General features: G+C 32.0%; 18 protein-coding genes, 2 long non-coding RNA genes and 1 other non-coding gene across 37 annotated transcripts in view; 12 read left to right on the forward strand and 9 right to left on the reverse strand.

The window, feature by feature from the left end:
• The first annotated feature begins 6647 nt into the window (after positions 1–6647).
• ACR6 (ACT domain repeat 6) lies at positions 6648–10522 on the forward strand. The gene is made up of 7 exons (XM_012211888.4): positions 6648–6866; positions 7510–7555; positions 7741–7855; positions 7944–8011; positions 8604–9209; positions 9532–9636; positions 9942–10522. Exons 1-7 carry the CDS (start codon positions 6820–6822, stop codon positions 10281–10283), a joined length of 1329 nt encoding a protein of 442 aa, XP_012067278.1. The 5' UTR covers positions 6648–6819; the 3' UTR covers positions 10284–10522.
• Positions 10523–11278: 756 nt separating this feature from the next.
• On the forward strand, positions 11279–16321 carry LOC105630163 (Tetratricopeptide repeat (TPR)-like superfamily protein). Of its 4 annotated transcripts, none has more exons than XR_002283970.3 (5): positions 11279–13039; positions 13206–13457; positions 14026–14068; positions 14702–14972; positions 15491–16321. XR_002283970.3 is itself a non-coding variant. In XM_020677847.3 (4 exons), exons 1-3 carry the CDS (start codon positions 11386–11388, stop codon positions 14031–14033), a joined length of 1914 nt encoding a protein of 637 aa, XP_020533506.1. In that variant the 5' UTR covers positions 11279–11385; the 3' UTR covers positions 14034–14068; positions 14702–16321. The 4 variants fall into 4 exon arrangements, 2 of the variants coding, with proteins under 2 accessions (XP_020533506.1, XP_020533505.1); XR_002283971.3 differs by lacking the exon at positions 14702–14972 and having other exon boundaries at positions 15491–15692; positions 15765–16321; XM_020677847.3 differs by having other exon boundaries at positions 14702–16321.
• Positions 16322–16865: 544 nt separating this feature from the next.
• Positions 16866–25659, reverse strand: LOC105630164 (uncharacterized). 2 transcript variants are annotated; one of them, XM_020677807.3, is made up of 11 exons: positions 25320–25659; positions 24827–24892; positions 24539–24633; positions 22663–23502; positions 22481–22580; positions 22262–22402; positions 21386–22162; positions 18896–21268; positions 18743–18818; positions 17528–17679; positions 16866–17435 (listed from the first exon to the last, which is right to left on the reverse strand). In XM_020677807.3, exons 1-11 carry the CDS (start codon positions 25399–25401, stop codon positions 17104–17106), a joined length of 5034 nt encoding a protein of 1677 aa, XP_020533466.1. In that variant the 5' UTR covers positions 25402–25659; the 3' UTR covers positions 16866–17103. The 2 variants fall into 2 exon arrangements, with proteins under 2 accessions (XP_020533466.1, XP_012067285.1); XM_012211895.4 differs by having other exon boundaries at positions 18896–21292.
• Positions 25660–27179: 1520 nt separating this feature from the next.
• LOC149499297 (uncharacterized) lies at positions 27180–29642 on the forward strand. Its single transcript, XR_016320519.1, has 3 exons — positions 27180–27318; positions 27389–27455; positions 29197–29642. It is a non-coding gene; the product is annotated as an uncharacterized LOC149499297 (long non-coding RNA).
• A 3815-nt stretch (positions 29643–33457) lies between these two features.
• ARP2 (actin related protein 2) lies at positions 33458–42774 on the forward strand. 6 transcript variants are annotated; one of them, XM_089724378.1, is made up of 16 exons: positions 33458–33741; positions 35618–35870; positions 36673–36783; positions 36961–37101; positions 37209–37280; positions 37374–37452; positions 37665–37714; positions 38170–38273; positions 38367–38435; positions 38506–38569; positions 39037–39105; positions 40093–40176; positions 40845–40903; positions 41309–41375; positions 41991–42074; positions 42227–42774. In XM_089724378.1, exons 2-16 carry the CDS (start codon positions 35829–35831, stop codon positions 42299–42301), a joined length of 1170 nt encoding a protein of 389 aa, XP_089580504.1. In that variant the 5' UTR covers positions 33458–33741; positions 35618–35828; the 3' UTR covers positions 42302–42774. The 6 variants fall into 6 exon arrangements, with proteins under 6 accessions (XP_089580504.1, XP_089580509.1, XP_089580505.1 ...); XM_089724383.1 differs by having other exon boundaries at positions 35618–35780; XM_089724379.1 differs by having other exon boundaries at positions 35735–35870.
• Positions 42775–44061: 1287 nt separating this feature from the next.
• On the forward strand, positions 44062–46238 carry LOC105630167 (omega-hydroxypalmitate O-feruloyl transferase). Its single transcript, XM_012211902.4, has 3 exons — positions 44062–44216; positions 44524–44985; positions 45157–46238. The coding sequence occupies exons 1-3, from the start codon at positions 44214–44216 to the stop codon at positions 46015–46017; spliced, it is 1326 nt and encodes a 441-aa protein (XP_012067292.1). The 5' UTR covers positions 44062–44213; the 3' UTR covers positions 46018–46238.
• Positions 46239–46921: 683 nt separating this feature from the next.
• On the forward strand, positions 46922–48871 carry LOC149499298 (uncharacterized). Its single transcript, XR_016322045.1, has 2 exons — positions 46922–47071; positions 48312–48871. It is a non-coding gene; the product is annotated as an uncharacterized LOC149499298 (long non-coding RNA).
• Positions 48872–50001: 1130 nt separating this feature from the next.
• On the reverse strand, positions 50002–51468 carry LOC105630169 (major pollen allergen Lig v 1). Its single transcript, XM_012211903.4, has 2 exons — positions 50834–51468; positions 50002–50720 (listed from the first exon to the last, which is right to left on the reverse strand). The coding sequence occupies exons 1-2, from the start codon at positions 50994–50996 to the stop codon at positions 50386–50388; spliced, it is 498 nt and encodes a 165-aa protein (XP_012067293.1). The 5' UTR covers positions 50997–51468; the 3' UTR covers positions 50002–50385.
• Positions 51469–56874: 5406 nt separating this feature from the next.
• On the forward strand, positions 56875–59275 carry LOC105630363 (GRAS family protein RAM1). Its single transcript, XM_012212167.4, has 2 exons — positions 56875–57786; positions 57898–59275. Exons 1-2 carry the CDS (start codon positions 56875–56877, stop codon positions 59032–59034), a joined length of 2049 nt encoding a protein of 682 aa, XP_012067557.1. The 3' UTR covers positions 59035–59275.
• Positions 59276–59536: 261 nt separating this feature from the next.
• Positions 59537–63448, reverse strand: MUB4 (membrane-anchored ubiquitin-fold protein 4 precursor). 2 transcript variants are annotated; one of them, XM_012211906.4, is made up of 4 exons: positions 63210–63448; positions 62798–62995; positions 60294–60464; positions 59537–59904 (listed from the first exon to the last, which is right to left on the reverse strand). In XM_012211906.4, the coding sequence occupies exons 2-4, from the start codon at positions 62925–62927 to the stop codon at positions 59849–59851; spliced, it is 357 nt and encodes a 118-aa protein (XP_012067296.1). In that variant the 5' UTR covers positions 62928–62995; positions 63210–63448; the 3' UTR covers positions 59537–59848. The 2 variants fall into 2 exon arrangements, with proteins under 2 accessions (XP_012067296.1, XP_012067295.1); XM_012211905.4 differs by having other exon boundaries at positions 62798–63041; positions 63210–63447.
• A 2146-nt stretch (positions 63449–65594) lies between these two features.
• Positions 65595–66399, reverse strand: LOC105630171 (glutaredoxin-C1). Its single transcript, XM_012211907.4, has one exon. The coding sequence runs from the start codon at positions 66318–66320 to the stop codon at positions 65937–65939; it is 384 nt and encodes a 127-aa protein (XP_012067297.1). The 5' UTR covers positions 66321–66399; the 3' UTR covers positions 65595–65936.
• An 8568-nt stretch (positions 66400–74967) lies between these two features.
• On the reverse strand, positions 74968–85193 carry LOC105630172 (ENTH/VHS family protein). The gene is made up of 8 exons (XM_012211908.3): positions 84796–85193; positions 83422–83548; positions 82637–82884; positions 80025–80138; positions 79768–79924; positions 76879–77018; positions 76740–76775; positions 74968–75988 (listed from the first exon to the last, which is right to left on the reverse strand). The coding sequence occupies exons 2-8, from the start codon at positions 83495–83497 to the stop codon at positions 75197–75199; spliced, it is 1563 nt and encodes a 520-aa protein (XP_012067298.1). The 5' UTR covers positions 83498–83548; positions 84796–85193; the 3' UTR covers positions 74968–75196.
• A 3909-nt stretch (positions 85194–89102) lies between these two features.
• LOC105630173 (disease resistance protein RML1A) lies at positions 89103–94324 on the forward strand. Its single transcript, XM_089718128.1, has 6 exons — positions 89103–89745; positions 90369–91440; positions 91585–91920; positions 92015–92830; positions 92928–93687; positions 93887–94324. Exons 1-6 carry the CDS (start codon positions 89276–89278, stop codon positions 93889–93891), a joined length of 3459 nt encoding a protein of 1152 aa, XP_089574254.1. The 5' UTR covers positions 89103–89275; the 3' UTR covers positions 93892–94324.
• A 310-nt stretch (positions 94325–94634) lies between these two features.
• On the reverse strand, positions 94635–96410 carry EXO70C2 (exocyst subunit exo70 family protein C2). Its single transcript, XM_089718167.1, is given in 1 exon segment — positions 94635–96410. A coding segment is annotated over 1 exon segment (1545 nt). The 5' UTR covers positions 96180–96410.
• Positions 96411–98071: 1661 nt separating this feature from the next.
• LOC149499300 (disease resistance protein RML1A-like) lies at positions 98072–103761 on the forward strand. 4 transcript variants are annotated; one of them, XM_089718218.1, is made up of 7 exons: positions 98072–98712; positions 99330–100401; positions 100546–100881; positions 100976–101791; positions 101888–102634; positions 102847–102971; positions 103622–103761. In XM_089718218.1, exons 1-6 carry the CDS (start codon positions 98243–98245, stop codon positions 102952–102954), a joined length of 3549 nt encoding a protein of 1182 aa, XP_089574344.1. In that variant the 5' UTR covers positions 98072–98242; the 3' UTR covers positions 102955–102971; positions 103622–103761. The 4 variants fall into 4 exon arrangements, with proteins under 4 accessions (XP_089574344.1, XP_089574365.1, XP_089574380.1 ...); XM_089718239.1 differs by lacking the exon at positions 103622–103761 and having other exon boundaries at positions 98073–98712; positions 101888–102689; positions 102847–103189; XM_089718254.1 differs by lacking the exon at positions 103622–103761 and having other exon boundaries at positions 98073–98712; positions 101888–102669; positions 102847–103189.
• LOC105630366 (exocyst complex component EXO70C2) lies at positions 103423–106038 on the reverse strand. Its single transcript, XM_020677914.3, has one exon. The coding sequence runs from the start codon at positions 105849–105851 to the stop codon at positions 103599–103601; it is 2253 nt and encodes a 750-aa protein (XP_020533573.3). The 5' UTR covers positions 105852–106038; the 3' UTR covers positions 103423–103598.
• A 3467-nt stretch (positions 106039–109505) lies between these two features.
• Positions 109506–114613, reverse strand: LOC105630174 (uncharacterized). Of its 3 annotated transcripts, none has more exons than XM_012211910.4 (8): positions 113908–114609; positions 113222–113800; positions 112086–112256; positions 111619–111757; positions 111303–111548; positions 110735–110882; positions 110224–110455; positions 109506–110134 (listed from the first exon to the last, which is right to left on the reverse strand). In XM_012211910.4, the coding sequence occupies exons 2-8, from the start codon at positions 113592–113594 to the stop codon at positions 109800–109802; spliced, it is 1644 nt and encodes a 547-aa protein (XP_012067300.1). In that variant the 5' UTR covers positions 113595–113800; positions 113908–114609; the 3' UTR covers positions 109506–109799. The 3 variants fall into 3 exon arrangements, with proteins under 3 accessions (XP_012067300.1, XP_020533575.1, XP_037494835.1); XM_020677916.3 differs by having other exon boundaries at positions 111619–111819; positions 112094–112256; positions 113908–114607; XM_037638907.2 differs by having other exon boundaries at positions 109932–110094; positions 111619–111819; positions 112094–112256; positions 113908–114613.
• Positions 114614–118114: 3501 nt separating this feature from the next.
• On the forward strand, positions 118115–121238 carry CDG1 (Protein kinase superfamily protein). Its single transcript, XM_037638843.2, has 5 exons — positions 118115–118629; positions 119299–119504; positions 119597–119786; positions 120029–120414; positions 120625–121238. The coding sequence occupies exons 1-5, from the start codon at positions 118548–118550 to the stop codon at positions 120970–120972; spliced, it is 1212 nt and encodes a 403-aa protein (XP_037494771.1). The 5' UTR covers positions 118115–118547; the 3' UTR covers positions 120973–121238.
• A 572-nt stretch (positions 121239–121810) lies between these two features.
• Positions 121811–121882, reverse strand: TRNAQ-UUG (transfer RNA glutamine (anticodon UUG)). The gene has a single exon. It is a non-coding gene; the product is annotated as a tRNA-Gln (tRNA).
• An 8908-nt stretch (positions 121883–130790) lies between these two features.
• On the forward strand, positions 130791–136343 carry LOC105630175 (DHHC-type zinc finger family protein). The gene is made up of 5 exons (XM_012211912.4): positions 130791–131153; positions 132178–132360; positions 134398–134694; positions 135167–135400; positions 135524–136343. Exons 1-5 carry the CDS (start codon positions 131058–131060, stop codon positions 136043–136045), a joined length of 1332 nt encoding a protein of 443 aa, XP_012067302.1. The 5' UTR covers positions 130791–131057; the 3' UTR covers positions 136046–136343.
• A 1281-nt stretch (positions 136344–137624) lies between these two features.
• DRB3 (dsRNA-binding protein 3) overlaps positions 137625–139487 on the forward strand; it is a 2523-nt gene continuing 660 nt past the window's right edge. The window contains exons 1-4 of one of the 2 annotated variants that reach the window (XM_012211914.4): positions 137625–137936; positions 138178–138425; positions 138535–138754; positions 138868–139487. The exon at positions 138868–139487 is cut by the window's right edge and continues 660 nt beyond it. In XM_012211914.4, coding sequence (XP_012067304.1) covers positions 138180–138425; positions 138535–138754; positions 138868–139487 — 1086 coding nt within the window. In that variant the 5' untranslated portion in view covers positions 137625–137936; positions 138178–138179. Of the gene's footprint in view, positions 137937–138170; positions 138426–138534; positions 138755–138867 lie in introns of those variants that run through there. The other variant, XM_012211913.2, reaches the window with a different exon arrangement.

Below are 139487 nucleotides of genomic sequence, written 5' to 3' on the forward strand. Positions count from 1 at the left end.
TGCAAAGCACGTTTTTAATACTAGTTAAACAAAAATATCGAAATAGAAATATGTATATATAAAGAGAGATTTAGAAAATTGACAGTTGGAGTTTTATAATTATGCAAATCTTTTACAAATTGAAAGTAAAATTAGTTTCAAAATAAGAATTGATATTTTGAACTATTTTAAATGGTTTAATTGAAACTTTTATTAGATGCATAAAATAACATTTAAATAAGTTAAATAAATGCGTGGTAAAAAGAAGTTATACATAGGTATTAAAATTATTAATTACTCTCTCTGTTCTCTTTATTTAGAGAAAATTTCAATTTTGGATATTCTTTTTATATAGAGAAATTTACTTAAAATGAAAACTTTGAAAAAGATGCAATTATTTAAAGTCCACCAATAAATCAATTATTTAACTAAAAATCAATAAATCATTTTTTTATTTCATATATTGGAGCATCTACTACTAACTTGTATTAAAATAAAACCAACTCGAGCATAACATGTGATCAACATCTAAATTAAAGAAGCTTTAACATCAGCTTGAGGTTCCACCAAATTTCAAATGAATTTTATTTATAATATAGAAGATTTTAAATTCTAGAGTTTCCGCTGTTAAAAAGGTTTGCCCGAATATCATTCCGATTTCAATCGAAAGCACATGTGCGAATAAGAAAAAAAAAAAAAAGGAAAGTTCTAATAATTAAATCACAAATATTTATAATACCTTGCGATGGAATCAAACTAAAACGTAAAACACTACATGAGTGGATATATAAAGATCCATATATGCTTATGTTCTTCTACGTATTAATTAGGTCTTCTTGTCCCTTCCTTATCAAAAATGTATTGTTCGTATTCTTCTTATATACGTAATTTCAATATATCTCTGTTGAATGTATAATTAAAAGTTTAACGATCAGAAAAATCTAGTGTATTTTTAATAATAATTAATAAACTGAATAATAATAATTTTAGTACTTGAAAATGATTTTAGAATCAATTAAATTCCTACACGTGCATTAGTTTGATTAAATTTCATTAAAGCCCATTTTGAGTGCTAAACAAGATTAGTCTACCTAATAATATAAAGTGTACCTAACTAGTGTCTCCTAGTACCTTGGAATAAACACATATCTACCCATTAGTTGGGTTTGGTGTCAATCACAAGCAAACAAGTTTTCTTTGTTACAATTTCTTGAAGATGAAGATGCAATCAAAACAATCATCACCAACATATCAAAGATACAAAGCATAAATTCCCTTTTTTTTTTTTTTTTCTCATTTCTCTTTCTCCAATTGGTTATTACTTCATTCAATATCTTCATACCAATGATATTTATTGTTATTGAGAAGACCTAAATATATACTCTACCTTTATTAGGTAAGGTTGTCTATTCTAAAAAAATCTCTTTTTTTAATTAATTATCTTATAATATTTGACTATTTAATCTTTCACATTTAATATAATATTGCTATTTAGTCTCTCACATTTAATAAAATGTTACTATTTAGTTTTTCGTTTAAAGGAGAACGACAATCTTTGGATGAAAATATTAAATAATTTCACAAATTAAAACTGAAGGACAATTCAATTATTTAGTCAAAATATAGGGACTCAATGATAATCAAAACTAAGGGATTAGATAGCAATTTATCCATGAAAATTAATAATGTTTAAAGTAATTTAATTTAGTTTAGTTTTAATTAAGACATGAGTTATTATAATAAAATGATAATTTTGTTCCAAAGATAACTTTTTGACTTTATTTTACAATAAGAGACAAAATTCGATTTCTCAGTATTATTGGTTTGTTCAGCAAAATTAACTGTTATGATAGCTGTTAATTGTTTTAATAGTATTTAGTTGTTAGCTGTTTGAGTAACTTTTCCTAAAATGCTAAAAATTAAATGTTACATGAATTAACTTTTTATAAAATGCTATATTAATTTTTCAAAAAACTAATTCAAATACTATATTAACAAAAATTATAAAAAAATAAAAAATGTATCAACTTAAAAAGTTATTCACAAACACATTATATATATATATATATATCTATATATATATAATATTTCAGCTAATCAATCTGTAGGTCCGCCCTCTTGTCGGCAATGCTACATAATTAAGGCATGAATGATGAATGTCGGTGCTAAGGTTTTTTTTTTTTTTTTGTTTAATGTTGTCATTATGATATTTTTTTGTTTAATGTTGTCATTATGATTTATCTTTGCTTACTTTACCGTTTTCATCTACCATGTAATTTTCACTTGTAAAATATAGTTTTTGTTGGTCGGATAAATTTAACAAATTGAGTTCAAATCTAAAAAATTGACCTAATGAATAAGCCAATTTCGAGTTTTAAAATGAGATCTTCAATTGACCGATTAATATTAAACTAATTTAATTAATTTATAAACAAACTACAATATTTTTTATATTTTTTATTGTGAATTAAGTTTGAATTACTCAAATTTGAATATATCATTAATAAGCTGAGTTCAAGTATGATAGAGCTCAATAAAAACGTGGTTAACTAAGTTTCCATTTTGACCTAATCTATTTTGGGTGGTCCGTAATTTATTAGATTGAAAATATAAATTTAAGAACTTATAAAATAATGTAAATAAAAAAATATACGATTATAAAAATTAACCATAATTTTATTAACCAAAAGTGCTAAAAAAATTATCAACAAAAGAATGTTCAAGCAAAATATTTTTCATGTAAGATGTTAAGTGCTTTTTTTTTTTTTATATATAGTGTGAAATTAAGATTAGAGATTTCAAATTTGATAATTTTTTTTTTCTGAAAAACTTCTGATTTTATAAGAAAAAATAAAATAATGAATTGAATATTAATTTGTTCATTGCTTAATTTAAAAGACAATAATCAATTCAATTTTGTTTGAAAAGCAAGCCAAACTTACTTTTATTTAAATGGAATCATTGTTTTAAGAATCAAGCAATTGATAAATCATTTCCTCTCTTCTTTATTTGATGTGTGAGAAATGTTTGAAGGGAGGAAAAAAAAAGTAGCTATTAGATAATAATAATAATCCTCTAATCAATGTTATTGCTATCTTTTAATTGATATTGAAAAAGCATTTCATTTGATTTTTTTAAATTAAGATAAAAAAAGAGATTTGGACTTGAAATAATGATCTTGCATTGATCCTTCAAATTAGAATTATAAACAAATAATGCATAATTAAACTTGACATATTTATAGTTTATAGTTTACGTACCGGCCGAACTCGAACTCTGATTAATTTGTTTATTAAATAAATTAGGTCTCAATAATTCATAAAAGTCTGGATTCATTTATAATATTAGGGTTACACCTTGCAAAGAAAAAATTTCCTATAAAAGTTATTCTTCTTCTTCTTCTTCTTCTTTTTTTTTTTTTTAATACAAGTGCCAACCCTAAGGCATAAGCCCTCTAAAATAGAAAATTTATGGCACATAGGCTAATGATTATGTAAAAGAATTCTCCTCTTTGCATCTAAATTCTTGGATTTTAATCAAATAAGATCTCTTTAAGAGCAAGTTGCATTGAATCAAATAATTTTAATAATGGAGCATTTATATATATTTGCATTCCCTTTATTCGGATATATCTCCTTATGCAAATTGACACACTAATGGACTATAAAATTACGTGCACCGCCCAACTTTGCCATTTAAATTAATAAAGTAGTTCAATAATTCCATTACATAGGCAATTCAATAATTAATTTATTATTTGAGTCATAATATGATAAATTATTTTTCCAAATTGAAAAGTATGGCTCCTAGGCATCATCAATATTTTTTTTTCCAAAAACACAACATATAATTGAGGGGATAAATGGAGATATTGATAATTTAGTGTGATGATAAAAATATTCATAATCTCGAAAAAGAATGCAAGTTAGATTGTCTATTTCTCCATATTAAAATTGAAAAAAAAAAAAAAATCAATGAGTGTTGGAATGAATGGTTTGACAATCGGCATCATTCTCTTGTAAGTGAAGTGGAGGCTTTGATTATCATGAGCGAGTAAAATACTTGTCGCGAAATTCTTTAGTCATCAAACCTGCCCTAGCATATTTTAATTCTAGTTTAATGGATTAAAATATATATTTCTAATAAATATTATAGTTAAATATTTGGTCTTCTATATTTTTTTTTTCTCTATAATATCTAATTCTCATAAAAAATGTATGTATTAAAAAAAGGAATAATTTTTATTGTTCCTTTTCATAAAAATTTTTATGTAAAAATCATAGGATTTATTTAGTTCGTGAGAATTCTTTTAAAAAATTTGTGCAAAATTTTTATGAAATTTATTTTTCTTCTCATTGATTAATTTCGATAGTATTTTTAAAAAATATATAATATTTTAAAATACATGAGATAAATCTGAAATAATATTTTTAAAAAAATATAAAAGAAGTGCATTACATAGCCATTGGTTGATTCTTGGAAGTGATATTGTCAATTTTGATCCTCAATGGACTATAGATTTTTCGAATTGGGGCCCAAATACATATTTTTGGTTCTATACCAACTTAAGTATCTAACCCATACCTATCCCTTTTGGGGACCCACTTGGGCGGCTCTCCTTTCCATTTTATATATCCTTCGCCATCCTTTATTCCCCCAACCCAATCCCTTTTATTCTCTCTTCTTTAGATATTTGATTATTTCATAAGCCTATCACAATTAAAACAAGTGCTTTTTATTTATTTTCTCCCCATTTATTTGGATTATTTAATCAATAATGGAAGAGTATTTTTTTTTTTTTTTTTGTTTCATACATTTTTACATTAATTGACATTTACATCTTTCTATAACTAAAACTTGTAAAACATTGTTGGATGGAAATCAGTGGTTGATAAATTATATTTAATTAAATTTCACATAAACGATAAAAACTGTGAAAAATGTAGGATATATCTATGAAATATTAAGGTAGGACTAAAAATATTAATAAAATGGATTACAAGAGTTTTAATCAATTTGGTGAATCTAACGACGGAGTCAGGATTGAAGATAAATGAGGTGAATTTTTTTTTTTCAAAAGTTAGGAGGGGCTAAATTAAAAAATTACACTATTTAAGGGAGAAAATTTAAAAGTTTTAAAAGTTTAAAGGTGAATTTGAAAAAAAAAAAAATTTGTTCCTGGCCTCTTCTCCCTTCGTCAATGGGTGAATCAAGGAAGGGTTATTCACGTTATGTAACTTGTCGTATTATTTCGATTTATTGGGTCTCCTAATGAATAATATTAATAAAATGAATTAAGTCTAATTTACTCTCTAAAATATAACTCAAGAAGGAGGATTGATCAAGTCGTCTTATATGGACCGATTACTTTATCTCAAAGCAATGTCAAACACATTTGTGGATGGTTTAATATTAAAGCATGATAGGCTCTAATCCCATATTAATAAAATAGACCGAACCTAACTCATTTCGTAAAAATTATCTCAAACAGAGTCTTATATGCTAAAAATTTATTAAAAGAAATTGGAGGAATGGACTAGATATGCTCCTTGTCGTTATTGTTAATAACCATGAGTGTGTCCAAATATATAGACTCTACTGGGATAAAATCCTAGAATACAATTGTAGGCTTTTGAAATTATACATGATTGAAAGGTAGAATTTTGTTGCCTATCTAAAAAGCAAATTAAAAATTGGTAGAAATATGGAGAGATGTTGCCATGTTGGCAGATTATGGTGCACTTTTCAAATTATTGATAGCTATAGCTATGTATTTTAGGAGCGTGGAGACCTCCACGTTTATAGCTTCTATATCACTCGTGAAATTATCTATGAATATCTATGTTTCATGTTGGATTTTAATTGACAGTGATATGTTTAGATGCATGCATTTCTCTTGTCATGTTCCCCAATTTTAGTTCTTGGTAACAATATATATTATTAGGTTTATCTAAACTTAATATTTCTATTTAATTTTTAACATATTATATTATAAGTTCACGTTGAAAATAGTTATGTTGTCCCTTAAATAATAATGATGATGAAATTGCCATAATTTTAATAAAAAATGTATCTTATTTTGTTTTAAGTATATATAATCGATGTTCTTTTCAAAAAAATAATAAAGAGACTGATAAGATAAATTGAGGTAATTTTTTATAAATAAATGTATGAAAGAAAAGGCTACGTTGTCATTGAAAAAAATATAATTTTCAATTCTATCACCAAGAATGACTCGATTAATTTGATTTATTGATTTATGTAACGTTTTACGGTTTATAGAGAAAATAAAAATCGTCAAAAATCGCCAGCTTACAGAACGTTAATAAAGGAGAAGTTAACTGACTATTCATTCCAGTGACGTGGGCAGCAAAATCAGTCTCGCTAAGCGCTAAAATTGCCGCCAAAACTACAGGCAACACATCTACAACTCGCCACACGTGTCGAATTTCCACGTAACCTACTCTAAGAGATGTACGGACACTTTTCACTTCCCCACTCACAGCCAAGCCCGTCGCACCTACGGGCAACAGCAAATTTAACCGTTATTCCATCCAATATGAAACTGACACGTACGTCAACAGCTTTGGTTAAATTAAATCGCAGAGTCGTTGCTCAATCATGTGTTGCCTAAACGGCTAAGGTCATACTTCACTTTTTACAGCACCTTTGTGCGCTCCTTTTCTTTGTTTTGGTGTTTTCTTCTTCCCTCGGATATTGGAGGAGGAGAGGCACAACTGTACAGTTTTTGGTATTTTTGGTTTGTGGGTTTCTGTGAAAATTTTTCCTTTTTTTGGGTGTGTATTGGGTTGGTTTTTTTGTTTTTAGGAATTTGAAGACATGGATGATGAGTATGCTAAGCTTATCAGGAGGATGAACCCACCAAGGTACTTATTACTCTTATTATTGTTTTGGGTTAAACTTTGTAGTTTGTCCTTTGGGGATTCTATTTTTGGTTTCTGGTTTTTGATGCAGTGCTTGTTTTAGTAGTTTTTTATTTTTTATTTTTGTGGTTATTCAGATGGTTTACATGTTTTTTGCTTTTTTATTTTCCCGGGTGTATAGTTTGTATGAAATAAATTCTATGTTTTGCTTGAAGAAGATGATGATTTAGAGAAAAGCTGCAGTCTGTGCAAGTTATATTTTTTGTTCAGTCTGTTTATTGTTTGGAAAATCGAGAGAAAATAGAAGAAAAGTTAAATAAAAACAAATGTTCATTAATTTTTAATTAATTGCCTGAACTAGCCTTAGTAAGTAATTGCACTGAATTTAAGTTTTTCAATTGCTTCAGTCATCAATAGGCAGAAAATATGAAACTTTTACATACTTTTCTTTATTTTTTTTTACCGTTCTTTTTTCTTAATTTTGTCAAGGTTCCTAACCCCTTCATCAAATTAACCGATTCTGCTAATTTAAGCAAATTTTGGGCTTTAATAAATTAAGAGTGATAGGATGGCCAATTTGATTTTTCTTTTTTTCTCTGTTGTATTTATCCACAGAAACTTTAACATAATTCCTCTGTTGTTGCAGAGTTGTAATTGACAACGATGCTTCTGAGGATATCACTGTTATTCAGGTAAAATTCTCGTGTCTTTGACTCTCTTTCAGAACTGTGAACTTGGTTTACCATAATTAGGTTGAACTAGCATGTATGCATGTTGCAATGGGTAAATAGTTCCTCTAATTTAGGATAGTTAATTGGCAAAGTAAGTCTATCTAGAATTTTTTTTTTCACTTATGTTGGAATTGATTTCTTTTTAGGTTGATAGTGTCAACAAGCATGGAATACTTCTTGAAGTTGTCCAAGTGCTCACGGACATGAATCTTGTAATAACAAAAGCATATATATCGTCTGATGGGGGATGGTTCATGGATGGTGAGATTTTCTTTAATCTTTCAGATTATAACGTGACTTCAAATGAGCCTTCGCTTGTTTCTCATATTTTCCTCTCGATTTTTCTCAGTGTTTAATGTTACTGACCAAGATGGTAACAAAATCATAGACGAGGAAGTCATCAGTTATATTCAAAGAGTAAGGACATAACTACTTTTTTCTTCTTTTTTTTTTTTTTTTTTTGAGAATGGAAAGGACTTAACTACTCTCGTTGGTTGCTTTTCATGTTTTTCGATTAATGGTTTGATTCTGAGATAAGAGTAAAAGTAATAGAAAACAGGTTTAGTCTTTTCTTTCTCTCTTTTACCACACTTTCAAAGCAAAATACTAACGATATGTCATTTAACAATGCCAATAATTTAGAATTCAAGCTAAATCCTTGGATGGCTTAGATTTTAAAGGCAAGTTAAATTTCTATATTTTGGTCCAGAACTGACAGCCTTTATTAATTTCTTCTTATGTTAAGAATTTTCCTTTATATTTTTGAACGGAGGGTAAGCCTAAAAGGTCATTTGTTTACTATTTTAATAAGTTTTTTTTTTTTTTTTTTTTTTTTTTTTTTTTTTTTTTTTTTTTTTTTTTTCAAATTTCAAGTAATCATCATAAGAAAAAATAAAAAAAATCATTTACTGCATAACTGACAAGCCTTCTCTTGTAATATATTGCAATGGTCTATTTTCTCATGAACTTATTTGATTCATTTTTTTCCTGTTAATTTTGGATCCTGCAGAGAATTGAAAGCAATGCAAGCTATGTTCCCTCGATGAGCGGTTCTGTTGGGGTGATGCCATCTGAAGAGCATACCTCAATCGAACTTACTGGTCCTGACAGGCCAGGATTATTGTCTGAAGTATGTGCAGTTTTGACAGACCTCCACTGCAATGTGGTAAATGCTGAGATATGGACGCATAATGCCAGGGCTGCAGCTGTAGTTAATGTCACGGATGATTCCACACGATGTGCAATTAAAGATCCAAAGCGACTATCAATAATTAGGGAATTGCTTTGCAATGTTCTCAAAGGAAATAATGATTTGAAGGCAGGAAAAATGACACTCTCTCCTCCTGGGATAACTAGTAGGGAGAGAAGATTGCATCAGATCATGTTTGCTGATAGGGACTATGAAAGGGTTGAAAGGGGTGGACTAGGGAGGCATGAGGATAAGAGCTCAAGACCCCATGTCACTGTATTGAACATCGAAAAAGATTACTCTGTGATTACAATGAGGTCCAAAGATCGTCCTAAACTGTTGTTTGACATCGTTTGCACTTTAACAGACATGGAATATGTAGTCTTTCATGGAATGGTCAGCACAGGAAGAATGGAAGCTTATCAGGTAAGATAATTTCAGTTAAAAAACATCTATTGTTAATAAATCAAAGTTGAAAAGCCCTATTGCGTCTTTGGAACAGCTTAAATACTTGCAGACCTTTATTAATAAACTAGCATGTGAACCAAAAAACTGCTATTGACTTCTTCTGGAGGGATATAAATCCCTAGTTTTTCACTCATAGACCGACCCTGTGCTCCATCTTGGGATGGAATATTCAATCTCAATTAAGCACAGCATAATATGCTAAAGTTTTCACTTCGGATTAACTTTTTGTGTTAACTGTTCTTTCTCTTTCATTAAACAAATATATTGCATTTGGTTGTAGGAATTCTATATAAGACATGTTGATGGACTCCCTATAAGCTCAGATGCTGAACGAGAACGTGTCATACAGTGTCTTGAGGCTGCCATTGAAAGGCGAGGATCAGAGGTATGCAATATGCATTGAATTTCTATTTAGGATTTCTTTGGCATTTTGTTTGAGATGCTTTTAAGAAATTACTTTATATTGAAAATGTTGATTAGATGTTATTGAAGTTTGTTTTAAAGGTGAGTTTCTTGTGTACTAATCAAAGAAGTTCCAGAACAGCTAAACGATGTCTGCAGATTTTTTTTTTCCCAATGTTATCTAAATTGATGCTTTTTCAGAAAAGCAGTTTCTATCTCAAACCCTTGATTTAGAAGATTCAGTCACAGTTGGCACTGTGTGTTGAGATATGATTCTTGGTCATGTAGGGACTAGAGCTAGAATTATGCAGTGAAGACCGTGTCGGACTCCTATCAGACATTACCAGGATATTCAGAGAAAACAGTTTATGCATCAAGAGAGCAGAAATCTCAACCAAAGGTGGTAAAGTAAAAGACACATTCTATGTAACAGACGTTACGGGTAGTCCAGTTGACCCCAAGAGTATCAACTCAATTTGCCAACAGATTGGAGAAACCAAACTTCAGGTGAAGCATAACTCAACTCTTTCACCGAAACGTCCACAAGAAACAACGATGGGATATCTATTCAGTAACCTCTTTAAAGCTCGAACATTCTCGAATTTCAAGTTGATCAGATCGTACTCGTAAATTCTGCATGTAAATTCTCCTCATCAATGTATATTTGTACAGAAATGTTAGATGTATAAAATCCAGAGGAAAGCATAGGCATCATGATACTTGTATAGATTCAGTCCATGATCTACTGGATATTACTAAGCACTAAAATGGTTCTTCGTATATGTACAGTGTGTTTGCACATCAGTTGTACAAAAGGCTATTAGCTTGTATAGATAATTTAAGCTCAATGATAAAGTTTAGTGTGAAAATTACGTGTACAAATTTTGTATTTTTTTTTATTAGCTACAACATTTCCATACTTTTTTTGGATATAAAGCTAACTTCATTTCGACATTCATAGTTATTGTTTCCCCTTCTCTTAAAATTTTGTATCTTATGATATTTCAATTGATGCAATTATTTAAAAAGAAAAATTACAGTTGATCACTGAGTTAGATCACCGAGTTAGATTCTTGCATATAACAATCTTCAAGCTGTATGATTGAAAGTAAAATTTGATTTACATTATAATTAACACTTTGTAAGTCTATATATATATATTCAACATCACAGTAAATTTTTCACTGAAAATAAATTTTTTCCTACTTTTTAAAATAAAATTTTTCCTACTTTTTAAAATTTGCTTTCAGTCAAATAAATATATATCAGAAAGGAAATTTGGTATTTGTATAAAATATCTGACTGAAAATAAATTTTATAAAGTAAGATTTAGTATTTAAGATGATTCTAAAAAATAATAAAAAAAAGTTGCAGAGGGCAAAAGAGGAGAGAAAATTTCATTATTCTCAAAAAAAAAAAAAAATCATAAATTTTATATTTTCATTAATGTAAGTCATTAGAATGGAGAGATTTTGATTAATAGATTAGCTTTTTATTAAATTTAATTGTAAATAAATATGAAAAAAAAATTCCTAAAAGCTTGCCTTAATGTATATTTGATTATCTGATGTCTACTATTTCAAAATTGACAGTTTTACTTATTCATTACACTACCATTTGGTGAAGAAGATTAAGAATTTGAGAGATTTAAACAGTGCGTTTTGCAAGGGGCGTGTTCTTTTCAACTTTACAAACCGTTTGCTAGTCATGCGCTTCTTCTATTTCTTCCTCAATGAGACCTGTTGCAGCCGAGTTAGCAACTCGGATAAGCCAAGCTCTGATCTCCGCGTCAAATAACACAATCCCAACTCGGTCATGGACGCCATCACTCGAACCAATTCTACACAAATTCGGTTGCCGAGGCTCATTGAGTCCATCACTGGTGGCCCAAGTAATCGACCCGTGCCTTTTGACTCACCATTCTCTCGCTCTCGGTTTCTTCAATTGGGCCTCACAGCAACCTGGATTTGCTCACACATCGATCACCTACCAATCAATCCTCAAATCTCTCTCCCTTTCTCGTCAATTCAATTCCATCGAGTCTGTCTTAAAACAAGCTAAAGCCCAGAAATTGTCTCTCGATTCTTCAACTCATCGCTTTGTTATTAATTCTTTAATCAAAGGGAAGAAGATCCAGAATGCTTTTTTAGTTTTTGGGGAGGTTAAATCTCAAATTTTAGATATTGGGTCTCAGACGTGTAACTTGCTTTTAGCTAATCTGGCTTCTAATGGGTGTTTTGATAATGCGTTAAAGGTGTTTGATGAAATGTCTATGCGTGGTGTTGCTTTTAGCACTGTTGGGTTAGGCGTGTTTATATGGAGGTTTTGTAGGGAGGCTGATTTGGGTAAAGTTATGAGTATGTTAGATCAAGTTAAAAGGGGCAGTTCGATCATTAATGGGTCTATTATTGCAGTTTTGATTGTTCATGGGCTTTGTCAGGCTTCCAGGGTAAGTGAGGCTTTGTGGGTATTGAATGAATTGAGGATTAGAGACTGTAAACCAGATTTTATGGCATATAGAGTCGTGGCTGAAGCTTTTAGATTACAAGGGAGTACGGCTGATGTGAATAAGATTTTGAAGATGAAGAGAAAGCTAGGGGTGGCACCAAGGAGTAATGATTATAAAGAATTCATTTTGAGTTTGATTATGGAGAGATTGACATATGAAGCTAAAGAATTAGGTGAAATCATTGTGCATGGTAATTTCCCTATTGAAGTTGATGTGTTGAATGCATTGATAGGGTCAGTTTCAAGTATTGATCCTTGTTCTGCTATGTCGTTTTTCCATTTCACTATTGGAAAAGGGATTTTACCTACTCTTTTAACTTTGAGCAACTTGAGCAGAAATTTATTTAGGCAAGGAAAGATTGATGAAATACTAGAGGTGTACCGTGTCTTGTGTTCAAATGATTATTTCTCCAATACAGAGTGCTATAATGTTATATTCTCAATCTCTTGCAAGGCTGGGAGAGTAAGAGAGGCTTATGGGATTCTTCAGGAGATGAAGAAGAAAGGGTTCTACCCAGACATTTCAATGTATAATTCTTTAATTGAAGCATGTTGTAGAGAAGACTTGTTGCGTCCAGCTAAGAAGCTCTGGGATGAGATGTTTGTAATTGGATGTGGAGTGAATATAAAGACATACAATATTCTTATTGCAAAATTCTGTGAAATAGCTGAAGTTGAAGAGGCTTTGAGGCTCTTTAAACACCTGTTGGAGAAAGGGATGGCACCTGATTCTACGACTTACACATCCCTCATCAAAGGGCTTTGCCAAGAAACTATGTTTGATGCTGCTATTGAAATATTCAATAAATCAATTAAACAGGATTTAAAGTTGGCACAGAGTACCTTAAGCACATTCATTTTAAATCTGTGCAAAAAAGGTTTCACTTTTATTTATACTACAGAATATATTATCATTTCTCTCAATTGGTTTGGGGTACTTATGTACATCAAATGTTCGTTTTGCTTTTCAATTACTCTTCTTACATTGTTAAAAGCCTTTTATATGTATGTTCTTTGTTCACTCATGTATGCACCGGTATGTAGGTCAATTTCTTTTGGCTTCTCAGTTGCTGTGCAGCCTCCCTGATGGCGTAGGAAATTCAGACTCCCACGTTGTTTTGCTGAAATGTTTGGCAGATGCTGATGAGGTTCCACTTGCTATTGAACATGTGAAACAAGTTCGTGGTTTGTCACCTTCAATGTTGCAAGTTATATATACTGAGCTTTTGGCCTTGCTTTCTTCTTCTTCCAAACCAGAAACTATCTCATGCTTGCTTCAATCACTGTGTGAACTAGGTATGAATCCCAATGGTGATTTTTTAAAGCATGTTTGCATTTGGGGTAAATTTTGTAGTTTGTTCTTTGGGGATTGTGTTCTTCGTTTCTAGTTTGTTTTTTTTTTTTTTTTTTTTTGATGGTATATGTATTTTTTTGCTTTTTTTGGGCGTTAGTTTGTATGAAATAAGTTCTATGTTTCACTTGAAGAACATGGATTTAGAGAAAAGTTTGCTCTCTTTGCAAGTTATATTCTTTTTCTTTAGGTTGTTTGATTGCTTATAAAATCAAGAGGAAAATAGAAGAAAAGTGATGGCACTAAATTTAAGTTTTTTAACTGCTTCAGTCATCAAGCAGCACCAAATATGAAAATTTTGAAATAAGTTTCCTTACTGTGACATTTCGCTTTTCCTAATTTTCTCGATAACTCAATCTCCTGGTTTGCTAACCCCTTCATCAAATTAACCGAATCTAACAAATTTAGGGTTTTAATAAAATAAGAGTGATAGGATGGCCTGTTTGATTTTTCCCTTTTTCTTTGTTGTACTTATGCCACAGAAACTTCAATTCAACTTCTTTTTTGTTGCAGAATTGTAATTGACAATGCTGCTTCTGAGGATGTCGTTATTCGGGTACAAATCTCATGTCTTTGACTCTTTTTGATAATTGTGGTCTCGGTTCACCATAATTAGGTTGAACTATCATGTATGCATGTTGCAATGGTAAATAGTTTGTTATGGTCCCAAATTTGGATCTAGTTATGGGTCTTTGAATTAGGGGAATCGGGTTTGAGATGGGTATCTTAGAAGGAGTTTTCTTCCTTCTATCAATGGTGACAGACTTAGAGAGAATCTGCAATCTCCTAGAGCTCATTAAGAGAGAACTCTACAATCTCTGAGTTTTAGGAACTCAAAACCTTTTCATAAAATTCTGCTTACATTTTTCCTGATATAACAGCCTTTTAAACAACTAAATGTAAAGCTAAAACTACCCACTACCCACTAATAACTACCCATTACAATAAGTTACTTGCTTAACCACCCCACTAATAGCCACTAACAAAGAAACTGAAAATAACATGATAAAAAACTGAATAACTAAATAAAAACACCGTAAATAGCAGTAAAACTACCCTAAGCCAAGCAGCGCCATAACATAGTTCCTCTAATTTAGGCTACTTAATTTGCAAATCAAGTCTGTCTAGAATTTTTTTTTTTTTTTTTTTTTTTTTTTTGACTTATTGTTGAGATTTGATTTCTTTTTAGGTTGATAGCGTCAACAAGCATGGTATACTTCTTGAAGTTGTACAAGTGCTTACTGTCATGAATCTTGTAATAACAAAAGCATACATATCGTAGATGGGGGGATGGTTCATGGATGTTGATTTAATCTTTCACATTATGAATAGGACATGATTTTGGAGGAGTCTTTGCTTGTTTCTCATTTTTTTCCTCTCAGTATTTCTCAATGTTTAATGTTCCTAACCAAGATGGTAACAAAATCAGAGACGAGGAAGTCATCAGTTATATGCAAAGAGTAAGGATTTTCCTACTGTTGTTGCTTGTCATGTTTTTCAATTGATGGTTTGATTTCTGAGATGAGAGTAAAAGTAATAGAACACAGATTTAGGCTTCTTTTCTTTTCTCTTCGCCACACTTTCACAGCAAAAGATACCAAGGATATGTCATTTAACAACGCCAATAATAGTAAGCTAAATCCTTGGATGGCTTAGATTTTTAAGGCAAGTTAAATTTCCATGTTTTGGTCTAGAACTGACAGCCTTCATTAATTTCCCTTGTATTAGAAAGTTTCCTTTATATTTTTGAACGCTTGGATAAGCCTAAAAAGTCATTCTTTACTGTTTTTATAATGTTTCCCTTTTCTTTTCAAATTTCAAGTAATCATCATCTAAAAAAAATGCAAATTTCATTTACAGCACACCTAGAATCCTCCTCGAGTCATCTATTGCAATGGTCTATTTTCTCATGCATTTACAATGTCAGAAAGGTTTATCGTTTGATCCATTTTTTTCCTGTTAATTTTGGATCCTGCAGAGACTTGAAAGCAATGCATGCTTTGCTCCCTCATTGAGGGGGTCCGTTGGGGTGACGCCATCTGAAGAACGTACCACAATAGAAATTACCTGTACTGCCAGGCCGGTATTATTACTTGAAGTATGTGCAGTTTTGACAGACCTTCACTGCACTGTGTTAAATGCCAGGGCTGCAGCTGTAGTTACTTAAGTTTGTCCTAAAGGTGAATTTCTTATCTGCTAATCATAAAAGTTCCCTGACAACTAATCAATATCTGCATGTGGTTGTTATTTAGGATGATGCTTTCAGAAAAGCAATTTCGATCTCAGACACTTGATTTAGAAGATTCAGTCACAGTTGGCACTCTGTATTGACATATGATACTTGGTCATTATATGGATTTGAGCTAGAATTATGCACTGAAGATCATCGTATTGGACTCCCACCATACATTTACCTGGATATTCAGAGAAAACAGTTTATGTATCAAGAGAGCAGAAATCTGAACGAAAGGCGATAAAGTCAAAGATACATTTTATGTGACAGACATTACCGGTAGTCCAGTTGACCCGAAGATTATCGACTCATTTGTCAACAGATTTATGCAGAAATCTGTTAAGCTTATCGTTTTGTTCCAGCGGTTTCTCAAATATGTTACAGTAGAACTAATGCGAGATGAAAGTTGTTAGTTATGCCTTGTATTATTACAAATAAGTGGTATGAGAGTCAAGCTTACTCACTTGTTTAGATGGAGTGATTTTATTGAAAAAAAAAAAATTTTGGATGGCAAATAAGGCGGAATGCAACTTTTCCTCCAGGAAGTAAAATTGAAGTATTTATAATTTGACTCAATGCCTATTTTCTATTATTTTACACTTGAAAGAACTTAAATCAATATTTATTCATTTCAATTATCATCTATTCAAATGGATTCCTTATTATTTTTATTTAATTTAGAGAAACAGGAGGTACAAACTTCATCTTAGGGTGTGAAATGGATTTTTTTTTTTTCTTTTTTTTGAAGATAGTTTCAATCTAGATTTAATTTCAAATCCTAATTTATTATATTTAAAATGCCACAGATTTTTCAACTTTTGCCTGTAGGTCTGCATATGAAGACAACAAATTATTGATGAAGATAAAATACAATAAATTAATATGATCAATATGTATCAATATACTAAATCTACTGCGTTAGATCAAATGGTTCAGACACCATTTTATCATCAAGATTAGAGTTCGCAAAATTATTCATTATTCAATTGCTCCGATCATGCTTATAATTGAACTTGCCACCATAAGCTTCATCTTTGGTTTAACTGTTTTTTAGCAGCAGATTGATAAGTTTCATATGGAGGACTACAGAAGCTAATGAAGCTGTTGCAGAATAACATCATTGAAAAATCATTTACACTATTTTTTTTTCCTTCTGTGCTTTGTTCCTTTCAAAACTTTTATAGTGAAAGCCTATACTCCTCTACAACATGAAGGGCGACAGCGGGAATCAAAATCAGGCGATTTTTCTCCGCCTTGTCGAGAAAAAAGAATCAAAGAATTTCAAAACTGAAACCTCCCCAATGATCTCTACAAATAGATGCAGACAAATATACAAAGATATATACAAAATGAACTAGTTAATCGTCAAGGCCTTGGATCTCACCCATCATAATCCGGTTGCTGGAAACCTTGAAGCCAAGGAGAGCAGGATCTATCTGCCTTCCTTTCTTCCCTTTCTTTTTGCCACTTCGTGCTGCTTGTGAGCCTCCATCAGACAATTCCATGTTAGCTGAATCAGCCTCGGATAGAACTGGCTTTTTAAGCACATCTATAAATGATGTCTCTGACACCGTGGTAGCATCACTGTAAGATGAGGTCCTCCTAAAACGCATTTCTTTCTTCTTTCCAGATGCCTGAGTTTCAGCTGTCGAAGTTGCTGCTGTATACCCCACAGAATCAAGCTTTTTTTCTGAAAGTTGCATGATTCCCATGTATAAATCACACAATTATCTGAAACTAGCATACCAAAAACTAACACATCAACATAGAATTATTACGTACCATTAGAAGTTGGAAGCCTCGTTGAACTTTTCTGCTTCTCATTTGAAGCAGAGGCCAAGTCTGACAAACCATCCTGGGAAGATAAAACCCGTGATACAGGGGGGCGTTTATGCGAAGCGTTATCAAGCCCTTTGGTTAGGATAGAAGATACACTGTCAAAAACAAAAGGGAACTTCGTTAATGTCCGAAATAAGAGAATTATACCTTTAAACATGGAAAATACAAGCACCAGAAGTAAAAGTTCTCCAACATAATTGTTATCAGCAGTAAAATGTGAAGGCACAAATCAAAACCAAACCCATTCTAGTGTTGCTAATAATCAACCCATACAAAAGTAGTGAATACAGACTCCAAATAGTGGGAGACTGCAATCTGTAAGGCTGTGCCAAATTTGTCTAAATAAAGGAAAGATATTGAAGATGTGACTTGTTGACCCCAAATGCATATTTCACTGACCAAGTTCCACTTTAAGGACTCCACTTCTTATACTATATTTTCCACAAATAACATTTTTTAATAGCCAGTGCTGGACCTTTGGGGCACTTAGAAAATTGACCAACAGAAACAGTTCCTTAATCAAAAAAACAAAAGAAGTTCTTGTTTCAAAAGAGGTCACTTCTAAAGTTCTATGAACTCATAAAAGAGAAAGAACCTACAAGGAAATCACATAAGCATATATCTATTCCACCAATTATTGTCAATCATCTCTGTTCATAATCTCTAGACCTTGTCAATAATCGCTGGCCACCTCAGATAACCACAATTTTTACCTTTTAGTGCAATTTTCTATCATATACAAATTTCGAACTACAAAGTGAAAAATATTAAGTTTCTGAAAATATAGGCATTTTCACTAAGAAAATTAAGGTTTTCCAATGTATTCCTACAAAAATGATTACAAACTAGTTTTTAGTATTATCATCCAAATAGCAGGAATAACTCCTCTCAGAAATTGTTTTCATCAGAAGTGTTGGATCTGAAGCACGCTAGGCAAGTTAGCAGCCAAAGCAGAAGCGTTGGATCCAAACACTTTCAGCTTCCCCCAAGCCACTTAAAAATAACGTGATAGTGCTATATATTTATCAATATAAGGAACTAAATTTCATGAGAAACAAATATTGAAAACAAGGATTAACTCGTCTAAAGTAAGAGAGAGCATTCAACTCGGCCTCAATAAAAATATTTCGGCAGTGCAAATACAGCAGGAAACCATACCTATCATTGGAAACCTCCCCTCTTGCTGATGACATATTCTGTCCTATCTCATAGACGAATAATCCTTGATTTCCAGCTGTACAATGTTCAAAGTGCCTTAGCATCCATGTAAATCCATATAAAACCAACAAGATGAAAGGTCAGAGATATTACCAGCACTGCTTCGTGAACTACTACTGCTACTGGCATTAACAGGTATCGTTCCAAAATCCATGGCAGCTTCTGCTTGCTCAACCAAGTTGTCCTCAATTTGTGTAACTGACCTGCCCATTGAAACAGTGGCTTTGGACCCATAAATATTTTCCTTCATTTCCAGTTCTGGTAAATCTTCGTCCAAAGATGAGCTACCAATGAATCTGGCATCCATAAAACTAGTATGAGAAGGATTTCTTGTGCCTGACAAGAATGTCTGTTCTTCAATTAGTGCTCCAGATTTAGACCTAGCAAGCAATTCTTCACCATTTTGACCATGGATAGCCACGTTAGCGACATTATCTTGCAATAGAGAAGCTGAATTCAAATTTTGTGGCTCTTTCATAAATGAGCTGTTTGTAGCTACTTCTTGATCTGGGACATGATTGAAGGCAAGATTTGAAGAGTGTGACTCCTTGATTGGCCAAAAGCTTCCCTGAGATTCAGAAGATGAAATATGATGTTGATAATCATTTTCTAATGACTGGATAGATTGAAGACCCAATTCTTTTTGAAGATCCGTCAAATGTCTCTTTGAGTTCTCCTCATGTGCCCAAATGCTAGAGTTTGCAGTAACTTCAGAAACATTACCCTGCTGCCAAGTTTCAAGATGCAGTTGTTGCATCCCTCCTTCAACCCAACCTTTTTCCAACGGCCCATTTTTTACAGGGATGTAATCCCTTTCTGGTTGAGCACCATAAAAATCATTTGAAATTCGTCGACGCAGAGGAATATCAGAAGAGAAAGAACCTAGTTGGTCATCAGACTGTGTATATAAATGTCTTTCTGTTGAATCTAGACCTTGAGGACGATCATTTACATTATCCAATTTCATCCCAGGAGTGACAGCAGGAAGAACCATTGACCTCTCAAATTCTATAGAGCTGGGTTCATAAAATCCATGTTGAAGTCGCTCCTGCAAAGCCTGTCTCTGTTTAAGTTGGCTTAAATGCTCTTCCTGTGACGAAAGCCTTTGCTGCTGCCGGTAGAAATCTGAAGAATCAAATCCTAAAGACTGAGGATGGTAAATGACATCAGAATTCCGAGAAACATGACCAGCTTCATCAACAGACCATGGTAGATTGAAATGTCTTTCTCCATCCATTCCTAAATGTTGTTTCAGCGCCAAAGATAATTGCTGGGCCTGCAACTGTTCTTGCTGAAAATGAAACTGGTCAGGAGGAACAACATTTCCATGTTTTGCTTGCAGTAAGTCTAAGATATCAGCCTCTGGTTCTCGAAAAGCATTGCCTCCAATCTTAGCTCGGATTATTTGCTCCAGTGATGGATCATGGTGCCTTGAAGGATGAGAACTATGTTGCAATTCTGGCTGCTGCATCCTGAACTGAACTGGATCAAGCAAGTTGTCCATCAGTGGATCCATCTTTGATTGGCTATAACCAAAATCGGACATCCGATGCTGCATTAACCGTTCAAGAACTACTTGCTGCTGCTGCTGCTGCTGCTGTAGTTGCTGCTGTTGCAGCAACTTCACTTGATTGTGACGAAGTTGATGCTGCATTAACTGATGCTGCTTTTGAAGTTCCATCTGCCGCTGCTGCTGGTGAAGCTCCAACAGCTGTTGCTGCTGCTGAAGCTCCAACAACCGTTGCTGCTCCAACAGCCGTTGCTTCTCCATCTGTCGTTGCTGCTCCAACTGTCGCTGCTGCTCTAACTGTCGCTGTTGCTGATGAAGTTTCAAATGCCACTGTTGTTGAAGCTCCAACCTCCTTTGCTGTTCTTGAAGCTCTAATTGTCGCTGCTGTTGAAATTGCAGTTTCTGAAGATGAGGAGGAAGCTCCTCAACACCCAATCTGGTAGTATTTGAAAGGGGATGAGGAGATAAACTATTTTGTTGCTGAAGTTGTTCCTTTTCTAAATTCTGTAAAATTAGGTGCTGTACATCAAAATCGCTAAGCTCCCTATCCCTACGAGATAAGGGATGAACATCTTGTGAACCAATATTAATACTGGGGTTAGAGAGTGTATTTTTGTTATAATCCTCAGGCCATGTCCCCATAAAAGTAGGTTGATCAGCCAGAGCACGAAAAGAGCTCTGGTTGTAGAAACCAATATCCCTCTCTGATAAGAGATCCATGGTTTGACCTAGATCACCTATGCTTGAAGACATATTGGATGATTGAACATGCCTCAACTGAGAGTTTCCTCTGAGCTCAGACATCAATAGGCCAAATGGATGCACATTCTCATCCTGAGGAGCATGGATGCTTGTTCCTGAGAATTCATTTGCAAGGGAAGGGTGACTAGGAGGACAGGAAACCATACTCTGAATGTCTGTAGAATTCCTTATCAAAGGGTCACCGCTGCTACTTCCTGGCCTTCCAGGAAAACGAATTTCTATATCAAAAAATAAAAAAATAAATAAAATTAATCTAGCACCATACACCAAAAAAACAACATTATGAGTGGAAGCAACCAAAAGTAACTTGCCTTCATCTTGAGCAGCAAACTGCCGGAACCTTTGATCATTGGAGAACTGCAACCCAGAGTGAATGCCGTTATTATATAGTTTTGACTGACAATTAGCACCTAAGATTGCCTCAAATCCAGATGAAGCCCATGGCTGATCTTTCCTAACAGCAGAATCACCCTCAGAGTCAAAAGTGGAAACAAGAGGAGCTACACTCTCTTCCAAGCTGCCTCCAGCAGGATCAGATAACTTAGAAGCACCAGAAACAGATCCATGTTTTACTTTTAGATGCGGCATAACTTCACCAAGTTCATGAAAAGGTGATCCATCAGGAGCATCTGACAAACGAACAGGTAGATCAGTTCCAAAATACCCTTGCTCAAACCATGTGATGATATCAATCCCCAGATATGGCCCCTGAATTGCCCCTTGAGGATCAAGATAGCACAAAGACAACTCCTCAGGAGGGATAACACTTCCCAGTGGATGTGCTTCATCATTGCTTTCTACAGCAAAGTGGTCATTGCTCAGCCTTTGCTGGCCAGACGGAAAATCAAATAGAGATTTTGGATCATCAGGGAGGTGACTGGCAATTTTAAAAGAAGTAGCTGACTCAGCATCTTCCAACTTTAGGTGCTTCATATGAGCCAAATCCACCACTTGCTGCATTTCAAAAGCTTTCAACTCCACAGCATTCTCCTGGGAATCCTCTCTCTTTAGAACTGCGGGCATTAAGCTCAAAGCTCCATGAAGTTCTGTCCTAAACTTCAATTCACCATCTGTTGAAGCATCCATTTCTGAATTACAAAAAAAAAATGGCCTTATTGTTATCAATTTTCAACTCTATGACCCTGCATTCTGCAACTGTCAAAAACTAAAAAGTGGTAAGTCCTTACCATCAGCCATAGATGTATCTAGCAACTCAGCCCCACTATCATGACAAGAATCAGTAAAAGCAACCTTTTGAAAAGCTTCAACAATTTCATCAGTCTTAACTGAGGAACTCTGATTCTGCTCACTTGTTGCTGCACCAAGGCCTGAATAAACAATAAATCCCTGACTTAGAAAGAATTTAACATACTACATGGAATTCAACCAAGGTACAACCTTATTACCTCCAATATCATCATTAGATGCCCCATTCCTGTCACCAAGTGAGTCATGTGAGTCTCTACTGCTTTTGATTTTTCCTAGCCATATATCTCCAAGAACAGCCTGCAAGTATTACATAAGTTTAAGAACAAGTGATCATAAACAAGCTGAACATACATCCTCTACCATAACATTTTTTATATACCTCCTCCTCTACATTAGGTGGAACAAAAGACAATGGCTGAGTAGCAACTTCTTGTGTTATTGCAGTTACATTCTCCATTTCATCAGGCATGATACCAAAATTTGGAAGAGTTTTTTGCCTTCGGTAAATGTCAAGAAGTTTTCCCCTGGGGTAGCAGTATGATTTATTCGTATCTGAAGGAATTGACCCAATAGCAGAAGCAGAAGGGTGCTTGCCAATTTGTATGCTTCCGTAATTATTTGACCTTCCTCGTCCTGCAGAAAATCGAACATTTGATCCCTCCATGCGTCCTCTTTCTGACCCAAATCCTGGTGCGCTACGATACGCAGCTGTTCCACCAGCTTGAACTTCCATACGATGGCGAGGCCTCCACTTTTCCCGAGAGTCAATCTCACGTTCAGAAGTTGTGCGGCTGCTGTTAATTAAAGAAGGCTTGTCAACGTAAGTATCTTCCTTTTCAACGTCTGTTTTCTTCTCAGCCCGAGAATCCTTCTCTTTATCTTCAGGGCCCCACCTTGACGACCACTTGCCATCTCTCCGAGATTCATGCCCAGAATTACGGCTATTATTATCATGCCAACGATCTGAAGAAGGCAAAGGTCTACCCTCAGATATGTCTCTTGACGGCATGGCATCAGCACGGCGATCATCTTTCCTGCGGTCTCTTCTACCAAGTAAACTTGTATCTCTCTCCTCTTCACGCCATCGGCGGCTGCTTTCTAGATCAGGTGAAATTTTCCTCCAGTCTTTTTTGTCTTGGGATCCATCTAATCGCCAACTATCTTTCAAATTGTTGTCAGAGATGTTTCCATGCGATAAAGAACTTGGTGCACGCAGTTCCTGTCATTTTTTCAATTTCAAGGAAATCATAAAGGCAAGAAATAAATACCGATAACTAAATCTTGGGAATCTTGAGTATTTATAAGGAAACCTTGAGAAAAACAATAAGTTATTCTGTAACAAGTGAATAAGTATCAATAACATTGTCCAAACAAAAATATCCTGTCACTAAACTATAATAGAACAAATATAAATCAGAGAGACATAATTCTTACAAATAAAAGACCCATGGCCATTTAAAAAGAATAAAATACATGAACTTCTTCACAGAATTTATCATTTTTCAACAACAAAAAAGTTGTGGTTGCTCAAAACTATAAATTCATTTTAATAGTCTCCTTCACTGGAACTTCTTGTACTAAATCATTTAACTCCATTGATATTACATCTCTAAATGTTGAATTTTATCCAGCATGATACAAAATTTGTCAGTGGTTCTAACTAAGATACATAAATCTGAATGCCAACAACGAAAGGGTCCTTGTCATTTCCTTTTCTTTTTCATTGAGCAGATGAGGAGGGAAGGAAAAGGGCACTGAAAAAGAGGCCAAGCAAATGCCAATGCTGCAAGAATAGACAAACAGGACAACAGGGTTGATGCTTTCCAAATAAGGATTTTATAAAGGTAATTCAGTATAGCAATTTATATTTGGATTTAGTATAAATATCATTGCTCACAAGAAACCCCAGCTCCCCAAACAAACCTGGACTTTACAAAATTGTAGGAAATGCCTCTACACTGTCCTGAATACTGTTAACTTACCACTCATTTAAAGACAAAGTGAAAGACAGACTAAATCATATTTTACCTTTGAAGACTACAACTAGAAAATCAAAATTATGATGACCTCGCATAATCCCTCAAAATAACACAATCAAGAATAATAAATAAAATAAACTAATGTGCGCTAAACATATAACACCAGTTAAAAAACATAATAATTCCAAAAGAGACAACATTAACTGGCCTACAAACAAGTAAAAAAAAAAAATAGTCAAAAATGTTATCCAACTAAATTTGAGTTCAAATTTGTACCCCTGATGCTCCAGCAGTTGGGATCTTAGCATCAACTGGTTTAGCATAAAGCCATTGTGGAGAAAGAGGTATGCTGCTATCTGAAGGCACATGATCTGCAAATGCAACAATAACAATTTACAAAAACTATACTCAATTGTAGGAATTTACAACGCAATATGCTCGATAGACAAAACTACCCAAAAGGAGAAAGTAATATGAAATGTCAACATTGTTGAAAGAACGGGTACGAAGCCTTAAAATAAATTGAACTTCAAAAACCATACTTTCAAGCAAAAATGATACTACCTTTTGACTCATCAGGCAAACCCACCAGCGCCTTGTCTTCACCAGTTCCTCCACCCCAGATTTCATCTAGCATTTGCCAAATAATAAAACAAATGGACAATTCATATGATAATTAGTTCCATCATTTCAAAAAATAGTTTTAGATAAAAATAAAAAATAAAACAGAATAAAACAATAAAAAAACGACTTTTGAAACAAAAAAAAAAAAAACCAAGTAGATGAGATTAACTATCAACAACTCATACCAAAGAAAAACTAAACAAACAAGACAATACAGATGCTATATGCGCAAAACGAGAAGTAATAGATCAATCAGGTGTAAAAATGAATTTGAGAAAAAAATGCAATAAATAGAAATAGAATTAAAAGAGAATAGAATCAACACTAATGGACACACACACACACACACACACACACACACACACACATATATATATATATATATATATATATATATATATATATATATATATATACACACACTTTATATTACCTTTGGTGTGGTTGGACGTTTGTTCAACGGAGAACTTGGAGGAAAGGAGATCGTCGGACAGGCTAAGCTTCACGTGAACCATTAGAGCAACAGGTCAACAACAGAAACAAAGCGGATTGGATTGTGGATGGCGAGAGAGAGATTGGATAAGAAAGAGCTTAAGAGAAAGGGTGGTGTAGAGGCGATTGCTAGGGTTTGCGAATCGCGGACAGAGAGAAAGAAGACGCCGAGAGATTAGGATTCAGAGAGAGGGAGACAGAGAGAGAGAGAGAGAGAGAGAGAGAGGGGTTGGAGGGGGTAAGGGCTTGGTGTATTGATCAGAACAAACAAACAGGGTGAGTTTTTTCCTTTTTTCTCTTTTTTTCTCACCCTTATTTTTCCTTTTCTCCTTCAATCGTTTTGTGCAAACTTTACTGTCGTTTACATATTTTAATCTAAAACTATCATATTATGAAATTTAAAAAAAAAAAAAAACATGAAAATAACATTTTGCTAAGGAATTATTTACAAATTTAATGTAATATAACGTAAATGCAATTAATTTTAAAGGAGAAAATTTTCAAAGTTTCAATTAATTTCTTTATTTAAAGTGACTTTTTTAAAATTTTCAAACATTTCAAATTGATTCTAACCAAATTCAATAGGGTTTATTTTCATATGTGGTAAGGAATAATTATTTTATCATCTCAAAAATTTCATATGAGAAAAATACCTACAATATACTTAACGAAATTCAAAGTATCTTAAAATATTATTAATTATGGCAAACATAAATACTTACTGTTTGGATGGATGTTATTTGATGAGTTTTGAGCAATGTTCTAAGAATTGGACCGGTCAGTAAACCAATGAATGTAGGAGTTCACTGAACCGAAAGGTTTGATGGCTTCAATACGATTTATCGAATTTTTATATATGATATTTTTAAATATGTTTATTAAATGAAATTTAAAATATAGGTTTAACAAATTGATCTCAAATAAAAAAAAAAAAACAATTTGAAATTTAGCGTTTACAAAAAGAATAAATAATTAATAAATAATTTTAAATAAAAATAACAACATATGAATAAATTTAATACTAAAACAATTAAGTAATCACCATAAAATATATTATTATTTTCCAAACGTGGTTAAAAAGGCCCAATTTAATTATTTTAATTAACATGATAGAACTTTGAATTTATAAATAGAGCTGCCAAAAGTTTAAAAATCACTGGGCCCAATTTTCAAGAGGCCCCAAATTTAAAAAAAAAAAACCCACATTGTATGCAAAAAATTCCAGAAATTCAATTTTCATTCGGTTTTTACCGATTCTTACCGGCTTTTAGACGCTTGATTTTCTAGTGCGACCCAGATCGCACTGCAATCTGGTTCTCGATCAAACCGACTGATCCAGTTTGATTTTCAGAATAATGGTTTGGAGAGTAAAATAAGTTTATTTGGTGGATTTAGAGAGTAAAATAAGATAAATTGAGATTATTTAATCGTTTGAGAAAAGAGTTTGAGGAGATAATGACTTTTTGAAAATTATTTGAGAGGTTGGAAAATCATCTATGTGACATCCTACTGAATCGAGTCGTTGCATAGAGTCGAGTCGAGTCGGGCCGAACTAGAACCCGGTTCGAGCCATTTAACTCCAGAGTGGGGTAGAATGGGATGTAACTTAAATAAGTAAGAGAAGTGGACTTACTTGCATAAAACAAAAAGATAAAAGTATAAGGAGTAGGACTTACTTGCACTAAAATATTAAGTTGAGGTATTAAAATGTAACATGTAGAAAATGTAGGTATTATTTGGTAATTGTACCATACAATTAAAGAGATAGTTGGGAAGTATACGAGACTTCCATTTCAGTTTGCTTTCTTCATCTTCATCTTCAACGTCTTCTTCATCTTCATCTTCCTCTTTATCTCCTTCATCTTTCTCTTCATCTCCTTCCTTTCTCCATCAATTTTCATGTGATTTAAACACTAAATTCAACCTAGAACTCTATCCAAGTAAGTAGCTTTTCTTAAAGTTCATACTTTTGTGATATTTTAGATGATTTATAAGAGTTATTATGTATAGGAGAGGGGAGCTCAAAGTAGGAGGAAAAGGAAGTTAAGAAGAAGCTTTAAAGCTCTTTTGGTTGAAGGTTTGATATCTCTTTTAGTTTTTCACATTTTCTTGCATGAATACTTGTGTAGTGTGTTGATAATGAAAACATATATTACTGAATGTTGAATTAGAGGTCTGTAAATGGTGATAATGCATGGGATGAACTGAATGAATGAAATAGATATTGAATTCATGTTGAACCAAGTTTGTTGGACTACTGACCAGTAACTTCACCCTGATTTTGACTCTGTCTAACGATGGAATTAGGAAGTGGTATAGAAGCGTTATTTGTTCCTCTATGTTTTAGCTGTCCATGAGTTTTTGAATCACCTAATTTGGAGTTATAAATTGAGAGATATGACCAAAATAGTACAGACTATGCAGGCTGGAAATCAACAGTCTGGACGGACTGGAAGTTGCTCATTTCAGTAAATATTTGACTACCTTACCAACGTAATTAAGAGATGTGGTAGAAGAAAAATTTGTAGCCTAATGTGTTATCTAACCATAGAATGTAGAATCACCTAAATTGGAGTTATAAATTGAGAGCTGTGACCAAAATAGTATAACCTGTGCAGGCTGGAAACCAATAGCTGGGCAGACTGGCAGTTGCTACTTGAACTCAATATTTGACTACCTTACCAACGTAATTAAGAGACGTGGTAGAAGAAAAATTTGTAGCCTAATGTGTTATCTAACCATAGAATATAGAATCACCTAAATTGGACATATAAATTGAGAGATATGACCACAATAGTACAAACTATGCAGGCTGGAAACCAACAGCTGGGCAGACTGGCAGTTGCTACTTGAGCTCAATATTTGACTACCTTACCAACGTAATTCAGAGATGTGATAGAAGACAAAGTTGTACCTTAATGTGTTAGCTAACAATAGAATTTAGATTTACTGCAATTGGACTTCTGAATATAGAGTTATGCTAGAATTTGTGAAACATGTGCAGGCTGCCCTGTCATATTTCAAGGCTACATTAGAAATGTTGTTGGCATGCATATGTAGCTTCACGCAACCTAAGATTTACTACTGAATTTGAACCTTCTGAGTTGAGTTACATTAACAGCAATAAACTCCTTAAACTGACCGGTAAAAATTAAGTTATCTAATGATTGGTACAAGTTGCCTCACGGGTGCATCAATTAGATTTCCATGCAAATTATCAATTGTGTGCTTTTACTTCGATTTATCTATGATATCCTCTTAAAGCATGAAAGAATGAGACAACATATAGGTAAACAACATGGGTTATGAATTTGATGATGAATTGAATATGCTTTTGTTTTGTATTCTTGAAATACCGATAATATGCTCCATTGAGGTTAGGCAGAAACCATGTAGATAAAACTATGTCGCGACATAGGATAGCAGATCTGCGCCCCATACAGTTTGGTACTCCGGCTACAGGCCGTTGAGTGGATATGATTATATATGGGCCATATCAGCCCAGCCATCCAGTATTCATCCAGTTTCATACAGTATTCATACAATTCTTCTTATCTCTTTAGTTTCACTGTAACCTTATGGAGCCATACAGTTCGGAGATTATATTATTTCTCACTTATATGATGTAAAATTTCATAAGTCATACAGCATAATGAACAGTAAGTAAACTACTGAAAAGCTAATGCACTTGTGCTTATATGTTTATTTATACATTGATATCATGAAAGTATAATGATATGTGTGCTTGCATGTTTATTTATAAGTTGAGATATCCACTGAGCTTTATTTGCTCAGCGAGTTACTTGTTTAACTCGTAGGTTTTGGGTCTGGACCGTAGAGAATCATCTTACAACTGCTGCAGTTCATCTTTGGAAGATCCAGTTTTCAGGGTAGCTACTCATTTTGATATTTTAATTCTGTCTATATTGATCATGGCATGTACAGGGCATATAGTTGGGCCCATTTCATTTTGGACACTAGTATAATGTCGTGTAAATATTAAGCACAGTACTAATGTAGAAAGCAACAGCATGAGAGTATAGTCAGTATACATTATGATATCAGCATGACAAGACATAGAGTCAACCAGATTGTAGCGTCTCGACTCGGTTCATTCGGGTTTACGGGTGGATCGGGAAGGGATGTTACAATCTAAATATCTCAATCTTTAACCCGCCAAACATTAGAGTGTAAGCATTGTTACAAATTTTTTGATTTCTAAAATTGTTCATAGTTATATTTGTAATCTTCTATGATAAGGATATTTTTATAATATTTAATATTACCTTTTTGTAGCATCAAATCAAACAAAACAGTATTATTAAAACTTTAATTACTATAACTTATCCACAAAAAAAAAAAAAAAAAAATTTATCATATTTTTCTTTGCATTTTGTTTGGATGAAGGGAGAGAGCGATCGTTAAAGTAAGGTATAGTATAGAATATGGTAAATGTGGTATAGTAAATAAAAGTTTAATAACATTATTTTATTTTATTTAATAGTACAAAAATGTAATGTTAAATAAAGATGGGAAAACATCCATTCTCGTGAAAGATTTATAAATATAGTTATGGATAATTTTGAAAATGAAAATTTTTAATCATGCTTACACCCCAATTCAGTTGGTTGAAAATTGGAGTATTTAGATGGATTTTCAACCATTCAAATAACTTTAAAAAAAAAAAAACCATGATCTTCCTCAAATTCTCTTCTCAAACGACTAAATAACCTTATTTTACTTTACTTTACCCTCTAGACTTGTCAAATAGCCTTCATCAAAACAATCTATTATCATATTTTAGGCTTAATACGTGGTTTCACCCTTAACTTAGGTTTTATTGCAATTTCATTCCGATTTGACTTTTTTTTGTCAATTTTCACCCTGAAATTTAATCTTTTATTGCAATTTCACTCAAATTTGACCTTTATATCAATTTCACATTAAACTTTGACATTTTATTACAATAACACTTTTAATTATATATAGAAAAAAAAATCATGTATCAAATAATTAAATTTTAAATATTACTTATTATTAATAAAATAAAGAATTTAAAAATATTAAAAATAATAATAGGGATTGTCCTTACCATTAACCCAAACTCCATCATTCACATAAATGTATGAATTTAATCCAAGCCCAAAGTCAATAGTGAACTTATTTTTTATTTACAATTTAAGTCACAATTATAATTTACGGTGCTATTGCAACAAAATGTCAAAGTTCAAGATGAAATTAGTATAAAGATCAAATCATAGTGAAATTGCAATAAAAAGTTAAAGTTCAGGGTGAAATTGGTATAAAGGTCAAATCAAAGTGAAATCGCAATAAAACTTAAAGTTGAGGGTGAAACAATGTATTAAGCTCCCATATTTTACTATATCTTACTTTAATAATTTCTCCCTCCCTTCATCCACAAACAAATCAAAGGTTAAGTCAAACCACTTTGGCTTTTTAAATATTTGGATAGTCTTGATATGTTGCTAGACAGTATACTTGACCTTCAAATATTAATTAATTAATTAATTTAATTTATATTTGTTGTCAATATATTTGGAACCTAGAAGGTCACACACATAAGAATGGATATGAGAAAGTGAAAATGAGAAATCGAATCAAGTATGACTTGATTACAAATTAGCTTTGGCGCATTAAGGGTAAAATTGTAATTTGTATTCAATTACAATTTTACCTAAATTATTAAGTATTGACTTAATTGATTTATGTCTAAAATGTATTAAGATATATTTTGGATTAAATAAACCTATTATTTAATTATGATTATTTATTTAAGTAGTTAAATAAATAAATGTAATTGATTAAATTGAAATCTAATTACTATATGTATTATGATTTATTTATTTAAATTAATTGAATAAATCAATAGGCACATATATATTTTAATTGTAATTTATTTATTTAAAATATTTAAATAAATAATTATAATTAATTTATATATGACTTAGGATTTTCATATATAAAGTTTAAGATACAAACCAACAGTTAGTGGTTGTTGATAGCCACAAAACTAAATATAGAACCTACGATAACAAGTATCATCATACACTCTAACCTCTCAACCCTCTAAAATAGTTTTAGAGTTTTTAGATTGTCCATTCGCATGAATAATGCTAGAGATCGGACACTTGGACAACTTGTGGTTTGCGATAACCTAGCCATGTAGAATGAAATTTCAAAGAATCTGCAAAAAGAGCTATTCTTCTAAAAAGTTTTATTGTTTTAATCGTTTAAATGGATTCCTGTTGGTATAATTGTTTTGTTATAATTATATTATTCCGATGCGTATTATTGATATTGAAATCCAACAACACTATCAGAGTCTATTGATAAAAAATTCACATTTACAAATTAAGATCTAAAGTCTCAAACTAAATAAAGTTAATATCATATTTTCATTTTAGTAATAAACCCTCACAAAGAAAGGATCACCCTTATAAAGAATGGACAAAAAACTCCAAATATAGAGATAAAATAACAATAACGAAGACAAAAAAGACATATCTGATATAGGGACATATATGAGTTTATTAAAGTAAATAAAAGATTAAAAACAAAAGAAGGTGAAGCGAAAGAAATATTAGAAAGTAGAGGCTACAAGTGATAAACAACGCAGCCTATGATGCACGAACACGAAAACGGGAAAATAGATAAATGCGGAAACGGACACGGAGAAACAACATTTAAAAAAATATAGGAAAACGGAAACGTGGGGGAAATGTGTAAATATAAAAAATATAATGATTTATTTATAAAATTTAAAAATACAGGAATAAATATAAAAATAATTAAGAAAAAGTACATTTATAATTTTAGAAGGACAATCAACGACAGATAAATTTTTTTAACCATAATTAAAAATAAATCATATCTAAAAGAGAGATAAAAATGTTTATAAGTTTCATACTCAATATAGAAAAAAGAAAACAAAATATTCAAATGTCAAAATGGAAAAAGATAATGAAATTCTGTTAAATTTGAAGTTTGAATATTGAAATTAAAAGTAAGATTACTTGTCTTTTTCCAAATAGGTTTTACAAATTATCATAATTTGATTTGGATTTAAAATCTAATTTTTTTTTAATGCAAGAAACGTTTAGGCAAGGAAAGTGGGTGTCCGATTGTCGGTATTTATGAAAATGGACATGACACATTTTCGAGCCGTTTCTGGGTGTTTTCGTTTCCAAAACGTTTTTGAAATGTGAAAATGTCAACCCTCTTGTGTGTCCGTGCATCACAGACTGTAGCCAAACTAAAACTATAGTTAGAAGACGAGAGAAAAAAGAGAGAAATGAGAGGGACTTTAGTTGTTTTTTTTTTTTTTTAGTTTGATGTCATAGTATTAGACTTTTAATAATTAATAAAAATAAAAGTATTTAAACTCAAAAAGATAGCTCAATGGCAAAGAGCTTTTGCGAGGTTGATTACAATAAATTAGGTCTTGTGTTCGGTTTACAGGCTTACCATGGACCATGAGGAGGAGATAACCTAAATCCTAGTTGTGTTGCACACCCTCAATTTCCACTTCCGTTCGCAGTCAGAGGTTAAAACGTCATGCAAAACTGCTTCTCTTGCAAGATAACTAGAAAATATAAAATATTGCTCATATATTAACAAGTACATTTGTAAATTTCTATAACAAAATATTTGCACGTGATAATAGTGGTTCCCATAATAACTTTATTTTATAAAACAATTTAAAACATAAAATAGTTAGCCCACACTTAAAATGCACCTTTTTTTTGTTTTCCTGAAATTTTAAATAAATAAATCTCCGACTCATCCCCTTTCTCATAATTTATCATAACTTTATTAAAATTTTGGATCAGTTAATTATCTTTTAAAAGGTAAATTGTAAAAAATCTACTTCTTTAATAGTAGAGAAATTTTGACTTTCTCTCCAACGAGGGAACAGTAAATGATACGACAACATGCAATTATTGAACGGTGAAATTTGGGTGTTTAGGTAACAAGGGTTATATTAGAGTGAAATTACAACTCTAAAAATAAGTGAGATTGCTTTAAGCAATTGTAATAATGATGACAAATATCTCTTTTCTTAATTAAATTTCTTATATAATATCATATTGTGTACTTCGAACCATGGCGCACAGAGAAAACTTGAATCCGATTTGATATGGTACTCGAGAAATTTCAGCTTTGAGTTGATTTGGAAATGGGTTTTTCTCGGGTGAGGGGTTACACTTTTTGAGAGAGAAGCAACATAAAAAAACCAGTCAAATCAAATTCATTTCCTTGGACCGACTCCATCGAACGGAGAGGATCTATTCTTATACTGACCTCCCAGCAATCCATTATTACAAAGAAGATGAGAAGATCAGGTACTAAATATGATGCCTTCGTGTTTTTTCTACGTAAATACAGCTGTTTTGTTTCTTACGAATAGTGTTGTTAGGAGAAAGGATTTATTCTGCTGTAAATAAAATTGGGTTATGCTGGATATTTGCTTGATGAAATGCCATAGAGAGATTTAGTGTCTTGGACATTTATAATTTTCAGGGCTTGTTTGTTAAAGGATTTTTCTAGCGAATTTGACTCTTCTGTTCAAAAAAAATACGTTGGGAGATGAACTAATTTTTTGACCTCGATTGTTGAATTATAAAGACTGGGATATCATTCCGCTGTCAAACCTTCATTGAAATGAAAAACTAAACAAACAGAATAGAGCTATTAACCGTACAAAGGTAGGTTTATCAAGTTTAATTTTGACAGTTTTGTGAAAGATCGGATAGTAATGCTCTTCTAACATGATTTTAGTAAGCTTGAAACATAGGGCATGTTTGGCTTAGCTGTTTGTGCTAGTTGAGAGTGGTTGGTTGATGAATATTGGTGTTTGTTACAATTTTTATAGCGGTCGTTGTTAAAATATAAAATGACTATTAATAGTATATAAATATATTATTTCCTATTTTAATGTGTTATATAAATAAAAAATATCAATTAAAATTTTTTATTGTATTTTTTAGTTATTTATTATCTTTAATTAATTATATATAAAATGATCATAAAAAAATACTGATTAATTTTTTTTAAAATACCAAAAAAAAAAAAAAAGAAAAAAAGAAAAATTTATTATTCATTATATTTATTAAGATTAATAGAGTCCAAATATAATATGAATACGAATAAGCTAGCATGTAGCTGAATATGATTTCTATCAATTATCAACTGCTGTCAACTAGATATTGATTTAAATCCTTGCCAAACACCTCTACCCTAACTGTTTGGTGCAAATCAGCTATCAGCTGCAAGAATAAGCTAAATCAGACGTCCTCATAATTCTAAATCTTTAATTGGATACTAATTTCTTAGGAAATATGGACATTCCAATTGAAGATTCCTCCTTTTTGAATTTAGTTTGTCTAGGATTATCAATACAATTGAAAAGGCTCATTTATTTGATTCCTTTATTGACCAGGAATTTTTGAGATAACCCCAAAGTTAACACAAACTTTAAATCCGTCACCCGAAATTGGCTAAATGTCAAAAACACCTATATTGAACCCGCATTGTTAGATATTGTAAAAAATTGCTAATCCCATTATGTTATGGAATCCCCTTGCTATATATATCTTGTTGCTTGGGATAGTCTATAGAAAAGAAATATTAATATTATTGAGATACATAGCCTTTGGACACTTGATTATCCAGTGCTTACACATAGTGGGCCTCTTGACGTACTGTTACTGTAATAATGGGATGAAGGATGGTTCCCAAGAGAAATGATGCTATCCAGAAGAATTTCCAGAAAGGAAGTTCAAAGGCAAAGAAAATTTTTAGATGGTTGTTTTAGCTGAAGGAACATATAGTGTTTAACAACGATATAAGAATCAGAGTATGTTTATTTTAGGAGATTAGTTGTTTTAGTGAGTGATATTTAGCTTATGCATAATGGTGAAATGCAATGAAATATGTGAATTTAGTTGATCAACTAGTTATGACAATCATACATGTGGGTTGAAAAAGGTAGTTGGGGTACCAAGCTTGTGATGAAAAGAATATATGTTGATCATGAACTTGAAATGAAACTTATGATTTTATGAAATATAATCCAAAATGGTTACATGGTAAGTTTGCACACGCATGAATCCAAACCACTGCTAAGTGTATTTTGTCACATTTCTACTGGTTTATAGTAATTCTCTTTCATATTGAAGTTTTACAGTTATTTTAATTTAATTTTCATGTAAATAATAGAAAGAAAAATAGATTGTTCAAACATCGGATGAAAAGAACATTATCGTGGTAGTCTCCTTTTCCATTAAAGCAATTTCTAAAGTGATTGGTCACGGGTACGCACTGAAACAACACCAGCGAACCAGAACCAGCATCACCACCAAGGTTGAAGAAAAGCGCAGTGGTAAACAATCAATCATAACCTTCTCTACATAGTAGCGCCTGCCTACATATGGACAGCAAAAGTGTAGTTGTCTGTGACAATGGCACTGGGGTACCCATCCTCTCTCATTTTTTATTTACTATATTTCTTTCTATCTTTATTCACTGTTAGCTGAAAAATCAATATGAATTTGTGTTTCCTTTTTGTTAGATGTGATCCAACACGTTAACATTCTTTATTTATGAAAATTAATAGTCTGCTAAGCCAATCAGTCATGCTATTTTGATCAATTACTTTCTTAATTGTTTCTGGTAGTTCTAGCTTTAGCTTAGGGTAGCATCTGATTGGTTCATTTGCTCTTGTCCCTGTCATTATTAGTATTGTTTCTTTGTATTTTAAGAGTCTTACAGTACAAATATGTGTTCTTTAATTAATAGGGCTTTGATATTCTTCTTAGAGCTTCTTGCCCAATTTATTTTATGATTTGTAACAATATTGCTACCATCTTTCATGTTTTGGAATGAATCAAACTGAAAGAAGATCAAAGTTTGATGTGAAGTTTGAGCATATTTATATCTCTGCATGTTGAGATTTTAGTGCATGCAAATGCTCTTGGATTGCAAGGTCTTGCCAATTGGGATAGCAATTTGGGAGATAAAAGAGGCAGAAACAATCATGCTTCACTATCACCTATTACATTCATTTTTTTCTTTAATTTATTTGTTTAAGATTGTGATGATGATGCATTTGAAGTGGCTTTATGCTCAATCATCGATTTGGGCAAAAGGGTCGGTGTAAATCAAATGGGAATTTTTTTTTAATTCTTGCTGCAAGGGAACATCGCATATTCATCAATTGCTTCCTGCATGTACTGATTTTTTTCACTTTTGATAATTTGATTTATCCAATGCAGTATGTCAAGTGTGGATTTGCTGGAGAGAATTTTCCCACCTCTGTATTCCCTTGTGTGGTAGGAAGGCCCATGTTACGGTATGAAGAGTCTCTCATGGAAGAACAGTTGAAGGTGAAACATATAGCTGGAATTTCACGTTGTCTTGCATTAGCATCTTTTTTACTCCTTTTTTTTTTTTTTGTGTGTGTGTGTGTGTGTTCCACCATCCTCAATCTCAAAGCTTACAAATTGACATTTTATTGTTGAAACTAGCTCTGATATGCAGTTCTTTTTGGTTCATTCAATCAGGATATCGTTATTGGAGAAGCTTGTGCTGACTTGAGGCATCAACTGGATATATCATATCCTGTTAACAACGGAATAATTCAGAACTGGGATGACATGGGTCATGTGTGGGACCATGCTTTTTTTAATGAACTTAAAGTAAAAGTCTGGTGCTTTTATTTCCCTGGAGCCTATATTTAGTGGTTCCCCACCTTTTCAATGTAATTGAATCAGATCATAAAATAACTTTGTCTCTCATTGTCTTTAAACAGATAAACCCAGCAGACTGTAAGATTTTACTCACAGACCCGCCTCTTAATCCCTCAAAAAATCGCGAAAAAATGGTTGCGATCACTTCTAATGCTTTCTTTAATATTAGTTTTATTCTTTTTATGTCATAACCTCATTGTGTGCTTGACTTTGACATGACAATATAGGTTGAGACTATGTTCGAGAAATACAACTTTGCTGGCGTCTTTATTCAGATCCAGGCTGTCTTAACATTGTATGCCCAAGGTGCTTGTGGGGATTATTGAAGATTTAAATTTTATTGATTGGCATATCGTATTTCATAGTATGTTGAAGCTTTGTTGAACTGCCTTTTTGTATCTCAGAAATTACTGATGCTAACATCTTTTTGACAGTTCAATTGTCTCAACTACCACTTCTCTTCTTTATCTGTCCTTCTCTCTGTGCTTTTGCTTCAGTGTTACATTGAATTCTTGCAGGTCTACTGACAGGATTAGTCATTGACTCTGGTGACGGTGTTACTCATGTGGTAAACTACTGAAGAACCATGTTTACGCTATGTTTCAAGAGTAATGCTATCCATTTCAACTGTTCCTGACTCTCCCACATGTTTCTGTTTTGTCTCTGGTGCAAATTTGACTCCTTTAATGATATGTGAAAACTGAAATTTCATCCATATTTATATAGTATGTGGAGCAAGGTCATTTTTTCTTTATAAAATGCTTTAAATTTATTTCGAATTATAGAGCCGGTTTCTTTACGGTTAATGTTGTTTCCGTTGTAAATGATAATTTTATGCATTTTTTTTTCTCACCATAAAGGACTGCAATTATTTCACTATTTAGGATGCCTGATTACTCCTTGGTGTTCAACTGACGTTTCTATGGTGAATCTGCATATAAAACTTGTGCCATATTGTGCATCTATAAATTGGCTGGTAAAATAAGATCATATTAAAGAATAAATTAACTTTTTTCTCCCCAGGTTCCTGTTGTTGATGGCTACTCATTCCCTCATCTGACTAAGCGAATGAATGTAGCTGGTCGGCACATTACTTCCTATCTTGTTGATTTACTGTCACGGAGAGGGTGAGACCCATTTTTTGGAATGATTAATTTGCTTAATTATCTCATTTATTAGATGATACACCTATTTTAACTGAAATAATGCTGTTTATGTAGGTATGCAATGAATAGGACAGCTGATTTTGAGACTGTTAGGGAAATAAAAGAGAAGCTCTGCTACATAAGGTGAAGCAAGAATTCTGGATGTTGTATTTATTTGATGTGTTATTGGATTTCTAAAACCTTTCTATTCCAGTTATGATTACAAAAGGGAGTATCAATTGGGTCTTGAGACAACAATCCTCGTTAAGAATTACACTGTAAGTTTATCCATGTAGTATTTTGTAGCCTTCTTTTTGTTTCTGTTCAAATGTTGGGGTGGATATTTTTGGGCATGACTTTAGTGAAAGATGGAAGAATGACAAGTAGGGTTTAAACCTTAAAGAGGCATATTCATTATCCTTTTGCCTCAATGTTGTACCTAATGGAGTAATTGTAACCATATCTTGTTTTGGCATTCATTTTTGGTATTTAATTGAATCTGTCAGTAATTTACATTACATACATCCATTGCTTGAGTAAGTTGAAACTGGGATACTGGATATTACCCTGTAGCCCCAGGCAACTACTCCCTTATGTTCTGGCTCAAGTTCAGGCTCAAGTTCATTTATTGTGTTGAATGTGACACAAGCTTGCCTTTATTATGGTGTTTGACATCCTTGTTTTTGAAAAAGCTACACACTTGATTAAATAATAATCTGCTTAAGAAAAATGTTATGTTTATCAGCTGCCGGATGGAAGGGTAATAAAAGTAGGCACTGAGCGGTTCCAGGCACCAGAGGCCCTTTTTACACCAGTAAGTCAATAGATCTGATTTGTCGTCATTTTTTAGTCTTTATGTAAATTTTGTATGCTAGTGGTGCAATGTGGATATTTACAATATTGGTTGTCTTGTCTATTTGTTTCCATTTGTACATTAATTGGCTATTTATTTTCAATAGCTTCTTGTTACTTAGAAAGCTTATGATAGGCCCTGTAGATAGGGTGAGTAAAGCAATTACTGGATCTATTTTTATTTTTCAAAGGGGCAACCATTTTGGGCATGAACTAACAAATTTATTTTGAGTTCAATCAGTTCCATCCATTCAATGGCTTCTGCTTTGATGTATTTGGCTGTTTATATGTCTTCAAAGTGCAAATAAATCATCTTGCCAGAATAGTATAGCACCTGCTTTTTTTAGACTCTCATACAGTGCAAGTTCAAACTTTTTCCTTGAATTTTTTATACTGTTACAAAGTCCATAACAACAGTTCCATGCAATTAACTATGCAAACAATTTATGAGAGTCTGGTCACCATATATGCTCTTTAATGCTAAGTTAAAGTTGATGACGAACTATTTTGACCAGATATGCATTTGTGTAAAAGAAATGTTTTGTTAAGGCTTGGGCTTCACTATTGAGTTGCTCCTAAAAAAGAGCCTAAGCAGGGTCTGCTAAAATTATGAACTAATAAGCTGAAGACACGTAGCATATAAATGTAGCTTACAGCAAGTCTATATCTGTTAAGTGGTTTAAGCTTCTCTTTAGCCCACCTGGTCGTAGCCTATTTCTCATTACCGTAACCCCAGAGATTAACTCAAGTGACTTGAAGATATAAGTTGTAATTTTTATTGTTCAACTACTAGATAACATGAAATTATTATATTACATTATAAATATGTATAAAATCCAAGGAAACAACTTGGACAGATGCCTACCAGAGTTCAGAGTCCATGCAATTAGAACAATGTTATTTGCAGGTTAGAGATTTTGAAAATTATGAGGTTCTTCCTTTTTTGCAGGAACTTATAGATGTTGAAGGTGATGGAATGGCTGATATGGTTTTTCGTTGTATCCAGGAAATGGATATTGACAACCGGATGATGGTACTAGAATTGTTTGTTTATAGTGTACTAGAATATGCATATTCACACCTTTTTTTTTTTGGTGAGGAGTAGAAATTCTTTTCTGTTGTTGAAAATGTTATTTTATTAGTCTGATTTTGATATAATTCAATATGCCATCATTTTTTGTGTTAGAAACATGCCCTTCTTTTGTTATTTCAATTTCTTCTTAAACCTTGTTCACCTTTTCTCATATGATGTCAAATTGTGGATGGTGCAACAAAAGCTTGTTTGTGCTTTTCCTTAAAGATTGGGCCTATTGGATAATCCATATCTCAGGGTATTCTTGCTTACAACTCACTTGAGATAAGTAACAACTGTAATTATGTTTTCCTGAACACACATTCCATCTCCATTTAACATGCCATCTATTATTTATGCTTCATTATCTGGAAACTGTGTTTCAGCTGCTGTTTGGTTTAATTTAATAAAATCCACAAATGAACTGGTTAGGACTGTGATCAGAGCTCTTTCTTTGCTGGACATCATGAACATGAGTGTTAGAATTCATATTGACATGAGAATAAGTTGTAGCATTGAGGGAGTCACAGATGACTGTCAGCTTAGGCTTGTGACGTCTTTTCTAATTTTTGTCGTGCATGCATACACACTATGCAATTTCTGGTGCCAATATGCTTTACATTTTGCAGTTGTATCAGCATATAGTTTTAAGCGGAGGGAGCACAATGTATCCTGGATTACCTAGTCGGTAATATTTCTAACTCTTTTTTGTCTTATGGGTTTGCTTTCTTCTTTAGTTATAGTCTATTTATGTTTTCCATGGGCTATTTGGTTTTACATTGAATTTGGTGATTTAGAATGTTTTCACTTCAATGCATATTGACGATCATATTTTAATGTGTTTGTGATGGCACTTTGCTGGATTCTTCACGTCTCCCTCAAACATTATTAGCAAAACTACAGATGACCTAATGGAGAATGCAGGAAAAAATTATAGCTGATTAACTTTTTTGAAAATGATACATTAACTCTAGAACCATTGAAATTTAAACTGAGTGCCTTCTATCATTTTTTTCTGGGTTGTTGTATGGCTGTGCATTACATGCAATTTGTTGCTACTAGAGACCACTGAAAAATTTGTGTATTGATTCAGCCTGGAGAAAGAAATACTGGATCGCTATCTTGATGTTGTTTTAAAGGGGAATAAAGATGGGTTAAAGGTAAGGTTCAAGTTTCTCGTACTTGATCTTAGAAAGATAAATAAAAAATAAAAAAATAAAAAAAATCCTCTATTCAATTATTTATGAAAAGGTATATTTCCTGCATCTGTTTGCTTATAGTTTGATGTTAGAGTAACCTGGTAAACATTTCTGCAATAAAATCATGCTGCATATCAGGTTTGGAACTGCAACTGCAGTTCTTAGAGGACGCAAAAGCTAGGTCACTTGGAGTTGCACAAACTTTTTAATGAATTAGCAATTGTATGCACTAGATGTTGGTAGGTTATGATTTTACCGAGAAACAAAAGTTGATAAAAATTTTAGTGTTAGTTATAAAAGAGTCCAAACCTTAAGCCTAACTTCCAAGTATAGCTAATTCTTTCATTCTATCATTTTATACACAACCTTTCATATTAGCTTCAAGTTTCAATTATTGTCAAACATAGAAGGGCATATGCTAAACCTTCAAATTGCTAACATGGCCTGTATTTTTATTCAGAAAACAAAAATCATGTTAAAAAGGATTGCAGTTATACATAACTTTGCTATAGTTGTGCAATTTTGAATTTGACCAATATTTAAATTTTTTTCTTGTGATTTATCTCTGGTGAACAGAAACTGCGGTTGCGGATTGAGGATCCACCACGAAGAAAGCATATGGTCTACCTAGGAGGTGCAGTTCTTGCTGGAATTATGAAGGTAAATACCTGGCTATCCTTTCTTTTTATCTTGAAATATAAAGAAAGACGTCAGGTTTCAGGACACATTCTGGAGATGATCGTTTAAACTGCTAATACATCTATTGCAACCATTATTAATGGAATATTAATAGCACCTGTTGATAATTTCAGGATTCACCAGAATTTTGGATTAGCAGAGAAGATTATTTGGAAGAAGGAATTGCTTGTCTGAACAGGTGTGGTTAGGCATTAAAATTGAAGGTTTTGCAACCTCTTTTCCTGTCTGTAAATCGGTGATATTCTTCAAAAAGAAATGCAAACGAATGTAGAAAGCGTCTGAACTTCTGAAGATCCATATTCATCTTAGATGAAGAATTTGATAGCTCACGAAGTGATTCATTGATAACTACCAGCAAGAAATAGATTAAATCTGTACTATCCTTCTGACCAGAAGGAGCAAATAGCTTTTCTCCCCAACATTTTTGGATTGTTTTTTTCAATTATCTTATATTAAACTTAATTTGTATTTGTTTTTCTGTAAAGAAGCCATGTGGGTCTCGCGGGGTTACACAGTAAAGGGTGGTTCTTGCAATTTTATACCTTTCACAAAATTAGTGAAATCTTCTACTCTAATGGCGGATTAGGGATTTAAACTCAAAATTTGTGCAATTCTGGCTTGAAAGGCATTGAAAGAAACCAATGACAGGCTCATTCTTTAATCTTGAAGGTATCTGATTAATCTCTTATTTATTTATTTATTTATTTATTTATTATTTAGCGCTAACGAATGGTGTAAAGGGCAAGCCTTGCAAGAGAAAATATGTCCTTAAGCAAATAATACAGAAATTTCTAATGAGTTAGTCAAATTCATCAGCAGCAACAAGTTGCTCAACGGCCTGATATATTCCCAGCCTAGAAAGGAAAGAAAAGAAACGTTAGGGTTATTTGTTGATCTAATAATTTGAAAATTTCAATAAAAAGAACAAAGAAAGACCAACTAGATTGGATTGATTATTTGATTTCATTTTCAACCTCCCAACAAATTTGGTAAACAAAAACGTAAGGTAGAGTTTACTTTGAATAAATAAAATAAAAAATATGACTGAACTAAGCTTGTTGTATTGTATTTACATAGATCATCTTTAGCTTTAAGAATAATATTGTCTTTGATACTGCAAAAGTCTCACTTTCCACCATTTTGCTCTAACGAAAGACTTCTACTTTGAGGTTAATCTTGTTAAAAAGTTGAGACAACGTAAGATTATCTACCCATGACTCCTTCAAATATAACCATTTCTTGCAGTAAAATCTAGATGCTTGATGGGTTTTTTTTTCTTTTGTTTTTTCTTTTCTTTTCAAAGAACGGTATAGCGTTCAATGCCAATAATGTTGTTTTCATGAACTAAAACACAAGGCTATATTAATTTACTCTCTAATGGCCCTAGTTTGTGTTCGGCAACGGTTGTTTCAGTAACTTTTAGCATTTTGACCATTTTTTAAGTAGCTTTTTGGGTTTTGAACGCTACTTTTTATAATGTTCGGTAATATGAGGTTTGAACTAACTTGTAGAGATTAAGGCAATAGCCTTTTGTTAAAAGTTAACTCATATACCATTTAACTTTTAGCGTTTTATGAAAAGTTTATCAATTAGCTAACAGTTAAATCAGTTAAAAGCTATCAAGACAAATGCTTAGAGTTGTTTTTATAATGCTTAATTTAAATTTTCCATTATAAGATGCAAACAAACATAATAGCTATGAAGAGAATCCAAGAGGCAAAATTGGGATGCCAACCCCACCAAACAAAACCCACAAACATAGACCTGTGTAGTGATGGTTAATCTTGTTTCCCAGATCAGTGGCCTACTCTCACCCACATTACAGAGAAAAAAAAAATGATAAAGAGAAACAAAACTCAACACCATCCAATCAATCATTGACACCTGCTCTTTCTCTATGTTCTCAATTACTTAAAGAAATAAATCAATGACTCCATCCTTTTTCCATATATAACACACCATTATTGAATGCCATTGCCAATTCAAAAACTGTGAGGTTCTAAATACAATCATCATTTTTTTTTTCCAGTTATTGGAATTCTCTCATTGCATTAAATTTCTTCAGTTTCTTCCTTCAGAAATTTCCTACAGCTTGTTCACATGGTTTGTGGTCTTTTTCTTTCAATAAATTTTGCATTTACAACACTCAGTTGCATAGAAATTATTCACAACTCCAAATAGTATATTTTGTCACAAATTTGATTTCAATGAAATTCGATATCGTGACTTCATAATTTTGGAAAAAAAAATTAAAATTTAATATTAAAACTAATGCAACTTTTACATTCATAATATGATAGGATGTGTGCGAAATTATAGTAGGTGGATCCACATGCTTACAAGACTGGTTAATTCAATAATTTCCCAATTGCATATAAAAGCTATTTATTTCTTGTTGTTTTGAGCTCAGGTTGAAAAGGTTGCTACAATGGAGAACTCTAATGGGAAGAATATGTTTGAACTAATTGTGAAACAAGGGGAGCCTGTTTTGGTTACTCCAGAGGAGGAGACAGAGAAAGGTCTCTACTTTCTCTCAAATCTTGACCAAAACATTGCTGTTATTGTCCGTACAGTGTATTGCTTCAAGTCAAACGAGGAAGGTAATGCAAATTCTGCAGAAGTAATAAGAAATGCATTGAAGAAGGTTCTTGTTCATTACTACCCTCTTGCCGGCCGGCTTACGATAAGCTCAGAAGGAAAGCTTATTGTAAATTGCAATGGAGAGGGTGCTGTTTTTGTTGAAGCTGAGGCAAATTGTGCAATGGAAGAAATTGGAGACATTACCAAGCCTGATCCTGATACTCTTGGAAAACTTGTTTATGACATTCCTGGTGCAAAGAACATCCTTGAAATGCCTCCTCTTGTTGCTCAGGTTTTACAACTTTCCAATCCAAAAGTGCTTGATATAGTTGCTTTTTTAAAATTTTGACTTGTAAGATACAAATTGAAACTACTTAATTTCTCTGTTTTGTTATAATTGAATGTGGTTTCTGTTTTGTTATTTTGGGATGATTAAAGTGCCAACTCCTTGTTATTGTTCTAGGTAACCAAATTCAAATGTGGAGGATTTGTGCTTGGATTGTGCATGAACCATTGCATGTTTGATGGAATTGGAGCAATGGAATTTGTAAACTCATGGGGAGAAACAGCAAGAGGCTTGCCACTTTCAATCCCACCATTTATAGACAGAACAATTCTTAAAGCTAGAAACCCACCAAAAACAGAATACAACCACCAAGAATTTGCAGAGATAGAAGACAAGTCTAAAACAAATACCCTTTACAAAGAAGAAGAAATTCTCTACAATTCATTCTGTTTCAACCCTGAAATGCTCAACAAAATCAAAACAAAAGCTATGGAAGATGGGATTCTTGAAAAATGCACAACCTTTGAAACCCTTTCAGCTTTTGTATGGAGAGCTAGAACAAAAGCACTCAATTTGGTACCTGATCAAGAAACAAAGCTGCTATTTGCTGTTGATGGCAGGCCTAAATTTAACCCTAAATTGCCAGAAGGGTATTTTGGGAATGGAATTGTTTTAACAAATTCTATATGCAAAGTAAGTGAATTATTAGACAGCCCATTGTCATATGCAGTTGGGTTAGTTCAAAATTCAATTAAAATGGTAACAGATTCTTACATGAGATCAGCAATTGATTATTTTGAAGTGACAAGAGCAAGGCCTTCTTTGGCTTCTACTCTTTTGATAACTACTTGGTCTAGATTGTCTTTTCACACCACAGATTTTGGTTGGGGAGAGCCAATTTTATCAGGACCAGTTGCTTTGCCTGAAAAAGAAGTGATTTTATTCTTATCCCATGGTAATGAGAGAAAAAGCATAAATGTGCTCTTGGGTTTGCCTGCTTCTGCCATGAAAGTCTTCCAAGAACTTATGCAGATATGAGGGAGAAAAAAACAGAAAAGAAAAGAAGATATGAATCTTTTCTTCATATTGCTACTGATTTTAGTCACGGTGTTGTCTATGGTGACTTGAATTATTATGTCTTCCTTTTTTTTTTTTTTTTTGGGCAAATCACATTATTAAGTCTTTCAATTTATCAAGATTTGCTGAATTTCTGTACTTTTCTCTTGATATATATTATTGCATCTATTTATTAATGTTAATGACTTCAATTTCTTTTTACTCATAGTTAAATTAGGGTTTAATTTTAATCAAAATAAAAGTCGGAGTGCTTTGTGTTTGCAAATAAATATTCAAAATTTTAAATTTGCATTTTGACCTTTTCTTTTCTTAGAATCACTATTGTAAGATGTAGCTTTTTGTTGAAAATTTTGAATTTATAGTAGATGATATTTTGTTTATTTAATTTATGCAGCAGATTCATAACTAAGTTAATAGCTTATGAACCCACAGATTATTGCAGTCTATGTTTGTGGGAAGAACTTTCGAATTCGATCCTCACAAAACGTACTTATAAGGAAGGACGAGAAGTATTAACTGTGACTAAGTCTCGAGTCGGATTAGACAATTTCTGATAATATGGTCCAAATACCGATGATTTTTTATCATTATAGGTCTCAATGAATTACTACACAGATACCGAAACAATCTAATAAAGTTATTAGTGTAAATAGAAGTTTTAGCATATTTTCATTAAAAAAAACAAATTAATAACAAATTATGAGAATTTTTTTAAATGAAAATTAATGATTAGCTTAGATTAGTATTTTCTTAAATTCCATTATTCAAATTCCACTAATCCATGCCATATTCAAGAAATAGGGCCTTTGATTTAAACGACATCGTTTAAATTACATAACGTGAAGAAGCTCCAAAACGACGTCGTTACTCTTCATCCAATGCCTCTACCAATACCAGATGTTGCCTTGCCTCCCAGTGACCATGTTCTCAACACGAGGGAGGTAGTCAGGTAGCCAGCGGCGGCGATGGAAGCAAAGGCAATGGAAATAAGCAAAAGTTGTTCTGCTCAGCTCAGGTTTGGACGTAGACATATAACATACAGGCATTATTACACCGTAGATTCGCAGTTTGTGATCTTTCACGAATTGGGTCCGTTTTATAAGTTTTAACTTAAATTCATTTGCTTAGATTTTTTATTTTAGCTAAAATGATATAAATCCTTTCCCAAAGCCTCAATTTTGAAACTTTCGAGTAAGTCGAGGTCCAAGTTTTGTGCTTTGAAGTTAGTTCTTTACTAGCATTGCAGCATTGCCTTATTTTTATGGTGCAAGCTGCAATTTTGATTCTACAAAATGCGAACAGGTGACTTTGTCTAATTAGAATTAGGGTTTGTTTTGCACTGTTGTTGCTGTGGAAGTTGAGAAACTCAGAAAAGCACTATCTTGGAATATGATATATTTGGCATGTTTGAGAAATAAAGCTCCGAAAGTTGTTTGCAATAGCATTCATGGCATGTTTGAATAATATGGGACAGAGGAAAGGAAATAGACATGCAAAATAAGGAGGGATAAAAGTAAATTATTTTCCTTCCTTTTTGTTTGGATAGGAGAGAGTGGAGGGAAAATTAGTTTGTTTTCCTTGTTAGTTTGATTGTCCTCAATTTCCTTCTTATTTTCTCAACAAATTGGAGAGAGTAGATATGCAGGGAAATTACCAGAATATTTTCCTCCACAAATCCAAACAAGGGAAACATCAGTCAATCTTATTTTAACTTATCCAACAAAAGGGTTAGAGGCATTTTGGTAGTCTGGTGGCCTTAGGTGCACAAAATCCTGGGTAATAAAATGTCAGCTTATGCAAAACCAAGCAGAATCTCGTTATTCTTTCCATTTTTCAAGTGTGAAAGAGGTTTTAGAGTAATTATTGATGTTCTTATCTAATGTAACCTATGAAACAAAAGAAAGAATAGTTCTCATACTTTTCCCTTTGTCTCAATCCATGTGAAACCCCATCCTTGCCATGCATTGCAACCAATCTTGGATTATAGAAATATGAGATATGTAGCTTGGGGTACATTAAGCCACCATGCGAACAAATCCAATGACTAGGTTATTTTAGGAAAAAAATACATGACCTGCAGATCATATATCTTATGTGTAATTATGTGCATGTCAATAGGATTTTCTGTAATGTAGTGTCGATAGATATGATATGTTGCCAAATTACACATATGGAGATTGGATTTTGCCTCGTAGTTTAGTCTTAGGATGTATAATTCTTTTTATGTAGTGTTAATTTAGCATTTTGGCATGCAGTGCTGCAATTTTATGAGAGGTATGACTAACACAGGAGCGATGATAAAATCAGAACACAACATTTCTTGGCTCATTTCTGCATCATGCTCAACTTCTCTGCATTGGTAATTTTTTCAAATCTGAAATTGTCTTTACTAGCTTTTTTTTTTTTCTTTAAAAAAATAATTTTTCAGCAACATCTTTTAATTCATATATATACCAGTCACAAATGCATGTAGGGCTGCTTTGTAAGTGATATGAAAAAAGTGTTAGTAAGATACTGTTTATTATGATTGTTCTAGAGATGTAAGTTCGATTTAACAAGCTTAACTGAATAGTTTTTGGTTTCTCTGATGTACACAAATAAAAGTTACTTTGTGACATAAAATGCAGACTTCAAAATTAAAGAGTGCGCCAAAGGAGATGCCCCAGCAGTTAAAACTTGAGATTCTGTTAGGAGGTCTCAGGTTTGAATCCTTGGTGGGCTGGGAGGGATTGTGGGAAAAGGAAGAGTTAACTGTAGTTCATTTGAATTCGACATGCCAAAAAAAAAAAAAAAAAAAAAAAAAAAAAGAATCAAATGGAGTAAATGAGAGAGCAAATAAATATCTTCCTTATTCTTTCTCTGTTCTTGTTGCTGCAAAAGTTATTTTACATTTTGATAATTTACCTATAAATTCTATATTCAGTTTTATGACTGCCAAACTATTATGATTTTTGGCAATGCATGAAAATACAGCCATCCACTTTGTCCAACATAAAAAACATATTTGTTTGGCATTGCAGGACAAGTCACATGACTTGCATATGACCATCTTTTAGGTGTTACATGCATCTTCATCTGACTTCTTCTTATGTGGCAAAGAAATATTTGCTTGCATTTTCTTGAATTCGTGTGTAAATGTAGTCTGGGATGAAATATTTGTTTCTTGAATCATTGTTTATCTTCTTCTAATGTTCTAGGGTATTGAATGGATTACTATGAAAAGAGATTGAACCTTACGTTTTATATTCTGGCTTCCCTCACCTTGACGTGCATACATAGTTACATAATACATTCATATACATATTTGGAAGTATATCCATGATGCAAAAATGAAAATTAGATATAAGCTTGATGCAAATTGCGCCTGTTGTGAATTGACACTCGAAACAACAAATGGCGACATCTTCACTGGTTGATGCTGCTGTGACCAGAATACAACCTAGTGCTGAAATGCGTTCAATTGGATTCAGGCTGTTTGCTAAGCATGTTTCCATCTATTCTGCTATCCTCCTCTGATTGCATTGTTTTGTCTATATAAGCCTTTGTATATTGGCAGCTCTGTCGGCATTGGAGAACCCATTCTGTAATTAAAGTTGATTGCAATTGCAGCTGTTTGAAGTTGAATATATGATTAATTTCCCATTCAATTTTATTAAACAAAAGTACCCCAAAAGTCTCAAATTTTGTGGCAAATTCTCTATTAGGACTAACATCCTTATTTTTTCTAATCAATAGAGACTCAAATGGTAGTTTACTAAATCTCAGGGGTTTCTAGTAATTTAGATTTGTTTTCATTTTCACAAAATAATCATCATTTTTAGTGGTGATAACTTTAATTGCTAGAAAATGTTCAGTCTAAATTAAAAATGAAAACAGAAGAGAAGGGAAGGGGGGCATAGCAGTGAAGTTTAGGTTCTGTTTGATGAGCTATAATGGAATGGAATATAATATAAATGGATGTATTTCTACTGTAACATTACACTACAAATACATATGATTGCATTACATTTCATTCGACTTACCAAATGGAGTCTTAGAGTGCACAAAAATATTTGAACATATTAGTATAAGCTAACCCAAGCCAACAAATAATATTATATTAAAAAATTAATAATTAGGTACCAAGACTGCAGCTGTTTAATAGTGAGCGGGCCAGGAAATGCAGAATGCTTTGATGGACTTGGAAGAATCTAGTAATGGAAATTGCAGTTATTTTGAGTGAAGGATGATATTGAAGAAATAGCATCTAACGAGAAAAGGCGCACATTTAGATGAAAGAAAGCCCATATATATGTGATGTAAGGTGAAAGAAATGGAGAAATCTTCATCTTAATTTCTGCATAAGCTAAGATCAATCTTTGATGGTCTATAATTCAATGCAGTAAGGCTGTAGACACAGAGATTGGGTTGTTTGGCTTTGATTGTTATCTGATCTGATGTGGATTTGTATCCAGGAACATTGCATGACTTAGATGAACTCCAAATTAAGCTTGCTTCACAGGCAGATTCAATGGCTGCTTCTGCGCATGCCATCCCATCAACAGCTGGTATTTCCAACTTGTAAATTCCATGCCTATTTGTGGTTCTGTTTACTGAGAATGTTACTTGTTCTCTGATTTTTGGTGCAATTGCTTTGAACTTGCAGTCTATTTTAACTCCTGCACCTGGTTATACATATGTAAATGATAATAATATATTAGCTCCATTTATGTCTAAAACTCCATAAAAATTTGTAATAAAACTTGAAAGCAGCTATGGGCTGTTAGAGATTAGTTACCTGGTAAGAAGTAGCTGTGTCTGGAGAAGCTGTTGTTGGAACAGATGTCACAGTAAACAAAACCCATTACAGTGATATGGGCATTTGTTCTGCTTGGCACAACCTTTGAAGATAGTGACTTGATAAACAAAAATGAGAGAACGAAGAGAATCACTGGATTCATGGCAGCAAAATCTTGAGGAGGAACAAAAAAACGGATAGGCAACTCTATGATCCGATGGATTTTAGTAAATACTAATCAAAGCCTTACGATATAGTAGAAGATGAGTTCTGTTATTGCGGATAAGCAAAAGGGAGTTGGTGGAGATCCAACTGTAAGCAAAAGTTGAGGAGATTTATCTTTTTCGCTAGAAACAAAGACATGTGAATGTAATTTGGCATATATGGGGTTTCATGCGTAGGAAAGAGAAAGAGAAAGAGAAAGAGGGTATCTTCTCTTTGTTTATGAGAAATCTCTGATGTGGGGCTTGATTTCAAGGTTTCTTTTTCTGGGTAGCTCAAAAAGGAAGTTAAAGGTATTTATAGGATTACTGGAATGGAAGTTGATGTTCAATGAAAGTTGAAAAGAAATAATAAAGACAGATTAAACCTCTGTTTAACGACAACTTATTGACTCAAAACTCTTCTTAATCAACATAGATTGCAAATTGAACCCATTGTTGTGGAATTTGAACAAAGAAATTCTCTTTGAATTTATTGCACATGCACACAAAAGCATGTTCATGTATGGAGTAAATAGTTGAAGATAAGGCTTCAGAGAAGATAAACCTATCTACATGCTAGATAGGAAGTGTTCATGTTGTTCATGTGAGCTTTAAAGGCATCACAAGAGTTGCCAAGAAAGAAGAGAATTTCTTGTTCAACTGCAAAATCAAACACATAATGAAGGAGAAGTTGATGTTTTCTTCCATCAAACTCACCTTGCTTTTCTTTATTCTTTTAGAGAAAGGTGTTCCTTCCATGGGACTAAGAAAGTTGGTACCATGGCCAAGTTGGTAGAGCTTATAGTAATGTTGCTAGCCAAGCCATAATGAAATAGAATTCCCAGTTCAAATAACCCCTTATTTATGGTTTTCTGAGAGGTTGAAGGTTAGCCATTTGTTTCTTTCAATTAGGAACCGAACATTTTTATTTTTTCTCCATGGGACTTTAGGTATACATTTATATTTAATTTTAAATACTTACAGTCAGGAATGTTCTTCTCTCAGTTTTATACGTATTAAAGAGGAAGTTAATATTTTTAATTAAGGCAAAATTACTTATACACGCGAGTGGAAATTTACTAGGTTTTTTTTTTTTTCCTCAATCTATTCTTTCCCTAAAACCTTACTTAAAAAATGTACATTTGTGGACTATAATTTTGTCCCCTAAAAAGCATTTTGAGAAATTTTGTAACAAAAAAAAAAAAAAAAAATGAGTTTTTGACTAATAGTGATTTTTTATGAATTGTGAGGTTATGAGTTAGAATTAGTTTAATACACAATTAAAAAAATAATTTAGAATTTCATTATTAAAAGTTTATATAATGGGAAATTTATTTGAATTATATTATTATGACGACATATTTTGTAGTCAAAATGCAACTTCTATTTCATGTCAAGGGAACTATGAATTTACTAATTAAAAGGAGCCCAGGCTTATAACCCATTTTCTCAATGATCCATAGTCCCAATGGGCTATAAGTAACCCACTTTATGTTGAACATAAAAAGCCCACTAACAAATCTGATTCTTGGACAGTCCATTAGCTATTCATTCCATTGTCCGCATTTTCTATTTTTTCTCCAACTCAGAAATCTTTTACTCTTCATTTAGATCAGAAGACCAATCAGGACAACCATTTAATATGAGATGAAAAAAAAAAAAAATGAGCTTGTAATGTGGTTTTATTTCGTGAATGAGAGCTTTTATCAGCACAAAATTTCTATGAATCAACTCTCGTATCTCTCGAAGTCTACGAGAAATAGTCTAGTTATATGTACCGTTAAGCAGACACAGCATGGATATCTTGTAGTTACACAAAATGATAATGATAATGTGAAAATTTTTTGTCTATTTTTTGTAATTTTATATCTCAAATTTCTATAAATATTTTATAATTAAAATAAATTTATTTTTATTACTTGATATTATTTGAAATGAAGAAAGCAGGCTTTCAAAATATGAAAGAAGTAATTACAAAGAGTGAATTTTATTTTATTTATCTATTTATAAACATAAACTTTTTAGAAAAATACATTCAAAGCTGCAAATAAACTTAAACCTTTGGTATGTTGTTTGAGACTCACTTAATCGATATGTAATCATATAAATTCGAATACAAGAACAATTCAAGCACCATCGAGGAACACATAACAACACATAGCACGACATTACACATAGGAGTAAAATGTTAATTCTTATTTATATATCAAATATTATATCAAGGCAACCAAGATTAAATAAGGCAATTAATGGCACCTTTCATAGGCGTAGGGGCACCTATAAAGGGCCGGAACAAGTACTCTAACATCCAAGTGATTTTAACCACCTGTCACTCCCCTGCATTTGAAAAAGATTAATTCAAATTGATTCAATAAAGTTAATAAATTGAGCTCAAATTCAAATTGAAACTTGTTAGAAATAAAATATTTCTTTAATTATAAAATATAAAATATAAAAATACTCGAAAATATTTGAGAGAATGTACGGACTTTAAGAGAATTGTAGTGGGTTGGCTTGGCCTTCAACAGTCCAAGACTATACTGAAGCAATGGAAGACCCTTTGGACTGTTGCTTTTTACTGTTTCAAAGAGGTCCCTGAACTCGACTCGATTGTTGTTTAGAAGGTACCTTAACTCCCACTATGCCATTGCCATGGCTAATAACGTTAATAACGTTTGTTCTATCCTATGGAAACAAATCATAAGACAACTTTGATGTCTTCCTTCAAATAATTTTATAACTAAAGCTTATTATATTTCTTGATTAAATTTTCATTTTTCCGTTTAATAACAACATTTACATAGTCATGCAAATAATGAATTTGTTAAGAAATTCAAAAATTAAGAAAGAAGAGTTCTAAATATCAAATGATTTGATCGCTTGATTAAGCTTAAATTATTTGCAATACTTAGAAAATATAATGATTAAACAATATTTTAAAATATAAACTGTAATTCTTATTGTTACTATTTAATCTTCCAATCCTTTGTAACCATCTGAATTACATGTATTTATATAAATACCGTGACGTGAAATTAATAATTAAAAAATGTTAATTATGGAAATGTAAATAAACCCACTAAAAATATTGGTATTACTATTTGCCTAGACGATCGTGTTTGGACAAAGTTGGCATGCAGTAGCATGAAATGGAGACATGGGTATGAAACGGTAATAGTAAGAGATGCCGCCTAGGGTTGGAGAGAGACTGAGACAAGCACTTCGTTCCTTTGGCAAATCCAAGGTGCAGGCGGCGCCACCGACGCCACAACCGACGACGACCTTGCCTATGTCATTCCAATATTTTTGTCTTCTTCTTCACTTGCTCTTCTTCCACCTCATTAATTACTTCTCTTTCGTTCTCTCTCCCCTCACTTATTTAGTTACTGTACTATTTCCTAAATATTACCATTATCAAAAAAAGAACTTATTATTTCCATTAATTCTTATTAAAATTAAAAATTAAACTACTATTTTTGTAGATGAGATAAATATGCTACTAACCCTGATCTATCATATTAGATTACTCAAACCCTTATCTTTAAAATTAAGAAAACATTACCATATAATCCTTATAGTTTACGAAACTCCATCCTTATCTTTTAGGAAATAAACTAAAATGTCCTTATAGTTTAATTCTGTAAGACTATAAAGTCTGATAGGAATAGGATCTGAATTGAGCAAACCAAAGTCCGAGCAACAAAAGAGGCCGAGCAACTAGTCGAGTCCAAACAATATTTAATCTCATTTAAATAAATGTAATATTCAGTCAAACAGATCATTAAGAGTTATTAAATTGTTGAGATTCTTGCTCGGCATTCATAGTTAAGATTCTTACCATAAAAGTTATACGGTCAGTTACAGTCTAAATTGTACTATAAATAAGTGTATGAGAACAAGGAAATGATTATCTGATTTCTAGATTAGCAGTAGCAAACATATCTCTTGAGCACTTTTTCAATTTACTCTTATCAAGGTCTTTTCGTCCAATTTTTGCATCTTTTATGTTAAGTGCCTTATTAAATGATGAAAATACCCCTTTTATTTTTTAAAAACTATAGAGACATACTAGTTGTATTTTCAAACCATAGGGACTGTATTGTAATTTTTCTAGCATAATATTTTAGTATCTCTCAGCTGACTTCTGTGTTTTCTTATTAACTTAACAAAAAGATACCAAAATTGAGCAGAATGACCTAATAATGTAACAGAAACAAAATAGAGAGACAAATTAGTATATTTAAAAAAAAATAAAGACGAATTAATTGTATTTTACAAACCACGCGGATCATACTATAATTTTTTGAAAAATTAATTTCAAATCACCATTTACTGCTCAAAAATTCCCATAATAGATCTTTGAAAGCCAAAAGCTTCAAAAGTGCGGGCCTCCTTGTTGAGGCAAAATCATACAAGTATTTAGGCATGGCCATATTGCGGTTCCGGGAACCGGAACCGTCGGTTCGAACCGGCCCGGAACCGGAACCGGAACCGGTGAGAACCGGAACCGGGACGAACCGGAACCGGAACCGGAAAATTCCGGTTCGGTTCCGGTTCCAGCAAATGTGGAACCAGAACCGGCGGTTCCATAGAACCGGTCGGAACCGGAATGGAACCGCCGGTTCTCCGGCCGGTTAGAACCGCCGGTTCGAACCGGTTCGAACCGGCGGTTCTAGCCGTTGTAACTGTCAGATTTTTGTTTTTTTTTTTTTTTTTTTTTTTTTAAATTTGTTGTTAAATGTCTTAACAACAAATCATTATGTTCAAACTTAAAAAAAAAAAATCAATTCAAATTTTTTTTAAAAAAAAATCATTATGTTCAAACTTAAAAAAAAAAAAATCAGTTCAAATTTTTTTTTAAACCGGTCTTAAAAATTTGAAATTTTTTAGGTGTATTTTTAAATTTTTTATGTTCAAATAATTTTTTTTTTAGTTGGTCTTGATATTTTAAAATTTTTTAACAGTATTTTTAAATTTTTTATGTTAATATAATTTTTTTTTTTAAACCGGTATTCAAAATTTAAAATTTCAAATTATGCGATTCGCCGGAAAACCAATCGGAACCGTCGGTTTTGTAATCGGATCGGAACCGGAACCGGAACCGGAACCGGACGGTTCCAAACCGGAACCGGAACCGGCCAATTTCGGTTCGGTTCCGGTTCCAGCTTTTCTGGAACCGGAACCGCCGGTTCCGGAACCGGAACCGCCGGTTCCGGAACCGTGGCCATGCCTACAAGTATTGATCCAATTTGTCTTTATACATTCTTCTAAATAAGTCCTTTTCAGAATATGTCATGCAATTATTAATTTATTATGAAGTCCTTCCTTGTCTTATTAATTGATACACTGAGCAGGGCCAATACATTTCATTCCTTCTCTTTATTTGATTTTTAATTATATTGAATATGCCCTTTTATGATTTTTTTTAATTAAAATTAAACCTCCATAAATTCCCTAGTTCCTTGTTTCTCAATTGGGCCGGCCCAAGGAAAGTGGGGCCCTATAAAGAAATTGTCAAGTAGTGCAATCACAGGCTTTCCCAAAGTAGAGTTATAGACAGATAACCCAAGATGACAAAATTAAACCTCTAGGAAACAGCTTATAAACCTTGTAAAGGTGATAATATTGGAGGTGTTTACTCACAAAGCTCCAATTAAGTGAAATTAACATAATTTTTGTCACATTCTTCTTTCTTTTTCAACTCCAAACTGTACAAAAAGACAATTTTTTTGAAATAAAAAGAGAAAAAACACTCTCTAATTAGCTTCTTCTATCTAAATTAAACCATACCCACCAATGTTTATACCAAATATTAATCAGAGAAAACTCAATTGAGGAATGATCAATTCTGTTTGTGGAAGAATGGGTTCAATCAAAAGTGAAAGCTCATCAGTTTCTTCCGAGTTGAAAAATAAAACATTACTATCTTCTTCTGAGTTAGAACACAATAATCACTTAGCTCCACCAAACCTTACTTTCCCTGCAGTGAAATATGAGTTGGATGGAGATGTTGAAGTTCAGTCACCGGATAGTTCCATGTGGGAAACATTTTTCTCCGATCATTTGGATTCCGATTTCATGATATTATCTCCAGTGAGGAACTTACCATCTCCACAAGCTTGGAGTTGTAATTATAGTTATGTTCATTCAACGCAAGGGCAAAGCATTTCGGGTTGTTCGCCTCCGCGACAATATTTATCTCAGCTTACTGCTACTAATAATAGTCTTAAAGGAAGAGGGCAAAGTCCTTTGCATAGAGTATTTAACTCTCCAAATAATAATAATAATAATAATAATAACAACAATCAATTTATGCAAATTGAGAGTCTTTCTTCTTTGCCTGCTTTTGAAGATTTCTTGGATGATTATGCTAATAATAATAATCAGAGAGATGGAATTATTAGTGGAGGGTATCAACCTAGTAGGTTTTCAACTGGGAATAGTGCAAATTCTTTTGATATTGAAACCTCAATTCCTGCAGTTTTGGATTGTTTGGACATGCATAATCCTTCTTCCAGGTTTGGTGCTTCGGTTAGTGAAAACTCTTCAGTAAGATCTCAGGACAGAGATATTTATCAAATGACTTCTCTTTCTCAACAACTGCAACAAGAACAACTGGAGAAACAACCACCACCACCGTCAACAACGCCGCCGGCTCCGCTGCCACCAGTAGCAACAGCACTTCCAGAGCAGCAACAGCAGAATTTTAACCATAGCTTGATGTCTCCTTTCCCTATTGGTTCGGAGCAGGTGAATCCCTATTATGTATTTATTGTTAATTATGATATTAAATTCAATATTAATTATTTATCCATATTATGTATTTGTTCATTAAGTTGATATATAATTTTTTTAACTCAGGAACAAGACAGTGGGCTTGAACTAGTACACCTTCTCCTTGCATGTGCAGAGGCAGTAGCCAAAGAAGACTACATGTTAGCAAGAAAATATCTGCACCATCTAAATCGAGTGGTTTCACCTCTTGGAGATTCCATGCAAAGAGTTGCTTCTTTTTTCACTGAAGCCTTAAGTGCTAGACTTGCTGCAACTCTGACAGCTAAGCCCAATACTAATACAAATTCCACTTCTTCTACAAAACCCTTCTCTCCTTACCCTCCAAACTCCTTGGAAATCCTCAAGATCTACCAAATCCTCTACCAAGCTTGCCCCTATGTGAAATTTGCTCATTTCACCGCTAATCAAGCCATTTTCGAAGCATTCGAAGCGGAAGAACGCGTTCATGTCATTGACTTAGATATCCTTCAAGGCTATCAATGGCCAGCTTTCATGCAAGCATTAGCAGCAAGACCCGGCGGAGCTCCATTTCTTCGAATAACAGGGGTTGGGTCCAGCATAGAAAGCGTAAGAGAAACGGGTCGGTGCTTAACAGAGTTAGCTCACTCACTGCACGTTCCATTCGAGTATCATCCTGTAGCAGAAGAATTAGATAATCTAAAACCCCATATGTTTAACAGAAGAGTCGGTGAAGCTCTCGCCGTTAACTCCGTTAACCGGCTCCACCGCGTTCCGGCTAACTGTCTTGGTAATTTATTAGCCATGATACGTGACCAAGCGCCGAATATAGTAACCCTAGTAGAACGAGAAGCAAGTCATAACGGACCATACTTTTTAGGAAGATTTCTTGAAGCGTTGCATTATTACTCAGCAATATTTGACTCATTAGACGCGACGTTCCCACCGGATTCTGCGCAGAGAGCGAAATTGGAGCAGTACATATTCGCACCGGAAATAAGGAATATAGTAGCATGTGAAGGAGCGGAAAGAACAGAAAGACATGAAAGATTGGAGAAATGGAGAAAGTTAATGGAAGGAAAAGGGTTTAAGGGGGTGCCACTCAGTGCAAATGCAGTAACTCAGTCAAGAATATTGTTGGGTTTGTATTCTTGTGATGGGTACAGATTGACAGAAGATAAGGGTTGTTTGCTTTTAGGGTGGCAAGATAGAGCTCTAGTTGCTGCTTCTGCATGGCGATGCTGATGACACTGATATTTTTTTTTTTTTTTTTAAATCTTTTCACGTGTATTCTTGCCTTGGGGCTTCTTTTGTTTGTTATTTGAGGTTTTCAGTTTGTTGGTTCCTTAGCTATAAGTAAAAGACAAACATATATGCACATATATTATCCAAAAAAGAACAACGCAAGTGCCAAGATATGAGAAAAGGGATGATATGGAAAAAGATGTCTGTTTTTTATTATTAGAATGAAAAAAAATAAATTATGATTAGGTTTATATTAATTAATTATTTAAATATCTACCAAATTTTGGTTTTTTGAATAATTAGAGAGAGTAATTAATTTAGAAAAATACTTCATGCAATGACTTTTATTTTTGTAAGGCTTACAGTGGTTTTCACATACAGAAGTCAAAAAGCCAAAAAGAACAATGTTTGGAAGATGGAAAAGAAGATAAAAATTAACCTTGAGAAGAAACATTACAGTTCCAGAAATTGAAAAAATAGGTCGTAAAAGACATATTTCAGGTTGGTAATCAAGAGTGGAAGACATAACAGGTTCCATTAAATAATATGCCTGAGAAACTGTCCGAACCCAAGGCCTTGTATAAAAGAAATTATAAGAACATGTAGAAATACAGAAACACGCGACTTTATAGAACACAAATACATCATCACCAGCATATAGTTACAAAGAAATGACCTCGAATTGAGGCACTAGGTGAATGGCACCATTTTACAAATTATTATCTTTCCAGCAACCAGTATCCATGGCCATGAGATCCTAGCAACTCCAACGCAACCTCACAAGCTTAGAACTGAATGGATCTTGTCTTTTCTCTTACAATATAGAGCATGAACAGAAATTTTTCCTTGGGGCCTCATCCACCTTTTTCTCTGTTTAAACATATAAAGTAAACAAGTCTCTATAACTGAGAAGAAAGCAAATCTCAACTTCTATATCTCATCAGAAATTAGACTCATAGAGGTTTTCATATGAATGACTGTTAACTTTTGCATATTCACGTTTTCATGATAATGTTTTCTTTTACAGCATCAGGGAAGCGATCTTATATATTTTCGATAACATGATCTGACTACTAAATGCATAATATTCTTTGACTTTTATTTCATTTAAGTGGATTCCAGCCAAACACAACCACATAAAGCAACTACTATCAAGATAAAGGTAGCTATAACGCATAAGAGTAACAATTATCAAAATAACTCTACACTGAACAGTGTCATAGGGTAAAAATAAAATCCTAGCAAACATATAGGCCTACCTGTTTTAGCTTTGACTAAAGATGGCTGCACAACTACATGCATGGTTATAACCCCTTTTGGAAGCTCCCCGAAAGGAACCCTACATTGGCCAACGGTCTTGCTGTTTTCCAAAATTTTTCCAGCATTTATCAATTTGATGTCATTTGCTGCCTTGGGTGCAATTTTCTTATCTACACAAATCAGAAAGTTCAGTTTTCTCAAGAAGATGAAACTAATAGTCAAAAGTAAATTATGCATAGAACAAGCATTTAAAAGCCAACAGAAAGAATTGCAAGCCATGAATGTGAACCCAAAAAAAATACCCCATCCTCCATTTTTCCTTTCTTTTTCTTTTCTTACGAATGTTTGATGACTAATATCAATCACAATCAGATCATGCAATTGAAAGAAAAGCAGAAGTATTTAACTTAGACGATACCTAACTTCCAGAGCAACCCAGCCTCACAAAAAAAAGATGAAGGTAGAAAACAAGCCTTACAATCACCACTTCACTCTCCAAATATAATTATTAACAACTGACATTAACAAAACTAAGAGCCCTTTATTTCATCCAGTGGTAATAAGAAACATTTTTCCAGAGTTCTGGTTTTCTGAGCCCACAAGCATTTGACCTAACCCAATGTCACCCAGTCACCCTCATGCTACGTCTCTGAATTCAGAGGAAAAGAAAGTGTTTGATGACTTGGAGGGAAGGAATTTTAAATATACTTGTTTAGCCAAACCCAGCCTGACAATTTGGGAATATGCCTTTGACCAAGCCCATTCGAATACAATAAAAAAATGTGTAAAATAATATATCTTGTTGATAAGATGAGCTTGACAAACACAAATTGGGAGATTGCCCACTTTGGAGGCAGGCCTCAATCAGGCTGGGCCTGAGTCAAAGGAGATTATCCACTGCCAAGTCAAGCTTTTCAGAAGATAAGCCAGGTAGGTCCAAGCAAAACATAAAGATAAATTGTTAAAAGTTAAAACTAACAAGGAAATACAATATTATTGCTGAAGGGAAGGCTCTTCAACAATGTCCCCTTCCTAACGAAGGAAAGTACCTATAAAGGTAATCAATTTGCATGTTCCTGTCTCCTAATATCACAAACATATCATTAGCATAATGTAAAACAGGCAAATAGAACCAAGCCAAGTTTAATGCCAAAGACCACAAAATTATGTCCTTCTGGATCCAATTTGGTTTTGTCTTCCCCAAGGACAGATTAAATATCGGGACACACAGATAAAATAAACATTCAGAGAAGCCGACACTTACAGAATTCTGCAACAATTACTTTGATCACTTTAAAACTCAAATATAATTCAACACAATGTGAAAGAAAAAAACAGAGTACAATCTGGAAAGATGATTTGATATAGATATGTTTGGCTATGGCCAAAATTCAAATTCTAAATGAACAGGACATGTTCCAGACACCAAGTTTTTAGGTGTATAGGAGGATTTACAGAGACATTTGCAGGATGAAACTTGGTAAAACTATACTCCCTACCCTGCCTAAAAAAGAAAGGGGGTGGGAAGATGAGCTCATGATAGTCCACACAATTGCAGGCAGCCAACAGTGATTTGCCTCTCATGCTTTCTTAACACAAGGGCCTTGCAACAAAAGAATAGGAGTCTCAAGAGGGAACCAAAACCAACTTCCACTTAAACACATGATTATGACCAAAATCATTATTTTCAGATAAAGTAGAGTTCATTTGCAAAGAAATAATCTGCATAAACATTTAGTCTGGATGCAAAAACACATAGCAAAATATCATAATTTGAATATTTTATTTGGATGCTATTGAAAAGAAGCTTGTATATGCCAGCAATTAGTCTAGACAAAAATAAGATTGAAGCATAAGGCAAATGAATACATGAGAGAAGTGAGCTTTTAAACTAAGTTTGACAACATGATAATTGACGGAATTGGAAAGATGAAAGTAACGTTACCAAACAAGATGAATAGTTAAGCTGGTTTAAAATATTGAATACAGGAGGAAATTCACCCATGCAAGTATATTATCAGCATTCAAATATCGCATATTTTAAACTAAAACCAAGACCAAGCATATCCAGGAAGAGACCCTATATAATAATTTAACTGAATCCTGACACACGTGTCCCCACGTACTGATTTACTGCCGTATCCAAACATAAGACAAACAAATTTTCCTAGTATACTTGCCAAAATGGAACCAGTCAATATAATTCAACTCGAACAGCTAAGGGACAACAATCCACAGAGGGACTAATCGTTGTTTGTGGATTTAAGCATTTAATACTTAAAAAAAGGATGTACAAAAAAAGAAGGCCCAATTCGATATCAATTCAAAAATGTTTATATAAACAAAAAAAAAGTTAACATAAACCAAAATCGCCTATCCAGTCAATTCAAATTCTCAATATAATCAACTCCTAGGACCAAAATGAAATAACAATTTCTCTTATTCTTTTGAAAAAGAGACAGTTAAAAATTATATTAAACAAAGACTTAAAAAAAATCCTGACCTTTAGGCCACTCAGTGACGACTCTCTCCTTAAGCATAGCCACAGTGGATGCTGGCGAATACCTAAATGGACCAATATCCGATCCATCATACAATCTGAATTTAAGCTCTACCAGGTCCTCCTCCGGCATTTCAGCTTTCTTTCTTCACCACTTCAAAACCAAAAAGTCCGCAACAACAAAACACTTGTCTGAAAAACCTATCCAGTTCAATCCAAACCAACAATTACCACCCAATCCAAACTCCTACATACAAAATCAAATTACAATCAAATTAACACACTGTTTAATTTCAATTCAGTATTGAATTTTCATTTCCTTTTTCTAAAACCAAGCAGAACAAACTGTTAGTGCGATATAAACAAAATAATCAGCAATTACTGAACTAATCATAAAATTAAACCAAACAATTACCTTTCCAGTAAGTAGCTGTTCTCTAGGGTTTATGAGAGCCACAAATACAGAAAAAAAAAACAAAATAACAGATATCAAAGAGAAACCCTAAGCCTAGTCCCGATCTCGAAGCTATAAAATTTTTCTTTCTCTTTGCCTTTTCAATTTCCTACTCCTTTGAGAGAGAAAGAGTAAGAGAGAGTTTTTCCTTTTATAAATTTTTTTTTTTTCTTTACAGAATTCGAGCTCAGAATGCTCTCAGTAATTGTATATATAGTTCCAGTACAAAAGATGCATTTTAGCCAGTTGGAGTTTTCTCCTTCTAATACAGCAACCATTTCTTTGAACTAATTCTAGCCAATTAGGTTCCACTTTCTTTCCCGATGTACTACGTGGTACATTTTTATTGGTTGTATTTGACCAAGTGTTTTACGGGGTGAACAGGAGATTGGTTGCGCGTGTCTTTTTGTTCAGTCTTTCACACTGACTCAAAAAAAAAAACAGTTGCATGTGAGAAATTTAACGCGGTCGGTGAACACGTCGGCGTGACCGCTAATTATAGCACTATTATGAGCGCAATAAGTGCTTTAGTAGTTGTCACGCAAACCGTTCGGCGCGTGGTTTTTTCTTTGGGAAATGAAATGATATATGGGCTAAGTGGGCCAACTGCTTTGATAACTAAATAAATAATTAATAAACAAAACCTATATGGATGGCTTATGGGCCACATTTTTGGGCTCTGGATTCCGAACATATTATTCTCTTTCTTATCATATTTGGGGTTCATGAGCTGTCCAATCACAAATAGATCAAGGGGACAGCCAATGGGCTTAGAGAGAGGAACTGTTGAAACCTAACATTAGTAACAGTATATGTGTTCATAATTGAGAGATGGCCCATTCAAGGGCCCAAAATGACGTGCTTATATGTACGGTATGGGATGTTCAGATGTACGGCTTAAAGGACAATTAAGCCCTTATAATTTTCGAGCATGTCCAATTGGGTCCAAAAGATTTCGTTTGATCCAAATTAATACATGATTTTTCTATTTTGACTTCAACCCATTTTTTTCCAAAAATAATAAAATAAAATATTATGTTTTTAATAATTTTATTACTTGAAAATTAATTTCGATTTTTTACAATTTAATTAAAATTTTCAAACTTGGTTTCTGATGTTAATTTCTATTGGAGATTGCAATGAATTATGAAAGAGTTTAATATAAATTTTATTATTTAAGATTGAATAAAAATTTTACATATACATAAATTTTTGTTGGCTTGTAAAAAGAAAATAAAAAAAGAAAAACAGATTGATCTTCATCTCATAATTTTATTTGAATTCAAAAATTTTTTGTTGCAATTTGAAATGATAAAATGACAAGTATTAATTTTTTTGTTTTAAGTGAAATATACAAATATACTTTAGCTTTTTAATTTTAATGATAAAATTATTACATTATTAACCTAATCAAAAATTAAAAAAATACAAAGTTAGGCTAAAAGCACTTTTAAGGAGTGAATTAGAGGTCTGGAATTCTAATTCTCTACATTTAAACATTCGAACGAAAACGTTTTATTCTCGTAATTCTATCCGGCATAAATTTAGATCAATCGAGTCCATGAACTTTAGATACAACGGTTTAACAGGAAAGTTTGGCTAAAAGATTTTTTTTTTTACCTGAGCAAGTTTGAGAATCAAAAGGACTAAATTAGCCTTTTAAGCCCATGTCGTATTGTAAATATGTGTCGTATTATATTTAGCAAGCACTTAGAATAGTAGTTCAAATGTTGAAGACATTACTTTTAGGCACATGGGAAATTCTTGAAAAATAAATAACCAAAGTAATGACTCAATAAAAAGTACAATATTCGACCTGATTTAATGATAAGATTTATTCTTCTAATATAAGAGATTAAGACTTTGATTCGCATTAATTAATTTTTTGACAGAACTATTAAAAAAAATAAAGGTTGAAAGCTGACACGTGTGCAAGCCCTGAACACAGTAGAGGTGGACCATGTTTCATAGCCATGGAACCTCTGTTGTACGGACGAAACATCAGTTGGTGAAAAGGCTCCATTTCTTTCACACTTTTGGCTTCCAAACCCTCAGACCGTGCGTCGTGGAAAGGTTCTTTCAGGTCAAGTTAAATCACGGCATGTACCGGCAACACCCAAATGGACCCACCCCATCAACTTCGGACAATCTGTTTCCCACCTACCTATAATCGACGGTCGATGAACATAATGTAGTAACTGGTACTGTCAGTATCCGGTTGATACATGAAATGGAGAAGGAGCACCACCACCACCACCGTAAAGGTAGTGTGTTATCCGGAGGTAAAATTTTCACCCTTCTTTTGAAAAATTATAGGCAAAAAATTAACAATCATAATGCTTTCAGTTAAAGAAATAAAAGAAGCCAACATTAACAGCAATAACAAGTAAACATATAATTTTTTTTTTTTTTCATTTTTCTTTCTATACAGAGGAGGGAGCGATTACATTTCTCTTAAAAGACTCAGATTAGTGAAAAACACAAGCAAACCAAGGGACCCATATGTAGAAAAATAGGTCAGCGATAGGAAGAAGAAACCCAAAAGAAAGAAAGCTAACACGTGAGTGATTAGTGTATGCAAAATAGACGAGCTAGCTAGACTGCTAAACTCCAAGTACAAGTCCTCCTCTTCCTCTGCTTTTCTTTACTATATATATCAAGTCATTTTCTTTTTCTTGTAAAATATCATCAAAGCCAAAGAGCACCAGCCTGTTTAAGAAGAGGAACAAGAGAACCATTAATATGAGAAGCCATAACTCTATCCATCGCACCAACAAGTTTACCACCAATAAAAACAACAGGAACAGCTGAAGAACTTCCAAGAAGCCGCATAAGAGCTTTCTCCATTTCTTTCCCCCTTGGGTCTTGATCAAGCTCGTGGACTGTAGGGTTAACTCCCATACCACAAAACAGCCTCTTTATAGCATGGCACATGCAGCACGTGCTTATGCTAAAGATCACCACCGCATTCTCAGAAGCTAAACTTTCTATACGTTCTAATGGGTCACCGCCGGAGCTGCCGATGTTTCTCGGCGGCATGTAAGAACCCCATGATGACTCTGTTTGGTACATTTTTTTTTTTTCTTTTTTGTCAAGAAACAGAAAGAGTAATTGTTTAGAGTTGTGAAGGATGAAAGTGAAAGGTTTTGGTGTGGAAGGATATGCAAAGAGATGGTGATATTTATAGGGGTGAAGGAGAAGAAGTAAAGGAATGGAATCATGATTTTATTTTATTTTTTTTTATTTATAATAATATTTGCAATAAAGAAATTTGAGGGGGTAGTTTGGTAATTAAAAGGTTGGTTTGTCATGTAGTCGTCAGCGACTCAAACGCATGCCAAAGAAAGAGATTTTCTTGAGTAAAAAGGCTTCTTTAAGCTTTATGAGCTTTGTCATCTTGCACTTCAAAGAGACACTTTCCAGGTTCCAGTTCCACCAAAAATATATATATATAATGCGTGACGTCATTAATTTTGGTTTAATGAATTATTGGAATTATCTTCTTATATATGAAGGGATTAAGATTTTTTTAATTAATTTATGTCTTTATATATTGTCATTAAATTTAAGAATATATATTGATCCTGGTGGTTTTCCCGCACCGTGTGTGCGGGTTAATACCTATAAATAACTGATATGAATTAAATTGGTCGAAAAATATAAATAAATTTAAGTACAGAATTTTTAGCAAAAAATTTAAGGTTTCCTTTTTTTATTTTTTTAAAAAGAAACATAAAGATTAAAAGTAATTTATTTGGTAGAGAAACAGTATAACCCTGGAGAGACATGAAGAACAGGCTTTATGAGAAGGGAGTTATTGGTTAATAGACGGCTGTTCCAGTCGTTCTTGTCGGCCCCACTACACGAATTTAATTTAATTATTTTATTTTAATAATATATAGATCAAATTATCTAAAAATAATAATAATAATAGTATATGGAGCAAAGGAACGTGGCCGTCACAGACCTTTGTTTCTTTTTGCTGACGCGACCTTCATGCGCATTTTAGCCCCTTCTCTTGGGACCCTATCAGCTCCACGTCTCGTTGGGCCTCCCTTTCCAGTTCTCCCCCTACTCGCCTCTAGTTTTCGCTTCACATTGAAGGGTCAAAATGAGATTTCACTATATTAGTATTTTAGACAACAGTTTTTTTAATCCCTATATTAATTTAATTACCATTAATTATTAAACTAAATCTTAATTTTTCTTTTGCGTTGCTCCTTCGGTTAAAGAATAGATAAGGTCGAATAATACTGATACTCTTGAGCATGTGGGTTTGCAAAACAATGGATTGATAATATTCTTAATCTCATGGCCTTTGATGCTAACTTATAATTATGGCATATGTTTTGTTTTGATTTGGACGGTTTCTATATATATATATATATTGAAGAATTCTTTAAAAGCCTAGAAAAAAAATTATAATTTTTTTTTACTATTACATCCATCGTCAATCTTTCCAAACTCCGTATCGAAAAAATGATTACGTTAAAAATTATTTTCAATATATCGATTTCATGACTCTATTTATTTAAACAAACTGTATTAGATAAAATATTTCGTCAATTTGAAATTTTTCTTTATTATATGAGAATATATGAATACTTAGGTTCTTTTTTACTTTTCTTCCGCCAAGATAATGTATATTAGTTAATTATATATACTGAGGGAACAAAATCACTAGAAAAATATCCCTGATGGGGTATAAGGTCTCGATCCCTGTCGCTTTAGATATTTCCATTAGCTAGGTATAATCTTTCATGTACAGCTTAAAGAGAATAAGTAAGTTTGACTACGGTATAATTTCTTTTTGGTCCGTGTTAAACGAGTCGAAATAATATTATAAAATTATATAAAAGAGATAATCTTTATACAATTAGTGAAATTTTCTATCATAAAATAACTCAAATTCCATATTTTTTTTCTCAAATAATAACAATAATAATAAATAAATAACTTGACACTTTACACTCTTCACGTTTAAATGAATAAGGAAATCACGTCTGAGTTAATACAAACTTAATTTTTTAAATGGAAGTTAGGTGTTACTCCACATTTATATTAGGAATGGAAATTTTCAAAATTCTTCTAAAACAAAGTGGATATAGATACTAATTAAGCACAAATTCTAATTTAGCTGTGTATAAAAATTTATGAATATATGCTTGGAGATTGGAGTTTAAAAAAAAAAAGAGAGTCAAATTTAATTATTAATTATTAAAAATTATAAAATTAATTATAATGGATAGATAGACACACGGTTAGCTCCCATGGCTCACAGCACGCATGCCTCATATATGCTTAAACATGTACGAGGCATGTCCAATGTGAAGCAGTAAACTTTTAATTAATTAAATGAATTAGTAATAACATTTAAGAAAGGGCAGAAAAATATAGAGCTTAAAAAGAAGGAGAAGTCCGTACGAAGGTAGTGTGGGGTTAAAAGAGGAAAAGGAGAAAGTGGGTATTGAGTGTTTAGGATTAGGGGTATCAGCTTTTTGCAGAGAGGAAGAGAAGGAAGGAAGGAAGGGTATGTTTTTGAGTATGAAAGATGGGTGATGAAAAAGAACGATCTTATTCGATTATGCTTGTCGGCTTCTTTTTCTAACTCTTTTTAATCTTCTTATTATTTTTATATAATATATAAAATACAGTCTCTCCCTCACATGTATTCAAATATATAGTAATTTTTTAATCAAATATCTAGCGATTCTTTTTTTTTTTTTTTTTTAAAGGATACCATAAGAAATTGCATCCTTAAATAATTAATATTATTAAACTTTAATTAATATTGTTGATTGATTGAGATTTAGATTTTTCTTTTTTAAATGAATAAGTGTAATTTATTTTAATTTATAGGTGTAAATGAGTCGAGTTGGCTTGCAAGCTGTTTGAGCTCGATTCGGTGCGTTTACATTTCTATTTCAACTCATAGATTGTAAAAATTTTTTACTTTTTCGATAAATACATTTTTTAAAAATTAAATTTGTATTCTCTACTTTATGTGAATATTTATTAATTAAATGTTTTTCATTTTCTTGTAATTCATTTATATGGGAACTTTTAGGTGGGATTAATTTTATTTTCTTATTTTTTTAATGTTATAAGTTTTTAGTAATATATTTTAAATTATATTCTAATATTAATAGAAAATATTTGTTTTTATATAGTATTATATTAAGACTCCGTTTACTTTCGTAAAATAACTTGTAGGATAATAACTTACTGCTCACTATTTACCACCGATCACCACTATCACCAGCCACCACCATTGGCCACCGATGACTTTCATAGTTTAAATTTTTTTTCAATATTCTCATATTTAACAATAAAATTAAAATTTTAAAAATTTAAAAATTTCTATCATCATTAATATTTTTTATGGTCTTATGAGATACACTTTAGTATTTTTAGCTAATTGTTAATATTACAATTAAATAACGAAAAATAAATCATTTGAAAAATATTTTTTAAAAAAATATTTTTCATATAAATTATTTTTCACTAAATTATTTTTCTACAAATTATTTTATGGAAACAAATGAGTATCTGTTCACCCTTTGGAATAGGGAACTATAATAACAGGAAATTACCTGGACCGCCAAACAGAGGATAACAAACGTATCCGTAAATAGCATATTCTGGTTCAGAGGGACAGGGCTCCTTTTCAATTAAAGGGATTGAAATTTCTAACATATCTACTATTTAGTAACATGCATTACATAGGCAACAGTATATAGTGTGGTACGTACTACGTAGTAGCTGTCTCTTAGGTCTAATCTATCCCTTTTAAAGAGATCATCTGGTCAAAACATTCGAGCATCATCAACCATTGGATTATCATGCGGATTTAATCAAACGGTGATGATAGTTCTTTCAATTAATTAATATTTATTTGGTCTAAGTACCTATTTGTAACGTTTATATAGATAAAATTGGGGGCCCCATTTCCTACTGTTAAAGCCAATAAAAATGCGACACATTTAAGATAGTGCCCTTTGTCTCTAACTTTAATTTGTTTAAGGTTAATCACATTGACATAGAAGCCCTCTTCCTAATGTTGTAACTTCTAAAATTTCAATGTCTTCGCAACAATAATTAGTAAATCTTAACCCTATCTTAATTCTTCACATTATTTTATGAGTACGTTGAAGAATCCTCTTTTCGACTCTGACTCTTTCTTCCACTCTAATCGTTAATTTTCTTTTTATTATTTGAAAAGTAGCCGCTTCATATTCGATTATTCGAATTTTTGATATTTCTTTTTATTTCTCATCAAATGAATAACATCTTCTAAAGATGTTTGGATATCTTAACTAATTGGTCTTAACTATTAGTTAATACAAACAGACAAACAATTAGATCAATCAGACTCCAAATGAAAACTATTTGAATCGAACTTAAAAGTATACATTAAATTCATAAGTTTGATAAAATAGAATACTAAAATTTCGCTTGATTATAATATTTCATACTAAATTTCTCAAGATAAAATTTGAAGGAGACAATTGCCAACTTAAGAAGACAGAAAAGGGTCTACACTTGCAGTTGACCAAAAAGAAAAGAAGAGGGTTGCACTATTGTTTACTTAAAATGCAAGTGAGTGGTTTTAAATTATTACTTGTAGTACGGATTGTATGCAATAATTTCCTTTATCCAACGGATTTTAATGGTTCAATTCAATACCAAATAAAGACCGAAAAAAAGAACAGGCTTTACTTTCCTCATCCTCTTCTTCTTGTTTGAGCGTGATCTGATCAAACAGGTTTTTGTTTGTTCAGATTTTTATGTTATCTGCCTTTTCCTTTTATAGTGAAACAAACCCAGATTCAAAATGGCTATTTGTTCCTCAATTTCAGTTTCCTAATTCAGGTAACCATATCATACATCCAGATCATTTTTTATATGCTGGGGGGTCTGACACGTGGCAGTTTTTTTCTTTTTTAAGAGTCCTCCTCATCCTGTCTGTATATATTGGCCTAGCAATAGGAGTACACTCATAACAGTCTTTTATGATTAGTGACATTTACATTTTCTCACTTGTTAATAATTACCCTTCAAAGATTAAAAGTTAGTTAATAGCTACTAAGCACGTGATGGTGTACAAAACAATACGTGGAAGCTTGCACATGCGATTATGGTGTTAGGGAAGTTAAAGGCAAAATAGAAATATCGCCGCGAAAAGCCGTTGAACACCGGAGTGGGTGTGCTCACGGTAACCGTTAAAATGATAGGCTAATGCATTGCATGTCGGCCAATCTTTAAATTATTTTTTTATACTACTATTTATTAATTATTTTTATGTCATTAATTAATTAATTAATTATGGATTAAAAAAATACTAGATGCTAAATCCACTCTAGTCATGACACAGCCATTAGACTCATTTCTACCTTGTAATGGCAGACCAAATGTTCCAATTAGCATTGGTTATTCCAATTATATAACTTGTCTCCTCTCACCAAGAAGATCTTTATATTAATCATTATGCTAATAAATTAATTCATATTTTTTTAATTAAATATATATATATATATATATATATATAAATAATTAATTGACAATTTAGATTAATTAATATAAGTATTTAAAATTCCAAATTTTAACATTATGAAAAAATAATTTATAAAAAACAAGAGGGAAAGTCAAACCGGAGTGCGTGTGGACCAAAAGTACGACATTGTCCGATCAAGTCGCAGAAGGGCAGTGGCAAATTCTGTAATTTTATTGAAAGACATAAATTCTGACCTGAACACGCCTCGGCAGTCTCTAGGAGATGGGCGGCGGTACGAAGACAGCAGAAATTAAGGTGGCAATTCTTGCCTGAATTGAATTTCACCTTGAACTAAAATAACATAATTATAAAAAGTAAAAATGTGAAATATCATTTACTTAGTTGAGAAGATTTCTTAAAGGCATCTAATGAATTAAAAAAAATATATTTATTTTTAGTCTTAAATTAATTTTTCAAGGTAAAAATGTTGATATATCATGGTCCGACTCGAAATTTATTTTACATATTAAATGAAATATCTATAAATTAGCATTTATAGTTTTTGAAGGACTAATAATATATTACACGTGAAAAAGGAATATTTTTTATCTTTTATTTAAAATTTTTAACTTTCTACTATTTATTTTAAATTTCAATGAATTAAATAAAAGGGAACCAAATTGATGCAACCAGGGCAATGTCCTTTTTTTTTTTTTTTTTTTTTAAAAAAAGTATTGATATACAAACTTATTATATGATTTAATTTTAATCTGAAGGACAAAAGTCTGACGCAAGCACGACTTTACAAAGCTGCGACCCAAGCCTTACTCTTTTTTTTTTTCCTTTTTTAATCAGTACAACTTCTTTTTCTGGGGCCGTTAAAGCAAACGACATGACGGCTTTTCCCAGCCTTTTGTCTTTCACATTTGCTCATCAAAAGCAGCTTACGTTAGCTCAACCTTGACCACTTTTTTTCTTTTTTTAAAAAAAAAACTTATATATATATATATATTTTTTTTACATTTTTTAAAGTATTTCTTATTTACCATTTACCATATACATGCTCATGAGTTGAGTATGGAACAAATTTCATTCTAACGAGCAAAATACTCGTTGTTAAAATGTGAAAATGCAGACACATAATTAAAACCTGTAAAATTTAGAAAATTATGAGAAAAATCGGTAAAAGTCAAATTTATGTATTAAATATTTTTTTAAATATTTCTTATTTACCATCTATCATATACGATGCTCGTTGTAGTAATAAAAAAATTAATAATAATACCTATGCTGTGTTAGGATGGATAAGATTATACGCACTCTAGTCCTGCATATATTTAATAAGATGGATAAGTACTATTTAACTAACATATATATTACCAAGTTGAATTAAATTAAATACAAAAATGGCTGAATTTGTATATCTTGAAAATGAAAAGAAGAAATTAAAAAAAAAGGAGTTGAAACTTAAAAGTGTATCGGTATTGGGATGTGGCGGTGGGTTTGTCTGAACATGTGTTTCGACATTGTCATGAAAGAATGTCTGTCTGTTGTTTTGTTTAATCTCATCATGTTTCCATTTTCTTTTTATTATATATAATACAACACTCCTGTTTCGGGTTTCTTAATTGCTAATAATTAATTAATTAATTAAGTAGATGGATATGTGCCTGCATTCTTTCTATTCTCACATGAGAGAGTTACATTTAAGTGGGTTTTTAATTGAGACTTTCCGACACCTTAGATTTTAAATTAGGATCAGTTCAATTGAAATTGACTAGAATATTTATTTTTATAATCAATTTAGAATAAGAGGCTTGTAAACTGATACCCATTATTTTTTTTTATCTTAGATATCCTCTGCCCGCTGGTTTAGAATTAAGTTTAGAATTAAGTCTTGCTCGCACTAGGTCGGCCTATGAAGGAGTAAGGTTCTCATCGTGAGCATTTTCTCTATCCATAAAAATCGAATCTTTCATCTCAGTTGAGAAAAAAGAATGTCGAATCACTCTTTCAAACACTTATAAATTGATATTGATTTTAATAACTGAAAAAATTGACCCAAACCAATTGAGGCTGTTTTTTATTTGAAAAGAAAAATCAGTTTGAAGTTGGTTCCCAAAACTCAAGACTAGCCAGAGTATTACTCATTTTATTTTAAAATATAAGTCGTTTAAAATTTTTACACAAAAATTAAAGAATTAAACAATTCGCCTAGGTTATAATAATAATTTGACTAAATTATCTTTTATCCCAAAATTAATACTTATTCGTGAAAGTATTTATATATCTAATATAAATAAGAGTAATATTAGAAAAATATTATTAATTACTCCTTAAAATACTCAAAACCACGTATATTTTGAAACATAAGATTATTTTGGTTTCAAAGTAGTTTATAGTTTAGGGCTGAGTAACAAGTGAAGGCCTCAAACTTAGTTACAATCCTAAAACCATGGGAACTCAAAGTAGAGTGCTTTGTGTGTTTTTGACTAAAATGGTCAAAGAACTTATAATGTGACCATGTTTGAGGTAAAAGGAAAAGCACTGGTCAGAGAATGCTGTCTCTGCTCTGAACCCTAAAAAATTTCTAAATATCTTTCTTTATTTGAAATGTCTAAGAAAAAGGGGAAACATGCTCATGGCTGCTTAAAGCTTCCTTTGGCACGTCATCACCACGTGATTCTTTCATCACCACCGTCCTTCTGTCTTCTTCCCATCAATTTGAGAACAGCTCCACCGTGTACATAATAGCAAGAAGCTTATTTACGCGTGAGCTACACATCAATTTGTGATAACTTCGCTCGAACTTGATGTATCTCGCTATTTACAAGATATCAAATTACAAAATTCATTTATAGATAAAACCTATGCAACTGATAATTTCCATTCATATGCATTTAGGCATAGCAGCACAGTTGATAATGGATTTTCATTTTTCAGCAATAAAACCAAAATCCAAGTAAAGACCAATTCTATCATGCCGCATGTTGCGTCTAAATTCTTGCATTTGATTAATATTCAATTCTTTAAATTAACAAAATATTTATGAATTTAGATTTATACAACACATGTTTAATGTATAAACATGATGAATTTCAAAAATCCAAACGCAACATTAAAATTTATTATAAACAAATAACGAATCTGAAGAACCCACAAAAATCTCACATAATAAACTTTGAACATACAAGTGGCACAATCAACAGGAAAAGAAGCAACACATCCTCAACCAGTAAAATCTAATATTTATGAGCCTTACTAAATCAGTTTAAATCTATTTCTCCATAGAACAATCCAAAGGAATTGTTTCAAAGCCATTGCCAAAAACATTCAAGTTACAAACAAACATTTTACTATGTGCAAATCTAATTTGTGTATGATTAAAGGTACAAGGGTAACTAAAAAGCTACATTAGATTTTGAGATCTATTGTTCCCTCAGCAAAGTCCACCTCATTGCCGGGTAATTGGTGCCATAGGCATGGATGACGGTTGGCTGTACAAGTTACCATCTGAACCCTGATAACTTTGGTATGAATTTGTGGGGGGCACCGTAAAGGGAGCAATACCTGTCATTTGAGTCCCACCTCCTGCATAGCCGCTCAAGGAAGGCGGTTGTTGCTGGGACATGCTGTAGCTGTATGGCACAGCATTTACCGATCCTGAAGTCTGCATATACTGTGGAATAGAATATGGTGCCATAGGTGGTAGTGGCGGTGGTGGTGGAGGTGATGATGGAGGAGGTGGTGGGTCATTTGAAGTTAATTGCTGACCTGTGGTGGCCACTTGGAAAGATTCGGGATGTTGGAACGGAGGCAGTGGTTGCTGCAGGGGATTCTGAGTTGGTATGTAAGGCTGGTCGTTCTCGATCTTAGCCCTCTTTTCAGAGGGGAATTCACCAGAAGATTCTTTTACTGGATTATTAATGACCCCTTCAGATGCGAGAGAAGAGAGAACATAAGAAAGCATCTGGACCGAGGATGTTGACGCGGTTAATTTTGCCGCCACAGCAGCAGCTGCAGATTTTCGGGGATCTTCCTCAATGTGGCCAGTTTTTTCATGAAAAGATGCCTGCCGTGTGTACATTGCAGGAGCTGATTGTTCCCTGTCTCCAGGTATAAAGCTTTGAGGTGCAACAGAAGTATTAGCTTCCTTTGAACTTTGCTCCACTGATAACTGCACATTATTCGAATGCAGCGACTGCTGGCAGAAATTGTTAGCGTGTTCTGACTGGGAGAGTGCAGCCTGCACACACAACAATACATATTGAAGGGAGAACAGAAACATGCTTACGATCAGTTTGCTAAACTATGTCTAACTCCGGGTGTGCTAAAACTACAAAATTTGTAAAGCATTTCACACGCATTAAACAGGTACGAAAGGTGAATGAAAGTAATCAATGTTAGCACATTAGTAACCCTAGAAGGTAAAACAGCCAGACATTGACCTCAAAGCCAAAGTCAAGAAGAGGCAAAAAAAAAAAAAAAAAGGGAAAGTACTGTATAAAATGTTACATTAAATTAACTGGCAAAGCTAATGAGAATTTGTGAACAGATAAAATAACAGGAGAGATGAGAATAACCCATCAAATGCAAAGGTGACAAAGCATAAATTAAATGAAGCTGCTGCAGGATTAATAATCTATGCTCTAATACAGGTTCACTCAAAATGCTAGGTTATAAGCTTAGGAACTTAACCCAAGCAAATGAGCAGCAGTAAGAAGCATGTATGATCACCATCATCTAAAACATTCAATTTAGAGAAATGAATAAGAAAAAGTGTAAAGACTCTGCTACTGATCATTTTACAAAACGAAAGGAACTACATGATGGGAACAGTCAAGCATATATTTCAACCAATTTTCATGAAAATTCCAGTGCGTAGGATTCACCATAAAAATAGTTTTTGGAGAGATTCCAGTTATAATTTATCATCATGTCATAAAATAAGAAATATTAGTAGTCAACTTAAGTAGTACATATACATGAAGACAAACCTGAAGTTGATTACGAACTTGTTCCAGTTTGGATTCCTGTTTCAAAAACATTTCCTTTTTAATCTGCCATCAAATTACAGAATAATCATAATATCAAACAACATTTTTTTTTTTCTGTAGAATAGCTTGCCCAACAAACCTGCTCTTGGAGCGCCTCTCTCAGGTGAGACACAAGAGTTGCCCTTGATGATTCAATGACTGTCAGTTGTTCGATGCTGTCCCTCAAAATAGCATGGTGCCCTTGAAACTCCTCCAAAAATGCAGCTCCATGGAATTGTCCTGTTCAACAGAAAGGATAGCTTAGACAGAAGCTGCAGTGGCATGAAGCCATGGATCATTAGGAAATTTTAAATGCCGACTTTTTTTCTAAGAATACTGATCAAACAAATCAATGATATCCGACAAGGAAAATTAACTCTCCAGTAAGACATGGCTGCCAAAAAGAAAAGACATTTTTTATTCACACATGCTATACGTTATATGCCAAAATAACATGTTATTTGTTATACATGCATATAAAATACTTCATCATTGGCGATATTCTTCAGTTTCACAAACAAGCCAATAGAGTTTAGAACAGTGGGACAAAGTGTTAGCTAAATTAATGCTCCTCCAATGGAAAACCTAGAGCAAAACATCATAATTGATCAGCTGTTTCACGGTTCATCACTGAATACCGTAATACTAAAAGTAACCTTTCTTAAACAACAGAATGGAACAATATAACATTAAAATGGGAATAAAATTTCAAAATCAGGGGAAGTGGGCATTATACAATGATATTAACAGGGAACAACAAAAAAATGGGAAAAAAGAACATTGGATTTTGTAATTGGACGTGTGGAAGCCATTTTTTTGCCCTTGCTGATAGGGGCCATGTTAATATGCAGATCCATGTTAAGATAGGTTCATTTCTTTTGTATAGTTACACATACCTGGAGAGAAAAAGGTAGCAAACAAGTTGCATGCTTTTTCTAGGTTTAACAGCATAAACCAAAATAAAGTTTTTACAAAGTAAAAATAAATGGAAATTAATTAGCAGAAAAAAAAAAACATCTTTTTTTTCTTTTTTCTGGAGAGGTGAGAAAATATACGTTTGTCACTAAAAAAATTTAAATTATTAATAAAAATAAAAATAAAAATATATATTACATTAATATATTAGTCAATAATTTGCTTATAGTTACATTTATTTTTCTGTTTCTATTAATTATCTCTTGGGAATTACCCACTGTTCCATTGCATACCATATATTATTTGAATATACATATTCCATCATGATAAGATACGATACGATATGATATATATATATAAAATAAAAATTAGAAAAATAAAGGAATTTATAAGATAAAAATCAAATAAGAGGAAAACTAACAAGGAAAGAGAGTTTACTCAGTAAACTTTAAAAAAGAAAATCTCTCTTTCATTTTGAATCTGAATATGCAATTGAACAATCAGGAATTGTAGTAAAAATAATATACTTCAAAAGTCAGTAAAAGGAAAAAAACAAAACAGTAAAGCTGCTTATTCCATATTTTTGTCTTCTCTTGAAATAATAAATTCAGGAAAACTTAACAAAATAGATCCAATCTAAACCCCAGTCAATACACCCAACTTACGATCTATAGGGTGTAAGTGAAAAAATTTGGCCAAATATATCAGCATGAAGAACATTACAAAAAGAACTTGGAGGTGTAATAGTTAGATGAATCCAAATTATTTTTATGATATACGTATCTCTCATACATTAAATTACTTTAACAAAGATGTAAAGTTGATTCACACCATCAAATTATTTAGGAGTTATCATATCAAAAACCTATGTCAACACTCATGCTCCACCCAAGCAATCATAAAGGCCAAAAATGCATCACCTTTCCATCTTGTTTTACAGGATATGTTTGTCATATTGTGACAGTCAAATTAACAAATCCAGACTTCTAAGCTTAATATGGAAATTATCATAAAAAAACTTATTATCCTTTATTGAACATGTATTGCATTAAAAAGCAAATTTTAACACTTAATTTGTAAAGCTTTTTTGCTAACATTCTTAACTATTTACGTGTGCGTGTGTGTATACTCTACAATTATTTTCTTTTCAGACTTACGTAAGTTTGGTAAAAGTAAAAACTAAATACCGAAAATTTAAGAGCTGATTTTAAGTCCTGAATAATATAAGTGATAAAATTTTTATAAATTGTGAAGTTCTTTAAGAGGCCAATGACCTGTATTAAGTACAAGTTTCAGGAATTTTAGGCTTCTTAATATTTAAGTGAATTTTTTAGCTCGGTACATTTAAACACTATGTAATCGTTTAAAATTATTATGTGCTAAATTTTATTTATTGAATAGCGTTACAAACACCACTTTGGTTTTGAATAATCAATTAATTTTTAAGTAACTCAATGTGTGAAATAAATGAAAAGAATCCACCCCCGGGATTTTTACGCACTATCATTACCATCACCCCACTTCTCTTGTTGCCATTATAGTCACAACCAATGCTATCACCATCATTATATCTATTAAGGTTACTCATATAAATTAACACTAGCCCACAACTATCATTCGGACATTCGTAACAGGCTCTAATACTGCTCTAACCACTATTACTCCCAACCCCAGCCACCATTATCTTCATTACCAACACGGCTATCATTCACTACCATCACCACAAATAAAAATTCATCCAAACACCAAAATCACCACCAGCACATATATTTTCCTTGCCACCACCAAGATTATCACCATTACATCTTCTAACCATTATGAGCACAATTACCATGATCAACACAAATTGTATTACAATAATGTCGTGTTCTTTTTAAGTTTTGAAGTCAACTGACAAATTTAGTAGCCAAGTGTAAACTATTTTCTTTAAATAGTTGAAACTAAAACGACCCAGATCTTAAATTTTCAGCATGTAATCTTCAGTAGCCAAATGTCTAATTACTGAGAAACAAAAAATGTACAGTTAAAATATCAGTAAAACATACTGTTATCATGAATTTTTTAGACAACTCACCTGACTTAATGTTGCCTCCAATTTCCTTCTCAGCTTTCTCAAGACTGCTCATAGCACTCCTACATTTGTTTATTATGACATCTTCATCCAACTGACCACCGTGAACAACTTCATAACCTGAAATTATTTTGTCTAACGTACTTCCAGCAGGCTGCTTCTGTTTGAATGAGACAAAGTAGGAGATCAATGAAGTTTTCAAAACATACACAAAAGTACAACTGCCAAGGAAAATTGACTCATCAGAATTCAATTACTACTTTGAAGCCAAAATGCTTTCCATTTCTATTATTATCTGAGTGCTTTCCCACAAGCTCTTCCTTCAGAATTTGCCCACGGGAACCAAAAACTTTTCTGTCTTCCCATATGCCAATCTGCATTCAAAAAACAATACAAGAGAATCAATCATAAGAAGTAAAGCCAGGTAACTTTTACACAATTGATTAATAAGTTGACCTGCAATCAAACATATTGAAATATGGCTTATGAGTTTATATATCTTGCAAAAATAGAAATGTAATTGTCCCAGCAATTCCAGGAACAAATAAATAAACAAATTTCACAAGAGCATTAAAGAACCAAATAACAGAATCATGAGATCATGCTGTCAAAAACATTACCTTAGTAATGAAGTATGGAAGATTGAAACCAAAATAAAATATTTAATTTAGGTAAACTATACTGGTGGGAAGTGTGATGCATATATTCGCCTTCTCCCTCTTTTAATTATTTTGAAATTACTCCACAATTGTTGCAGGCAAGTGATGCTGAATTGGAGAATTTTGAGCAGTGTTATCTTTCTAGGAATTACAGGATTTCTTGGAATTTTAAATATCTTATCATTGGTATTGGAAGATAACATGGAGGAAAAGATGTGTGTTAATTGGTCCTCGTCCGTAACTAATTTGTGGTTGAGAACTCCTGGCAATTTTAAGTAATATAACTTCATTTGGGTAGATATAAATGTGGAAAATCATAGACTGCAATATAAAGTAATAAAAATATGAATTTGATGGAACTTGAAATATGGAAGTTGACCAGCCAATTGTGAATCATGTATGATTGGAAAATCAAGACGCACAGAGGTCCTTTAATTGTATAACCCATCTTGTTTAACAATTAAAACCCTAATCAGCATCAACATTAACACATCCAGACATCTTTGCTCATTCCATGACACTTGTAATTTTGTTGCTCTTGAAGTTAAGATGATGGTACAACGTCTACTTGGACTATCAAGGAGACAGACCATCGACTGGCCACACCCAGGCCCAGGGTAGGGGAGTGGGGAGGTGGGTGGGGTTGCACACTGAATATAAGTTGCAGGATATTTGGCAAGTTAAGATAAAGAGAAGAAACTTTGGATAGCACCATGTACCAGGGGAACAGTTTTTTACAACAAAACATTAACATGCATCCAGTCATTGTATTCAAACGGTCATGTAAGCAAGGTCTTAAAATAACAAAATCAGAAACAATAACAGAAATAGAAACCAAGTTGTAAAATCAAACTGAAACACACTTAATCAGTCCAAATCAGCCGCTGCTGCAGTGAATTTTTTAAGGCCATTAACAAAATCACTTAATCAAGAAAAACAATAATTGATTAACATGTAATTCCAAAAAAGAAAAAAGAAAAGGTGTGAAGATATTAAGTGAAATTTATAACCTAAAGGAGCATTTTATAAGATAACAGTCATTTCTCATGTTTTTTGCCTACCATTTCCAGGTGATTGGTGAATCGCCTGCATAGAAATAATATAATGGTAGGCTGAAATCCTGGTACAAAACAGGCTATAAGGTAGTTTGAGTGATTATCTAAAACCATACGTGTATGCAGTTTGAAATGATCCTTAACATTAAAAAATGCAAAATTATCACACTTTTCTTCACTTTATTACATTCAAATTCCAGCATTTATATTTAATGGCTTTGCTTAATTAAATATAGCACAACAGTGCTCTTGCTATATGGCACCTCTATGTCACATGAGATTATGAACATTGAACATTAAAGATAGAATTGTTTGGTCTCATGAGTTTCATGTAAAATAGAACATATAAGATAGCAATTGCATAATAGCATACTCAAAAGTAGTAATTTAAATGAGCTCAATATAATATTGGTTCTCTTTCTTTAATCCCAACATACCCTGATCTTATTTACAAAGATACAACCATGGTTGTCAACTCGAGAATCGAATCGAGAATCAAAATTCTCACTTTTAGAATCGAGAAACTTTTCAAAATTAATTAAAAATAAATACATATACATTTATGGATGCATTTCCATTATTTTTATCAAATGATACTAAAACTTTAATTGCAAATAATGTATTTATATAAATTTCAATTCCAAACCATGTATTAACACAAAATGAAAGAGAACCTAATGACAAGTATAGTGTCCAAGTACAAAATATCAAACTATGAAGTTAAAATTTTAAATCAAAAAAACAAAATAAAAACTATCAAGCCATTAAATTTCCTATCCAAATCCATTCTTATTCATTATCATTTCCAAATTCAAGCCCTTCATCATCTTTATCTTCTAATATAACTATATTCTCTTGCTTTTCTTTCTCTGCCTTGACTTCTCTACTTGCTTTATTGAGCAAGAGAATCGTTGGACATAAGAATCAACTCAAATCATAAGATTCATGCTCGATTGCGATTCACTCATAAGATTCGAATTGTTTAGCATGAAATTGTATATTCAAATCGTGAATCATAAGATTCTGATAACACTGGATACAACACTCTAAACCCCTTAAAACTGATTATTCCCTATGACATCTTGGTACATGGCAAAAAAGTAGGTACGATAAACTCATTCAACAAAAGTAAATATTGCAAAAGTAAGCATTAATTACCAGCCTTAGGGCCGCATTTCTTCCAACTTCATCCCCACTATTAATAACATCGCGAAGAGCATCTGGAAGAACCTTCCAAAACTCACCAACAAATTCTGCTCCTTTTCGACGACTATTCTGCAAAATGTCATTTGCAAGGTACAGAAAAGCTAATCTCTGCTCACGTGGAGAACAATGAAATTGTCTGGCCCAGGTTTCAACAACTTGCTTCGCTTTATTCATATGGAAAATACACCAATGCGATAAAGCTTAGTGCATTAAGAATAGCAACTTAGCGACAAAAGAATCACACTTTAAAGAAGGTTGCACAATATAGACGACAAAAAATGAAGGGCTAATACGTATGCATATAGCAAATGGACCGTCATCTATTAATGGTGAAAAATAAAAGCACGAAAAGTGAGATAGACATCTGACCATATATCCATGAAGCAAATTCTTCAAACAAAACTCCAAACTACAGGGAAAAATACAGCGTTAAAGCCATGGAGGATTCCAAAACCATAATAACACAGCTCTAATCTTAGAAAACTTTATAAGGAGAATTTCATAATGTTCCTCAATAAAGCCCAGTAGCAACGCATCATTTTTTCCTTTTTAAGTTATCAATGCATCCTAGCCCTCATTTTTTCTTTAAAGATATCAATCAGCTTGTTACCAATCAGACTGTGAGAATAGACATCTGACCATATATAATGACGAAAACTGCAAATGAAATTATCTTAGACACTAATTAACAGTACAAAGAAGAAAAATATTATCCACCATCCTTATCAAAAGGATACTCTCTATGCTTGCTTGCGAATGATTGAGCTTGGCAAGCTTTTCCACTAAAATCTGAGGATTAAATGAACTTGCCATTGATTCTCCCAATAAATGATGTACAAAGCAGATCTTTAAAACCACGGAAACCTAAGTGAAAGAAAATAAAGAAAAGAAACAAAAAAAAAATGAATAACAAAATTAATCTTGATTCGATGGTCAGCAGAATAAATCAAAATGCAATACATGAAAATAACTATGCATTAAAATACACCATCAAAATTAAGCATATTTCTATTTACCACACTTGAGACCATTTCCCTCAACCCATAGTGAATGAAATCTCAGAATTTGAAGATGCCTAATGCGATTGCAACTTTCGATGTGGATATAGAGATTATTTAAAAGAAAATTCACATGTTATCGTGCTTATAAAAACCAAATAGAGTGTAGATATCCAATTTGAAATATAATGAATCATCTCGAGGGAAATAACAAGCTGAAAGCCTGAATCTATGTAGTCACAAATTTAGAATGTCATCTATTTTAGAAATGCAGCTTTTCTAGGTATAAATTAATTACTTTATGATGATTCCGGTTCCCAAAAAGGCAACTGAGAAAACATCATGTCTATTTCACCACATCAAGAACACAAAAGAAACCAAAAATTTACAGAAGGTTAGTTTTAGATTATTAAAGGAAATACAATATATGCATTTAAAATTTCTTACTGTAGCAATGTTTAGATACTAAGAAACTCAGCATCAGGGATTAGGTAATATAATTTTGAATATGCCATGCCTATAACAAAATACAAGGATCAGGTAGGATTTTGATCAAGTGGTTTTATTTAACAAAAAACTTCAAATGTCATGTGGGAAACTAAACTCATCAAATTAAACGAGGACAAAAATTGCTGCATTTAGCAGAGTGATGAAGAAAAAAGGTTCAAACTTTAATTATGGCATATAAAGAAAAAGCTTCCATCTTTCACATTGGACACGATTTAGGCTTCACATTGATATATAAAGTTTTAAATATACTTAATAGAAATGCTACAATTTGAAATCACTTCACAAATTATTAAAAAGCACAAAGCCCTAAGAGCTAAAACTCTTTACCTCTCCCTGTTTTATTAAGCATTGAAGTTACAGCAAAAATTCACTCTCAAGAAATAAAGTCTCAAACAAACAAAGCACATAAGAAGTACAAAGAAAGCCAACAGCTTCTTCAAGATAATACTAAATAACCTCTTAAAAAACGAGCATGGTTAACCTACCTATGTAATTGAACTATAAGCCAAACAAGACAGCGAAAATTAGAAAAGGAAAAGAAGAAGAAGAAGAAGAAAGACAGCAACAGCCAAAGGGTCCAAAAAGAGAACAAAAAGAAGCAACCTGGTGAGAAGAATGCGGGTGAGGGTTGACGGAGAATTAACGGCGGATAAGGATAGCGCTGCTCCTCCGGGACAAATTTTTCATCGATTCAGGACTTGGGGAACTTGCATTAACAGAAAAAGGAACTGGAATTTGCCGTAACCATACGAATTGTACTTCCTCGAATTGGACGGAAAGCTGTCAAAGCTCGAAAGACCAAAAAAGAAAAAGAAAATACTGCAAGAGAGAGAGGGGGGCCGGATTGTGTTTTGTTGTATTGAAGTTTTTGAGTTTTGGGGCATTCAGGTTTTGCAAGTGTGGGAAGGACGGTTTCGGTTTTGTGTTCACCGTGTGAGCTTTAGATTTACAATTTTACCCTTGCAGGTAGTAGGAGAAAGCTCGAGGTGCTGGTTCAGTGAACCATGTGTTTCAAGCCGGAGCTCCAGGTCGTAACTGGACCAGTGACCAGCCCTGAGGAAAAAATCAATCCAATCAAGCGACGGCGTTTTTTGCTTGTCATAAAAACTATTTCTTTGAAAAATCACTTCCTTATTAGATATTATTGAAATAAAAAATGGACAGCAATTAAATTCAAATAAAATAAAGGAATTCATTCACCTATATTAGCATCGGAGTTTCGCTCGTAAACCAAACTAATAAAAATAAAATTTTTGTTTAAAGAATGAAATATGGCAAATGATTTAAATTCATATAAGTGAAAAGTAAGGCAATCTTAGAATATCAGCAAAATCTACATTAGATTTGGAAAAGATAAAGTGTAAGCGTATTTAATTCTAAGCATCCCATATCTTTAATAACAAATCCAAAAACTTCGATCCAAATGCTAGTATATTTGTTTCGGTGGGAAAAATGTTCAACAACTTAACATATGGGTCATTTTGCATTTTGCATTTTGTTTCGGTAGATAAATATTTTTGACACAACTTGTGCTAGGCAGTCACAGTGCAATTGTGGTGAAAGAACGATAATGTCTTCAAAGAAATTTAAACAGTTTATCTTGTTGATGTGATAGATAATAACGGATAATGGATTTTTGTTTTAGTGATGGTATAGTGTTGGTACGCCGAAAAATCGAACCAATCAAGAAGCTTGCATTATATCGTAAGGATTTTAGTTGTGCTATCAATTTCAAAAAATTTTATCGATTTCATTAAAAGTCCAAATTTGTCAAACTCAAACTCAAATTTTAGTTCATAAAATCCCTCCACTGTATCTTTAAGTCAACGTGAAATCAAGTTTAGTTTGTAGAAACTATAAATCCAAGTTTATCTCAACAAGAATTATGGTAGGAGTCGTAAAATTCAACTAGAAAACTCGAAAATAGTAAAACTTGAATTTCTTGTTCTGTAAAAATAAGAACTCGATCGACCAAACAGTGACCAAATGTAGGCTTACTGTAATTGGACGAGTATTTTGTCATCCTATTCTCGTTAAACAGTGGCTAAAGTTCAATTGGATAAGACAGGCAGTAAGCCTCTATCACAGGACGCAAACAGAGGAGGAGAGGAAGAAAAAAAGTAGAGTTTGCTCTCTCCTCTCAAACTATTTATAATTTGGCCGACCAATTCGAGTTCGATTCAGTTTGAATTATAAAAATCTTTATGTCCTTGATTTTCTAGCGGTTTAACTTGTAATATTATAATTAAAGTAGATTAAGAAATACATTTCAATAATTAATTTTTAAAAACTTTTCTTTAATCATTAAAAGACTTTTTATATCCATCAAACTGATGACAATCTAAAAATTGGACATAATTATAGGAATTGAGATTCAATACCTTAATTAACATATGTAATTAATCAATGGCAAGATATTTCAAATCATTGAAATAATTATAGTTTTTTTAATTACAAATTAGTATTGTTCTATATTATAATAATAATAATAATAATAATAACATCCAAACGGCGTAGTTTTCATGTAGGAAATTTAAATCAAGCCACAAGTAAAACTACATCATTTACATTCATTCAAATTCTAATTGTATCATAATTATACATTCTAAATATAATTAGTATTATAGTCAAACTTAATACTGTAATATCTTTTATGATACTGCAACTATTATAATTATCCTTATTATTGTAATAGGGCTATAAAATTTCTAATTATTTCTAATTTATAATTAAATTTATTCGTATTTTTACAATATTGCATGTTATTATTATTAGTATAAAGCAGTAACGATTTATTTTTTTCTAATTATTACTAATTTATAATTAAATTTATTCGTATTTTTACAATATTGCATGTTATTATTATTAGTACAAAGCAGTAACGGCTTATTTTTTTCCTTATTTAATTTTTAAATAAGTGAAAAATGTATAAAGAGACATTTGTAAGGGCTTTCGACAAAAATGATGCTCTTTATAAAATTATTTCTCAATTAAAAAACTATTTACCAATCTAATGTTTGTTCTAACGTGGAGAGAGAATACTGCACTAAAATCATCCATTGACTTGGTGGTTTCAGTGCTATGAAAAAAAGTAACTCGTACTGACAAGCAGTCAGCAAAAAGTAGTCATATGAATAAATAATACTTTTTATTTTATATTAAGACCACTAATTTAATTGGTGGTTTCAATACAAAATGAAAATTTTAAGTTGTCAATTTGCCTTTTTACTAAAACACACAATTTGTTTAATGGTTTTAGTGCAACTACGGGATGTGACCACTAATCAGCAAAAAGTATACGGGAGAATCGTATTTTATTAAGAGTCCACCAGATTAATTAGTGGTTTCAATAAAAAATATTTATTCACTCAAAATATTTTTTCATCAAAACACACATATAATTTGGTGATTTTGGTACAATACATTTGATATGTGCATCGAACTAGACATTGGATTTCATTTCGAGGTGCAGAAGTTGAAGCTCTAGTAATTATTCGGTATCTTTTTATATTATCTTATAATTTCTTAATTTAATTGAATAATAAATTTTGTTCTTATTTTCATGATATTTTTTTTACTACAGGAAAATGGGCTGCAACATATACATCATGGTTCAATATCACTAAGACATAGAAATCCATCATTTTGTTGAAGATTATTTAGCCTATTCGGTGAAATGAATGAAAAATTCATACCAAAATTCATCATTTTGCTTCAACCTGTCCCTCCATTTATAGAGTTTTCTCGTGTTCAAATACCAAAAGAACTACGGAGGTGAAAGAGACGTGAAATGGTATCTAAACGTATTCCTATTGAAGCCTCACTAATAGACAATATATCTCCAGTCCCTCCCCCTATGACATATAACTATTATGAAGGCTATTACACTAATATGCCCAACACATCATCTTCTACATCACAACCTGAGTGGAGTGTACCATCTGCAACATTAGAAATGCCACTGAACTTTCATTACACTCCAATGATGGCAACCTAGCAAATCCATACTTCTTTCTCCGAAATAGGTGAGGCAACACTATTTCAATATACAATACCTGCTTTATTTCCTTAAGATGATGATGGTACCCGAGCAATAGACTCATCTAACATTTCCTAGCCCACAACAACTATTTATGAATGTGGTTCAAGCTCTTCGCATGAGTGTTGATATAAATATTGAGCATGAAAAAGAATATTAAGGTATTAGAGAAGATATAGTACGCCGAAATCCACGTCGTAATAGGAGGCCTTTAAAGTGTGGTACAAGAGTACATGTGGGTAGACATTAATACGATTAATTTTTCATGTATTAATTATTAAGACATTTTTAACATCATACAAGTTCAACTCAAAACACTTTATTTCTTTCGGTAATTTTTAATTGTGTAAGAAAACTTATATTGTTCTTACTTAACTTGAAATAATTGTGAACCAAAAACACAAGATCATACATGTATTTTGATGAAAAAATATTTTGCATGAACAATTATTTTTTGTATTGACAACACTAATTAATTCGGTGGATTCTTAATAAAACACTATTTCTGCATGTACTTTTTTTACATCCCACAGTTACATTAAAACCACCATACGAATTGTATTTTTTAGTGAAAAAGCAAATTGACAATTTAAAATTTTCATTTTGTATTAAAACCACCAATTAGATTGGTGGTCTCTATACAAAATAAAAATTATCGTTTATTCATATAACTATTTTTTGCTGACTATTTATTAGTACGAGTTACTATTTCTATTACACTAAACTACTCAATTGGTGATTTTAGTATAACACTCTTTCTCCGTGTCAGATAAATATTAAATTGATAAATAATTTTGAAATGTGCTGGATTAGGAAATAGTTACAAGAAGAGCATTATTTTTGTCAAAAGCTTTGCAAGTCAATTAGTCAACTTGTATGAATTACAAAGAAAAACTCAAGCAATTTCCTGGCAGTTGTTAATTGCATAGCTGAGCTTTCTTTTTTAATTAGTTTATTTCTTTTCTGTTCTTTCTGTCTTTTACAAGAGAACTCCACAATAGATGTAGTCCATGTCTAGCTGCATATACCCAAAAGCAATTGAATATGGCTTCTTCTTCTTCAGTCCGTTCTATAAAATATGATGTTTTCCTTAGTTTTCGAGGTGCAGACACTCGTCATAGTTTTGTTAGCCATCTCTACGGTTATCTGCATGATCGACTAGGGATTCCAACGTTCATAGACAATAGACTTGAAAGAGGAGAAGAAATCGAGCCAGCAATTCTGAAAGCAATTGAAGATTCACATATTTCTGTGATTATTTTCTCAAAGAATTATGCATCTTCTCCTTGGTGCTTGGATGAAGTTGTCAAGATCTTTCAATGCAAAGACGAATTCGGTCAAAAGGTAATTCCTGTTTTCTACCATGTTGATCCAACCGATGTCTACAACCAAACAGGAAGTTTTGCAGAGGATTTTGCTAAGCACGACCAAGATTTCAAGGACAGAGTGCAGAATTGGAGAGTAGTTTTGAGCAGAGCCGCCTATATCTCAGGGGAGGTTTTGACAGAGTCCAAGTAAGTAGGCAATCTTTTAATTTTTGGAATTCACTCTTAAATGAATTATCCAAACGATGTTAATTTATTAATGTTTTCAATTTTAAAATAGAGATCGATATTTGAATTGAGTATACTGAGATTGTACTTTAGATGACACTGATCTCTTCTCTGGTTTTGATTTAAGTGTAGATACATTGAGTTAAAACTTTTTTTTTTCTTTTTTTGAATTTCCTTGTTGAATTTGGAGCTGAAATTACATGATCCTCTTGCTTTTCCCCTTTTAATCTTCTCTTCCAATGGTGATTATGCAACTAATGGTGCAGAGAGAGAGAGTTGGGCTGGGAAACAGGGGAAGAAGAGAAAAAAAAGGGAATACAAATTATGAATTATTAATTTTTAACTTAGATCATCAATAAAATATTATTTAAAATTTCATATGTCAGGAAGAAGAAGAAATTAGTTTTTCTTTTTTTTTTTTTTTTTTTTTGAAACAACAAATTAGTTTTTAAATTAGAGTAAAATTGGAAAAATTGAACAAGTTGGGTGAAATTGCAAATTGCGAAAAGATTTTGATTTTTTTATTATTCATTTTTTCACTATTTAATTTTCCAGTTGCCACTGTTTGTTATTCATGCTGTTAGGTCTGAGTATCAACTTGTTCAAGACGCTGTCAAGGGCATTTTAAACATTTTAAGGGATTTACACCCAAGTAATGTGCAGAATTTGATTGGACTAAAATCACAAATTAAACGGGTTGAATCATTATTATCCGTTGAAGATGATGATGTCCGTATTGTTGGAATATGGGGAATGGGTGGTATAGGTAAAACAACTCTTGCTAGAGTTGTATTTGAGAAATTCTCTTCTCACTTCGATAATAAGTGCTTTCTTGAGAATGTTAGAGAAAAATCTTTGCAAGCATGTGGTCTAGCTAAACTAGAAGAAGACCTTGTTGTTCAAATATTTGGTGAAAGAAATAAATATCAAACTCCAGAAATATTTCTGAGTAAGCTTCATTATAAAAAAATTCTTCTTGTTCTTGATGATGTAGACGATTTTGACAAAATAAAATTTGCCCAGCATAGTCAATTTGGTCCTGGAAGTAGAATCATCATCACAAGTAGAGATAAAGAAGTTTTTGAAAAAATAGCTGATGAAATATATGAAGTTGAGGCATTGAGTGAGCATGGAGCTCTTCAGCTTTTTAGTTTCTATGCCTTCAAAGAAAACCAGCCAGAGACAAGTTTTGTGGAGCTATCAGAAAGTGTGGTAAGGTATGCTAAAGGCATTCCATTAGTTGTTATAGTTCTGGGTTCGCATCTATACAACAAGAGCAAAGAAGAATGGAAAAGTGCATTGAAGAAATTTGAAACCAGTCTTAACAAGAAAGTAGAAACTATTCTTAAAATAAGTTATGATGGACTTGATTACAAACAGCAGCAAATATTTCTTCACATTGCATGTTTCTTTAAAGGGGAACCTCGATCACGCATAGAAGAGCTGCTAGATGCTTGTGGTTTCTCTACTTTAATTGACTTGACAATTCTCAAGAATAGGTCTTTAATCAATATTTCTGGCAATAATAAGGTTATGATGCATGATTTGCTACAACAAATGGGACATGAAATTGTTGGTCAAGAATCTGCGGAGCCAGGCAAGCGGAGTCGATTGTGTAATCATGACGATGTCCATCATGTGTTGACGAAAAAAACAGTAACAACTGAATGATTTGAATTTGCCTTCTTTATTTTACCCTTATTTCTCAACGTTTATATTTTGTCTTGAGGCTCATATGACTTGGGACAAAAACATTTTCAAGTTGAAATGTTGGGCTAATTCTTCTTCAATTTTATTCAGGGGACTGAATCAGTAGAAGGCATGTTTCTCGACCAAACAAAGATAAATACACTGAGCCTGGATCCTGCAGTTTTCTCCAATATGATTGGAATGAAATTTCTCAAATTTCATGATTCTAGTGTTAATGAAGATGAAGCTATGTATAGATGTTATAAGAAATGTCTTCCAAATTATTTTGATTTCCCTCAAGGCCTTGAATCTCTCCCCGGTGAGCTAAGGTTGCTCACATGGCAATATTGTCCTTTGAAAGCTTTGCCATCAAATTTTGATTTCGAGAAACTTGTTGAGATAAACTTGTTTGGCAGTCGCATTGAAAGACTTTGGAGCGGAGCGCAGGTATACCCATTAATAATTTCACCCTTTATAAATTATATCTTTAGCCTACTCCAGTGATCATTAATTAATATCTTTTGCTTTCTTTTGTTAACAGGCTCTTCCAAGTTTAAAAGAGATCTCTATGAGTGAATGTAGATTCTTGGTTGAAATGCCTGACTTCTCTGGTGCCCCAAATCTTAAGGCTATAAGTTGTCAAGGCTGTATAAGGTTGCTTGACGTTTCTCCATCTATTCAATGTCTCAACAAACTGTCTTTTCTGAATTTGGGAGGTTGCAAAGGGATTATGTCTTTGCCAAGTACTAAGAATCTGAGTTCACTTGAACAACTTCGCATGGATGGGTGCCAAAAAATAAATAAGTTTCCTGAAGTCCCAACCACTATACAAATTTTATTATTGGCTTGGACTGCAATAGAAGATATACCATCATCAATTGGGTCCCTCTCTCAACTTAGAATTCTGGATATACATGGTTGCAACAAACTCAAGAGTCTTTCAAATGTTCTGTTTCAATTGGAACTTGAAACAATTGCAGTATCTGGACCATACGTCTATGCATCAGTCTTTGCAAATGAACTTTGCCGCTTATCGTCACTACGAGAACTACTTCTAAGAGAATGTGATTTTGAGAGCATACCATCAACCATCAAACAACTTTCATCGCTTCGAAAGCTCTGCTTGTGCTTGTGCAATAGGCTTCAATCTTTGCCAGAGCTTCCACCAGGCTTAAGGGATTTGGATGCGTCACATTGCATATCTCTGCAAGCAGTTTCATCATCGATGGAACTTATAGAAGAAGGTTGGGGACACTTCTGTTTTGTTGATTGCGCAAATTTGGATTGGGAAGAATTTCGGAGTCATGTACCACAGAGAATATTACATCTAGCACACAAAACATTAGAAAGTCACAGGGTACGTGATTCATCTCTTTCTCAATCACAATTTTGAATTATCCGTTTGGTACATGAGATTGTTTTCTCTCATACTTGGAATTTTATTTATGGTGCAGGGTTTGGAAAACAGTGATGAAAAGCAGTATAGGATTATTTTTCCAGGATATAGCATTCCAAATTGGATTCAACATCAAGACACTGGGTTTTCAATTACTCTTCCACTGCCTCCAAATTGGTATGAAAACTTCTTAGGTTTCGCTTTATCTGCTGTTCTTTGCATTGGTAATGGGACACACGACCATGTTGAGAAGAAATATTTGAGATTGGAATGCCAATTCAAATCCAACTATGGGGAAAGCTACCCTAAAAATGCAAGGTTCTCCTTCTATGAATGTGCCACAGATTCCTCGTTGGAGCAAGTGCTCATGTTCTATAATAGCGATTTTTGTCTTGAAGCAACAGACAAAGGAGAAAGGATGGTTGACTATAATGAGGTATCCTTTGGATTTTTCATGGAAAATGCTGACAATAATCCAATTGCCTCCACAGTTCAGAAGTGTGGGGTTCGACTACTATATGAAGGCAATGATATCTATGTGCATAATCAAAATGAGGCATTTAACTTTCAACAGAATAGAACGTATAGCTCAGATAAGCATAAGGTTGAATCCAATGTTGTGGGGAGGAGGAAGAGGAAGTACAAGAAGTTTTTGTCTCCAACCATGATGAGGCTGAAACCAATCAAGTATTTTTCTCTTTGGAGGAGGAAGAGGATGAGGGAAAACCAAGGGGAACATTTGGCCCTCAAGAAGAGGAAGAGAGGATCCAAAAGGGACAATATTTTGCTCTCACATGGACAACAAGTAACCTCTCTAGGTCAGATCTTTTTCATTACAAGGTTTATATTACTTTTTCGGGGTAAACTGCAGCCAATTCTTTATTCAGTTGATAATTTGTCATAATTGTGGACTTCAGATTTGATTTCATTTTGAATGTGGAATTTATTGCAAGCCCTGTCAGGTTTTAACATACATATGTATTTCAGATCTGTTAATGATTTTAGTTTTATGTGCAGAATAAATTGACTGAAGTGGAGAATTTCAGTCGTTCCGACGCTGTTACGCTTTTGTGGATGTGGGATGATCAAGCAACTTTGGACATTTACACACAAGTTTCAGACTAAGGATTATAAAAGGAGAAGTTGGTCTATAAATTTGAAACATGTTTGGGATTTCATTCTTTCTTTCTCGTTTCTCGGTTTTTTATTTTTTATTATTTATTTAGCCTGGGATAGGGTTTGAACTCATATTCACTTAAACAAGAGGAGAAGGGAGGGAGAAAGAGGGTGAATGAAGCTAAGTCTGCAAATGATTTATATACAAGAACATATAGAAATTACATATTCAGTGTAAAACATAGATGTAGATGTAGATAAAGAAGCTAAGTCTGCAAATAATTTATTGAAATGGTCAAGAAACCGGCCAAGATATTGCAAAGGTTACAATTAGAATCATATATATGTTGTCCGCAAAACAAACTACAATAGAAGAAACAAATTACACATAAGATGAAAATTTTCCAAGTACAGCCAACTTCAAATGATTTTGGAAGTTCTTTAGCCACTTCAATAGATAAAAATAAATAAATAAAAAATTATCAATTCATTTTTAATTGCTTTAATCTACACCAAATTGAAAATGAGTAAAAGCACATTAGAATTTGCATTATCATTTCCAACAAAAAAGAAAGGAAAAAAAAAAAAAAAAAAGGACGCCGTAGGTATGTCTCTGTTCATGCATGACTTATTATTATTAGTAATATTCTTACTGTCTCCTCCTTCCCGCAGCATTACTTCCATCAAAAAGCTCATCCAGACAAGTCTCTATATCCTCAGCCTGGTATTTTATGTACTTCTCCGATTGCCTTCCGGGGTCCAAATACTGAGAAAACCTCCCCAAGAATGACCGGTAGGCTGGAATCACCACGGCGGTTATAGAAACCCTAAGTTCAGATTGAAGTTGCTCATCGCTCACTACCCACGTGCTTTGAGTCCTATGTATTTCATCAAACATCAAATTAAAGTTCTTAAACTTCTCTTTCAGCACTGGCTTCACTACTTTCCCATTCACTTGCAAACCCTCCTGCCCTAAACAACTCAACAGCTTACTCCATGTATCTCTCTGATAACTCTTATGATAATTCCTGAGATCTGAGGACTTCTTTCGGCACCACGTGTCGCCCACCACTTGATGAATCTCTGCTGATCCTCTGATCTCTTGTAATATGTAGCGTCCATTGTTCATCATGAAAATGGAGCCTAATCCAACTTCTCTATATAGCTTTGACTTTGCTTCCAAATTTTACTCCAATAAATCCATCACTGCCATCATCTGAACTGAAAATGGAGATCGGTTTTCTGGTGGAGGATTATGATTATATCCTTGAGTAGTCTCCCCTTCAAAATTTGACCTGCTTGATGAATCAGCTCGTTCAATCTTCGAATGTAACTTGAACACTTGCTCAAGTGTTGCCATATACTCACATGCATATTTTGAATAGTTCATTGTGTAACGAGTCAAGGGATGAACTGCACCGCCAGGCACCGGAGTTTTCCCGGTATCTGACTTAATAGAATTCTCCAATTCACAGAAAATACTAATTGTAGCCTCTCCAATTGTAGTTTTAGCCATGTTCAATTCTGTTTTAAGCTCAATTTCACATTCTTCAGGGAGCAGACCATCCATGGCAGTAATACTGTCGCGCAAAGTTTCGTACATGTCAAGAAACTTAAACAACTTCTCAGTAGAACGTTTAACCATTGCAATACCCTCAGTGAAATTAAGAAGCTGAATCATAACACCTCGAACGAGATTACTGAAAAGGCAAGAAGATATCGAAGGGCAGTCAGAGAAAACAGCTTCGGCTAGATCGCGTTCTTTACTGAAGTAAATATTGGCACAGTCCTTAAACGTCTTGATCCAAGCTGGAATAACATTTTCTAATGCTTCCCATTGCATTTTTTGGACTTCATCAATACTTGTCTTCTCAAATCCCATCCTGTCTAAGCATTCATCAAATGCTCGCCTCCTTGTAATTGTATAGACTTGACAACATTCTGATTCATACCCTCCTGTAATCATCTCATTAGCAATCCTGTTCAAATTTGCAAGAACATCGTCAGCATACCCTAAAAAATTATCATCTTGTACTATGCGTTCATTAACATTATCATTTGTTAGATCATCAGAATCTGGAAGTGTGCTTCGATCTGCTCCTTGTTGTTCTTCCTGTTGTTGCTATTCTAATGCCTCATTGTTGCTTCTGTAGCCTTCAAGAAGAACTCTAAATTCATCCTCCAAGTAAGACATTGCTCGTTGATGAATTGCGCCAATGTGATTAACCAATGTGCGATTATTTGGATCTGCAATAAACTCAGCAAGATATTGTTTCAGCTTCCCAACTTGATTTACAGCTCGAAGAAATGGCAAATCATCCTCTACTACTTGACGCCTCTTCCCTTTCTCTTCATCGACAGTTTCATATTCTACAATTCTTTCCGCAAAAATATCCAAGAACTTCTCTACAAATCAGCAAAAAGTACATGGAAAAATAGTGTTTTGTTAAGAGTCCATCAGATTAATTAGTGGTTTCAATAAAATATATTTATTCACTCAAAATATTTTTTTCACTAAAACACACATATAATACATTTGATATGTGCATCGAATTAGACTTTGGATTTCATTTCATGGTGTAGAAGTTGAAGCTCTAGTAATTATTCGGTATCTTTTTATATTGTCTTATAATTTCTTAATTTAATTGAATAATAAAGTTTGCTCTTATTTTCATAATATTTTTTTACTACAGAAAAATGAGCTGCAACATATATATCATAGTTCAACATCACCAACATTTAGAAATCCATCATTCTGTTGAAGATTATTTAGCTTATTCAGTGCAATGAATGAAAAATTCATACCAAAATTTATTCCTATGCTTCAATCTGCCCCTCCATCTATAGAGTTTCCTCGTGTTCAAACACCAAAAGAACTACAGAGGTGAAAGAGATGTAAATTGGTATTTAGACGTATTGCAGTTGAAGGCCCGTCAGTAGACGATATATCTCAAGTCTCTCCCCCTATGACATATAACTATTATAAAGGTTATTGCGCGAATATGTCCAACACATCATCTTCTGCACCACAACCTGAGTGGAGTGTACCATCTGCAACATTAGAAATGCCACTGAACATTCATTACACTCCAATGATGGCAACCTAGCAAACCCATACTTCTTTCTCCGAAATAGGCGAGACAACGGTATTTCAATAGACAGTACCTGCTTTCAATACTTTTGCGATGTCTTTTGGCACACATGATGGATTTACATCTCATGCTAGATACTCATTTAAAAATTTCTTTGAGATGATGATGGTACCTGAGCAACAGACTCATCTAACAGTTCCTAGCCCACAACAACCATTTGTGAATGTGGTTCAAACTCCTCGCATGAGTGTCGATTTAAATATTGAGCATGAAAAAAAATATCAAGATGTTAGAGAAGATATAGTACACTGAAATCCACTTCGTAATAGGAGGCCTTCAAAGTATGGTACAAAAGGACATGTGGGTAGACATTAATATGATTAATTTTTCATGTATTAGTTATTAAGAAATTTTTAACATCATACAAGTTCAACTTGAAACACTTTATTGCTCTCAGTAATTTTTAACTGTGTAAGAAAACTTATATTATTCTTACTTAACTTAAAATAATTGTGAACCAAAACCACAAGATCATACATGTATTTTGATGAAAAAATATTTTGAGTGAATAATTATTTTTTTTATTGAAAACACTAATTAATTCGGTAGATTCTTAACAAAACACTGTATCCGCATATACTTTTTTCACATTCCATAGTTGCACTAAAATCACCAAACAAATTGTGTTTTTTTTAGTGACAAGGCAAATTGACAATCTAAAATTTTCATTTTGTATTGAAACCACAAATTAAATTGGTGGTCACTGTGCAAAATAAAAATTATTGTTTATTTATATAACAATTTTTTGCTGACTGCTTACTGGTACGAGTACTTTTTCTATTACACTAAACTATCAATTTAATTAGTGATTTTAGTATAACATTCTTTTTCTGTAAATATTAAATTGATACATAGTTTTGAAATTCGATAGATTAGGAAATAGTTATACGAAGAGCATTATTTTCGTGAAAAGCTTTGCAAGTCAATTAGTCAACTTGTATGCATTACAAAGAAACTCAAGCAATTTCCTGGCAGTTGCTAATTGCATAGCTGAGCTTTCTTTTTTAATTAGTTTATTTCTTTTCTGTTCTTGCTGTCTTTTACAAGAGAACTCCACAATAAATGTAGTCCATGTCTAGCTGCATATACCCAAAAGCAATTGAATATGGCTTCTTCTTCTTCAGTCTGTTCTATAAAATACGATGTTTTCCTTAGTTTTCGAGGTGCAGACACTCGTCATAGTTTTGTTAGCCATCTCTACGGTAATCTGCATGATCGACTAGGGATTCCAACGTTCATAGACAATAGACTTGAAAGAGGAGAAGAAATCGAGCCAGCAATTCTGAAAGCAATTGAAGATTCACATATTTCTGTGATTATTTTCTCAAAGAATTATGCATCTTCTCCTTGGTGCTTGGATGAAGTTGTCAAGATCTTTCAATGCAAAGACGAATTCGGTCAAAAGGTAATTCCTGTTTTCTACCATGTTGATCCAACCGATGTCTACAACCAAACAGGAAGTTTTGCAGAGGATTTTGCTAAGCACGACCAAGATTTCAAGGACAGAGTGCAGAATTGGAGAGTAGTTTTGAGCAGAGCCGCCTATATCTCAGGGGAGGTTTTGACAGAGTCCAAGTAAGTAGGCAATCTTTTAATTTTTGGAATTCACTCTTAAATGAATTAACCAAACGATGTTAATTTATTAATGTTTTCAATTTTAAAATAGAGATCGATATTTGAATTGAGTATACTGAGATTGTACTTTAGATGACACTGGTCTCTTCTCTGGTTTTGATTTAAGTGTAGATACATTGAGTTAAAACCATTTTTTTTCTTTTTTTGAATTTCCTTGTTGAATTTGGAGCTGAAATTACATGATCCTCTTGCTTTACCTCTTTTAATCTTCTCTTCCAATGTTGATTATGCAACTAATGGTGCAGAGAAAGAGAGTTGGGCTGGGAAACAGGGGAAGAAGAGAAAAAAAGGGAATACAAATTATGAATTATTAATTTTTAACTTAAATCATCAATAAAATATTATTTAAAATTTCATATGTCACGAAGAACAAGAAATTAGTTTTTCTTTTTTTTTTTTTTTTGAAACAACAAATTAGTTGTTAAATTAGAGTAAAATTGGAAAAATTGAACAAGTTGGGTGAAATTGCAAATTGCGAAAAGATTTTGATTTTTTTATTATTCATTTTTTCACTATTTAATTTTCCAGTTGCCACTGTTTGTTATTCATGCTGTTAGGTCTGAGTATCAACTTGTTCAAGACGCTGTCAAGGGCATTTTAAACATTTTAAGGGATTTACACCCAAGTAATGTGCAGAATTTGATTGGACTAGAATCACAAATTAAACGGGTTGAATCATTATTATCCGGTGAAGATGATGATGTCCGTATTGTTGGAATATGGGGAATGGGTGGTATAGGTAAAACAACTCTTGCTAGAGTTGTATTTGAGAAATTCTCTTCTCACTTCGATAATAAGTGCTTTCTTGAGAATGTTAGAGAAAAATCTTTGCAGGCATGTGGTCTAGCTAAACTAGAAGAAGAACTTGTTGTTCAAATATTTGGTGAAAGAAATAAATATCAAACTCCAAAAATATTTCTGAGTAAGCTTCATTATAAAAAAATTCTTCTTGTTCTTGATGATGTAGACGATTTTGACAAAATAAAATTTGCCCAGCATAGTCAATTTGGTCCTGGAAGTAGAATCATCATCACAAGTAGAGATAAAGAAGTTTTTGAAAAAATAGCTGACGAAATATATGAAGTTGAGGCATTGAGTGAGCATGGAGCTCTTCAGCTTTTTAGTTTCTATGCCTTCAAAGAAAACCAGCCAGAGACAAGTTTTGTGGAGCTATCAGAAAGTGTGGTAAGGTACGCTAAAGGCATTCCATTAGTTGTTATAGTTCTGGGTTCGCATCTATACAACAAGAGCAAAGAAGAATGGAAAATTGCATTGAAGAAATTTGAAACCAGTCTTAAGAAGAAAGTAGAAAGTATTCTTAAAATAAGTTATGATGGACTTGATTACAAACAGCAGCAAATATTTCTTCACATTGCATGTTTCTTTAAAGGGGAACCTCGATCACGCATAGAAGAGCTGCTAGATGCTTGTGGTTTCTCTACTTTAATTGACTTGACAATTCTCAAGAATAGGTCTTTAATCAATATTTCTGGCAATAATAAGGTTATGATGCATGATTTGCTACAACAAATGGGACATGAAATTGTTGGTCAAGAATCTGCAGAGCCAGGCAAGCGGAGTCGATTGTGTAATCATGACGATGTCCATCATGTGTTGACGAAAAAAACAGTAACAACTGAATGATTTGAATTTGCCTTCTTTATTTTACCCTTATTTCTCAACGTTTATATTTTGTCTCGAGGCTCATATGACTTGGGACAAAAGCATTTTCAAGTTGAAATGTTGGGCTAATTCTTCTTCAATTTTATTCAGGGGACTGAATCAGTAGAAGGCATGTTTCTCGACCAAACAAAGATAAATACACTGAGCCTGGATCCTGCAGTTTTCTCCAATATGATTGGAATGAAATTTCTCAAATTTCATGATTCTAGTGTTAATGAAGATGAAGCTATGTATAGATGTTATAAGAAATGTCTTCCAAATTATTTTGATTTCCCTCAAGGCCTTGAATCTCTCCCCGGTGAGCTAAGGTTGCTCACATGGCAATATTGTCCTTTGAAAGCTTTGCCATCAAATTTTGATTTCGAGAAACTTGTTGAGATAAACTTGTTTGGCAGTCGCATTGAAAGACTTTGGAGCGGAGCGCAGGTATACCCATTAATAATTTCACCCTTTATAAATTATATCTTTAGCCTACTCCAGTGATCATTAATTAATATCTTTTGCTTTTTTTGGTTAACAGGCTCTTCCAAGTTTAAAAGAGATCTCTATGAGTGAATGTAGATTCTTGGTTGAAATGCCTGACTTCTCTGGAGCCCCAAATCTTAAGGCTATAAGTTGTCAAGGCTGTATAAGGGTTCTTGAGGTTTCTCCATCTATTCAATGTCTCAACAAACTGTCTTTTCTGAATTTGGGAGGTTGCAAAGGGATTATGTCTTTGCCAAGTACTAAGAATCTGAGTTCACTTGAACAACTTCGCATGGATGGGTGCCAAAAAATAAATAAGTTTCCTGAAGTCCCAACCACTATACAAGTTTTATTATTGGCTTGGACTGCAATAGAAGATATACCATCATCAATTGGGTCCCTCTCTCAACTTAGAATTCTGGATATACATGGTTGCAACAAACTCAAGAGTCTTTCAAATGTTCTGTTTCAATTGGAACTTGAAACAATTGCTGTATCTGGACCATACGTCTATGCATCAGTCTTTGCAAATGAACTTTGCCGCTTATCGTCACTACGAGAACTATTTCTAAGAGAATGTGATTTTGAGAGCATACCATCAACCATCAAACAACTTTCATCGCTTCGAAAGCTCTGCTTGTGCTTGTGCAATAGGCTTCAATCTTTGCCAGAGCTTCCACCAGGCTTAAGGGATTTGGATGCATCACATTGCATATCTCTGCAAGCAGTTTCATCATCGATGGAACTTATAGAAGAAGGTTGGGGACACTTCTGTTTTGTTGATTGCACAAATTTGGATTGGGAAGAATTTCGGAGTCATGTACCACAGAGAATATTAAATCTAGCACACAAAACATTAGAAAGTCACAGGGTACGTGTTCATCTCTCTCTCAATCACAATTTTGAATTATCCGTTTGGTACATGAGATTGTTCTCTCTCATACTTGGAATTTTATTTATGGTGCAGGGTTTGGAATACAGTGATGAAAAGCAGTATAGGATTATTTTTCCAGGATATAGCATTCCAAATTGGATTCAACATCAAGACACTGGGTTTTCAATTACTCTTCCACTGCCTCCAAATTGGTATGAAAACTTCTTAGGTTTCGCTTTATCTGCTGTTCTTTGCATTGGTAATAGGACACACGGCCATGTTGATAAGAAATATGTGAGATTGGAATGCCAATTCAAATCCAACTGTGGGGAAAGCTACCCTAAAAACGCAAGGTTCTCCTTCTATGAATATGCCACAGATTCCTCGTTGGAGCAAGTGCTCATGTTCTATAATAGCGATTTATGTCTTGAAGTAACAGACAAAGGAGAAAGGATGGTTGACTATAATGAGGTATCCTTTGGATTTTTCATGGAAGATGCTGACAATAATCCAATTGCCTCCACAGTTCAGCAGTGTGGGGTTCGACTACTATATGAAGGCAATGATATCTATGTGCATAATCAAAATGAGGCATTTAACTTTCAACAGGATAAAACGTATAGCTCAGACATGCATAAGGTTGAATCCAATGTTGTGCGGAGGAGGAAGAGGAAGTACAAGAAGTTTTTGTCTCCAACCATGATGAGGCTGAAACCAATTAAGTATTTTTCTCTTTCAAGGAGGAAGAGGATGAGGGAAAACCAAGGGGAACATTTGGCCCTCGAGAAGAGGAAGAGAGGATCGAAAAGGGACAGTATTTTGCTCTCACATGGACAAGAAGTAACCTCTCTTGATCAGATCTTTTTCATTACAAGGTTTATATTACTTTTTCGGGGTAAACTGCAGCCAATTCTTTATTCAATTGATAATATGTCATAATTGTAGACTTCAGATTTGATTTCATTTTGAATGTAGAATTTATTGCAAGCCCTGTCAGGTTTTAACATACATATGTATTTCAGATCTGTTTATGATTTTAGTTTTATGTGCAGAATAAATTGACTGAAGTGGAGAATTTCAGTCGTTCCGACGCTATTACGCTTTTGTGGATGTGGGATGATCAAGCAACTTTGGACATTTACACACAAGTTTCAGACTAAGGATTACAAAAGGAGAAGTTGGTCTATACATTTGAAACATGTTTGGGATTTCATTCTTTCTTTCTTTCTCGTTTCTTGCTTTTTTATTTTTTATTATTTATTTAGCCTGGGATGGGGTCTGAACTCATATTCATTTAAACAAGAGGAGAAGGGAGGGAGAATGAGGGTGAATGAAGCTAAGTCTGCAAATGATTTATATACAAGAACATATAGAAATTACATATTCAGTGTAAAACATAGATGTAGTTGTAGATAAAGAAGCTAAGTCTGCAAATAATTTATTGAAATGGTCAAGAAACTGGCCAAGATATTGCAAAGGTTACAATTAGAATCATATAAATGTTGTCCGCAAAACAAACTACAATAGAAGAAACAAATTACACATAAGATGAATAATCTCCAAGTCCAGCCAACTTCAAATGATTTTGGAAGTTCTTTAGCCACTTCAATAGATAAAAAAAAAATTAATAAAAAAAAATTATCAATCCATTTTTAATTGCTTTAATCTACACCAAATTGAAAATGAGTACAAGCACATTAGAATTTGCATTATCATTTCCAACAAAAAAGAAAGAAAAAAAAAAAAAAAGAACGCCGTAGGTATATCTCTGTTCATGCATGACTTATTATTATTAGTAATATTCTTACTGTCTCCTCCTTCCCGCAGCATTATTTCCATCAAAAAGCTCATCCAGACAAGTCTCTATATCCTCAGCCTGGTATTTTATGTACTTCTCCGATTGCCTTCCGGGGTCCAAATACTGAGAAAACCTCCCCAAGAATGACCGGTAGGCTGGAATCACCACGGCGGTTATAGAAACCCTAAGTTCAGATTGAAGTTGCTCATCGCTCACTACCCACGTGCTTTGAGTCCTATGTATTTCATCAAACATCAAATTAAAGTTCTTAAACTTCTCTTTCAGCACTGGCTTCACTACTTTCCCATTCACTTGCAAACCCTCCTGCCCTAAACAACTCAACAGCTTACTCCATGTATCTCTCTGATAACTCTTATGATAATTCCTGAGATCTGAGGACTTCTTTCGGCACCACGTGTCGCCCACCACTTGATGAATCTCTGCTGATCCTCTGATCTTTTGTAATATGTAGCGTCCATTGTTCATCATGAAAATGGAGCCTAATCCAACTTCTCTATATAGCTTTGACTTTGCTTCCAAATTTGACTCCAATAAATCCATCACTGCCATCATCTGAACTGAAAATGGAGATCGGTTTTCTGGTGGAGGATTATGATTATATCCTTGAGTAGTCTCCCCTTCAAAATTTGACCTGCTTGATGAATCAGCTCTTTCAATCTTCGAATGTAACTTGAACACTTGCTCAAGTGTTGCCATATACTCACATGCATATTTTAAATAGTTCATTGTGTAACGAGTCAAGGGATGAACTGCACCGCCAGGCACCGGAGTTTTCCCGGTATCTGACTTAATAGAATTCTCCAATTCACAGAAAATACTAATTGTAGCCTCTCCAATTCTAGTTTTAGCCATGTTCAATTCTGTTTTAAGCTCAATTTCACATTCTTCAGGGAGCAGACCATCCATGGCAGTAATACTGTCGCGCAAAGTTTCGTACATGTCAAGAAACTTAAACAACTTCTCCGTAGAACGTTTAACCATTGCAATACCCTCAGTGAAATTAAGAAGCTGAATCATAACACCTCGAACGAGATTACTGAAAAGGCAAGAAGATATCGAAGGGCAGTCAGAGAAAACAGCTTTGGCAAGATCGCGTTCTTTACTGAAGTAAATATTGGCACAGTCCTTAAACGTCTTGATCCAAGCTGGAATAACATTTTCTAATGCTTCCCATTGCATTTTTTGGACTTCATCAATACTTGTCTTCTCAAATCCCATCCTGTCTAAGCATTCATCAAATGCACGCCTCCTTGTAATTGTATAGACTTGACAACATTCTGATTCATACCCTCCTGTAATCATCTCATTAGCAATCCTGTTCAAATTTGCAAGAACATCGTCAGCATACCCTAAAAAATTATCATCTTGTACTATGCGTTCATTAACATTATCATTTGTTAGATCATCAGAATCTGGAAGTGTGCTTCGATCTGCTCCTTGTTGTTCTTCCTGTTGTTGCTGTTCTAATAATGCCTCATTGTTGCTTCTGTAGCCTTCAAGAAGAACTCTAAATTCATCCTCCAAGTAAGACATTGCTCGTTGATGAATTGCGCCAATGTGATTAACCAATGTGCGATTATTTGGATCTGCAATAAACTCAGCAAGATATTGTTTCAGCTTCCCAACTTGATTTACAGCTCGAAGAAATTGCAAATCATCCTCTACTACTTGACGCCTCTTCCCTTTCTCTTCATCGACAGTTTCATATTCTACAATTCTTTCCGCAAAAATATCCAAGAACTTCTCTACAAATGCAGGAATATCTACAGAAAGCACCTTTTCATTGTTCTCTCCTTCTTTTTTGTCATCATCATCGTTCTTTTTGCTGTCTTCTTCCTCTCCTGCAACCACTGCGACAACAACGACGTCGGTTTCGTTTTTTTCTTCTTTCTTGTAAGATGACAAATCAGAAAGAAATTGTTTAATATCTTGAAAGAAAGATTCAAGATTACAATTGTCTTCTTGATAATTATCTGTTGTTGACTCTTCAACCTTTTCAATGTTCTGATCAACTTCTTGATTTTCTTGATTAACGTCAGGTTCTTTTGTTGGTTCTTGATCTTCTGGTTTCACCTTTGGAGAGTCAGATTCTTTGTTAGGTGGTTCAAGATCAAGATCATTTGGTTTAGTATCAGTAACAATTTTGGTTTCTTGTTCTTGTTCTTGGTTAGTGGATTCTTTTTGAGATAGTTGTTTCTCGAGAGAGATGTTTCTTTCAGAGACGTTATTACTTTCCATTGTTGTTATGTGCGTGTGAAACTGTAAAAAAGAAGATTTATTTTTTTAGGAAAGAAGTGAAGGTGGGGATTGAAGAAGAGATGGTGGTGAGAGAAATGCGAAGAGATAGAGGGAGAGAGGGAGAGAGAGAAATGAATTATTTGTGTTATTTGCTTTGTTTTTTTTTCTTTTTTTCTTTTTTGTGTAATGAGTGTCATTTTTGTTTTTTTTTTTTAGAGGATTGAAATGGTCATGGTGCAAGTGGTCAGAGAGAGAGAGAGAGAGAGAGATTGAAGGGAACGTACGGACAGAAATTGTTCTTTGGAAGAGAAAGACAGGTGGTTTTTGTTGGGAATGTTTGATTGTTCATAAGGTTGAGAGGCAGTCTTGTCTTCTGCTGTTTTGTGCGAAGTACCATCTTCTTTGTTTTTATTTCTCCTCATTTGTCGCCTAATGATCTCAATCAACGAAAATTTTGCCTAATCAATAAATTAATTTTTGCAAGCCTTTTTTTTTAAGAAAAAAAAATAATAAGTCAAAATATTATTTTGAATCTTCAGAAATTAGGAGTGTATTTCGGTCACTCTAGACATATGATGTGCAATGAAAATAATTCTGTCTTTTACACTTTCTTATAACTCTTGTCTAATTTCATTTTTTTTCAAAATTTCGAACAAATAAAATTGAAAATCAATTATGAACCATATTAAATCAATTTATTTTGTGTTGATTTGATTTAATTTTTCGATTTTTTAGCACAAGTATTGAGAATTATTTGTTATATCGAACCAAAAATTAAAAATTGAAATTACTTAAATCATACACCAACTCAATTAACTCGGATCAATTTAGTTTGATTTTTCTATTAAGACAGTTAAATGTTCCTCCTAACTGTAATGTTCAGAATATGCTTAAAAGAGGCTTTAAAAATGTATCCTACATCATTAACTATATGCTGGACTGTTTCCCTAATTCTTCATGTTTCATATTTTGCATAAAAGATTTTTACCCGCGCATGTGTAATTTGATGTTATTTATTATGTTTTGAATTAATTTATATATATTATTAGCGGTGTATGTATATAGGTATGTTTCATGTAAAAAAAAAAAAAAAAACATGTATTTTCATTAAATACATGCCAAAATATATAAATTTAGCCATTTATTTTTCACTACAACAAAATCAACCTTAATGGATAAGTTTTTGTCAATAATTATGGATGAATTACCAATGGAATTATCAGCAGATTTCAAAATAATAATAATACTAATTTTGGACAGCATTTGTAAATAGTAAATACTCTAAAGTTGTGATAACGTTCGTACCTTTCACATTAGTAACAAGTTTTAGTAGGAATGTAAATACATCAAAACGCTCGTGAGTACTCGAGTTTGATTTGATGAAAGTTCGCTCGAACTCGTTCAATAAACAGTTTTAGTAGGAATATAAATACATCAAAATGCTCGTGAGTACTCGAATTTGATTTGATGAAAGTTCGCTCGAACTCGTTCGATAAACTTATCAAGTCTTTCGAGCGGTGCCAGCGGTGACACTTACTACAGACAGTCCTTCCAGTTATCAACAATCAAGTGAAGAATTGCATAACCACACCCTATTTTTCTACACTTCTTTAGTTTCTTTTTTTTTTTTTTTTTCTCCTTCATGTTGTGATTGGCTTTTGATCAAAATGAGCCAATTGGGATCTTCTCCATATATCGCGATCTTATACCACAAATTAAACACATTTTTTGGTTTTATATTTTATCTACTTATTCATTTATTTTTCTTCTCTTTAATAATAATAATAATTGGATTAATATTGTTAATAAATATAGCTGCACTTGTATTTATAAAAAAAAAATGATACTTTTTTGAGGATAAGAAAAATGATATTTTCATTTCATTTAGTAGCAATAAAAATATCAATAATTATTAATATAGTTTAAAAAATTTTAATGATTTGACATAAATTTTATTTTTCAATTTATTTACCCTTCTAAATTTCATATTTTTATAATTAATTCAAAAATTTTAAAATTTAAATTCAAGGATATTGCAAAGCATATATCAAAATGATGCCTTTTCGAAAGGTTTTCATTTTCAATTCAAAGCCTAATTGCTACAAGAAAAAACGGAAATAGCAACGGAATATCCGTTCCAAAGTCAGAAAATCGTTGTTAGTTCGGTTTAGAAACGGTTCAGAAACGGAAATGATCCATATCTAGTTGGGTGTTTCTAAGGCCACTTAGAAACGGATCCAGAATCCGTTTCTAATTGGCAACGGTAATTACTAATATTACTCCATAAAGTTGCTGTGCTCTCTCTCTCTCTTAGGGTTTTTATTAAATTAGTAATAAATATTTCTCCATGCCTCACTTCAAGATTGAAATTCCCATAATGCACATATAATTTAAAAAAAAAAAAAGTAAAAATCCCTTCCAGTACGAATTTCAACCCACAAAAGGAAAACATTTCATTAAATAACTAGTTATGTAATTACGCAATACGCAAATGGTATAATTTTATATTTTTGAAATTGATTTGAATAGATAATTTTTTAAAAAAAATTATTATGACTCGTGTTGTTTTAATTTAAATAATTTTCTTATATAATGAAATGTGAAATTATATGCTCTTTTTGTGATTAGCTGATATAATATTTGTTTTTTTTAATGAAATTTTAATATATTCAATAAAAATGCATATAATTTTATAATTAAATGAGATATAAAAAAAATTAATTATAATGCACTAATATTTTAGTGAATTGAAATTATATTTTAATTCTATTAATCCACGGCATTGTTGTAATTCCATTGTTGAAATTATAGTTTTCTTTTTGTCAACCTTCTGCAAATTTTTCTTTTGCATCAAAACCACTAAAAACATATATATATATATATAGTTTTTATCCAACTAAAATTCATCTCGTAATCATCCATATCTATTACAAGTATTTCTCCTCCTTTCTCTTACTAGTTAATTTTTAACATTAAGGTGGTCCACCATGCCTAACTCATTAGCATTTAACGATGATTGATGTGCTCATTACACTGAGAAGAGAGTGGAGAAAGAGAATTGAGTAACATTAATACGAAGCAAATCAAAGAAATTTAATTTTATTAATTTCTAAAATATTTCTCTGTCAATATTATGATATTCTTTTAGTTGTCCTTATTGTATTCTTATCTCTCTCTCTCTCTCTCTCTTTTTTTCCCCCATTTAAGCTAATTATCAATAGGATTCTCAATTTTGTTCACGTACTTCTTAAAACACTTTTCTTATAAACCTGAAATTCAACAGGTGAATAAAAGCTTTTCTTATACAACGATTTTCTTTCAAGAGTTTGAAACCTGATAATTTGTTACAAGTATGCATGGATGTAAGATGGGAGGGAAAGGGAGGATGGAAGAGTAGTCCTCCATCTCATTTTGTTTGCATGGTTCAACGAAACACGCATATTACTAATTTAGTCAATAAAAATTATTTTGCCATTCTTTACCCTTAATAACTCATTAAGATATTAAAAAGTCTTTCGTTCAATGAATAATAATAAAAGTTACTATGAGAAAAATAATTGTTTAAATATGTAAATTTAAAAACTTTACAAACATTTTGAGACATTCAAAAAATAAATAATAATAAGAAAACAACGAGACAGAGGGAGTAAATAATAACAGAAAAGGAAGAGAAATACTTGTATTTTATTTGGATGAATAGGAGAAGAAATAAAAGAGAAAAAAAAAATCTTTATTGAGGACAAATATTTTAGAAAGAAAATTAAATATCTTTGATTTACTTTTCATATTAATGTTACTTGATTCTCTTTCTTCACTCTCTTCTCAATATAATGAACACATCAAACATCTCGAAATGCTAATAATCCCCCGTATTCTCACCTTAACGTCCGGTCATGGGACAGTAGACCATCTTGATTTTTTCTCCGGAAACCTATTTCTTTTGCTGTTTTATATAATCAACACCGTCTTCATTGTAGTTTTCTTTGAACTACAGAAAGATCGAAGATGATCCTCATCAACTGTGCCAAAACCAGAGAGTTTGATGCCGAATTGCATTAGCCTGCGGACATCCCGAGGAATTGGGGATTGCCAAAGACCATCCCACCAAGCTGGAGGGAGAAGCGGTGTGAAAGCACACTGATTGGACTGATTCTGGCAGCTCAAAGGGCCAGCAAATCTATTCCAAACATGCCCCCAACCGATCTGCAACTTTAAACCATCCCTTAACAAGTTACTTTGGAAACTGCTTAAGAATGAAAAATTTGAATCAGTGGAGTTTTCCCCTGCAAATAAATAAATAAAGTTATTAACTGTTTCTGGGCATTTCACTAAAATACACATGAAATGTGCAAAAATAAGAGTATATAAATACCTAGGTGGTTTGCTGCAGCCAGTGCTGCTGTTAATTGTGCATAGGTAGTTCCGACACGTCTGTGAGCACCAGAAATAACTGTGTTTTTTGCACGTGATGCAAGAAAGAAATCTACAAATGCAACCCATCTTGGTGCAGGTCCCCAATCCTTCACTCTAAAATCTAAGTTGTGTGATGCATTAACATTTCGAGAGACATTTCCTTCGAAATGTTTATAATCAAAATAAATAACCTGGTAAGAGCAACTGATTTAGAATCCAATAAACAATCCTACAATACTAGATTTTGAAATTTAACTAAATTTGATTCTTTTTGGTATGTAACTCAAAATTGATTTTGAATGTAGAATAACCCAACCAGCAGTTATGCAGAAAATCATGTATTGCTAACTAACTTTGCATTAAAGATCAACCTAAACAGTGAACCATAAAGGTCTCAATTGAACATAATTATTTGCATGGCATGAGAAAGCATTGTATTAACAGCAATGATCTGGTAGCAAGTAAATTACCTCTGCAAATTCACTTAGTTGTGGAAGGAAACTCTTCACAAAAGCTGGGGTATCTGATACTAAAACCACCTTAGGTCTTGATATTTGGTGTAAATTATGCAAGGCTTTTTGGATGCAGTTCAATGCTGCCTGTGTAGCTCTCACAGACCTGTGAAAAAAAGACGCAAGAACCTGCATCACTAATCAGTAACCAGTCCAAGTCATACCCTTTGTGCGTACTCAGACATCATATGGCATCTTAAGTACATCTTCTAACATATTTCTCCGTGTATATGTGAATGTATCAGAATGCTTCTCTGGGTATGCATATGTGCAACCCTATCTTTTGCTTCAACTACTCCACATCAGTGCATGTATCCCATTTGTTTTGTTTTGATGCAGTTTTTCAGTTTTGTTTCAGTTTTTTTTTTTTTTTTTTACTGTCCCTTAAAAGGTTTTCATTCAATTTCTATCTTGTATTCTTTTTCAGCTCTCAGAAAATAAAAGGATGAAGCAAAAGAAAAGCATGTTAGCAACCATAATCTTTTCGAGATATGCGTGGAATTTGCTACCAATTTTCTAACATTACCTGTTCATAAGCATCCGCATGTGCAATGAAATGTCAGGATCTGCCCCACCACCGAGAACCCAATTGACTGCTTCTATAACATCTTCTGAAGGGGAGATAAGAACTCTCATGAGCTCCCCAAAAACATTAGGCCGTGATTGTAGTTGTTCTGGTTCTCCAAATAAATTAGAAGCAGATACTCTCATTTCAGGGTATACATTCTTCAAGAAAAATTGACTGGCCACAGCATCTGTTGTATTTTGAAGCCTGTATAGTTAAATATAAGAGATAACACCAAGAATGAGTAATGTAGATATCAGAAGAATTCTGAGTATACCATATGATAGGTTGTTCCCATTTCCTCCAGTTGCTACAGAGGACATTTGTTTTTGCTGGCTTCTCAAAATCATCAATCCTCATAACCAGATGCCTTCCATAGTTTTTTACACAGCCATTTTTTCTCCACAGATGCTTGACTTCATTCAAGGTGAAAGAATGATTGGAGTAAGAAATAAAATCACCAAAAGGATACTTACCCCTGACAAATAAAAGTGAAGCAACAAATCAGTACTAATAAAAGGCAAAATGTCTGCAATGCTCGGTTCTGTTGTGAGGACCACAACTTTGGAGAGTGTTTCAATGTGGATCGTTTCTGAGGCCCTTTTAGTTAACCAAAAAGTAAACTACCAATGTTACATCTTGAGCTCATCTAAGGTGCAAAAAGGTAACAACCTAGATGAAAAAGACTATGCTATAAGTTATCACTGTAATTTAAACAGAAAACTGGAAGGCTTGAGAAAGAACCAATATGCCTGGTCTGCCGAATGATCAGGGACCGGTTCAACATTATGCTTAATGCTGCAGCATTTAAGATCTTGTACATTTCATTGCCAAAACCTGCTTCTGATGCCTTCCCTAAGACAAAACCATGCTTGCAAAATTGTTCTGGAGGAAGATGTCTGATTATCGAAGCACCTGAAACAAAGCCAAACATGTAGTCCCATCCCCCATAAACATTCACTGAATGGGAAAAACTTTTCCATGAACACCTACAAAAAGCTCATGGCTATTGGTAATGTAGGCAGAACAGTTTTCAATTTTTCTTTTCCTTTCTTACTGGAATGCAAGCAATGCATGGAGTTCCAAATGAAGATTCTTAAATCAGATGTAAAAACCAAGATCTCCAGCATTTTCACATGAAAATCTTCATCTAATGCTCCAAAATGGTTATGGTGTACAAGCAAATATTTATTATAATCAGTTACCTGTAATATAACTTTGAAATTCTAGTTTGGTAATTCTAAATTTTTGGTTCTATCAAATTTGCTATATTTCAGTCAAATTCTACCACAATTGATAGATTTTGCAATTGAACTCCAAACTTAACAAGGGTTGAGCTAATAAAATTAATTAATAGTACACGCTACTAAACTAATATATTCAGAATGAATTCTAGATTTAATCCAAACATGAAAATTGGTCTGCAAATGAATCTTTTTAATGAAATTCATATGCAAATGAATAGAATTCTATATTCAATTGTATCAAACACTACGTAATAAAATATAAACTATAGATTCTTCACGACTGGCTGTCGCTACATAAAAATGCAATGGTTTACTCAGAGTTTCAGTTTTCCAATTTCTAAGCGTTAATTTTCCCAGATACCATTGTTATTGAACCTGCAACTAAAAACCTAATGAAAGATTTCCTTAACATCAAAATTTCCTTCTCTTTGACCAATTTGTAATTGAAAATAATGTTCAAAATAAGACTGAAAAAGCATTTTATAATCAAGTGAACAATGGATTGCTAAATCCTTATCTATAACAGATATCCAAATTTAAAATCTTAATTTATATGAATTCCTACATTTTCTCGACAACCAAACAAAATCGAGCAATTGAAATAAAATAAACAAAAACAAAAAATAAAATTACCGTTAACAGCGAAGTGCTCCTGGATGATTCTTCTAACTCGTAGACTCTCCTTCCAGACGCTTCCCTTGAAACTCTCGCCCATTTCATCAACCGTAGCGCAGGATTTTGAACCTCCATTTCTCTCCCTATGAACCTCCGTTTCATCTAAAACGACACCATTGAGAGAGTCAGAGCTTGAATCTCGACCACCTCCTCCTCCTCGATCATCATATTTGTTTAATTTCGGGAGCCGATAATAGGAGTTGTTAGGATTTGGATCAATGGGTCTCAGCGTAAGCACTAATAAGCCAACACCAGAGAAAACAGCAATCGCGACAAGGAAACAGTGCATAGATAGTACCCTTCTCCACCTGGATCCATGGTAATACCTCATTATTCTTTTCCTGTTCTTCTCTCTGTTAAGTAGCTAAGAGCTTTTCTTGAAATTTTGAACTTGAAGCTGGTAAGAGAACCGGAAGAGCTTCTTCGTACGGTAGATTTTCTTGGTCATTTTTGGAACTGAATAGAGCGGCTATTTGGGATTTTCAGCAGAGAAGCTGAGTTGGAACATTAACGTGGCTTACTCTCTTGCCATGTCAGCTGCCAAGTCAGAATAAACGTACCTTATAATGACACAATCAGCATTTCAATTATCAATAGGGAAAATAACTATTTAGTCCTGGCATTGACCACATCAATCAACTTACCTCTGCTATTTTTGGCAATATTAATTAGCGGTCGCTGATATAAATTTGATTTCTATCATTTTAATCTCTCTTTTGTAGCTATGAGATTTCATTTCCCCTTCTGCAATATGAATTTCACCCTACAATGCTTTGTATTTTATTTTCCCAGAGATTGTGGGGTATGGGTTTGTACCTCAGCCCACCATTGTTGACGAAGAAAAACACAATAAGCTTCCAAAATCCAAAAACCTTCAAGACCCAATTGTAGATGCCGAGCTCTTTGATTTATCTTTCGTTGATTCTTTTCTCGATTTTGCTCCATAAAGTAATTTTTTGAAGATTGAGCAAGCAAAGATCAGTTTTTGATAGTATTGATTATTTCGGGGTTACAGGAAGATGACTGATAAAGGCTCTTGTTTTGAGTCAAAACCAATGATAGATAGTTTTAATCCAAGTCTTTAAGGAGCCAATAGATTGTGGGTCTGGTTATATAGTGACGGTGAAAGAGGAAAAGGCGGGGCTTGAAGGAGAGGGGAGTTTGGATTCCTCTCTTGAAGAGGATGGTAAAAGTTAGTTTGGTTCGTTCAAGCCCTGTTTCTGTTGATGGGTTTGTTGTGAAGAGTCAACTTGTGAATTATGGAGTAGAGATGAAAGACTTCAGTTTGATTTTTTGGCCATGTCCGGTTGTTACTGATGGGAATGTTGCCAAAGGTAGAGTGATAGGTAATGAGATTGATATTGGCAACACTCCAAGAATCTGTAAATGTGGTCAATGAATCTTGGAGTACGAATCTGTTTTGATGGCAGACAAGCAAAGAAGAAGATGATGATGTGGTGGGTAGTCGCGGATATTTTTGTCTTTTCATGTAAAATTAATATAAAAAACTTTACTTTCCAAACAGTAAGAGGAAAGTAAATTTAATTAATAATGATAAACAGCAAAAATGAATTGATTAATTTGGTTAAACCTCATGACTAAATAACCATTTCTCTTTGATTATTAAATTTTGAGGTACTGATGGACTTAAACATCCAAGTCCATCAACTTTAATTTCAGGCTTTTCACCTCTTAATAAGTAGGGGTATGTATTCCAGCGGTTCTTTCAAGCAGAAAATTGTTTCATAGTTTATAAGGGTATTTTTCCTCATTTCACTAAGTGCTTAATAGAAAAGTAGTTGAGTTTTTTTAAATGGAAGGACTTATTAATTATAAAAATTTTAATTAATAGTTTCAAAAGCTAAAAGCCAAATAATATATTTTTGAAAATGCATATATATCTTCCTAACTTAACTTCTATTTTACCTTTTTTTTTTTTTTTGGATAGTGCTAAACGACATAAGTTGTGTTTGGAACAATCTCTTTAAATGGTCTACGATGCCTCAATATATTTAACTGTTTTTTTATGAGATAAGAGAAATTCTTGCTTAGGTGTAAATTTTAAGGTGTCAGACTTCAATTGGTTGGATTTTGTGAAGACTGTCGTCGCCGACTATTGTGCATAGTGAATGAAAAATCAAATTAACTTATAAACTTGTCCACTATACATTAAAACGATCAAAATTTCGTGAGAACTTCAATCATACTGTCAATTTCTAGAAATTTTATTGATTTCAGTAAAAGCCCCAAATTTACCGAACTCAAATTCAAATTTTAATTCACAAAATCCTTCCACCAAATCTTTAAGTCAACACAAAATCAAAATTTCTATGAATTAAGCTTGATTTTATGTTGACTTAAGGATTTGTCGGAAGGATTTTGTCAATTGAAATTTGAGATTTTAATAAAATATTTAGAAATTAATTGTACAACTGAGGTCCTCACAATTGTGACCATTTTGATGTATAGTAGGCAAATTTCTGGGTTGGTTCTATTTTTCAACCACCATGCAATACTCACAAAATTAAAAACATTTTTAAATAAAATATTTCAATTTTCTATATTTGTACTTCTTATTCTTATAGATATATTATCACATATCCAACTTATACTCATTATTAATGAATTGTTAAGTTTAAAAAAAAAAAAAAAAAAAAACAGCAAGATTGAGCTGAGAAATAACTAAGTAATTGACTTTTCTTATTGCATGTGTTTACGCATGTTGGCTAGCTAAAAAAAAAATATATTCTTTCTGTTCCATTTTGTTTTCTTGTTATTCCTTTTTTGGATATCCTAAAATATTTACAAGGTTTGTAAATTTTATACATATAAACAATTATTTTCCCATAATGTAACCTTTATGAATCTTCATTATTTGGATTATTAATTAATGCAAAATAAAGAAAATAAAGAGTTTTTTATTAATGAAATAAATTTATTATATAGTTGTTAGTTGTTGAATAAAGACAATGAAAAGTTTTATAATTTGATTTACTCAAATTAAATAATTAAATAAAAAATTTTTTAAAAAATAAAATTCCATATCACAAATTAAGTTTCACAATAATTTGGTTGGACTTTTATATATTTATACAGATATAGATATATATATATATATATATACATATGATGATATGAATATATATAGACAAAAGATATATAGATAAATAGATAGATTGGAGAAGAATATGAAAATTCGATATTTTTCTATATTTTCTAATGCTATGCATACATATACCCTTTATTTGGAGTGAAGAGGAAGAAAAATATTGAAGGGTGAAAAGGAAAATAATGAAAAATTGTTAACTTTCTTTCCATGGTTATATATTTTTCCACCCTTGTGTTTGGAGGAGTAAAATTTTAGAGTGCTTAAAATATTATTATTGAAATTGAGTATTATGTCCTTACTTAAATAATAGAGTCTTTAAGATATGGTTAAAACTTGTTAATTAATTAGGCATTTGGATAATTTAATAAAAATAAGTGAAATCTCATTTTTCTCTATTATTTTTTCTCCAAATTGGAGAGATTCAAAATATGTGTGTCCGCGTTGAAAATTAGTGAAATGTTATTTCGTTTGATATTTTCCTCTCATTTTTCAAACAAAGAAAAATACTTTTCTCTAAATATTTTCCACAACCATTTTCATTCCTCTAGAAAAAAAATACTTTCATCCAAAGAAAGGGTTAAAAAATTATTGAATTATAATTATTTTTTTAAAAAATTATTGCTCCTTTTATCCTATAGATATAATCTTGATTTAAATTTCATATAAATTAATATTGTAGTTAAACTACAATTTTTACTTAATTTTTTCCTAATATTTCATTATATTAATTACTAAATAGTATAGTTTATTCCATTATAATTAATTAAATGACTCATGTTATATTATTTTTGTAACTAATTAAAATTAATTTTTTTAATGCAATCAAAGTTATAAAATTGATTAATGTTGATGACAATAATTAAGGCCCTAATAAGAAATGTACATTAACTTCAAGTTAAATAGGAAACTTAAAAGATTATCCTTCTTGATATAAATAAATAGTTTTCAATTTTTGAAAGGAAATAGCACTCAAGATAAGGAAATCTTAACACATCAACATTAAAATTCAAAAAAATTGAATCAAGTAATTTCCATCTTTATATCAACTAAGATGACAAGACTCAAATTCTCCAAATTTGAAAATTTAATTTTAAATTGTTATCAACTTGCGTTAAGAATTATTAATTCAATAAGCTTTTAATTTAAATAAGGTCAGTTTCAAAAAAGTCAAAATAATTTTAATTTAATTTGTAAATAAATTTTACTTATCACCTTATAAATTATAATTATAAGGGTGAACTACTATTTAGTCATGAGATTTAACCCTATTTACTGCGTAGTCTCTTCATGGTAAATAGTTGTTTTATCCTTGAGGTTTAGTCTCATTCCATTAAAACTATTTTAATAATTATGTCAAAAAAGATATGCTTTTGTCCCACCTCCTCGTATTGTTGATATTATTTCTCACTAATAATATTACCGCATTTTCCCTAAAAAAATAAGTTAATTATGTCAAAATATAAGGATAAAAATGTAACTTTTCCCTTTTTAGTTTATATGTATACATAATTAATAATTTAAATCTCAAATAATTAACAAAAAGATTTAATTTATATGAATAAAATAATGTAATTCTTAATAATGATAAATTAATTAATTATGTGAAAATATAGGGATAGAAATATAATTTTTGTTTAAAATTTTGGTATTAGAATCCAAAATCCCAAATAAAGAAAAATCTAATTCAAAACAATTGAGAGAATAAAGACAAAAAATTTAAAAACAAAATCCAAAAAGCGAGAGGTCACGTCATCGTCATTTACGAAATGTAAAAGACAAAAGCTTTAGATTCTATTATATTATGTATGAAATGAAAGTGTCTGTGACGAAGATTTTCTTTTGGGTTTCATTTCTAACGAAAAAACTTTTTTAAAGAGACGACCTTTGATCAAATATTGTAACCTAACTAGCTAGAAACCCTATTCCTAAAACTCTCTCCTTATCCCTTTCTCCTCATCTTCTTAATAGTTTTTTTTTTTTTTTCTCTCTTTTTTTCCCCCTCATCATCTTTTCCCTTTCTTTTTAGGGTTTATTAGCTATCAACTGCACTCTCTAAGAAACCAAACGACCTTTTCTCAAACTTTTTCTTTTCACGTTTTTATCTATATTTGTATAAATATTCTGATCACAAAAATATACATTCCCCATTTTACTAGATTTTCTTTGTTTCTGTAAATGGGTTATTGCCCATGTTTTTGTTTGTTGAATTGGAAAAGGTTCCAGCGTGAAACTAACAATAAAGAACAACAATCTTACGGTGAGTTTTATTTCTCCATTTATTTAATTATTCATATATGTTATAGCCATTCTCTCTTTTCATGTATGTGTGTGTTTGTGTGTCTGCAATGAATTAGATAAATTATATTTCATGGCTTTTTATGGGGGTTCATTGGTTTCCTTGGTGCCGCCACAAGAAACTTGTGTTTTAACGGTTCAGGTAAGGTTTTAGGTTTTAGTACACATTAGTCTTCATATTATTTTGCTTTTGGAGTCGTTGATCAGTTTGTGTGAATCTTGATTATAGATATCGACTCTTGCTAGTGTTAATTAAGCATTTGCGATGCATAAATGTGTTGTTCTTTTTTTCATATATTGTTAATTCAATTTCAATGTGTTATATATTTTTATTGGGGTTTTGTTTCTGATTGGATCGTCATTTTGAATCCTGACTATCCTAAGCTAGAAGCATGCAGGCATTACTTTCCTGTAGATGAAGGGGTGCTTTAAGTAAATTAACCTTAGCTATTCAAATTTTTTGTACAGAATAAATTTTGCATAGTTTACAACATTGAAATGTGAGAAGCTATGAATTTATGATGTAATTTGCTGTCAGCTGAAGTCTACTCCAGGATGATTATGATATAATTTTTCTTTTACTGTCTTGTGATTTCGTGTTAGAATTAATATGTTGTTATGTGTTGAATAGTAAATGCAGAATCAGGATCAAAAGTGAATTCGAATACGAGGCTTGAAGCATCAAATCCAGTAACTAGGAATAGATCTTCCAATACGGCTCCAACATTTACATATAAAGAGCTTGCAATTGCAACAAATAATTTTGCAGAAGAATCTTTTCTTGGCAGAGGTGGCTTTGGTGCTGTTTATAAAGGGATATTAGAAAGCAGTAATCAGGTAATTAAAAATAGTTTACAATTATGTCTATAATTAGAGGTTTTCGAGTGAATTGGCGGATTAAGAACTGTAATATGATAATTAATTAACAGGTTGTAGCTGTTAAACAATTAGATCTTGAAGGTTTGCAAGGAGAAAAGGAGTTCCTAGTGGAAGTTCTAATGCTCACTCTTATGCATCATCCTAATCTTGTTAATTTGATTGGTTTTTGTGCTGAAGGGGAACAACGCCTTCTTGTTTATGAACACCTGCCTTTAGGATCTTTGGAAGATCATCTTTTTGGTACTACTTTCAATTTCTCTGTGTCTGGTTGCATATTCAAATTATATATGTTTGAATTACTAAGGAGACAAGTACCATGTTGAAAGACGAAAATGTTAATTAGAGTTCATTAAAATTGGTTTTAAAATGAATTCCATATATTTAGTGATTGTATTGTCAAATGATATTATAGGATGATTGTCTGTTTGGTATAGTGTTAAAAATGTTGTACCTGATTGGATAATCTGATGGGATATATGCAGATGTTACACCTGATATGGAGCCTCTTGACTGGAATACAAGAATGAAGATAGCTGCAGGGGCAGCAAAAGGATTAGATTATCTACATAATGCAAATCCTCCAGTAATATACAGAGACTTAAAAGCCTCAAACATATTATTAGATAAAGGTTTCCACCCGAAACTTTCAGATTTTGGACTTGCGAAATTCGGTCCAATAGGGGATAAATCTCATGTCTCCACAAGAGTCATGGGTACATATGGTTACTGTGCTCCTGAATATGCATCAACTGGAAGATTATCTATGAAAACTGACATTTATAGTTTTGGAGTTGTTTTGTTAGAGTTGGTGACCGGAAAAAAAGCAGTAGATGAAATTGAAGGTCGCCAAATGCACCTAATTCATTGGGTATAATATCTATCTATCACATGCTGTTATGAAATTATAATAACTGATACAGATTGTTGTTGGTGGATAACCATTAGCAGTAATCATTAGCATTTGGCCCTTGATGGCTGCTGCTACTGACATATAACTGCTATGATTATCCACTAATAACTATAAATTTTAGCTTTCGGCATTTCAGTTACATATAAATATTCTTTTGCGTGTGTACAGGCACTTCCATTGATGAAAGACCGCGGAAATTATGTAAGATTAGTAGATCCATTGCTAAGACGTCAATTCTCAATGTCTCTATTAAACAAGGCAATAGAGGTAGCATCAATTTGTCTGAATGAGAATGCAAATTTACGCCCTTCATCGACTGATTTAGTATCGGCAATGGAATATTTGGTGTCGCGAAAATATGAACCGGATAAGGACAAGGCGAATAAGTCATGGCCTGAGATTAATCTCTCTCCAAGTGCAGCAGAAGCCGTTTTGGAAAAAGATTTAGATAGAGACCGAGCAGTTGCAGAAGCAAAATTGTGGGGTGAGAGTTGGAGAGATAAGAGAAAACAATAGCAACAGCAGGTATATCAACTAGAGTACTTCAGAACAAGTAGATTAAGGAACAGATAAACATAGTATTGGATACAGTTTTTAGGACTCTTGTGCTGGCTCTAATGTTAGCAGGTTTTCCAATAGCTGGCCATTGTCTGGAAATCGGTAGGGTGGTTAAGGTCTTGAGTTGTGCATGTTCATTTTTTTATAGCAAAAGAACAGTGTTGATCCAAATTTTTGTGCAAGTTTTGATCAACATCATGTACTTGGAATTGATCAGCTTTTCATTTTTTAATATAAATAGCATTTAGTATATTGTTACTCTAGTCAAATGTCTTCAAAAATTATAATTTTACAATATAAGAATGTGATTAGTGCTAATTATTTTTTGAGAATATTGAGCCAAAGAAGTTTTAGATTCCATGATTAAAGAAAAATATCAATTATTGAAGAATTCATAGAAAGCAAATTGATGGATTTGTTTTCATGATGAGGCCAAACATGTGCTTATACGGGATTGGGGGTTGAATGTATAAATTCACCTATGAACTCTATTATTTTGTAACAATTCAACTTTATTTCAACCCATTAAACACTTCAATTTATAAAGTTACACTTACTTCAATTTTTAACTTGCAAATTAGATCCATTAAATATTTATTAAAATTATTGATATTAGTGTAAAATGTATGTAATATATTACTAAAATTTATAAATTCACATAATTAAAATTATAAAGTTCAAGAATGAATTTATACACTAACATACTAGTTTTGAGTTGGGCTCAAAAAATTAGAGTAACAAATATAATAAAAAACGATAGAAAAAATTAGAGTAACAAATATAATAAAAACCAATAAGGTCCCACCGGGAGTCGAACCCAGGTCGCTGGATTCAAAGTCCAGAGTGCTAACCACTACACCATGGAACCGAGATGTTAAATTTATTGCGGTCTTTATTATAGAAAATTAGATTGTTATCGAATTGGCAGTTTCCACCGCCTGTCTAGGGTTGAGCCCGGGGATTTGACGGCAGACTTAAAAGGCCACCTATAGAGAATTAACATTACATAGGCTCATTAGCGACAGGATTTTTTATACCATTCTATCTTATGCTCAATTGACTCAATTACGAATTATTCTCTTTTTAATTTTTTTTTATTGGAGGTCACTAGATCAAAATAATATTTTGAATTACATAACAGAATAACCTTTCCTTTAATTTTAATAAAAAGTTTTGAGAATCTGAAATTTAAATTTCGAAAGAGACTCCTGAAACTCAGAATAACCAACATAAACCAAATCTCTTTGGTATTTCAATTTATAAAATTATCGATCTACATATAGTGTTTGTTATATCTATACTATTTGGTATTTGCATTATTTTTGTTTTTTGATTTTCAGTCTTTCATTTTATTTGACCTTCCTCCATTATGGTAGTCAATGTTAACATCTTATTTAAGTTAGGTTAGACCTGCTCATATTGTACACAGATTTTAATTTACAAGAAAAAAAAAAAATTATAAACATAAAATTGGGCCACGATTTGTTCTAGATTAAATGGATAAGACGGCTTTTGAGTAGCTACTGTTAAGTTAAAAGCCCATTACTAAAATTTGTACGAGTTGGATAATGAATAAATTTACATCATAGAAATCCTAAAAATAAAAAAAAAAATTTTTTAAAAAAAAATCTTGCATAGAGGGCATCTCACTTAATTTAAGTAAAGATTTATTTATATACTATGTATATGGTTCCACTCGTATCAAAATCAATGGAAATTAAAAATTTTTTAATTAAAACAAATGTATTTATGATTATTCAATAAAAAAATATTTTCAAAGCTATCTTTATTGATCGGTTTGATATATGATAGAACTACATACCGAATATAATTAAACCATCTCTTAATTTAATACACCAGTTTAGATTAGTGTGGTAGGCCATGGATCCGGATCCAAATGGAGGTTTTGATAAAAGGTTTTGGAAACGTGGTTGAAATATTGGAGAAAGATAATCACAATTAATCCCCGTCCCAAAATATTAATTTTTAAAGTGATTATTTTATTTCAAAATATATATTATTTTGAGCATTTTAAAGAGCAATAAATTATATTTTTTTAATATTACTCTTATTTATATTATTAAATATAACAATTATATTCATAAACTATTATTAATTTTGAGATAAAATTAATTTTATTAAATTATTTTTAATTTTATTATAATTTAAGAGAATTAATTACTTTTTTAATTTCACGTAAAAATTTTAAAACACTTCAGTATTATGAAATAATCAAAGATTTTTGGAATGGCAACCTAAAGGCTTGCTAATAAAATTACAATAAATAATTTATTAAAGTAAAAAGGATGTGTATTAATTATTGAATTAGAATATAGTTTAGATAGTTGTTGCATAGAAAAGTTACAAACCCACCTGAATTTGCAAACTCCAAGGTGTATTTTGCTCATTTTCTATTGCTTCCAAGTGCGTGCATTATGGCAGTGAATGCCAAAGGGATGGATGTCATCATTGTGTATACTAAATAACCAAACATTAAAGGTGAAATGGATAAATTCTTTTTCATAATTTAGGGAAAAAAATTGTTCCATTATTAACTTTACGAGCTACCCATTGTATTCTTGAAGTTGCAAAATTTGGTGACATCATCTCCCTCTTCATAGTAGAAATAGTGATTTTTTTTTTATATTTATATACAAAATATTCTCCTAATGCATAATTAGTATAATTTTTTATAATTTTTAACTATTTTTATTGGTATAATTTTGTAAATTTGCAAATTGAGTATAAGTTTATCCATCTCTAATGTATTACTATAATTTAGACTAATAATTATATATATATTAGCGAAAATGGGTGGGAGAACATTGAGATTGCCAAAAATGTTCATGTTAAGTTTATGAATTGGCAAAAATATCATTAAGGATTTTAATTTGACCTAATGCATAATTTGACCTTGTAATTTCAGTGATTATCCTTGTGGTTCCTGAACTTTATAGGGAATTCGTCATTATCATGCACTTTCACATTTCAAAAATAATTATGTATCTCGTCAAAATAAAATATGAAAGTGTAAAATTATAATTAAATTTCTAAAAAGATATTTCATTTTAGTGATGTGCATAATTATTTTGATTGAAAGTGTAGGGTAATGTTGAACCCTCGTAAAGAGGCTCCAAGGATAATTGGCCAGAGTTTCAAGGTCAAATCTATGTATTAGGTCATTCCAATTTTATTTGTTACAAAATAAAAGTAATTTAATTTTGATTGGTCACATTAATTTCCTATTTAAACCTAAATTCTAAAATAAGAAATTATATTATATACTATATAGGTTATATATTAATATGGTAAGGATATAATACTTTTAGGATTTTAATTTTATTGACGGAAAAAAAGGCATTTTGAATTTGACTTGTTATATTAGTTTCCTATTTAAATATAAATATGATTAGATAAAACTAAAAAATTTACATTAAATAAGTTTTATATTCAATATGATAAGAATGTAATATTTTTAAGGATTTTAATTTCATTGGTTAAAAAAATAAAGGTATTTTAGTTTTGGTTGATTATTTTATAGTGTATAAGATGCATATTAAATATGGCAAGAATATAATATGTTTAATTATTATTTTTGATAAATCTTTAATTTAATTAATTTTACAATTATTTCCTACAAGTAACTTATTATATAAAAATAAATTTTATTAAAAAATATGTTATAAAATTTATGACTTGATATAAAATAGAAAATAAAACTCGCTTCAAATATATATATATATATATAAAGTATAAAATTATGACATAACATATTATATTAACAAACCATATAATACGTTTGAAAGAAAATTTTTTCAAAAAAACAATCATAAAATTAATTATATGCTAATAGACTTTAGCAAAAAAAAAAAAAAAAAAAAAACTAAAATGATATATGATACTCTAAAATAGTGATCAATATATTAATTATTATAATAATTAATATCGATATTTTATATTTTAATAATATAGACAGATTATGATATATACTATATTGTATACAAAAATTAAATTGGTTCATAATTAATTTTATTTTCATGAAAACATAATTGTCAAATTATAATAATATTTTTATTATAAATATATTCTTTTCTTAAGAAGTTATTTAGTTATTGAATTCTTTTATTATAAATATGTTTTTTCTTTAAGTTATTTTGGTGCTGTTTGTTGCGCTTAAATTTTTTATTTTTTTTCTTAACAAATAAACAAAACTTGTTTGTTTAAATTTGTTTAATTTTTCTTTTCTTTACCTTTAAAAAAACTGTTTTTAAAACAAAAAATAAATTTTATGAAATCACAAATAGTAGTTTATGTAACTGTATTTTCTGTTTTTAATCTTATATTTTTTAATTTTTAATTTTTTATAAGATTTATCCTTAATAAGGTATTATTATTATTGTTATTATTGTTATTATTTTCTCTATCTATTCAAATTTAATGCAATTATTTATGCAAAAAAATACAAGTAGATAGTTTTCTTTTTTATTAAAATTATATTTTTCTATCTTTTCCCTATTTAGCATTATCTTTATATTTATTGTTATTTTCTAATGCCATTTTGTATTATTTATTTATTATAATACTTGAATATTATATTTTTATTCGATTGATTTTATACGTAATAATCAATAATTCTTGTAACTTTGAAATTTAAAAATTAAATTATAAAATATTTTTAATTATTTTTTTTCAAATTTTAAATTTTTAAAATTTTTATTATTAAATAAAATCTTTAACGGGAGAGATTTAATAATTGAAAAATTTTTCATATCATGAACCAAAAGAAAAAAAAAACTAATTTAAAAAAAAAAGTTTTGAAAAGATAAATGACCAAAAATTAAAATATGCTTTATGTTTCTAATAAATAAAAAACTAAAAATAGTCAACTACAACAAATGATGCCTTAGTTATTAATTTTTTTATCTTATAAAATTTTTTTTCTATTTTGCGAATTCTTTTAAATTTTTATAATATAAAGTTTCATAATATAAAGTATCAAAATATTAAAGCAATAGTTGTTTCTCCCTAATTTTTAATGATAAAGTAATATTAAACCACAGGCACTAGTTGTTTTTTATAATCAGTAAAATTAAAAATTACTTTAAAGTAATAGTTTCTCTTTTTATTTTTTAACCAATTAAATTTGTAAAATTAAATCGGTTGAATACTTATTAAATAATTAAAAAATAAGAAAATTACCTAAATTTATATTAACAAAAGATGAAAAGATATTTTGTACATAAATATTAAAATCACAAAAAAAATGTTATTTTTAATACGAAAAATGGTACGACATTACCAAAATTCGTAACTTCATTGGTTACGATAAGTCGATCCCAAAATTTGAGATGACACAAAATTTCTTTTGTAGTGTTCATTGATAAATTTATACATTTTAGCCCTTTTTTTTTAATCTTAATGTTTTATTCCCCATTCATGCTTTTGTTTATACTGATTTTATCAAATATACGTTATACGTTATTTGAACTCGTTACTTTTTACTCATTTCAATAAATGTAATTTAATTTTTATATGTATAATTTTATAATTTTTTATTATTAATTATCGCATTATGAACAATTTAAATTACAAATTAGTCTAAGATCATTCACAAAATAGAAAAAAAAAAAAGAACATTTTATGAGATAATAGAATAACAAAATTCAATAACTAAATAACTTGTTAAGAAAAAAAATATCTATAAATATTATTATAATTTTACAACCACACTTTCATGAAAAAAAAGTTATTTATATATTAAACAATTTAAATTTTCTTATAATAATTTAAATTTAATCAATTTAATTTTTTATTATTTAATATAATATTATAAACTGTCTATATCACCAAAATATTAGAAATCAATGTTAGCTTCCATGTTTTATCAAAAGACAAAATAAATTTTTATTATTGTATTAGTTTAAAAAAATTAAAAAACATATAATTACATAGCATTGAATTTTCATTTACAAAAGCATCAAGAACACGATTGTTACTAATACATCATGCGTATTGAGAAATCTATTTTATTGTTATTGTTGGATTGAAGTTTAGATAAATTAAGGAAATAACAACATAAATCAATAAAAAATTAAAATAAAGTAAAGTAATAAAGTAAATAAATAGAAAATTAATATATCAATCAAAATTAAATTATCTTTTTCTTAACCAATAAAAGTAAAACTCTTAAAAATACTATATTATTGCCATATTTAATATATATGTTATATAATATAATATATATTATTTTTTTATTTTTTTATCAAATATAATTTAGATTTAGATAGAAAATTAATATAACTAATTAAAATAAAATCACTTTTTTTTCTCAACTAATCAAATTAAAATATTTAATAACATTTTTATTAATTCATAAATTTAGATGTATATAGGTTTATAAGTTATAGAAATACAACGAAGCGGGAGAGCGGGAGAGCCGGACAGGCATTATGCTTGGAACCTTTGCCATTGGGAGAATGCTTCATTGGCTAAAAGTGTTTTATAGAATAAAATTTACTTAAAAGTGTTTTATAGAATAAAATTTACTATATTTGGTGTACAAAATCTCTCATATACTAAGTCGATAAAAAAATTATTTTAAAAAATTATTATTATTACTTTTTTCATATTTTTTTCATTTGAGAAAAAAATAAAGCTTTTATCCATACATGAGGCTATGGGTAACTCCTATCAGTATATATATACAAAGTTTAACTTAATTTTTTACTTTAATTTCTTTTGTTTATTATCGATTGAAAGAAGAATATTGTGGCATTTCATTGCTTTATTTGAATTGTTCAATTGATTTTATTTTTTTCATCATTTTTATTTTTATATTGCTTAGCTTAGTTTTTCTTTTATTTATTGCGGCATTTTTATTTATTTTTATTTTTATTTTCATCAATGCGGCATTTCGAGTCCTCTCAATTGAAAATGTTTTCATCAATTTGGTGAGCTTAGAGGAAGATTATTCATTGTTGTGTAGCCTGCAGCGTTTCAAAATTTTAAGTTTTATTTTTACTAAATTTATTTTTTAATAAATAATATTATAATATGATATTTGAAATTTTTTTAATATTTTATTTATTAAATATTCAATTATAATTTAAATATTTTATTTAGCAGATAGATGAAAAAAGAAAGAAAATATATTCCTTTTTATTAATATTTTTAATGTTTGTACGATTTGATTGAATATATTTCTTAATAATAAAATTTAAATAGAATATACATAATATTTTATTTAAGAGAGATAAAAAAGAAGAAAAATATATTATTTTTATTAATATTTTTTTAATTATGTTTGTAAAATTTGATCGAATATATTATTTAAAAAGTAAATTTTCAAATAGAATTTACATAATTAAATTTGGAATCACAGACAATTGAAATTTTAATTTAAAAATAGATAATATTTTATTGATATATTTATATACGTTGAAATGTTTTTTTGTTAGGGTCACTTTTGGGGGTTTAAAGAATTTGTGTATATATGCTTATATTACTTTCTCTGACGCACTGAGTAAGTAATGCTGCAACTGTAGCCAAAATAATTTTCATTATCAATTCAAATCATCTCTCATTTTTTTTCTTTTTATTTTTACTTTTATTATAATTGTATATAGATATTGATCTGGAGTTGAGGGCAGGGGTTGGAGAATGAGTGACGGCTTGATTTTCTTTTTAAGCACCTATTAAGATTTAAAAAGTCTGCATTTATAAATTAGGGACTAAAGAATTAGGTCTTGGGATTGGGTTGAACATTATTCTTAAACCACTTCATTATATATAAAAAATATATTAAGTACATAAGCGGTAACACTGCAAATAGTTTCTAAGGGAAAGTAGAATACAAATTAACCACTTGTATTTATTTTAATCTAAATAAAACTTATGCTTTAATATTATGTATATAAAAAAATGAGAATATAACAGCATAGTCAACGTGCAACGCATGTCATACAAAATACTTAGTATATATAAATGTGGGAATAAGGGGAGGTATAACGAGATTTTCGATATCTCCCTTAATGAAATTTGAAAAATTCAAAAATAGCTTAAGTCATAGGCAATTAAAAAATTACGTTTTATTAGTTGATTGGATATAATTTATAAGTTATAGCCAATTACAAAATTACATTTTACATTTTAAATTTTATTTTTTTAAATTTATTTTTAATATATATATGATAATGAGATATTTGAAAATTTTTATATTTTATTTTTTAACTATTTAATTTTATTTTGATTATAATTTAAAATATTTAATCAATGAGAGAGATAAAAAAAAAGAAAAAAGAATATTATTTTTTCTTTATTTTGTTGATTTGATTGGATATATTTTTTTAAAAATATATATTTCAAATAGAATATACATAATATTTTATTTAAGAAAAGGATAAAAGAGGAAAAGGTATATTTTTTTGTATGGTTGTAGGGAAGATTGATATTTTATTTGAAGAGGATAGAACATTTCTTTTATGTAATTTTTTTATTAATTAACTTATATATTTATTTTAAATTTACAACTTAAAACAATAGAGAAACAAAATGCTTAAATAAATTTATTAACAGACCAATATTGGATCCTGTTATGATTTGCTTTACAATTTGCAATTATTGATTTGGTTTTAGGCTTCTTTTTTTTTTTTTTTTTTTTTTTGCCTATCAATATCAAATTTCATTAAATTATTGTCTTTCCAGTTAAAGAAGGGATTGATTTTGGAAATTCAAATTGGAAATATTTTAATATAATTTGTTTCTTATTATATGTTGAATTGTGAAAAGAGTTCTATTTTTAATAACAAGTTTTTATTTTTTTTATTTTCTTTTTTGTTACTGAATTAATATTTAATTACTATCACTAAATTAGTAAGAGATTTATATTTTGATGATTAAACATTTTTAATTTTTTTAAATACCTTTTCTCTTATATTTTGAGTATGTTTGACTTGAAAGAAAATAATATTTATGAAACAAAACTACAATTATATATTTCTTTCTCTAATGCACCGGGTAAATAATATTGTCTCCATAACCAAAATGATTACCATTATCAATTCACATCATCTTCTTATTTTTTTTTATCTAGTAGTAAAAAATAATTTTTTTATAATTTTTTATTATATTTGTATATAGATATTGTTTTGGAGTTGAGGGCGAGGGGTTGGGGATTGAGTGATTGCTCAATTTTTTTTTGGACACCTATTAAGATTTTAATAATCTATATGTATAAATGAGGGACTAAAGGATTAAATTTAGGGATGAGATTGAAGTTTATTTTAAGATTATTTTTATTATATAAAAATAAATTTAATATATAAAAAGTAATATTATAAGTAGTTTGTACGATAAAATATACTACAAATTAATCAATTGTATTTATTTTAATTTGAATAAATTATGCTTTAAAATTATATAAATAAAAAAATTAAAAAAATATAAAAAATAATATATGATGAGTACAGTCAATGTGCAACACAATTAGTAAAAAAAAAACCAGTAAAAAAAGAACAAGATAATCGAGAAAAAAAAGAGATGGGCCAAAATTTTAATATATTAATATAAATTTCGTCAGTGATAAACAGACAGGTCAGTATTCAGGTGTCGCGAACTCACAGTAAAACCATCGATCAATCAATTAAGTAAGATGCACAAAAATCACATTTCTCTGCTTCTATGTTGGGTTAAAAACCAACCAAACCCGGTCCATCCCTACCTTACATCATCCAGTCATATCTCGCCACCTCACCCCTTCTCCATTCCTGTAAAGCCAGATACACCCAATCCACTCTCTCTGTCTGTTAAACAAAAAAAAAAAAAAAAGAAGCAGCTCACAAACCCACCACCACGCACCTCGCACCACCGATCGCAGCTCGCCGGAATCTAATGAAGCCCTAAAAATTTTACCTGAGAACTCTTCAAGCTCACCAGTTTGTCTCCTCTTAGGTGTTTCTTCTGTTCTTTAGGGTTTGTAAAGGATCTTCTATAAGCTGATATACGTAAACAGAGAGAGAAGGAGATAGATTCTTGTATATTGAGAAATGTACGTGGTTCCGCCACCCCAGCGATCCGATCTGGGATCAGCTGGCGGCGGTTCGGGTGATTTACGGGTCTATCAAACGTGGAAAGGCAGTAATGTAAGTCCTTCTATTCTCCAGTCACAACTTGTAATGGAACTATTTTAATTGGTGGAATCGTTTTATTAAGAATAAATATTCTTATTTGATTTCTTAATTCAATTGAATTGAAGTTTACTAATTGTATGTTAAAATGAATTTGAAGTTGAACAAGTAGGTTTGTACTTGCTTATTTTTATTTGTAGTATTCGCATACTTCTCTTATTATAATCTGGTAAAGTTAACATGAAGTATTGGGTTTATAAAATCTACTTTTGAAGCTGAAGTAGGTTAGGATTTTTTGATCAGTGTAAGCTACTTTTACAAGTTAATATATTGTGTGGAGGAGCTATTCATACTTTTCTGAACTAGCTAGCAGTCAGCTTTGATCGATATGGACATAGCTATAGACTTGTTATTATCAATCTGTTTTTCTTGGGGCTTGAATTTTGACATTGAGTTTGTACTTTTCTGGTGGTTAGCATTTTGTAAATTGTTTGTCTTGCAACCGAATAAAGTAATTTCCTACTGTTTGTTTCGCATTTGTACTTCTCATTTTGTTTTCTGTGGCATTTTTGCTTTTTATTTGTTTGGTAATGTATTATAGCGCTTTTCAAAATGCAATACTGCAAACGATGCATTGTTGACTTGGCAAAACTTTGAATTAAAACTTTTTTCTTCAAAAGGGAAGTAAAGGAGCAAAAAGGGATTGCTTCATGAAGTTACTGAGAATTTATTGACTTGATGATATTTATATAATGTGAGAGCTTCAAAATTCCTTAACTCTGTTGTGTGTTTCTTAGTAATTGCAGTATTGTAGTTGTAGAGTTATATTTATTGGTCATGGTTGATTGCCACATGGAAAAACCATCAGATTTGGGGTCTGTCCCAATTCCCTAGGTGTATAAGGTTCTTTCTAGGAATTTAATTGAGCCTAGGCAGCCGAAATTTGAAGGCATGCTATAAATTAATGTTAGTTGTGGGGGTCAGCACATCTATTACAGTGATTTTTTTTAAGAATTTAATTTTATATGTTCTTCCGCAGATATTTTTCCTTCAGGGGAGGTTTGTTTTTGGACCGGATGTAAGATCACTTGCACTGACTATATTCCTTATAGTTGCTCCAGTTGCAGTTTTCTGCATCTTTGTTGGCAGAAAACTAATGGATGATTTTTCTGATCACTTGGGAATATCAGTCACAGCTGTTGCTGTTGTATTCACCATATATGTGAGTTATCTCTCTATCTCTCCTTCAAGTTCAAATTAAATTAATGTGTCATTTTAGATCTTTAAACCTGCACTATGGTTTTTTCTATATATAAATTAGTAACATTGAGGAATTTCTGATATCCCCCCATCTTTTCTAAATTTACCTATTCAGCAATGCTGGTAAGGACTAAGGAATAGTAAATTGATTGTGGTGTGTGGTTGACAATTGTTCTTTCTCATTTTATATAGACCCACAGGCATGCTTGACTGTTGCTAGAGCATGCACCATTTTAAATGAAAAACTGTTACATGGTTTTTATCAAGTAACAGTTGACCAAATTGCTGACCTTACTTGATATTGGGATGCAATCCATATTACACCTTAGGCAGGTGATTGTTACACTTTTGCATTTCTCCAGCAGCAAAAGCCTCATGAATGAGTATGATCACATATTTAAACAGTCATATGCTTCAGCCTGATATGAAGGAAGGAATAAAAAGGGTTATTAAAGGTTAAGTAGAGGGCATTATTAGAGTGAATACTTTTAGAATACTTTTAAACACCAGGCAGGAATTTAGTTTTAATAAATTTAATGTGTATCAATGGTAACTTAGGTAGGATTGGCAAAAATTGCCACCTCTAGCTGTGTATTTGCGGATGAACATGGTGAGTTATAGCTGATTTTTATGATTTACAACTTAGAGGATAAATGTCTTCTGCAGGAGTAATCACAATGGATTTGTGCCATTGTTCTAATTTTTTTGATGAATTTCTTGCTAAGAATATTGGTGAACCTTTTAGAGGGATGTTCACCTATTTTCTAAACCTGTCAAGCATTTTCTTTAAATATTAAAAACATCGGAGGGCGTAGCCCTTCTTGTCAACCTTAGTCCATCATCAGTGCCACTGCTAACAATTCCAGCCTCTTTTCCATAGTCAAAGGCTCTTCAGAGTTCAGATTGAATGTAGACTATAGATAATTGCATACTTTTTGCATATATCTCTTCCTTTAGTTGGTGGTATTAATGTTATGGTCAAGTATCCATTCTCACTGGAAGAAAAAAAAAAGGATCATGTAAACTACTTGCTATGTTTTATGTATTTTCTGTTAAATAGACACACATGTGAATGTATAAATCTCTCTCTCTCTCTCTCTGTACACACAAGCACCTAGGTGATTGTGCTGACATAAAATTTCAACTTATCCTCGAGTCTCATGTTTATTTTCTTATGTTTTGTACACTTGTGCTGGAGTTGCAATATATGCTTGGCTTGCTTTGGATATGGATATGTAAATGTATGCCACACTTGTTGATGGTACCTTCATCTTGTGGTAGACAGTTTTTGCCTCTTTGTTCACTTCCATTTTTAGTTATCCTAATTCACCTTCAAACTCTGTCAAACCATGTATACAGCTTTTGTTTTGTGCGTGCGTGTGTGGAGGTGGTATTTTCTTTCCTGATCCAAACCCAACCAAAAAAAAGGGTCAAAACCCCTAAGAAATTTTGCTAGATCCAAATGGCTTGAAACTATTAGGTTCCAAGCAGAGTAATCAGGAATAATTTAGTTTTTTTATAAAAAACTCCCAAATATAAACATAATTATATATATTTGAAAAAGATTAAAAAAATTTGAAAAATTACAAAATACCCAAAAATAATATTAAAATTGCCAAAAACAAAAAAGCACAATTAATTAAAAATAACTCGAAGAACCCCAAATGACAAAGTTGACTATTGGGACCCACACCTGCCCAAAAAAGGTTGCACTCAAACTGATCCAACGCAATTCCTGAATGTGTGCATTTGTGTGAATGTGTTGTAGTAGGTTGTTGCAAAATGTTATGCAGCATAAGGCACTGTCACTAGATGCCTGTGCCACTGCTTGCAGGCACACTTTAGGCTAATTTTAGATGTTGATTCCTTTGGAAATAATATCTTTCCCAGAAGTGGAAGCATCAATATGTTCTCAATCCTTTGTGCAGTGTCTTCTATGAGTAAGATAGCTTATGTGGATTTCCTGTAATATTGAACTCCAACATGTGTAATGTCTCAGGTTTTAGTTCTTCTCCTGCTAACCTCTGGAAGAGACCCTGGCATAATTCCCCGCAATGCACATCCTCCAGAACCAGAAGGTTTTGATGGAAATGCAGATGTTGGTGCTGGCCAAACTCCACAGTTACGGCTACCGCGCTTCAAGGAGGTAGAGGTCAATGGAGCAGTTGTTAAGATTAAATATTGTGATACTTGCATGCTTTACAGACCTCCTCGCTGTTCGCATTGTTCAATATGCAATAACTGCGTGGAACGATTTGACCACCACTGCCCTTGGGTTGGGCAATGTATTGGGTTGGTAAGTGTCTTTGTTTGGATTTATGTTACTTTGGTCATGCTCAATTTATAGTGAAACAAGCAAAATACTATTATACACTGGAGAATGTCTCAAATTTTGGATTGACATTTTTATGTTTTGGCATCTTTTCGCGTGAAATCATTTTCTATTCGAACAGAGGGCAATATCTAGACAGATACAAGCTTGACTGATTTCACCTCAAATTCTGATATGACCCATTATTTTTTGAGGATAGGTGTTTTAAAAACTTTGATCAGAAATCATATATTCAAATGTTAATATATTGATCAAGTAGATATTATATGTATAGGAATAGGTTCATGAATTCGGATACATGTTGCTGATCATATGTTTCTGGGATTAATGTTGCATAAAATGCTGGCACTAATAATTGTTGAGGCTAATTTGATGGTCTTTTGAATCTTATTACTTCATGGAATATTTGTCTGATGGCAAAATTCTTTTTGTGCAGAGAAATTATCGATTCTTCTTCATGTTTGTTTTTTCAACAACCCTTCTTTGTATTTATGTTTTTGCATTCTGCTGGGTCTACATTAGGAGGATCATGGGATCAGAAAACACATCAATTTGGAAAGCAATGATCAAAACCCCTGCCTCCATTGTTTTAATAATTTACACTTTCATATCAATGTGGTTTGTTGGTGGCCTTACAGCTTTCCATTTGTATCTGATTAGTACAAACCAGGTAAGAAATGCATCTTCCTTGTGTCACTGCTCTTTTTTAGTAAAATCCATTCATGCCTTAGTTCAAGTCTCTGTTGTAAGATGTTAAAATAAGTTGGTGTTTGTGTTGCTTCTTGCTTTTCAGACTACTTATGAGAATTTCAGATATCGATATGATCGGAGAACAAACCCCTATAATAAAGGCATGATTGAAAACTTTAAAGAGATCTTTTGCTCTAGTATTCCTCAGTCAAAGAACAATTTCAGGGCGAAGGTGCCAAGGGAACCTGCATTACCAACTCGACCAATTGGTGGAGGTTTTATGAGTCCTAATATGGGGAAAGCTGTCGATGACATAGAAATGGGTAGGAAAACAGTATGGGGAGATATGGGCACCATGGCTGATCATGGCGAAGGGCAAGTTACAAACAATGGTCGCTTGAACATAAAAGACGGTGAGTTAGGTGAGGTATCCCCAGATATAAGGACTGCAGTGGAGGAAGGGGACCGCAGTGGAATACATCCAAGACGATCTAGTTGGGGAAGAAAAAGCGGAAGCTGGGAGATGTCACCTGAAGTTCTTGCTTTGGCAGCCAGAGTTGGGGAACCAAACCGTGCGGGCGGGAGTAGCAGTGGTAACTTGGCAACTGAGAACCAACATTCATAGCCAACAGTTTGTCTTACAACCAACGTAGAGAACAGAAAAGGATTTGATATGCTGAATACAGGGCGAGACAATTGAGTCCTTATTCTCATCATTCAACATGGGAATTATGTTATGTGCAATATGGGGGGAAACTGTTTTTAGCCGGGTGTTTGAATGCTTTGGTTTGGCCATTGTGCTTCTATGGGGTGTGGTGTTGTATGAGTGATCCTTTTTTCTTTTTTATAATTTTTTTTTTAGTTTTGTTTTTGTATTTGTGGAATTAGTTAGCATCTAATTTTATCTTATTTCACTTGCATAACCGGTGAGTATTGTCTCTCTCTCTCTCTCTCTCTCTCTTTCTGAAGTACTGAAAATCAAGCTGGCTGTGGGTTGGTGAATTCTGTGGATTAATGAATGGGTCAAGCAGAACCTAAATTGGGAAATACCATTATTTGCTTCCATAACGAGTTAGCATATATATAAAACATGTACCAGAACTTTGTAGTGGTAGCTCTTCTATAGTACTCCTATTTTTGGTTTATTTTTGTGATTGTGCCAATGAAGCAAATTCAATTTTGTTCTATTATTTCAAAAGCATTTTCCTGCAAGACAAGGTGAATGTAGAAATAACTTGATATTCAGGAGCTAAGAGGAGAAAAGGGTGGCTTCATCAGTATTAGTATATTTTATCAAATCTTAGAGATCAGTATAAATAAGTTGAGTAGGGCCAATTAAAATTGGATTTTGATGATAATGGTGGAAGTTATGCCATTTGGACTTTTGGTCACATGGTTAGGTGTTTGAAACAAGTATTTATAGGCAGAGATCCATAATCCAAAACTGGACTGGATTTACACTTGAAATTTACGATTCAACCTTTCCTGTGACTCTTTGCATATTTACGATTCAACCTTTACCGTGGCTTTTAAATCTTATGGATAATCTATTATGCACTTGAATTTATAAATTTTAATAATATTATACATCTTTTGACCCTAATATTAATAATTTTTTGGATTTTTGACTTTTATCTTAATATTGACTTGATATGTAGTTAGCATGACTTTTAGAACAACTTTTTATAAATTTTAATTTTTTTAATGAGTATTTAATTGATTTAATTTAGCAAGTTGAAATATTCAATAAAATAAATTTGAAAACTGAAATATTTAATAGGTGTAATTTTATAAATTAAAGTATTTAATGAGTCAAAATAAAAATTAAATGTGTCACAAAATTAAAGTAATAAATTTTATGGGGGAATTTATGTACTCGGCACTAATGGATAAAGGATTCCTGAGGTTTTTAAAGAACAAAAAGAAGAAAATTTTGCAAATTACAAATTAAAAATAGAAAAACAACAGAAAAATAACAGAAAGTCAAAGGCAGGGACTAGAGAGGTAACTGTCTAGTCAACAAACACAGAGACTAGAGTTTTTATTGCTCAATTAACCTCAAACCCGTCACTGTTATAGGCTTATAACCAGAAAACCCAGGGCACAGGGAGTATTTTGTAATATTACATAAAATAAAAGCTACATTACACCTATGTCACACATTAATGGTATTGGGAAATTGAGTAGTGTTACTCTAAAGAAAAAAGGAAATTATATAGTGTTTTCAAGTTTCAAATCTGTGATGGAATGATAAGTCCTGATGAGTAAAAAATATAAATAAAGAAGAGAGAGAAGATGAAGAGAGGTCATTAAAATCCAGAACCAAAAAATATAGCTAGCTTAATTGGCTTTCACCTTTATTTTCTTATTTTCATTGTATTTTTTACCACTCTCAGTGAGTCTTCTCTCTTTATTCTTTACATAAGAGAGACATTACTATCAGATGGTTTTGTATTGAGAAAAAGGAAACTCATTTCTTGGCAATGTAAGAAGTGAGCAAAATCTGGTGACAGTAGGTGAGGTTCTTGATCTTGTCTTAATTTCATATCTTATTTCTTATATAGGTCAATATTTTATGGACTTTTAGATGATGTTTCTTTTTTATTATTATTATTTTGTTTTTTTTCTTTCTCTGTAATGTTGTCTCTATACTGTTTCTTGCCACCTACTTTTTGTTTTAATATGAAAATACATGTTGATTTGATTGGTATGTATATACAGAGGTATAATATTTCTTTTTCTTATTTTTCATGACAGATATGTTTAAGAACCAACTTCAAGAACTTGCACAAAGAAGCTGTTTCAATCTTCCTTCTTATGGCTGTATTAGAGAAGGACCTGATCATGCACCAAGATTCAAAGCTTCTGTTAACTTCAATGGCGAGATCTTTGAAAGTCCAAGTTACTGCACTACATTGAGACAAGCAGAACATGCAGCAGCTGAAGTAGCCTTAAATGTTCTTTCTTCTAGAGGCCCTTCAAGGTCTCTAACTGCAAGAGTTCTTGTAAGCTGTTTTTTATTATTATTGGGAATTCTTTTCTTTTTTTATTAATGAATATTAAAGAATACCCATTTATTTATTTCTCATTTTGGAAATTAATGATCTAATGAAGGATGAAACTGGAATTTACAAGAACCTTCTTCAAGAAACTGCACATAGGGCTGGGCTTAATCTTCCTGTATATACTACTGTGAGGTCAGGTCCTGGTCATGTCCCAACTTTTACTTGTACTGTGGAGCTTGCTGGTATGAATTTTACAGGTGAACCAGCCAAGACAAAGAAACAAGCAGAAAAAAATGCAGCTATAGCGGCTTGGTCTGCTTTGAAAAGAAGTAATTTTTTTTCCCATTTTTGGATTTCACCTTGTACATATTAAACTACCGTTTTATAGTACGATACTTATTTCTTTATTTTGGTATGATTAATTTACATTTTTTCTTTTCAGTGCCTAATCTGAATTCTTTGACAAACAAAGAAGTTGATCAAGCAGTTCTTGAAAGAGTCCTATCAAATTTTAGATCCAAAGAAGAATATAGACAATCAAGAAAGAAAGATTATGGCCAGTCAAGAAAAAGAATGGTTAGGGGTTCTGCATCATCATCAACGTCTTCTTCTTCTTCTTCTTCTTCTTCTTCTTCTTCAAACCCTCATAATAACTCCCTACAAAAACAAAATTGGAAGTTATTGGATCTTTTATTGGATTCTGCTTTAGAACATTCAATAAAAAATCAAAGCTCTTTTGTTTCTCTCCTTCCTCCACCACCACCAAGAACAGCTTCAAAGATTTTGCCACCAACGACAGATAATCAAATTCCATACTCATCATCAAGAATGGTCATCAATCAAATTCAAGATAATAAGGGCAAGATTCAAGTTCCAATAGAAGAGCATAAAAATGATGAGGAAGAATGGCTAATGGGTATCAAGAAACCAATTGAAAAGCAAAATTCAACTTCTTTATACAACCGATTTCCTAATAGCAGAATTCTTGGGTCATCATCATCAAATTATTCAAGAATTCAAATGGGTAACGCTAATTACTATCATCATAGGATTGCTCCAGCA

This window comes from Jatropha curcas, chromosome 1 (genome assembly GCF_041381405.1).
Source record: "Jatropha curcas cultivar XTBG-Jc1 chromosome 1, XTBG_Jcur_1.0, whole genome shotgun sequence".
Taxonomy (NCBI): Eukaryota; Viridiplantae; Streptophyta; class Magnoliopsida; order Malpighiales; family Euphorbiaceae; genus Jatropha; species Jatropha curcas.

What these genes read in the sequence shown, in the direction of transcription:
- LOC105630169 (XM_012211903.4), bottom strand. Translation starts at nt 50,996, where the DNA reads ATGAATCCAGTGATTCTCTTCGTTCTCTCATTTTTGTTTATCAAGTCA. An exon ending in ACACAGCTACTTCTTACCAG is followed by an intron (nt 50,721 to 50,833) that starts GTAACTAATCTC and finishes ATGTATAACCAG; the next exon opens with GTGCAGGAGTTAAAATAGAC.
- CDG1 (XM_037638843.2), top strand. Translation starts at nt 118,548, where the DNA reads ATGGGTTATTGCCCATGTTTTTGTTTGTTGAATTGGAAAAGGTTCCAG. An exon ending in TATTAGAAAGCAGTAATCAG is followed by an intron (nt 119,505 to 119,596) that starts GTAATTAAAAAT and finishes ATTAATTAACAG; the next exon opens with GTTGTAGCTGTTAAACAATT. An exon ending in TTTGGAAGATCATCTTTTTG is followed by an intron (nt 119,787 to 120,028) that starts GTACTACTTTCA and finishes GGATATATGCAG; the next exon opens with ATGTTACACCTGATATGGAG.
- ARP2 (XM_089724378.1), top strand. Translation starts at nt 35,829, where the DNA reads ATGGACAGCAAAAGTGTAGTTGTCTGTGACAATGGCACTGGG. An exon ending in GAGAAGCTCTGCTACATAAG is followed by an intron (nt 38,436 to 38,505) that starts GTGAAGCAAGAA and finishes TTTCTATTCCAG; the next exon opens with TTATGATTACAAAAGGGAGT. An exon ending in TATCCTGGATTACCTAGTCG is followed by an intron (nt 40,904 to 41,308) that starts GTAATATTTCTA and finishes GTATTGATTCAG; the next exon opens with CCTGGAGAAAGAAATACTGG.
- LOC105630174 (XM_020677916.3), bottom strand. Translation starts at nt 113,594, where the DNA reads ATGAGGTATTACCATGGATCCAGGTGGAGAAGGGTACTATCTATGCAC. An exon ending in GGAGCACTTCGCTGTTAACG is followed by an intron (nt 112,257 to 113,221) that starts GTAATTTTATTT and finishes GCTTTGTTTCAG; the next exon opens with GTGCTTCGATAATCAGACAT. An exon ending in ATGCGGATGCTTATGAACAG is followed by an intron (nt 110,883 to 111,302) that starts GTAATGTTAGAA and finishes TTTTTTTCACAG; the next exon opens with GTCTGTGAGAGCTACACAGG.
- MUB4 (XM_012211906.4), bottom strand. Translation starts at nt 62,927, where the DNA reads ATGCCGGAGGAGGACCTGGTAGAGCTTAAATTCAGATTGTATGATGGA. An exon ending in CGTCACTGAGTGGCCTAAAG is followed by an intron (nt 60,465 to 62,797) that starts GTCAGGATTTTT and finishes TGATTTGTGTAG; the next exon opens with ATAAGAAAATTGCACCCAAG. An exon ending in TTTAGTCAAAGCTAAAACAG is followed by an intron (nt 59,905 to 60,293) that starts GTAGGCCTATAT and finishes ATGTTTAAACAG; the next exon opens with AGAAAAAGGTGGATGAGGCC.
- LOC105630172 (XM_012211908.3), bottom strand. Translation starts at nt 83,497, where the DNA reads ATGGCAAGTTCATTTAATCCTCAGATTTTAGTGGAAAAGCTTGCCAAG. An exon ending in GAAATGCGGCCCTAAGGCTG is followed by an intron (nt 80,139 to 82,636) that starts GTAATTAATGCT and finishes TTTTGAATGCAG; the next exon opens with ATTGGCATATGGGAAGACAG. An exon ending in GAGAGGCGCTCCAAGAGCAG is followed by an intron (nt 76,776 to 76,878) that starts GTTTGTTGGGCA and finishes TTTTTGAAACAG; the next exon opens with GAATCCAAACTGGAACAAGT.
- LOC105630175 (XM_012211912.4), top strand. Translation starts at nt 131,058, where the DNA reads ATGTACGTGGTTCCGCCACCCCAGCGATCCGATCTGGGATCAGCTGGC. An exon ending in AAACGTGGAAAGGCAGTAAT is followed by an intron (nt 131,154 to 132,177) that starts GTAAGTCCTTCT and finishes GTTCTTCCGCAG; the next exon opens with ATATTTTTCCTTCAGGGGAG. An exon ending in CTGTTGTATTCACCATATAT is followed by an intron (nt 132,361 to 134,397) that starts GTGAGTTATCTC and finishes GTAATGTCTCAG; the next exon opens with GTTTTAGTTCTTCTCCTGCT.
- LOC149499300 (XM_089718218.1), top strand. Translation starts at nt 98,243, where the DNA reads ATGGCTTCTTCTTCTTCAGTCTGTTCTATAAAATACGATGTTTTCCTT. An exon ending in GACTTTGGAGCGGAGCGCAG is followed by an intron (nt 100,882 to 100,975) that starts GTATACCCATTA and finishes TTTGGTTAACAG; the next exon opens with GCTCTTCCAAGTTTAAAAGA. An exon ending in TGCTCTCACATGGACAAGAA is followed by an intron (nt 102,635 to 102,846) that starts GTAACCTCTCTT and finishes TTTTATGTGCAG; the next exon opens with AATAAATTGACTGAAGTGGA.
- LOC105630366 (XM_020677914.3), bottom strand. Translation starts at nt 105,851, where the DNA reads ATGGAAAGTAATAACGTCTCTGAAAGAAACATCTCTCTCGAGAAACAA.
- ACR6 (XM_012211888.4), top strand. Translation starts at nt 6,820, where the DNA reads ATGGATGATGAGTATGCTAAGCTTATCAGGAGGATGAACCCACCAAG. An exon ending in AGGATATCACTGTTATTCAG is followed by an intron (nt 7,556 to 7,740) that starts GTAAAATTCTCG and finishes ATTTCTTTTTAG; the next exon opens with GTTGATAGTGTCAACAAGCA. An exon ending in GAAGAATGGAAGCTTATCAG is followed by an intron (nt 9,210 to 9,531) that starts GTAAGATAATTT and finishes ATTTGGTTGTAG; the next exon opens with GAATTCTATATAAGACATGT.
- LOC105630164 (XM_012211895.4), bottom strand. Translation starts at nt 25,401, where the DNA reads ATGGTTCACGTGAAGCTTAGCCTGTCCGACGATCTCCTTTCCTCCAAG. An exon ending in TTTGCCTGATGAGTCAAAAG is followed by an intron (nt 24,634 to 24,826) that starts GTAGTATCATTT and finishes TTGCATTTGCAG; the next exon opens with ATCATGTGCCTTCAGATAGC. An exon ending in GTTTGCTGCTCAAGATGAAG is followed by an intron (nt 21,293 to 21,385) that starts GCAAGTTACTTT and finishes TTTTTGATATAG; the next exon opens with AAATTCGTTTTCCTGGAAGG.
- LOC105630171 (XM_012211907.4), bottom strand. Translation starts at nt 66,320, where the DNA reads ATGTACCAAACAGAGTCATCATGGGGTTCTTACATGCCGCCGAGAAAC.
- LOC105630173 (XM_089718128.1), top strand. Translation starts at nt 89,276, where the DNA reads ATGGCTTCTTCTTCTTCAGTCCGTTCTATAAAATATGATGTTTTCCTT. An exon ending in GAGGTTTTGACAGAGTCCAA is followed by an intron (nt 89,746 to 90,368) that starts GTAAGTAGGCAA and finishes TCATGCTGTTAG; the next exon opens with GTCTGAGTATCAACTTGTTC. An exon ending in ATGTGTTGACGAAAAAAACA is followed by an intron (nt 91,441 to 91,584) that starts GTAACAACTGAA and finishes AATTTTATTCAG; the next exon opens with GGGACTGAATCAGTAGAAGG.
- LOC105630363 (XM_012212167.4), top strand. Translation starts at nt 56,875, where the DNA reads ATGATCAATTCTGTTTGTGGAAGAATGGGTTCAATCAAAAGTGAAAGC. An exon ending in TCCCTATTGGTTCGGAGCAG is followed by an intron (nt 57,787 to 57,897) that starts GTGAATCCCTAT and finishes TTTTTAACTCAG; the next exon opens with GAACAAGACAGTGGGCTTGA.
- LOC105630163 (XM_020677847.3), top strand. Translation starts at nt 11,386, where the DNA reads ATGAGACCTGTTGCAGCCGAGTTAGCAACTCGGATAAGCCAAGCTCTG. An exon ending in TTTAAATCTGTGCAAAAAAG is followed by an intron (nt 13,040 to 13,205) that starts GTTTCACTTTTA and finishes ACCGGTATGTAG; the next exon opens with GTCAATTTCTTTTGGCTTCT.
- LOC105630167 (XM_012211902.4), top strand. An exon ending in TGCCTCCTCTTGTTGCTCAG is followed by an intron (nt 44,986 to 45,156) that starts GTTTTACAACTT and finishes TTATTGTTCTAG; the next exon opens with GTAACCAAATTCAAATGTGG.